At 39.1% G+C, this 144,179-nt stretch overlaps 5 protein-coding genes and 1 long non-coding RNA gene across 11 annotated transcripts; 3 read left to right on the forward strand and 3 right to left on the reverse strand.

Moving 5' to 3' along the window:
- Nucleotides 1-4,507: 4,507 nt before the first annotated feature.
- Nucleotides 4,508-36,260, forward strand: LOC119777031 (protein SOGA3-like). Of its 5 annotated transcripts, none has more exons than XM_038275768.1 (12): nucleotides 4,508-4,619; nucleotides 5,442-6,256; nucleotides 6,448-6,672; nucleotides 8,282-8,440; nucleotides 8,766-8,837; nucleotides 9,397-9,716; nucleotides 9,833-9,992; nucleotides 10,126-10,195; nucleotides 11,110-11,656; nucleotides 11,734-11,863; nucleotides 12,180-12,292; nucleotides 20,093-20,260. In XM_038275768.1, exons 2-12 carry the CDS (start codon nucleotides 5,564-5,566, stop codon nucleotides 20,124-20,126), a joined length of 2,523 nt encoding a protein of 840 aa, XP_038131696.1. In that variant the 5' UTR covers nucleotides 4,508-4,619; nucleotides 5,442-5,563; the 3' UTR covers nucleotides 20,127-20,260. The 5 variants fall into 5 exon arrangements, with proteins under 5 accessions (XP_038131696.1, XP_038131697.1, XP_038131698.1 ...); XM_038275769.1 differs by having other exon boundaries at nucleotides 11,970-12,292; nucleotides 20,093-20,129; XM_038275770.1 differs by lacking the exons at nucleotides 12,180-12,292; nucleotides 20,093-20,260 and having other exon boundaries at nucleotides 11,110-11,414; nucleotides 11,486-11,656.
- Nucleotides 36,261-44,315: 8,055 nt separating this feature from the next.
- Nucleotides 44,316-49,869, forward strand: echdc1 (enoyl CoA hydratase domain containing 1). 2 transcript variants are annotated; one of them, XM_038275797.1, is made up of 7 exons: nucleotides 44,316-44,348; nucleotides 45,460-45,572; nucleotides 47,636-47,808; nucleotides 47,889-48,031; nucleotides 48,104-48,156; nucleotides 48,457-48,537; nucleotides 49,293-49,869. In XM_038275797.1, the coding sequence occupies exons 2-7, from the start codon at nucleotides 45,508-45,510 to the stop codon at nucleotides 49,699-49,701; spliced, it is 924 nt and encodes a 307-aa protein (XP_038131725.1). In that variant the 5' UTR covers nucleotides 44,316-44,348; nucleotides 45,460-45,507; the 3' UTR covers nucleotides 49,702-49,869. The 2 variants fall into 2 exon arrangements, with proteins under 2 accessions (XP_038131725.1, XP_038131726.1); XM_038275798.1 differs by lacking the exons at nucleotides 44,316-44,348; nucleotides 45,460-45,572 and having other exon boundaries at nucleotides 47,666-47,808; nucleotides 47,893-48,031.
- Nucleotides 49,870-51,675: 1,806 nt separating this feature from the next.
- Nucleotides 51,676-55,356, reverse strand: rnf146 (ring finger protein 146). The gene is made up of 3 exons (XM_038275794.1): nucleotides 55,188-55,356; nucleotides 54,620-54,677; nucleotides 51,676-53,504 (listed from the first exon to the last, which is right to left on the reverse strand). Exon 3 carries the CDS (start codon nucleotides 53,490-53,492, stop codon nucleotides 52,338-52,340), a length of 1,155 nt encoding a protein of 384 aa, XP_038131722.1. The 5' UTR covers nucleotides 53,493-53,504; nucleotides 54,620-54,677; nucleotides 55,188-55,356; the 3' UTR covers nucleotides 51,676-52,337.
- A 2,352-nt stretch (nucleotides 55,357-57,708) lies between these two features.
- Nucleotides 57,709-59,222, forward strand: mdh2 (malate dehydrogenase 2, NAD (mitochondrial)). The gene has a single exon (XM_038275795.1). It carries the CDS (start codon nucleotides 57,853-57,855, stop codon nucleotides 58,864-58,866), a length of 1,014 nt encoding a protein of 337 aa, XP_038131723.1. The 5' UTR covers nucleotides 57,709-57,852; the 3' UTR covers nucleotides 58,867-59,222.
- A 761-nt stretch (nucleotides 59,223-59,983) lies between these two features.
- rspo3 (R-spondin 3) lies at nucleotides 59,984-79,397 on the reverse strand. The gene is made up of 6 exons (XM_038275796.1): nucleotides 78,480-79,397; nucleotides 72,077-72,271; nucleotides 70,617-70,760; nucleotides 70,367-70,513; nucleotides 68,415-68,600; nucleotides 59,984-62,000 (listed from the first exon to the last, which is right to left on the reverse strand). The coding sequence occupies exons 1-6, from the start codon at nucleotides 78,577-78,579 to the stop codon at nucleotides 61,786-61,788; spliced, it is 987 nt and encodes a 328-aa protein (XP_038131724.1). The 5' UTR covers nucleotides 78,580-79,397; the 3' UTR covers nucleotides 59,984-61,785.
- Nucleotides 79,398-92,551: 13,154 nt separating this feature from the next.
- On the reverse strand, nucleotides 92,552-93,231 carry LOC119777040. The gene is made up of 3 exons (XR_005279866.1): nucleotides 93,072-93,231; nucleotides 92,714-92,974; nucleotides 92,552-92,642 (listed from the first exon to the last, which is right to left on the reverse strand). It is a non-coding gene; the product is annotated as an uncharacterized LOC119777040 (long non-coding RNA).
- Nucleotides 93,232-144,179: the final 50,948 nt, after the last annotated feature.

A 144,179-nucleotide genomic window follows, 5' to 3' on the forward strand; every position in this document is an offset into this window, starting at 1 on the left:
ACCATGTAGCAACATTATCGTTTTTGATTTTGTTTTACAGAGAGCAGATTAATCATAACTGGGAGGCAAAAGCCTCCATGATGCAGACATCTGTCACAGAAAAAGGCTGACTGGTCCCGAGCCAGGAGAGGTTTAAACGTGGGGGATGTGGCTAATGTGTCTCTGTGAAAAGGGAGAAGAAAACGCCAAGCATCTGTTATCCTATTCAAAGAAAATGGATCTTTAGCCTTATCCAAAGCTTGCTCATTGTTCCGGCAACAATATTCCTGCTAATTAAACTGGGATTACAACAGAGACCAGCCTCTGTTTTTTTTTTTTCTGGCCAGATTAGTTTAGGATGTCTTTTCAAAATCTGGAGTGACAGAAGCTAATGGATTACACAGACGTAAGAGGCCAAGAGATGTGGTCACTGAAGCTTTGACAAGAGTTATAATCTATGCCATAAACCATCCAGCGCTGAGCAAATCCTGTGGCTGTCCCAACTTCTTCCTGCAAACTTGTCTCACATGCACACACAAGGTAGAAACCAAGTAAGAACAAGCTAAAACGTAGAAAGCAACACGGTATGCCTTAAAGTACTGTATAAAGTCAAGTAAACTTTGAGTCCTAAACTTGATTTTAATGTCCTGACTCCAACAGTAAAGGACAGTTTAAAAAAAATGAAGATGTTTGAGCTTTTTGACAAACTAGTTGGGATTCTTGTCAATATGTAAATTCAAGACCTTTTCGATTTTATGTCTCATTTTCTTTTTCTATCTGCAAAACTATTTTAGAAAAGTAGAGCTGCACGCTAACAACATCTAACCATGCGTTCTTTGTCCTCGTCACTTATCATTACTACACATCACACAATGACTTGCAAATGTATTCATAAAGCCACAATGCTTTCACATTTGATCACAATAAGACCACAAAATCTGTTTTGTCTGTTGTAGGGGGTATTTCAACTGAAAGAACAACCTTTACACTCACCAAAATATTTCACCCAAAATTTAAGATTTCTGTGGTTTTATTACATAAGAAATTACATTGACTATTTCCAGATCATTTTTAAACAAACCTATTAAATAAGCCTTCCACAATGTATGTAATATAGCCTTTTTATTTAATCTACATAATTGTAAGGTGTGTGTATTTTGAATTAATAACTTGCTCAAAATTGATGCTAATAAGTTTTTGTCATTATAATCAGGTTACCTTTATGCAGTTCAAACAATACACTTTATGTAATTTAGATAAATACACTCATCCGTGTTAGTTTTCAGTAAGCATTCTTATTACTACTAAATTCCTAAACCTTTTGATTATTGATTTCAGATAAATAAGCTTTATTGTAGAATTGAATATGTACCATGAAGGGTTTATTTAATAGGTTTGCATTAAAATTATTATTTATTAAAACTACAAAGAATTTGGATAAAATATTTTTGTGTGTGTACTCTCATACCCCTAAATACAACCCAGTCTAGTTAAATACTTTTAGAAATCACTAAATACTCATCAGAGACCAATTGGGTATTATCTTAGCAGCTGTTTTGCCAAGGCATTGCTGTACACAATGTACACAGCTGGCTGTTCAGGAATAAAGTTGTAATGATGAATAAGGGTTACGTTAGAAAGGGTTTCGAAAGCTTTTAAATTCTCCAATTACACTGATGAATCCATCATCTTTAATGATAAAGACTTCAGACTCAAAAGAGTCATAAAGACCCCAAGCACTCCATGTCAACTTTGAAATATGGTGGCGGCAGCATCATGCTGTGGGTGTACATGAAAGATTGATTTAGCCAAATCAATCTGCATTTGAAATTCAATAACGCATTTTGAAAGATATTAATCACCTTAATGAGTTATAAATATTCTGTTGGCCAGGCACGTGCAGAGGGGGGGGCTAAGGGGGCTTGAGCACCTGCCCCTTTTGCTCCATGATCCCAATGTGCCCTTTTGGTCCCTTTTTTTTTTTTTTTTTTTTTATTATAATTTATTATTTATTTGACACATGTACTTAAATTATTATTATTATCTTTTCTTTTTTGGCAAGATAAACAATACAATAAGCCCTCCGATCACATTGTTACCTTTGACCTTTTGCCGGTGACGATGCACTTGCCTCTCGCACAGTCAGATAAGGCGGCTAACTGCGGAGCTAAAGGTAGCGGATATTCCACATTACACTGTGGCCGCTGCTCATTTGGCCCTAAGCAAGATCAACCATGATCGGACGGATGGCTATGTCTTCAGTCTGCACCGCCTCTCCAATGTCAACCTGAATAGACATGTAAGTGAAACCAAATGAGCCCCATGGATGATGCAGTATTGTTTGATCTAAAACACTGATTACTCTGTGCTTTTAGTCTTTTACATTGAAAATTATGTTTTTTAATTCACAAAAAACTGTTCTGTAATGATTACAGAACAGTTTTTTTGTGAATTAAAAAACATAATTTTTGGTGAAAATACTGGAGTAGGCTTCCTACTTGTCAGACAACGGAAAACTTTGAACGTTGTATAATTTCTCTACTTTAGCAAAGAGTAGCGGTTTAAACGGAGGAAAGTAGTTCTTTCTCTGAAGAACTACTGAGCGGGAGGAGACAGCCAGGTGAGGAAAAGCTGTTCTTATCTATCGATTCAGTATTTTTATCATACAGACATTAGGCTGTTGTTCTTGTGCTATGAGCTAGCTGCTAGCTAATGACTTTGCTAGCAAAGCAAGATAACTAAAAAGCTTCCCTGTGTCGTTAATGACAGTAGGACATTCTTCAGTATTACTTATGCAATAGGGGCACATCGCCCGTCAAAAACCTATCATCTCCATAATGGATATATGTCTGATTTTCTAATTTCCTTTGCTGCATGATGTACATTTCATTTATTCTAGCGTTAGGTAAATGTATCTTAAAGGAGAACTCATCCAAAACTACCATGATAGATATATGATAGATATAATGTATGAAGCTGGTGAAAACAAAACTGCGCAGCTTATGCAAGGAGGATCGGTTGTCAGACCTTTTTGTTGGCAATCGAGAAGGATGTGCCAATCATTCACAGTGAGGTTATTAACATTTTTAAAGACATGGCTAACAGAAAACTGCTGCTGTGAACAAAAGAGAACAAAAATAGCAAAAATGCTTAAAAGATGGGAATTTGTTTTTAAACAGTTAAATCACCATGACGGAAAATACGTTTTTGGATCATAATCTTGGATTTAGTTTGGGGGGAAAAGAAAGGCAAGAGACTGAAATAAATAAGACATTGACCTTCACTCAACACAGAAAAGATGAGACAATGAGGAAAAAAAGAAAAGAGAAACTGACAAGAAAAAACGAAGAGGAAAGATTGAAGAAAATGTATATAGGTACTTACAAAATACACTAAGACACAAACAGAGTAGGCTTTTCTCATGGTGACATGCATTAATAAAATGTTTGTTTTGTTCTTTTTTTTCTGTAGTTCTAGTTAAAGTTTGATGCAGCAGCTCTGCTTTTCTGAATGGACTGTCTCCATCTCCACTATCAGTACAGCAAACCAGGCAGACATTCTTTTTTATAGATTACAGTACACTAAAAGGTTGCATTGTGCCCTTGTATGCATTTTTAACAGTTTAATTCTGTAAAGACAAAATATGTCTGGTGGTCCAGCTCTGATTTACATCTTTGGCTAAATTGCAGGTTTGAATATTGTAATACTTTCCTATAACAAAATAGACCTGCAGAAAGAAATTACTAATAAAATATTTTACATATGCATAGTTCTATGTTCTATGTAGAGATTTCCCTTAGCTTTGATTGTATGTCTCACAATTTTGTAATTTATCATTGTTCATTAAACTCTGAAAGCTATGTGACTTTGTTAATATTCTGTCCTAAAATGCGATAAGATGTGCCCTTTTTTTTTTTGAGCACCTGCCCCTTTAGTGGTCTCTGCACGGCCCTGCTGTTGGCTAATGCAGCATTAAAGGTATAGTGGAGGATTTTCTCAAATTTGTTAAAAGACCTGCCCTCTCCACTTAAAAAAAAAAAATGCATATGCACCATACTGTACGTGCTCCTGAGAGGGAACGCCTAATAAACGCGTGTAAGAGCGTGCACGAACCCATTTCTCCTTGTGCACATTGTGTTTAAACGTTGCTGTTTGCATCGCTCATACAAACTTACTTACCGAAAGAAGATTTGCAATTTTTCCATTATAGGTAAATAAAAATGGGGACGAACATATCACCAGAATGATTGACAATTAGAAGGACCACTTATTTTGATGATCCACCCAGAAAAAGAACATCCTCCACTATACCTTTAAGTTAAAAGCCTTCCTGTTTGAACAAAACAGTCCACATAATCAAGATCAGCACACATCTTTAATGATAAACTTCCAGTTTGGAGCTGAATAGGTCTAATCAATGTCCATGATGGGACAGACAGTCAGGAGGAGAACTGGGCTATAATATCCTGTCTCTCCTTCCGGTTCCCTACATCTCCATCAGCCCTGGCCCTCCCAGTGGTGATGTAATGTCATGAATATTGAAACAGGTTGGCTGGAGCTCGGGAGGCGCTCCAGTCAGCATCTCATCTTCCTCTTCATCGCCACCATCTTTCCAACATTCGATAAAACAGCCGGAAAAGGTAAGAAATAAATCGCAGGGCAAATATTGTCTGAATTCAATTATCTTTTTTAAGCAAATCAAACTGTGGTGTTTTGTATGAATTAGTCAGCAGTAACCTGGATGAAGGACAAATTGACTTGTCCATATTGTCCTCAGGATCTGCTGTCAGGCCAGCAACGTGGCTGATTTACTGTTGCTTATCTTAGTTGCCTCAGTGTGGGAAAGAGTCGCGCTTTCGACCTGTTTAGTTTAATGCCGCTCAGGTGATCAGTTCTGATTCGTTTGCAGAAAAGCAATTCATCCTTTCAGCTTTTGCAGCCGCCTGAAACTAGATAAACAAAAACATTTTAATATTGAAGTAAACTAAAGAATATATATGCATATATTTTCAAAGTGATCTACTTGTGTTTATCTGATGCTCCATCCATTTGAGTCGGCTTACTGAGTCATCCGGCATGTAGGATGAGGCGAATAAATGATGGCTGACAGGAAACAGCTCTACTCTGGAGAGTTGTCCAGCTTTGCCGCTTTGTTTCTGTTGAATTAGATCAGTGGCTGCACATGTCAGAGAATTTGCAGCAGTTTAATTGGCTGTCTGCTGCCTCAGGTCAGTGACATTAAATCTCACTGGCCGCCCCCTTATTGGGCGCATCTGACTCCAACGTCTAATTACCCGAGCTGCAGCTGATCCCACACAAAGGCTGTGATCAAACGGCTGACTGCATAATATTGGAAGTCACATTGAACCCCTGCTGGCAACTTTCCACCAACAAGACCTTGTTACCATCGATTGGCCGCGTGGTGTGCTATCTTTTATAGCCTAATACATTGCTTTTCACAGGTGAGACAAAGAAACTTGGAGAAACATGGTGGACCTGTAGAGCACAGGTTCGCATTTAGTCTGTTATGGACAAGGATGGAGGGGGGAGGATGTTCCTGAGAATGAACTGATTCTCTGACACCATGATGAACTCATCTTCTGCGGACAATAGCAGCCGGAAGCAGCCGAGATCTTCGTCTCCGGCCGCTGTCAAGGAAACTGGATCGAAAACTGCGCAGAAGGGCAGCAACTCAGCTAAGCCCATCACACCAAAGCAAGGAGCAGCAGGAGGAGGAGGAGGCAGAGGTAGCCGAGGTCATTCTCCGGTTTCCGGGAGGCAGGCCGGAGGCGCTCCTCCCAGCAGAGGCGCGGCTGCTGTCCAGCCTGCTGGTGCTGAAAGCCCGACGCTGAGCAGGCATCCTGCGGAGGACTCCCCCCGCCCTGCCGCTGACGCCTCCTCACCCTCCAGAACCGATTCCAACCGCGTTGTCTCCGATCAGCCGTGCGCCTCCAAGTCCCCGAAATTGAGGAGCAAGAACCCAAAAGGGGAAGAGCCGGCTCCGGCTGCAGGTAGCAGCAAGAAAAGCTCCAAGAGTACGGTGGGATGCGGCCCCGGTTTCTGGAAGGAGGGCTGTTTGCAGTCTGAACTAATACAGTTTCACCTGAATAAAAGCTTAGGGAAGAAAGGAAGCAAGATGCAAGCGAAATCATTGTCTCCGCCGGCTTCTGAGCCGGAGCTATCCCCGGAGCCCGACACACCACAGCCGGCTCCACAGCCCGATGAGAGAATGCAAGAAGAGATCGAGAGGCTGGAGGACGAAAACGAAGATCTAAAGGTAAATAAATCTGAAAAACAACTAAAGCACATGAACCTTGCACATATTAGAGCCTCATCTGCCACACCTGTTGTATTTGCATGCTGCATGACCATCACCGCTATAGAGCTGCCAGGCCTTTCATTTTTTCTTTCTTTAAGATGTATTTTTTAATCAAGCACATGTATGTGTTTATTATTTATGGGTTTTAGAATGAAATTGAGGAGATGCGGGCAGAGATGGATGAGATGAGGGACACCTTCTATGAAGAGGACGCCTGTCAGCTGCAGGATATGCGCAGAGAGTTGGAGAGAGCCAACAAGAACTGCCGCATCCTCCAGTACCGACTGAAGAAGGCTGAGAGAAAGAGGCTGAGGTTTAATGAGAGCGGCCAAGTGGATGGGGAGCTCCTCAGAAGCCTGGAGCAGGACCTGAAGGTTGGTCTGATCTGCTTACTTCCTAAACCTTTTCTTCTTGCAACCACGCATTTAAGTTTTATGTGACAGCAAACACAAAGTGGTGCATATAATTAAGTACCAGGGTAAATAAAAAATGTTTTTCTAAAATGTACGGTAGGCCTACTTTTACATCCCAAGTGTTACGTGTTGTTTGTAGTATTTTTATATGATCTCTTTTTGCATCATCACTAGTTTTGGAGGCTTTTCTCCAGCAGTATTTCACACCAGGAGAACTCAAACCTGCTGTTAGACACTTTCTGTAGTATTTTATGGGATTCTGAGGATAAAATGAAATCGTTTACATCAGATGTACTGTAGGAGAGACACATCTAAAACATAGATTGTACATAAAAATCATTGGGCTGTGTCTTTGGATTGTTGTCCTGCTGGAAGGTGAGCTCGTTCCACAGTCTTGAGTCTTTTGCAGCCCTCTCAATAACCTGTATTCAGATCCACTCATTTAGGGCTTGGCCATAGGAATTCATGTGTTTAGCAAGATATTTTTATGGTATTTGTAGTAATAAAATGTTAACAGTAATAAAAGCAATGATAAAAGAAAAAATATTTACAATGTCTTGTACGGGGACAAAGGAACCCAGTATTCAGGCGAGACAGACAGTGGGAAGATTTCAAAACATTTAATAACACTAACAGAAAAGAAATATGAAGAGCTGTGGATCTGCAAATCTGCAGTGGCTCCAGGGGGAGGCAGGGCGCACCCATCACTGACACTCTGCAGTTCAGTCTATCCTCTCGGGTGAGGCAGGATCCAGCTGATGGACTACCAGACGAAATGCAGCGCGCAGCCATGCAGAGTGTCCCTGATGTAGCAGCCTCGGTGAAACAGGCAGAAGTCAAAGCCAGGTCACCGAAACCGTCCAGAACAAGGACGGTTCTAAGATCCAGGGGTCCAAAACCCAGTCAGGTGTTCCGATCAGCGCAGGGACTGACAAATCCAGGATTCCAGGAATCCACAGAGCGTTCAGGCAGAATCAGAATTCCATGATTCCAGCAGTGAGCTCAGGTAGAAACGGTCGGATGCAGACAGGCAGGCTCAGCAATTGAGAGGAAGCAACAAGACATGGTACCATGAGAACTGCGGAACTTTAAACTAGCTCCCACCCGCCAAGCAAAAACTGAATAAGGGCTCACTCAGCTCAGAACAGCCAGGAGACAATCAGGAAACACCAAGACAGGACAAAAGCCCTCTCTAACATTGGCCTCAGAGAACAAGAACAAAAACTATTGAATCAAAGTCAAAACTCAAAAACATAAACTGAACTCAAACATATATAATGATCTGGCTGAAAGGAGCAGGTGGAAAAGATGAATGATAATTCATTGCAATTAGATCAGCTTTTAGGGCTGATCGTGATATACAGTTTTTTTTTTAAAACAACTGTATGGCTGTTTAAAAAAAAATCCCATTTTAAAATAGGCTTCCTGAGGACAAGTAACATAAACATGTGATGTCATATCACCAAACATCACAAATTCATAGAAATTATACATTTTAAGAAAGAGATTGTGAGCAGATAAACTTAATATCTACTGTGTATTAATAGCTTTTTCTTAAACTCCTCCTCAGGTGGCTAAGGATGTGTCAGTGCGCCTGCACCATGAGCTTGAAAATGTCGAGGAGAAGAGGACCAAAACAGAGGAGGAGAACGAGAAGCTAAGGCAGCATCTGATAGAGGTGGAGGTCACTAAACAGGCCCTGCAAAATGAGCTGGAGAAAGCCAAAGAGGTGAGAAGTTGGAGGTGATGGCACTTAGTATCACACGTTAGTGTGGTGGCCAGTTATGTAGAGCAGTTTGGGCGCGATTAGAATCAGTCCAGAAAACATTGGAGTGTGAATAATGAGTTGGGATGACTGTAGCAGTGTGAACAGCAGAGAAAGGATGCAACAAAGGTGATTACAACTGTTTTGTAGTTATGTTTTTAGTTATACATATATCAAAATAAATAAATTAGATTTTATTTCAGTAAACTAGCTTAGACACATCGGGATTAAATGATCACTTTAAGAAAACAGTAGTATCAGAGTGTTAATTACCATTGCTTCTGTGCAGCTCTCTCTAAAAAGAAAAGGAGGTAAGGATGGACAGAGAGCTGATAAAAAGATGACACAGACGCCTGTTGAGGTAAGTCAATCTTTGCATCAAAAAACGAATGAGTCATAAGCTTTAACTGATATTGTATTTAGATTTCAAACAGTAAAAGAGTAGAACATTATTATGCAGAGAAAGAAAAAGGATGCCTGCTTTTTTTAAACTCCAAACTAGGTATGCATTTATAATTAGACCCCCTAAGTCACCTCTTTGTAGAAGCATATTTTATAGAATTTTTTAGTAGATTCCGTTTGTTTTGGCCTCAATTGGCCTTCATTGGAGAAGAATGCTCCTCCTGGAGCAAGCTCTTTAAGCTTATTAAAAACGTCCTGCACCTACTGCAGAAAAATAATCCTATACAGCCTGATTCTGCAACTAACTTAATCTGAATTTTAGTTTGTGAGGTATTGCTCCAATATAATCTTCAAAGGCATAATGTAATACATTTACCTGAGATATAAATAAGCCACATGAGCCAAAGTTAAAAAGCAAAACTTATGTATGTTTTTTCACTTTGTTTTCTAAATCATACATTTGACCAATTAGGACAGTTGAGCTATTGAAAAAAAAGAACATCATTACCTATTTGCAGGAAGAAAATGAGGACCTGAAATGCCAGTTAGCCTTTGTAAAGGAGGAGGCTATTTTAATGAGAAAAAAGATGGCGAAGATTGACAAAGAGAAAGATCGTCTGGAGCAGGAGCTTCTGAAATACCGTTCCTTCTACGGAGACGTGGACAGCCCCCTGCCCAAAGGAGAGGCCGGAGGGCCTCCCACCACCCGAGAATCTGAGCTGAAGCTCCGTTTGCGCCTTGTGGAGGAGGAGGCAAACATCTTGGGAAGGAAGATTGTGGAGCTGGAGGTGGAAAACAGGGGACTGAAGGCTGAGTTGGAAGATATGAGGGAGGACAGGTACTCTCATTTCTATTAAAACTAGACCTGCTGAAATTTTGGGAAAATGTAAAAAATGAAAACTTCGTATTAACTTGTCGTTAAAAAAAACACTTCTGTTTCCCTGCATTTTCTAGTCTGGCAGCAGCAGGAGGGGATGGCAGTGGTAGCGGGGGTCAGCAGAGCAGGGAGCAAGGAGAAGCTCTGTCTGAACTGAGGCAGCAGCTTCAGCTGGTAGAGGATGAGGCTGAGCTCCTCCGTAGGAATTTAGCTGATGTAGAAGAAGAAAACAAAAAGGTTTGTATGGTTTTTACAAAAACAGGTTCTTTAGATTTCTGTTACTATTTTGGATAAGGAGAAACAGCATACAGATTCAAAAGTCTTTGCTACTTAAACAAACTGACTAAGCTTTGCATTTGCCTTTTCCTAGGTAACCAATGAGCTCAATAAGCTCAAATACAAAGCTGGGTCCCATGAGGCTGGATCAAGACATGGTGGAGGTTTGTTTTCATTTTTAAATTAGTAATCTGTTGGATACCGCAGAAAGACTTCACTGCAGTCTAGTCACTTTACTATTCAACCAGATAATACAGTCATTTTGATTCAAAGTTTTCTATCTAAGGAAAAACAGTTGGTGACCAGCTCCCATGTCGGAGGATGAAGCGAGCACATCTAGCCCAATCACTGTCAAAGAAACAGGACTACATTATATTATTATTTTTATTTTTTTCGGAGACTTTTTATGCTTTTGTACAGTGACCTTGAGTGTCCAGAAAGGCGCCTTTTTAAATAAAATGTATTATTATAAAATGTATTATTATTATTATTATTACATTGGGAAACAGGCTGATCTCAAACATCTACAAAGAAAGGTGTTGATGGCAACAGCACAGCTGATATTTCTCTCCAGGATGGGGTCACAGCCAAACAGGAACAGACCAGATGAAGCTACAATGAGAAAAAGCAGAGGGAGCAAATCATTAGAGATTTAACTAATAGATTCTGCAGGATTTTAAATTCTAGTCTGGGTATAACAGGAAGCAAATGAAGAGAAGCTAAGATAGGAGAGATATGATCTCTCCTTTTAATTTCCATCAGAACTCTGGCTGCAGCATTTTGGATCAGCTGAAAGCTTTTAACTATAGTTTGAGGACTTCCTGATAGTAAACAATTACAATAGTTCAGCCTTAAAGTAACAAATGCAGGGACTATTTTCTTAGCCTGGACATGATGTTTCTAATTCTTGCAATATTCCACAGATGAATGAATAACTGAGTTAGGCTGATGATGTTGTAAGTTCATTCTCACAGTATCTCCCCTTCAGGTGGAGCTGGACAGAACCTATATGTCCTGCAACAGCATAACTGAGTTAGGCTGATGCTGAAAGTTCATTCTCACCTTACCTCCCCTTCAGGTGGAGCTGATGCGGCTAAAGTGGAAGCTCTCCAGGAGGAGCTGAAAGCCGCACGCCAGCAGATCAATGAGCTGAGTGGCAAAGTCATGCAGCTCCAGTATGAAAACCGCGTGCTGCTCTCCAACATGCAGCGCTATGACCTGGCCTCCCACCTGGGAATCCGCGGCAGTCCAAGGGACAGTGACGCCGAGAGCGATGGGGGACGGGACGACGACACCCCTTCAACCTCCGCTGCCTCCCCTCGCCTCCTCCCACCTCACCGCAAACGAGAGGGCCCCATCGGAGGGGAGAGCGACTCCGATGAGGTGAGGAACATCCGCTGCCTCACCCCGACGCGCCCCCTTTACTCGCCAGTAGATAGCCATTTTTTATCCAGAAGCCTGCGGGACCGGCAGCAGATGATAGACATCCGCATTGAGGCCGAAAGGCTTGGCCGGACCATCGACAGGCTCATCGCTGACACAAGTACTATCATCGCCGACGCCAGAGTATATGTCACCAACGGGGAGCTGTTTGCCAGGCTGGATGAGGATGAAGAAGGTGGCAGGTGATGAATTGAAAATAAAAACTCACTACAGCATGTTGTGAAAACATGGATTCATTTTTTCTGTGCTTGCACTATAGGATTAGAGAGCATGAGCTGCTGTATCGGATCAATGCTCAGATGAAAGCCTTCAGGAAAGAGCTGCAGAGCTTTATAGACCGACTGGACGTCCCCAAGCAGGATGACAAACAGCCAGAGGAACCCCTGTCTGTACGTTACTGCAAACAGATTCTCTTCTTTCATTTTTTTTCTGGTATCGTTTTTTTTTATTCAGACTAACTGAAATTCTGCTCTCTATTCCTTCACATCCACCCAGATGTTTCAACCCATTATTTTGCTTATCCTCATCCTCGTTCTGTTCTCCTCCCTCTCTTACGCCACCATTTTTAAATTGGTGTTTCTTTTCACCCTGTTCTTCGTTCTGTAAAGCACGACCAGGATCACACGGTGCACATTCTTTTATATTGTTTGCTGCCTTCTTCATTCATTTCCGTTCTGTTTCGTTCCGTTGAACTCATTACATAAGGTCACTCAAGGTACAGGACGGCTCTGCTTTCCAAGCACAACTCGAATCATTCTTTCACTGCCAGGCTTGCAGCAGGCTGGATACGGCATAACCTGGGAGAACTGGTGTGTCAGGTGAGTAATGTTACACGGATGTTCACTTTCAAACATGAACTGAAAAGCTTGAGTCTAACATGTTTAATAAAACTCAGACTGTTCCCATAACAGGAAACAAAAAAAGAAATCAGTTTACCAAACTGTGAACAGCTTGAAGCCGCAGTGTGTAGACTGTATTCAGTTTGTTTTAGTAGTTCATCCTCTAGAGGTTTGAATGGGTCCATGAAATAATGCTTCCAATGATTTTCCAAACCCATCCGACATTCACTGTACATCTGTGGACAGTCGGCACTGTCAGGGGGAGGTTTATGCAGAGAAAACGCAAACAGTAACTGAAGGCCATGCCCACAATAACAGTAACAGCTGTCGTAGGTGTCTGCATGTATGAGGCCTGTATTTCCTGAAAGTCTGAGTCACTGAGCTGGTCACATAAAGTGTAAGTCATCGTCTTTCAGCTCTTTAAACACAGTAGGTTTAAAACACAAACACACAGACAGACCACACAATTTGTCCGCCCGGTGTTTATATTTTATTTTTGCAAGGTTTGGACACTTTTTTTCCCTTTTCAGTTTACGCTAATCAATTTATTGCTATCATATGTAACTTTGGAGTCCGTAAACGTAACTTAGTTAACTTTTTTCAGTAGTTTTACACCCTGATATGATTACCCTAAATGCAATGCCTTGAGAAGGAAGTTATCACACTCTTGGAACTTGTCAACCCCTGCAATGGTACAACCACAAGGTCTGAAGTACCGTGTTGGGATTATGAGAAACAAAGTTTTAAATTTCCTTTTCACATACATTGTACAAGTGTGGCAAACCTTTGCAAGTCTGACAAAAATCTTCACATCCTCAAGTTTTTGTTTTTTTTAACGTATAGAGAAAGATCTTATATTTCCAGGTGGATCATCAAAATTAGTGTTCCTTCTAATTGTCAATAATTCTGGTGATATGTGTATGTAAGGCCATCCTATGTGCTCGTTCAGTTAGCTATCTTTTTCTGCGGATGCGCTTTTTCTGGCGTATATGTGTGGTGAGCTATGGTTTCAGACAGTCATTGAAGCTCACCTATCTCACTTTCTTTGAAAATGGCAGAGGTTTGTAAGAGAAAAAGTGTCTACAAAGTGTATGAGAAGAAAAGAAAGGCCTCAGAAGAAGCAGATATATCCCAGAATGCTTTGTGTGGAGAGCTCTCCTTGCAAAGCATTATGAGATTTGCTGTCACAGCGGCCCGCCGTTGCCATAGGCTGTTGCTACCTGACAGTGGCGACTGATAACAAAGATGGCAGTGGAGGAGGAGTTACGTGACTAACGGGGAGTAAAAAGCAGTGATCATCTGTCCGAACGGTCAGTTAAGTTCTTTAAAGTCCACTATATACTCCCTACTCTATATAATGATTGAGGGATTTAGGGGTTAGGGTGGATGTTCAGGGACAGTAAGCTTGTATGAGCTGTGAGAACAGCAACTTTTGAACAGAGCGTGCACAAGGAGAAATGGGCTTGTGCACGCTCTTGCACACGTTTAATAGGTGTTTCCTCTCGGGAGCGGGTACAGCTTTGTGTATGTGCATTTTTTTTTTAAGTGGAGAGGGTGGGTCTTTTCAAAAATTCACGAAAATCCTCCACTATACTTTTCAATAGTCATTTTCTTCCATAACTGCTCAGTTTTTAGCTTTATCTTCTGTGACTGTGTTCTCTATCCTTACCTCGAAAAAAGTTTCCCCACAGCATGACACTGCCACCCCACAAGTTCAGGAAGGTGAGCAGCATTTATTTAATTTAAGTATAATCTATTAGACACACTGTTCCATATGTTTGCTGTGTACAAGCATATTTTGTACACATCTTGTGATGATGATTAAACGACTTCATTTGGCTGTCTTGAAAAAGAAATTACTTTCTTCTTGCTTGCTATGCTGCAGATGTCTTCATAAAACAGCTTTATTCACACAGATGGACCTAAATCTACTTCCAGTTTTAAGAAAATCAGAATACAGAAGGCTGAATATAAATGCCACACTTATATCATTTTAAAACACTGAAATTTTTTTTTTAATCTCTTTAGAATTCCTATTTACGTATATGCAACTTTATATCGTTTTATCATATAAAATACAAACAAAATACATTAAAATACATGGTAGTAATATATTAAAATGTGAAAATGGTTCAGACCATCTACAGAGTTTTGCAAGTCACAGTGTGTTTCCTGAAAATATCTCTGTGCTGAGTCACTGAGCCGGTGACATAATACAAGGAATCATGTGGCCACTTAAATAAAACAAAGACCATGTGATTTAATGGCCTTTTGTTCAGGATTCATGTTCTTCCTTAATTCTATTCTATTATGCTCCATTTTATTAAAGTTTTCTTCTATGTATTATATCTTCACGGTGTTCATATTACTTTAATATTCTCTTTTTTTATTGCTATCAATGCTATTATTGCTATATGCATTTTTAATAATATAATTTTTTTTACTCAACATTACTGTATATGTCTTGATATCAATTGTGATACATCTTTTATATGCCTGAAGTGTGCTCCTCCTTTCTCGTTATCTAGTTTGTGAAGTTGGGATTTGATAAACTGCCCTTGTTGCATGTTTCCTAGTTACAGAAAACGGAGAAGTCGGTAATATTCATCATAAGTTCAGATCAGATAGGTCAGATAGACTGTAAAAAAAAAAAACAGAAGTCCAAAAAAAAATCACATCATGCAAATATAATTTTCATCTTATTTTATGAATTAAGTACTTGAGACAAAAACCAACAGAACTTAATAGTTGGTAGAGAATGGGTTGTTTACAGTTTCAGAGGTCAAATTGATGCATAGCAAATGAATAGATGAAGAGACATTTCCTGTAGGTCTTGAAGAGGTTATCAAATACTGCTGTTGGGCTTTAGGCCAAGTCTGATCTTGTCCAGATGTTTCAGATTTTGAGCTGTCATTTGGAAATACAATTTTCAGATTTTCTATTGGGTTTTGTTATGGAGACGGGATAGGCCACTCCAAGACCTTGAAATACTTCTTATGGAGCTGCCACCTTAATTTCCCTGACCGTGTTTTGGATCTATTTTGATGGAAGACTGAGCCATGGCCCATCTTCAATAATCCCATTTCAGGGAAGGAGGGTTAACCCTTTATAGAGCATTCAGTGAAATACATTGAAAATCCAAATTTCAAACCAATAGTATTATTGGAATCCAGGACAATACCTTATTACCTTTGTAATCAATAAATATGGATATTTTGATGGCAAAAATTAATGTCAATGTAATAACAAGAAACACTAACTTGCCTGAATATATTAAGAAAAATAACAAAATTGCTTCTATAAGAAATTTATGAAAAACACTATGAGAGTGAAAGAAACACATTTTTTTGGACCAAAATAACCTTAGAGGCATTAATGCTGATACTTAAATTTTTTAGTTTATAAACCTAAATATAATTGTTAACTAGGCTTATTAATTTTTTTTACTTTTTAACGTTTCAATTAGCTTTTTACCTTTTTTTCTTGACTTGTTAACTTTTTTTTCAACTTAATTGACAGTAGGTAATATATCATTCAAGGGGTCATCTAATTGGTCAAATGCCAAAATAAGATGTGCAGCCATGTAGCAGTATCTTTGCTGAATGGCTGGATATAGATCTAGTGCTTTTAGACCTCACTGAGGGACGGCGGAGACTCCATTGTAAGGGGTATGCAACTGATCCAAAAAGGTAACTTGCCCGTTAAAGGGTTAAATCTTGTTAAACATGGTTTCAGCTATCCTCTGTTTAATACAGTGCAGTCATCTGGTACCCTTTAAAAAAAAAAACACCTTCACAGTTAGCTTGTGTTCTTGCGTTTTCTTCTTCTTCTTCCAGAAAACTGTATGTGAAGTTCATAACAATTAAATAGAATTCAATCTCTCTATTGATCCTAAAGGTAATTCGTAAAAAGTTCAATGTTGATCGCATTTAACCGCATGACCTGTCCCTTCTCTAGGTCTGTACCGACTTGAGCAGAGGGATTTTAATCCATGATGCTGTAGTGAATAACCATTGGTAACCTCTGAGACTGTGGTCTGAAATCTCCTGCAGGTCAATCCCTGTAGTTCTGGGCTGATCCCTCACCATTATCATGATGATTTATACTCCAAGAAGGGACATCCTGCATGGAGTTACTTCCTTTTTCTAAAAATCATGCCTGCAGTTATACCTGCTATTCTTAAACACTGCTTTGCTCATGGAGTCTGATTGACTAAGGGTGTGGACGGGTGTCTTTTTTACAAGTTCAAACATGTGAATCTAATGAGAGATTGCATTTGAGTAAATGAGTCAATGCAATCAACTGGTTTTCCTTTAATAGAAAACTTTGAATCAATTGGACTGTGTGATCTGGTGAACTGTAAAGTACCTAGAGATGACATGTGTTGTGAATTGGCGCTATAGAAATAAACTGAATTGAAATGAATACTGGTATGAGTGGAGGATAGGGAATCTTGCTGATATAAAAAACTTATTTATAAAAAGCTGATTAATTGTGAAATCATCATATGATGTGATTTTCCGGATTGTTTGGGGGGGGATAGAGTGTACCTACAATAATTAGGCTATTACAGACCTTTCAATTCTTTTTGAGTGCAAAAAAACTTTTCCCCCCACCCTTTATAAGAGTTAAAGTGAAGTGCAGACCTTTTTGTGCTTAGTCAGAGGAGCTGGCATTTTACCTATTTGGATTGGGGCTTTGTTTTTTTTGTTTTTTTGCTGCAGTGTAGATTCTTTAAAAATAGCCAGGGGTGGGGTCTGCACAAACCAGCAGAAAAATGTGCAGATGTGTGGACTAGTGAGGCCACCAGGATGGGAGGTGGACTCGGACCGCTTCTTTTATCCCACCGGTGGGATGTTTCACGTCACACGTTGTCTTCGGGCCAGCTCTGGGAGGAAGAGGAGGAGAGACAGGAGTAGGAGGGGAGGAAGGGGAATTTTATCCCAGTTAATGAAAGCATTATTTCTTCTTTTTTTTTTTTTTTTTTTACTGAAGGCTGGTTTTCTGCAGTTGTTCTAAACGGTGCAGTCCGAACCACGTCTAATGGTCTCTGCTATCGGACTTATTTTAATTTCTTCCTAAAGGAGAACCATTTCTACATCCTAGAACCTTTAACCGACACGGTAAGGCTGCTCAGCACGCGCCTGGGACAAGTGAAGTCTGCAAACCGCTAACTTTAAAGGCAGCTAGCTGATACATATTACCTACTAGTTTACGACTAGCTTATAGTGAGGGTTATAAACAAAAGAATGGGTGGTTTTCACGCACAGATGTGTGATATAATGCTATCTGCTGTGTAGATTAATAAGCGCCCAGCCCTCGCTGCTCTCCTCGTGATAGTCAGCCTCCTCTCATACTTCAGCTAACAGGACAAACTTTGTTTACAGCCAAGCAGAGACAAGCAGCTGTGCAAAAGTTAGCTGTCATTTCCCCCCCTTTTTGGCGCTTAAGATGAGTAGTTTCTCATATTTAAAGAGTACTGGTGGCGCACGGTGCCCAAATTGAGTCGTTGCTATGGCTACAGCGCAAGGTGGCGACGTAATTAAAAGACTCGGAGGTTGATTAACGGCTCTTCTTCTTCTGTCGCCTCTAGGCGTCGTTCAGCTTCAGGCAGAGGAGGAAAAAAAACTCCTGGTTACAGAGGGGTAAAAATACTCTTTACTGCTCTTACATCAGAAGCAGTCTGGAGTATTTTTGGGAGCTTCTGCCTCGGAGTGTCTCTTCAAGCGGACGGTTCGTTGCTGGAGTTTTTTGGACACAGAGAGGACAGAAAAAAACAGCGCAGGTGGAAAAGTTGATGGGTCTGAAGCGGGGGAATCTGGAGCCAGAATGAAATCTTGAGCTGATCTTTAGAGATATGGAGCAGGCTGAAGCATCCAGTGCAGCGGTGGCTGCTGCTCCCAGTGGGGAAGCACTGTGCCCGAGGCGAGATTTGGCTGGGTTCGGATAACAACTGCTGAACTTTTTTTTTTTTTTGGCTCCTTCCAACATCGTTTGATGACTTTCTATTAAGTTTTTGGTCGGTTTGTGTGCATGCATTTAGGAGATGTGGAGCGCCTTTATGAACGGCGCCGGGCTGCAGAGCGGGGGATGTGTTCAATCCCAGGGATGGGAGTTTGTTCCTCGCTCCAGGATTGAGAGAACTGACAGAGGCAGGGGCAAAAACCGCAGCCCGCTGAGGAGGATCTCTTCTCCGCCCACCGTCTTCAGCCAGGCCCTGGAGCCCCCGATCGGAGCTTTACAGACCGGGGGAGAGGGAGGGGCAGGGGCCCAGCAGCTTGAGGTCCTTAGGGGACAAATGTGGCCGGGGCCCGAACCCCAGCAGCAGCAGCAAATACAGAACACACGGCTAAAAAAGAAACTAGAGGATCTGAAGAAAAGACACGTTCAGGACAAAGAAGATTGGATGCGTGAGAAGGAGTTGTTATTGAGACAAGTGGCTGACATCCAAGTAATTTATCAGATATCTGTCTTTACCTTTTCATTTTTATATTAGCCATTTTTGTCTATTTTAAAGTATATTTTGATATTATTATCAACTTTTTATTTATCATTGACTGAAATCATGCATGCTATGGCTCTACACCCAGAGCACCTTTCTATTGGGGGCGTCATAGAAAAGAAAACATTAATGGTGTGTGCTGCACAGTTGAAACCTGGACACTATAGGGCTGGTTATACTCCCCACAGCGGTGTGTCACAGTGAGCTTGACGGAGGCATTTTTGATTTATGCTCAATTCGCTGTGGGTCTAGATACGGCCAAGGCGGAGAGGAAGTGGGGGAAAGTTTGTGCGACAACGGAGAGACATGAGGGCGAAAAAGAGCGGGTATCCAGGTGGAAAAAGGGTCCCAGCGTTCTCGTACACCTTGCTCTTCTAGCTTGTAAAACTTCAAGAGTCGTTTTCCGCAATTGCGGTCATAAAAAAAACAAAACAAGCCGACCTCCTGTCTGTGGCACTGTCTGCGGTCAGCTACAATTTGGGAGAGGTGCAGCAGAGTGTCTGCGGAGGGGGTGGGGACTTCTTTTCGTTCACTGCGACACCTATGCAGAGTTTCGAAGTATAAATCAGCCTTATGTCACTGTTTGCTGTTTGGGTATTGATGTTTCTGTTTCTGGCCTTGCTGCAGAAACTGCTCCAGCAGGGTCATATTGGTTATAGACATTCATGCACATCCCCAGTTTTGTAAATGTTCACATGCAGTATCAGTCAACAAACCACAAAGAGCAGCAGAGTCAGAAAGCAATTTATCATGTACAAAATTTAAAAGCTATTTCATTGTTTTTATCTTAAATCATGTATTATGTGTAGTTAAAAAACTGACGTGCTAAGGCAGATCAAACCAGAACTTGATCATTTATTGAATTAATTAAAAATATTAATGTATATACAGTATATTGTTGCCAAAACCTTTATTCTAATTGTGAAGTCTCCAAAGTGCACACTTTTAATACTGTTTTAGTGTTAGGTTCCCCTTAGCTGGAGAATATGAAGCATAAGAAACTTCTAACCTGGAGTAGGTTGAGACTGATTGATTCTATAAAACCTTTAAATGTTACATAAGTTGCTGCTATAACCTATAAATAGATTACATGAATGTTAGGGTTTACCCATGGCTCTAATTATGCAAGCAGCATTACTTTCTGTAATGACTTCCATGTTCTATAGAGCTGTAAATTCAGAACTTTGAAACAAAATGTGTTTTTCAATCAATGCATTTCTTAAGCAAACTGCTTGCTTGGTATATTTAACTAAATGGGGCACCGTCTGTGAATGCAGGGTGGGGAGAACAGGAGGATTCTGCTGGACCTAAAGACGGTTTTGGAGGAGGTGCAGGCCGAGGTGAAGAAAGAGGAGGAGAAGAGGAGTGAGCTCCAGCTGCAGTACACTAGAGACCGATGCGCCTGGGAGCTTGAGAAAGCTGAGCTCAAATGCAGGATTGCACAGGTGAGACCTGAAGGAACATTAAAAGCAGAATCGGATTGTGTTTTTTTTTTTTTTTTACTGCTATTCAGTTTCTGTATGACTGTTTTTGCACAGCAATAGTTCATGTGTAGAATTTCTGCTTAGCATGTGGCAGGCTGGTAATTCTCTAGGCCTCACCACCCATGGGTCAGTATATTAAATCACCATGGCATCTGTCTAACTCAGGCCTTAGACAAAAGATTTGCACAGAAGGGACATACTTTGTAAAACCCTGCTTAAACAGACATTGATACCTTTACCAGCTAGCTAAATATCATGCTTCTGAGGGTTAAAGTGTTTACATATAAAAGCTCAAAACTCCCCTCTTAAAACATGCATTGCTGTTATTTAAATTCACTTTAGTATTTATCTTCTTCCAGACGAGATAAGAAAATGAATATTTTTGGCTGCAGCAAGTCAGAACCTGATTATACTATTTTCTGCCTTTGTACACAAAAAGAATAAAGCTTTATTTGACCAAATGAATGTTTATATTTGTGAATTTAGTCTGCATTTCTGTATTTTTTCTACACTTTTTTTTTTACATTTAAACAACAAGGCATCTATATGTCATTTAACCCTCCCCTTTGGCTTATATCAGATGCTTAAAACTGATTTATCCTCACACAGACCCCTCCCTTGAATCTAGAAACAGAAATTCCAGAACACAAAGCTGGAAATAACACAGTGGTTTAACAATATTGTAGGCTTGTCATGTGAAACCATTGCACTGGCACAAAACACCCCAGATACAAACTCCTAGTCCTCATCTTAGTTTGTTTACCCTTTAGAGTTAAAACCTGCTTACTTCTAGTTCTCATTATATTGGCTCTGCATAGAGATCAGGGAATTGTACGGTAATTTAAATGGAAGTCAAGCCTAGCAGTATTACCTCTATTCTAAAACGTTGTAAACATGAAGGCTAAGCATTTCTGTGGTAGGATGTGGTATAGACAAAGAGATAATCTGAGACTTCTAAAGGTCTGAAACAATAAGAAACAAGGACATAAATAAAAAATGATGCCTAAGGTGAAAGATGCATGATATGATCACCATATTATTGATATCTGGCAATAATAGTTAAATCACTGCTATAACAGGCACGTTTTTTCTGATAAACAAATGATTATTATGCCTGCAGTGCTAGCGGACAATGTGCACCAAGCAAAACTATGTATTACCACATGCAGACTTCAGGGACTTGAAGTCAGCTAGATTGTGTAGATATGCAGAATGAACTGGAACAATTTTTACTCTATTACTCCTAACTCCAATTTCTAATCTGTTTTCATTCTATCCCCCTACTAACACAAATGCACGATTCTCTTAATATTAGCTTTTTTGTGTGGCAGTTAAGTGTTTGGAAAGGATTGAGAGAAAGTTGCAAGATTAAACCGCCATTTAAAAGGAGACAGTGTTTTCTACCTTATATCAGGTCGAAAGAGAATTACACTTTTAGCAGACAACAGGAAGGCCGAAAGGTTTTCAGCTACAGGAAGTTCTTTAATGTTTAGAGAGCACTGTTTAAAGTCTTGCAGCTAACTGAGCTAATTACTTAAACAGAAATTCTAAAGTCTTGAATGCTATCTGTGCTGTTATGAGTCAATCTTTTTTTGTAAAATGGTATAATGCCGTTTTACAGTGACTTCTCTGTCTCTGCTCGCAGACTAATGCTGCTGTAAGTCTGAGCAGAAAGCTAGAAAAAACTGTTGAACCCTTTGCTGATATCATCTTAAGTTACATTATGTAAAACTAAACATAATCAGACTTGGAATCAGGTGTTTAAAGACCTTAAAACAGATCAGAAATGGAACCTCCGGTTTTCAGTCTAAGTACCTGAATAGTTTGTAAGGCATTTGCCCAGAAGCAATGGCTTTGCTTTCATTAAATAATTCAGAATAGATGAAAAGAGAAAAATAAATTAAGCAAAACTATTGGAATAATAAAAACATCATCTTAAGATGCAATAACCTGTAATTTTCACATGTTGTTGTAACCGCACCAGTAAAATGGAGAGTCCGTATTTAGCTTTAGTGGGCTGATAAGCAACAGTGTTGAACAGCTAATGTGCTATCATCAGGGCAGTTGGGTTGTTAACACTGATTGTGGTTATGACCATCCAGAATAATACTGCTTTATGAAGTAATAGTGGGAAATTGTGTTTGGTTCAGTTAAAGTGCCACCCTTTAGTGCAATCAACTGAGTCATGCAGAATGGGCAGACCCATTCAGCTCCTTTGAACAATTTTCTCTAATGACCTTGTTTGTATTCTGGCCTGCTTGCTTTGCTCCCCCTTTATTTAACTTTGAAGGCTAAAAGTGGTGGGAAGGTTAGAAGCATCACAGTCACTTTAGGTGGAATTTGAGTTTTTCTTATCCTAGCTTTAATCAAAATGGCATCCAAACAGCGTAACAGTGAAAAGTCCAGCAGTTATATATCACTTTATCACTTGGATCAGCTGTAGCTAACACTGTTTACCACATTACATGCAGGCTGAATTTGAATACATTGATTCCTTTGTGGACACCTCCACCACTAAATACAAAGAAAGCATCCAAGTTGGACTCAGGCCCAGTGTTTCCAGGCATATTTCTCCTCGTGACTCTGATTTATGAATGCTGCTGGGAGCTAGGAGACCTCTCATTCCGTCTTAGCAGTCAGCTCCCCTTCCTCCCTTTACCTCCCCTCAGAATGTGACATTGTACAGTGCCGGGTGTCCGCTATTTATAGTGGGTCACCCTGGTGACATAGTTACCTTTATAAACCCTGTGGCACACAGTGGGATTTGAGTGGGCAGAGGTTGCATTTTAGGCTGACTGAATATAATGTGTTAATGCGTAAACACCTGAGTGTGTCCTTTGGAGCTTGATGGGATTTTAAGAATGTGTCCCTTGGACGTTTTCAAGGGACCAATCAGCTTTCCTGTTTCAGTCACTCAAAACTTTGACTGTTTCTTTGATGCAAGTCCAAGCATCTTGTTTTTGAATTCTGAGCCATGTTTACATTTCAAAAGTTGAAATAGCCTGCGGACAGCAGCCGTCATCATCCGTCTCTAATTGTGGAGACCTCTGAGAAAAGCCGCAGGCAGACAGAAAAAGTGGACTTGTTTTTTCTGCACCATAATTTCTTGACCCTAGCCCACAGTCAGAAATAGCAGCTTGGAGAAAGGCTTTGGTCGGTGTCTGTGGCGGCACACAGAAATATCGCGCCCCAGCAGGCTCGTACGCACAAGCTGTAGACACGCTTCCTAACAGAGAGAGAGTAAGGAGATACATTTACATACAGAGGCGTTGTCTTGGGATTTCTTCCAGCTCCAAAACCGACATTCTTCTAATTTTTAAAAACACCAAAACATACGTACCACCAAATGTAGAGTGTGTATTGAAAGACTTTTATTTCAGGTCTTTAAAATGATGATTTAAATTTGGCTTATTTACAGAAAACTATTTAAAAGGGATTTTCCAAACATTCTTCAGTTTATAAGAGATTTAGGTTGGTGTTTTTCTTTTTTTATATACAGTGTCTGGCAAAGGTATTCATGCTCCTTCAATCTTTAATACTTCTATGTTAAAATCATAAAACCTAATGTTTTATTTTATTGCTTTTATATGAGAGAGGCTATCACAAACTGGTGCACAGTGGCGGAGATGGATGGAAAAAAAATGGTTCTTCTCTTATTGTTTTTACAAATAAAAAAATGTGTAAATATTCTGGCCCATTTACTCTGATAAATGTGGATGTATCACCTGGAACGCACCACCCCTGTGGGGAAAGGCAGTGGCAGCATCATGCTGTGGGGATGTTTTTCAGCAGCAGAGACAGTGATACTGAAAAGAAAATCCCAGTGGAAAATCTCAGATAGTTTGACTGACAACAAATATTAAAGTAGGGTGATATAAGGTATATTTAGAGAAAAAATATTTATTAAACTTAGCTCATGTAGGTTCATGTTAGCTTTGGAAGCAATGAGACATTTCCCCTTAATTTGCACAGAGATAATATTTGTATCATGCATTGTTGTTTCTCTTGAAAGCAGTAGCTTAAATTAGGTCACATCTGCAGACTTAGTGTGATCTGCCTAAATCTACCATTTCCTTCCCTGTATCCGGTGCTAAAGCACCGTAGAAAAGATACTTGAACTTTGCATCCCTGAGCCATCTGTGTGAGTTCTAACAGGATATTTTCAATGTTCAATCTGTCTCCCTCTTCCCTCCTGTAAACCCATTCACACTTGTCCCCGTGGTATGATTTCTCCACCTTCTCTTCCTGCCTTTCTGCCGCTCCTTCATTCTTCCAATTCCACTTTTCAACTGTTTCTCCCACCTCTGTTCTGCATGCCTTGTCATCTGGCACTCATCTTTTTGCTCCAAACTGCAATACCTAATTGCTTACCACTATTCTCCGTCCTGTCTTAACCACCTTCTCCTCTTCATCTCCCTCCTATTCTCCTTTTTTCCCCTCTGCCCTTCTCTTCTCTAAGCTGGAAGCTAGAGAAGCTACAGGATTAGTGGGTGGAGGCCTCCAATCAGCTTCAGGTCTTGGTTCGGTGACATCGAGTGCCCGCAAATCGAACAGCGACACCTCCACACTCCTCAGGGAAAGGGAAGAGCAGCGGAGGATCCTGGCTGACACCCACTCAGCAGCCATGGACCTGCGCTGTCGCCTGGATCACAACGAGAGGGACTGGTTGAGGGAGAAGGCTGAGCTGCTGGAGAGGTTTGATGTGGAGAGGAGAGAGTGGGAGTGCCAGCTGAAGGACATGCAGAAGAAAATAGAAGAGGTGAGATTCTTTGAACTTATGAAAGTTTTTACTGAAAAAATTGCTTTAAAACAGCCTTTTTATTTGACCCTTTATGACTTAAACATATAGTTTGATGAGCAGACTGACACCTTAGTAGTTCAGCCCTGATGCATCTATAAGCCTGTAGCCTATTTTTCTTGAATTTACTTTGAGTCGGAAGTTCCCCTGCAGTTCAGTGGATGTGACTGCAATGGCATTTATATTCAATGGGTCCCACCTTGCAAACAATCAAAGCATTAAATTCAAGAGATTCAAGATTTATTGGACACTAAGAAGCGACCAGCATCCAACTAAACTCAGACACCAGTGGCAACTCCAGGTAAGGTGAAAAAAGTAAAAAAAAAAAAACTTGTCAAGTATGAGCGTAAGCTACGAGAATTAGCAGAAGAGTGCTGCAGTTTGGTGTTTTGACCACCGGTGGCGGTATAAATGGAAAACTCTATAAGGCCTCTTTAAAGAAAGAAACTACTAAAAATTTACTTTAAAATGATTGCAGTGTCCAACAAATCTTCAACATTGCCTCAGCATCAGCTGTCAAAACAATATACTTAATCAGAAAGAATGAAAGCAGACGACATTCATGCTGCTAAACTAAAGTTCCAACTGTGAGCTGTCAGCAGTGGATTGATCACTGTCAGTTAAATTAAAATCGTTTGTGTGAAAATGTGCAGCAGTATGCACACCTATGACCCAGTAATCTATGCCCATCTTTAGTTGCTGATCAAGATCAAGCCACGTCAGTAATGCTTTCTCCTCTGAGGCCGAGGTTTGGGGCATAGGAGCTTCTTCATGCTGATATCTGGATTTTCAGAGGTAGTCAGCCTGGCAGGTTCTGGTCCCATGGGGTGTACTTTTAGTGGTAAAAATAGAAGAAGAGCTGAAAAAGAAATAAACCCAGACAAGGCTAATTCAGTTAAAATGCGGGATTCCTTCCAAAAAAGGAATGGTCTCTTTTTTCTTTTTTTTTTTTTTATTGCCTAATTTTAATACATTCTTCTTTGTCCTTCCAGTTGTGCTGTGAGGTGAGGTCCACCAGAGGGGGAGCGGCCCTGGACAGCATTAGGCAGAATGACAACTCGGGGCACAGACTCAGCGTGCGTTCGACCAGCACGGGCTCCAGCCTGCTCAGCGACCACTCCCGGTCCGAGCTGCTCAGCAGCAGCACTCAGTCAGAACCAACCAGAAACCCGCCATCACCCGCACCTGGTCTCAACAGGAGCATCAGCACCGACGGTGGCGCCTGCTTACAAGCCGACAACCTGTTTGGATTAAATGTGGGGGCACAGTTCAGTCCGAGTGGCCCCTTACAACCCGAACGTTTGGTTGATCCAATATCCAGAGAAACATGGAAGCAAAACCCATCAGGTGATGATAAAACAGTTGTGGAAACAGAGCTGGAGGATTTTTATCGTGGAGCTTCTGGGTTTGGGCTGCCACAGGATTACGTTTCTGTAGGGAGGGAGAAAAATGTCCATCAAGTTCCTTCAGAAGACTGCCTGTGGACAGGGATGAGTTATGGCAGTGACAAGAGAAAGAACACTACTGCTCTTAATGCTGTGAGTATAACTGGAAAATGATGTCAGTTAATACCAGCCGACTATTTCCTTCTTTCTGTGTCACATCTTTGATTTTTAGGCTCTCAAAGAAATAGCCCGTGTTAGTGAGGAGCTCTGCAGCTACCAGGATGAGATCCGAAAAAAGAGTGGAGATCAGAGGTGAGCTTGTTTTCATGATAATACATATCTGATGAGGCTCAGGTAACATTTACCTTCATACATCTGATTCAGTATTTTATAAAGGCAAATATTTTTTCATTAGTCCAGGATTTCTATAAAATTTGGGAAAATGTATGTATAAAAATATACACTGTGTAGAAAAAACTAATTATTTTTATAGATTAATTCATATTTTAAACTCTTAGAATTAGAAGTTTACAGTACATATAGCTCATTGATGGCCACTTCCAAAGACCCTAGACAAAGTGATGAGTGTGTCAGTCGGGTCCATGATAAGTGGAAGAAGGTAGGAAGGAAGCAGGAAGAGGTGCTTCCTTCCATGATGCTTCCTAGCATAGTTCCTTTAGCATGGCAAGCTTGCAGCGTCCCCTACCAATTATGGAGCTATAATCTTCCCACAATCCTTTGAGTGACATCCAAGCATGGAACATGTCAGGGTAATTAAGAAAAATACATATTTGCTTGATTTTTCACACATGCAAATACAGGTGCTGGTCATAAAATTAGAATATCATGAAAAAGTAGATTGATTTCAGTAATTCCATTTAAAAAGTGAAACTTGTATATTATATTCATACATTACATACAAACTCATATATTTCAGATGTTTATTTTGTTTAATTTTGATGATTACAAATGACAACAAATGAAAATCTCAAATTCATCATATCAGAAAATTAGAATATTGTGAAAAGGTTCAAAATTGATGGCCCCTGGTGCCACACTCTAATCAGCTAATTAACTCAAACCACCTGCAAAAGCCTTTAAATGGTCTTTCAGTCTAGTTCTATAGGCTACACAATCATGGGGAAGACTGCTGACTTGACAGTTGTCCAAAAGACGACCATCGACACCTTGCACAAGGAGGGCAAGACACAAAAGGTCATCGCTAAAGAGGCTGGCTGTTCACAGAGCTCAGTGTCCAAGCACATTAATAGAGAGGCGAAGGGAAGGAAAAGATGTGGTCGAAAAAAGTGTACAAGCAAGAGAGATAACCGCACCCTGGAGAGGATTGTGAAACAAAACCCATTCAAAAATGTGGGGGAGATTCACAAAGAGTGGACTGCAGCTGGAGTGAGTGCTTCAAGAACCACCACACACAGACGTATGAAAGACATGGGTTTCTGCTGTCGCATTCCTTGTGTCAAGCCACTCTTGAACCACAGACAGCGTCAGAAGCGTCTTGCCTGGGCTAAAGAGAAACAGGACTGGACTGCTGGTGAGTGGTCCAAAGTCATGTTCTCTGATGAAAGTAAATTTTGCATTTCCTTTGGAAATCAAGGTCCCAGAGTCTGGAGGAAAAGAAGAGAGGCACTTCATCCACGTTGCTTGAAGTCCAGTGTAAAGTTTCCACAGTCAGTGATGGTTTGGGGTGCCATGTCATCTGCTGGTGTTGGTCCATTGTGTTTTCTGAGGTCCAGGGTCAACGCAGCCACATACCAGGAAGTTTTAGAGCACTTCATGCTTCCTGCAGCTGACCAACTTTTTGGAGATGCAGATTTCATTTTCCAACAGGACTTGGCACCTGCACACAGTGCCAAAGCTACCAGTACCTGGTTGAAGGACCATGGTATCCCTGTTCTTAATTGGCCAGCAAACTCTCCTGACCTTAACCCCATAGAAAATCTATGGGGTATTGTGAAGAAGAAGATGCAATACACCAGACCCAACAATTCAGAAGAGCTAAAAGCCACTATTAGAGCAACCTGGGCTATCATAACACCTGAGCAGTGCCACAGACTGATCGACTCCATGCCACGCCGCATTGCTGCAGCAATACAGGCCAAAGGAGGCCCAACTAAATACTGAGTGCTGTACATGCTCATACTTTTCATGTTCATACTTTTCAGTTGGCCAACATTTCTATAAATCCTTTGTTTTTATTGGTCTTCAGTAATATTCTAATTTTCTGATATGATGAATTTGAGATTTTCATTTGTTGTCATTTGTAATCATCAAAATTAAACAAAATAAACATCTGAAATATATGAGTTTGTATGTAATGTATGAATATAATATACAAGTTTCACTTTTTAAATGGAATTACTGAAATCAATCTACTTTTTCATGATATTCTAATTTTATGACCAGCACCTGTATATGGACCTTTGTATGGTTTAGGTTTTATAATGGAGAGCTTCAGCTGTTTGTGTTTTTTTGTTATTTATTGGAGGCTTTAGTCCCAGTTTGACTGGCATCATCCAAATGCATTTCCGTTGGAGTTAAAGGCTACAGTGTGTTTAATGGTCAGACTGCAGCTACATGAACCCGCTCCCCCCACTGCTTCTCCACCTACAACAATACAAAGGCCATCATAGTACAAAATGGCTTCCGCAGCTGCCCCATTACCTATCTTATTAAGTGATGAGGTTTGTTTACATTAGAAATACTCTAATGATGTTTTCGTACTGATTTCCTGCTGCTCCTGTCTGAGATACAGAACCCTGTCTCACCTTACCTCTGTTGTCCGGGTGATTTTTCCCACTGTTCTGGGCATTCTAACACTCCATCATTTGATGGCTAAAAGGATCCATTTTGGTCTCGTCTGTTCTGAGCGCCGCCTTCGTAGCCGTTTTCCCGGATGTCTGATGTGTCCCTTGTCCTTCATGAAGCTGCTTTTTCTCTAATGTTCTCAAACCTCAGAGGCCTTCACAGAAAAGTTGCTTTTATATTGACTCCAAATCACACACAGCTGGACTCTCTTAACTGCTTGGGTGATATCTAAAGACGCCAGGTTTTATATCGGTTCATCAATGGTTGAATATTTAAAACTTGTCTATCCATTCCACTTTTTGCACAATTAGGCACTTTGTGTCAAATAAAATCCCACAGTAAACGTGAGGTATTGCTGCGAAAATGTAGATCATGTAAAGAAGTTATTTGTCCTCGGAAAAGATGCTAAGTTTTTTCATCTTCTTGCCATGTCGTTGTATTGCACTACAGAGCACCTAAGTGCTTTTTAAATTGTAATAGTCAATAGCCTGGTGTTAATCACTAACATCACTTGTGCTCTACAGGCTATGCTAACTCTCTGTGCAGAGGTGCAATCCTGCCTCACTTCTAAGCTTTGCAACTCATCTCATAGTTTGCATAGATAATCATCTATCTATCTATCTATCTATCTATCTATCTATCTATCTATCTATCTATCTATCTATCTATCTATCTATCTATCTATCTATCTATCTATCTATCTATCTATCTATCTATCTATCTATCTATCTATCTATCTATCTATCTATCTATCTATCTATCTATCTATCTATCTATCTATCTATCTATCTATCTATCTATCTATCTATCTATCTATCTATCTATCTATCTATCTATCTATCTATCTATCTATCTATCTATCTATCTATCTATCTATCTATCTATCTATCTATCTATCTATCTATCTATCTATCTATCTATCTATCTATCTATCTATCTATCTATCTATCTATCTATCTATCTATCTATCTATCTATCTATCTATCTATCTATCTATCTATCTATCTATCTATCTATCTATCTATCTATCTATCTATCTATCTATCTATCTATCTATCTATCTATCTATCTATCTATCTATCTATCTATCTATCTATCTATCTATCTATCTATCTATCTATCTATCTATCTATCTATCTATCTATCTATCTATCTATCTATCTATCTATCTATCTATCTATCTATCTATCTATCTATCTATCTATCTATCTATCTATCTATCTATCTATCTATCTATCTATCTATCTATCTATCTATCTATCTATCTATCTATCTATCTATCTATCTATCTATCTATCTATCTATCTATCTATCTATCTATCTATCTATCTATCTATCTATCTATCTATCTATCTATCTATCTTGTTTTCATTATCCCATATATCCAGGCCTATTTACTCACTGTTGATAAACAGGAGACACGCTGCTCTAAGTGGGACAGACACCCTCCCTCCTCACCCTGAAACCTGCCACCGGTTCCTGATGGAAATAGCAGGTGTCACAGTGTTATGGTGCCAGAAATCTTACCCCTCTGCTGATAGATATATAAATATTTTCATTCTCTCCTGAAGCCTTCCCTGACTCTGGTCCCACTCTAATCCTGCTTTTCTGTGTCAAAGTTGGGAAAGAAGATTCATTCCCAGTAAAGACTTGCTGGTGTCTGGAGTTCTACACATGGTGAAGCAATCGTGTAACTAATGCTCTCTGGTTCAGAGCTGGTTAAAAGGACGGCACTGGAAAGAATTTCTGAAGAGATCTGTGTTTAATCAGCTCAGCAGAGTCTCAGTGCTGTATAATAGAGACACCAACCTAGAAGAAAAAAAAAACTACTGCCAAATCATTTTGCTATTGTGGAAATTACAGCTTCACTTTCCCTGTTTGCCGAACTGATCACAGTATCAGATTATACTAGATGTAAGATTTCCAAAAAAAAACAAAAAAAAAACAGACCAATTACGATAGAAAGATGCGCATGCAGCAACCAATGCGTTACCAGCCGGTTGCCAGTTCAAATCTAGTATACATAGATAGTTTTACAAAAGATATTTTATTAGTCTGTGTGCAGAATATAGATTTTCGTGATCTCTATTTTGTCAGCTCTGCACTGCCGTACCACTAATGTCTGATGTCACTGATGTCACTAACCTCCCTACCTGCACAAACCACTCCTAAGTAATGATAAAAAGCAATTTCTAACAAAAACATAAAGATTGAGACTTTCAGTTTTTAAATGATAATAAATTACATGATTGTGTAAAATATATATTTTCTTTCTATTAGTGAATCCCTGTAATTATTACACCCTATAGCTTTAACTATTGTTGTAAATCCATCACAAACTTTTGTATTTATACTTTTCTGAACTGAACTGAGCTCTCAGCCACTTCAGAGTATGGAACCAGCTTATAGGACATCTGTATAAAAACTTGGCATCTTTTCGGGAAAGAGGCAAATTAGGTAGTACCATAGCGATGGGCTAAACTAAATGTCTTCCTTTGTCTAGGAACCAATGGGAATCCCTGTGTCCATCGGAGCGACATGGAACAGGCTTCCTGCAGGTGGAAGAGGCTCCTTGTGACCTTGGCCAGATCTATAATGACCTCAAGGCTCTGCAGCAAGAGAACTGGATCAAGTTGTCACCAGAAACCACATGGAGAGCCGACAGAAGTTCAGCTGACATATGGATGGCAAACCCTGCTGATTCGTATCACTACAGAGGCGCAGAGACCCATTCTGAAGAGAACTCAGACATGGAGACAGAGGCTCCACCCATTCCTCCTCGCACTTCCTCCTGGAATCTCAGCTCCTCAAATCCAGACACAGAACTCCACATCCCAGAGTCCCCTATGGCCACGATGAAGACGTGCCATAGCCCCTGTGTTCTGTTGGACAGGAAGTGTAACAGCCCATCCATTGTCAGGAAGTTTGAGGCTATGCTTCAGGAAAACGAGGGGAAAGTTTTTAAAGACGGCGTAATAACATCATGTTCTGTACCTTCAAACTCCAACTGTAACACAGGCTGCTGCCATAATCGCTGGTCATGTGATGCAGGCAAGTTGACCCGCAACAAACTTTCGACGTATGGGACAGTCCAGAAAAGCTTCTCTGAGGTCAACATAGTGACTGCTGGGAAAGATCTGTGCCCAGAGAAAAACCCTGATGCTGGAAAGCTGAATATGTTTCCAGTTATCCAGGAATTCCCTGTGGATTCAGACTCTAAAGAAATATCAGCTACTGGTCCCAGCCTCCAGGGCTCGAGAAGAAACCTGATGCTAGAACGAAAAACAGCTGAGTTCAACAGAACTTTGTTCCAGGCAGAGATGGGCCGTGATGCAGACTGTTATGCAGGATCGGAGACCCGTTCTGAAGTCCTCGCAATATCAGGTCCTTTATTACCCCCTGAAGATGCTACATCTCCATCCACTTCTTCAGATGTTTTCACTAACGTCACAGATTCATATCCTAAAGTTTCATTATCTCCCTCTATCTTGAATCCGAGCATACAGACCCCTGAAGAGAAGCCAATGCCATTGAGTTGTGCTCCCAAAGTTCAAGAGGTCAGGATGAAGCCAGAAACGATTCCTGCCCTCTCACTGGAAGAGCCGCAGACTGGGCTCAGAGAGGCTAAACAACCCTCTCTGATTTCTGAACAGCAGACTGAGGTCAAGCACAAACTGCGAAAAACAGGCAGCTTTTCCAGGAAATCCCAACAAAGAGCAACCCATGAGCCAACTTTTTCTGCAAACACCCAGTCAGATGAATCCGTGGAGAGTTCAAACTCTAAGAGGGAGAATCCCCATGAAGCCAAACCTCAGACTGCCAGAACCAGCGCCTCACCACTTCAGCTGGCTGCTGAGAGCAAGAAGAGACAGGTGGCCCAACCAAGACAAAGATCTGGCTCTCCTTACCAGACCGACTCCTCCAGACCGCTTGCTAGAATCATGAATGAGCATCCCTGGAAGCCCCTCACCCTTGCTGCATACCCTCGACCAGAGGGTTCTAGATCTAACTATGGCGCGGTGGAAAGGATTCTGAAAAATTACGAGAGTGCGGCACTAGCACAACAGGATGAGATGGTTTCTAAGCCTACAGAACTGGACATGCTGGACATGGCCCCTCTGCCTTCCAGCCCCACTCTGAGAGTCATGCAAGCATCACCCACCCCTCAGGCTCACAGCCTCCAGAGGGTCAAGGAGGTGCAGCTTAAAGTGCAGGTGAGTGGACTCTGGCTAAGTCTGGATTCAGATATAAAGCCTTTAGATCTTCTAGGTGTACAGGTCAAAGTGCACTTGTTCCAATTTCATACTAAAGGATATTAATCCTTTCATCCAGGCGTGCTTTGGAGGAGCAGTGGTTAGTGCGCACGACCCATATACGGAGGCCTTAGTCCTTGACACTGACGACCCAGGTCCGAATCTGACCCGTGGTCCTTTCCTGCATGTCCCTCCCCCTCTCTCATTCCCCCTTTCCTGTCAGCGTACTGTTTAAAAAAAATTGCCACTAGTTCTGTAAAGACTAAAAAAAAAGTAATCATGCCATGCAATCTTACATAAAAGCCATTAGCCACATAGTAGGTGGTTGTTTTAGTGTGAAGTCAGAAGTAATGCTCTTATTTAAGCTTGCAAAATTAAACAAGGAGAAACTAAAACTTTACCATTTGAGGAGTTCTGGATAGAGCCAATTGACAGAAGAAAATTATTTTCATCTTAAACGCAAAATATTTACATTTTATATCTTTTTTTACAATTGAGGTATATTTGCTGCTCAAGGTGGGTAGATCTGTCGGCTAAAGGCATGTTTTAGAGTCTTTAAGCTCCAGTTAACGATTAATCGATTACTAAATTTATCAATAACTATTTCAATAGTCGATTAATCCGATTAATTGTTTCAGCCCTAGTTCTGACCCCTGCAGACAAGAGCTGCAGTTTTGAAACGGCTCTGATCCAATCGTCAACCATTACATTTTGGACCCACTTTCAAACATGATCTGCTTCTAACACGTCAGTTTAAAAGAAAAAAAAGGTTTCACCTGCTGCCTCATATGACCAACACTTTTGGTAGTGGTCACAATTTTATGCTGGATTAGAGAGAAGATGGTTTGGGAAATTAATATAAGCTGGTTATTCAAACTGTATTTTGAAAGCTTGCTGTTTCAGTGGACCTGGATGATGTTTCTTTTCCAACACATTGTTAAATAGTAAGTAATTGCCCTTGACGGAGGCCAGCCCTGGTGGGAATGTTGTTTATTTCTGGTATGTGCTAATAGACAAAAGCAGGCCAGAGCCTCCGTTATAATCTGGGCTTCTGGGCCACTCCACTGCCTAAAGGCTCCTAAGGAGAACTAGGCAGGGGGGCTGTAGCCTCTACCAGCCCACCGTCGGTCTCCACATCCTTCTGGAAGGACGCACTGTTTTTCTAAACCATTGTGTTGTGATTACTGCAAGAATCTGACTGACTAACTGGCCTTGGCAGACCACAGAAATGAGAACGCTGAAGTAATTACGCAGCTTTAAAGTCAAGCTGATCTTAAAGATGTTGTGGGAGTCATTATGAAGGCAGTTTTGGGAAAGTCATGAAAAGAGCGCAGTAGGGAGGTCCACATTAGCTCTGCTGTCAGAGATTAAAAGAGTTGGCGAAGAATGGAAGAAGTGCCTCACATGTGAGCTAACTGACTTCAAATGCTTTTCCTCTGGGCCCAAATCAATCTGAGCTACTTGTGTGACCTTTTCACAGGAGCGTGCTGATGTGTTTAGAGTTCCTGTTTGAAATATTTTCCCCAGGCTCAAGAAGACAACAGAGGGGGACACGTGACACAATGTTAAGTATCTGAGCGTGCCAGCCTGGATGCAGATAGAACAGTTTGAAAAATCCTTCATGTTCATTCTTCTGTCTCCCCACAGGAGGATGAAGAGCCCTCGGTCAGCCCCCCCTCCATCCACAAGAATTTTTCAAGGCCCGCCCGTCCTGCCAACCGCCGCCTCCCCTCCAGATGGGCCAGCCGCTCCCCCACGTCGTCCTCCTCTCCCCCATCCTCTCCATGCACCACCCCTGTCATACCCACCTCCTTCCCCCTCCAGAAACACTCTTCCACCTTTACGTACACTCATTGCTTTCACATAGAGACGGTCATCATTTGAAACTCCATGATGTTTTGGAACCAACCAGAAGCCTTTACGGACAAACTCTGAACTCTTTAACCATTCTTTCTGTTGTGTTAACCATATTCTTTACTAAAGACTCAGAATTTACTCAGAATGTATTAATCCACTAAGTGAGTTCATGAAATCCTGTGGAACATACCTGATCAAGATCATTGATCCAAACAGCTGACAGGACTATAATGATGACAGCATCCATACATGTTAGAAATGACTCCAAGCTTTTCCAACCATCTAAAGGAATAATCTGCTCAGGTCTGGATTCCAGCTTTGACTAGTATGACTTTATAAATCTACATATAACAGCCTTTTACTAACGTCTCTCCTCTATGGACTGATTCTAGTTTCTATTAGAATCTGTTGCAATGATGCAGAGATTTATCTGAACCATTTCCCAACAGTAAAGTATCCTGCAGTGAGTTTAGGACTGGGCTGTACCTTGACTGTGACCAGAAAATGTTGTTTTTCATTAAAGTTTGACTTTTCATTTATTATTGCTACACAAAGAACAGCTGCATAAAAATGTGACTTTTTTTATATCTGTACCAAAGGCTGTCTTCTGCGTATTGTTAAGTGTATTGTTTAAAATAACATTCTCTTTTCTGCCGTAGATAACATTATCTAGCATAGCACTTGCTCATGAAAAGAGATAGGAATCCCTTTTTTAACTAAATGCTCATCTATCAGGACGCTACCAGGCTAAGTGGCGTTTTTTATGGCTGATAGGCAGTGAGACACAATGCCTTTGCTGTTGATTTTTTTTTTTTTTACAATAAACACAAGATTCCAAAAAATGTCTCAACTGTTGCAAAGTGTTTATCCCCTTGAAATTTTGCAACATTTCTTTTCATTCATCTAGATTTTCATGAGAGGTATGCAACAGACTGAGATCTGAAAAGTGTGGCTTGAATTTGTTTTGAACTTCCCTGATTCAGTGTAGGCTTCCTTGTTTTGCAGTTATAACACCACGCTTCTCTATCTCTAACAGATTTACACACCTAGAGATGGAAATGTTTCCCTGTTATTCTGCCCTAAATTGCTCAGACCGCCATTCTAATACATGGGTATGCTTTTAAACTACTTGAAGCTATGGTAGACTCTAATCTTCTCCTTCCTCTTGTCACTTTGCTTCCCTCAAGCATGGCTTAATCTGAGGGAATACAGGACAAGCTCCGACCCCTTTATCATTCTAAAAAGAAATCATCCATTGCAGCATGATGTTACCTGGAGCAGATTTTCTAACACTCCATCATTTGATGGCTAAAAGGATCCATTTTGGTCTCGTCTGTTCTGAGCGCCGCCTTCGTAGCCGTTTTCCCGGATGTCTGATGTGTCCCTTGTCCTTCATGAAGCTGCTTTTTCTCTAATGTTCTCAAACCTCAGAGGCCTTCACAGAAAAGTTGCTTTTATATTGACTCCAAATCACACACAGCTGGACTCTCTTAACTGCTTGGGTGATATCTAAAGACGCCAGGTTTTATATCGGTTCATCAATGGTTGAATATTTAAAACTTGTCTATCCATTCCACTTTTTGCACAATTAGGCACTTTGTGTCAAATAAAATCCCACAGTAAACGTGAGGTATTGCTGCGAAAATGTAGATCATGTAAAGAAGTTATTTGTCCTCGGAAAAGATGCTAAGTTTTTTCATCTTCTTGCCATGTCGTTGTATTGCACTACAGAGCACCTAAGTGCTTTTTAAATTGTAATAGTCAATAGCCTGGTGTTAATCACTAACATCACTTGTGCTCTACAGGCTATGCTAACTCTCTGTGCAGAGGTGCAATCCTGCCTCACTTCTAAGCTTTGCAACTCATCTCATAGTTTGCATAGATAATCATCTATCTATCTATCTATCTATCTATCTATCTATCTATCTATCTATCTATCTATCTATCTATCTATCTATCTATCTATCTATCTATCTATCTATCTATCTATCTATCTATCTATCTATCTATCTATCTATCTATCTATCTATCTATCTATCTATCTATCTATCTATCTATCTATCTATCTATCTATCTATCTATCTATCTATCTATCTATCTATCTATCTATCTATCTATCTATCTATCTATCTATCTATCTATCTATCTATCTATCTATCTATCTATCTATCTATCTATCTATCTATCTATCTATCTTGTTTTCATTATCCCATATATCCAGGCCTATTTACTCACTGTTGATAAACAGGAGACACGCTGCTCTAAGTGGGACAGACACCCTCCCTCCTCACCCTGAAACCTGCCACCGGTTCCTGATGGAAATAGCAGGTGTGACAGTGTTATGGTGCCAGAAATCTTACCCCTCTGCTGATAGATATATAAATATTTTCATTCTCTCCTGAAGCCTTCCCTGACTCTGGTCCCACTCTAATCCTGCTTTTCTGTGTCAAAGTTGGGAAAGAAGATTCATTCCCAGTAAAGACTTGCTGGTGTCTGGAGTTCTACACATGGTGAAGCAATCGTGTAACTAATGCTCTCTGGTTCAGAGCTGGTTAAAAGGACGGCACTGGAAAGAATTTCTGAAGAGATCTGTGTTTAATCAGCTCAGCAGAGTCTCAGTGCTGTATAATAGAGACACCAACCTAGAAGAAAAAAAAAACTACTGCCAAATCATTTTGCTATTGTGGAAATTACAGCTTCACTTTCCCTGTTTGCCGAACTGATCACAGTATCAGATTATACTAGATGTAAGATTTCAAATTTGTCCAGAACAGTTTGCTAAATCCTCCATCCATATGCTTACTGAGTTAAGTTTTTTTTCTTCTTTTTAACATGTAACGGTGTTACAGAGAGTTTCATGCATGCACAGGATTCATCTTGATGCAAACAAACGGATGAGGTTACTGCAGAGCACTGTGTTTTTCTCCTGCTGCATGACGAAGACAGCAGCCCACTGTTGGAAGTAGCGACATCCAGTAAAGGATGATTTGTTTTCCAGTTTTTGCTGAGGTCATTGTGCTCCGATTCCCTCTGATCCTCACAGCTTTTCTGACCAGGAACCTCCGTGCAGATTCACTGAGGACATCTGGTGCCTTCAATCTTTTTCCTCTAAAATAGCATATATGGTGACTATGGTTAATAAAGCTTATATTAACAGCTACACTACAAGGTATAACACAAGGTATAACTTGCTGCTAGTACTAATTAGGACCTATTAGTAACAAAATTAAACAGGTATCTGAAACTCTTTGGTGTTTAATGACAACAGTATCACACTGGTACAGCAGACTTTCCTTCTGCACATCGATAATCTGCTCAGTTGCGGCTCAGAGATGCTCTGTCCATTGAGATGTGGTGACTATGCCATTTGAGTACAGTGAGCTTGTTTATAAAGTTGTGATATGGTTTCACAAACCTCCTGCAAAAAGCAATCAGTAGCTGAGTCCGTAAAGGGAGACACAGCAATGATGATGTCTGGTGCCTGATAACTAGAATGCATTGGTGAAGAGGTGAGCTCCATAAAGCGGCTTGTAAAGGGGTTGGACTGCTTCATGTGATCCATGTTCTAACTCATGGCGCTTAGGTTAAATGTGTTTTTTTTTTAGCAGATTTTATTCACTTCTTCCCCAAACAAGTTCCATTTTTGAATCGCGGAAGTCCCCAACCATTCCCCTTGCCAAAGAAAAATCAGCAACTTTAGAGATAAATATTGTAAGACCCATTGCATACAGAATTCCTTTCATTTTCTGTCACGCTTATCTCAAGCAGGGTCGTGAGGGGTGCTGGTGCCTATCTCCAGCTGTCTACAGGCGAGAGGTGGGGTACTGCCTGGACAGATCGCCAGTCCATAGCAGGGCAACACAGAGACAAACAGGACAAACAACCATTAACAAACACACTTAACAGTCATGTTTTTGGACTGTGGGAGGAAGAAAACCCACACATGCACAGGGAGAACGTGCAAACTCCTGGGCCTTCAGCAGTCCTACACACTGTTACACTGTGTAGCCCGCATACAGAATTAACAGTATTTATTTCAAGGATGTCCCAATCTGATATTGATCTGAATGATCAATCTGATTTTGGGAAAAAATGATATTGCATTATATTGGCCTGAATCTAAAATATCTGTTATTTACTTGCTGATGGAAACACTCTGCTTCTGTTTCTCTAACCTGTTGGTTTATATTACATGGGTCAGTTGTCCTCACACCTTTTCTTATTGATTTTTCTTCGCCGTTTTAATAATATCACTTGATCAAACATTTTCTAAAATTATACAGTACAAAACAGGTAATAAAAGCATGTATGATACATGCTAACATCAAATAGGATCATTATCGGTATCAGTCAAATCTCAAGCTGCAATATCTGTATCATATCGGAAATGAAAAAGCTGTATCGTGACATCCCTAATTTATTTAAAAAATCATATCAAGCTCTTTAGATCAAATTTAAAATTGTGATATAATGACCAAAGGGACTTATTATCTGTCACTATTAGAACAGAGGGCTTTAATGGGTTTACCGGATAAGAAATATTTCCCTCAGAATTCTTTCGATTTACTATTTTTACAATTTTTGCCTCTTGTAGTTTAGATTGACTGCTTTTCTGTTTTTTATAGAAATTGATTTGATTTCCGTTAAAATGATACCAGCTCTGCAGCAGGCAGGATCAATGAGTTTTCCAGGAACAAATATCATCAGAGTAACTGTTTAACCTAGCCGCTAGGTTTCAGTCCAAAGGTATTCATAATGCACCTGCTTGCTGATACAAAAAATATTCAAACTTACAAAAGTCTAATGAAAAGCCTTTTATTTTCTAAATCATTTTACACATTTGTATTTTTACCAGCCACTCAAAGCACTTTCACTCTGAGTTCCATTCACCCAGCAAGTGTTCATACATTTACACACATATCTGTAGCCCATTTCTGGCAGCAAAATCTGTGCTCCTCCCACAGAGCCAAAACAAACCCTCTATACCAGGAGATTAGTGCATGATGGTCCAAAGAAAAAAAGCAAAAACAACTGTTAATCATCATTTTCACATGTTTAATCTGAAACTCCTGATAGAGATTCAGGTTAAACTGAACCACAGTCATCAATGTAAGATCATGTGGGAAAAATTACAACCGCAAAGGATTGTGTGGATGCAGTATCTAGTAGGGAAATCATTTATTTAAAAATAAAAAGCCAGACAAATTCTGAGTGTATTAAATACATTTGGAGCTTGGATGTTTCCCTTTAAATAACTCTAGGGGTACTGATACAATCACCTTTCCCCCCATTAGATCAGGTGAGAAATAAAACTGTTATACCTAAGGTGATGAGGTGAGGACAATGATTTTTTTAAGCCCTATAGTGAATATTCAAATGTTACATTTCTTACATGAGATTGACTTTGAGTGGTTCTTTTTTCTTTTTAATGTTGTGAATTTAAAGTTCCATGTTGATGAATAACACATTTTAGTAACTTAACGAGTCTTGACTGCAGGACAGTCCCATATCTTATTTCCCCTTGACCGTACTGTGGACCATTACTGTCACTAACTTATTGTCTTTCTCTTTTTCTATGTCCCTTTTTCTGTCCTCTAAGCCCCCACCTGATCAGGGAAGGTAACTCCTCGTAATCCGCGCTTTTCTGCTGAAGGCTTCTCAGTATTTTCAGTTGTTATCCAAGGGCATAGGTTTGATCTCCACTTTGGTAGGGACACAATTGGTCTTAAGTTGAATTGGTCTGATGTCATTGGTCCTACTCATTATGCATGCTCCTATTTTTATTTATGCTTGATGTGAGCATCACATACAAATATAGTATACAATACATATACAAATTTTATCAGCACTACACACACAAGATGCTGTTGATCAATGTTTGAAGCATCAGTGGCTCAGAATAATGTAAAATTGGGACAACTTAACACTTTGAAAAGGGTTACATTTGAACTTACCAGTGACTAAGACGGAAGGTGAATATGTGCCTTTTTAACCAAATATAGTCCATATATGTCTGTTGTATGTGTTTTCTTTTAAAGAAATAGAATTGTGCAGAGGTAAACAGAGGTAAAACACTTTTATTATTTTTATTTTATATGCTGATATTCTCTGTATTGTAAAAAAAAACAAAATAACATATTCAAGAGACTGAAAATAGATTTATTGTATTTAGATGAGCACAGGAACTATAAGAGGAACTGACACTGAGCATTTAAATTATTAACTTCAATATACAAGTTATGAGAAATGCTGCAACAAAACTGTATTGTAAATTATAAACATGTTATTCACATAGAATTATTGGTAGGGACAAATAGGTCGGGCCAAAATGTTGGTAGGGACATGTCCCTATGGTCCCTATGCAAACCTACATCCATGGTGTTATCGTTTTCCAATGTTGCCTTGTGCTTACCAGGGTAACATTTAGACCAAAACCATGTTTCTACCAATCTCACGGTTTGCCTGCAGAAACATTTTTGAATGTTTAAAATGTAAACTAATTCATATTAGAATTTGCATCAATGCAAAGTGCCTGGTCAAAATTTCGTTTGTAATTAGGCACCAGATAAATAAACTAAATTCTGAGAGTGTGTTTAAAACATATCATGTCAGGGTTGCTTTTAAAAACCAGCTGACTTCAACGCATTCCCAGACTTCCTATGAAGGACAGCTGCTTATTGATCACACATTGGGTATCACATTACCGACCATGTACAGTACACTCTCAGTCAGATACAGTGGTGCACTGGGGCAGCATTTGTGCTTGCGTGTGTAGGTCTAGACCTGCTTCCATTTGCAGCTGAATTATCAGTCTGCAGCGGCAGCAATGAAATCTAAACCACGCAGTTAGACACAAGGCATTTCTCCAGTCTTTCTCATCCACCTTAATGTGAGTTGCACAGAATATACAGCATGCAGATATCACAAAGCTACTTAGGTCAGCTTCTAACAGAAGCATATACATAGAGATGTTGCAGGCTAGCTGTCTGAGATGAATGTCTAGAGCAGGAAAGCGAGACAGTCTGTCTGGGAACATCCCAACCAACCTTTCTGAATTCCTTCCACACTTTTAAATAGACCAAAGAGTTGACCCCTCACTCATTTGCAGCATTGGATACAATGCAAAGGCACCATGTTGGTTATCTTTTATTTTCAATTTGCAGTCTTAAAGGAACTAAAAAAAGAAAAAGAAAAAAGTATTTTCCTAAACTTAGTATATAAATATATATAGAAGTTAAGCACAAAGTTGTAACACTGAGGTGAGTGTTTTTTTTCACTTGGGTTCTGAGGACTCTAAATAGCAGTAGTAGAAGTGTGTTTGGAGTTGAAAGATTTATGCCCTCGGGAGACATAAATCAGATCAGAGAACATAAAATGGGACACACTTCCCAGCCATTTGTTTCTCACTTTTTTGCCATTAGAGAACATTCTGGTAATTTTGTTGCAGTATGGTTCATGTCAACCTTACCTAACTTACTTTTTTTTTTAAACCATAATTATTTACCATACATGCAGAGAATGTTAGTGTGCAAGCTGGTAATATTTAGGTCTCTGTGCTGTTATCCTCAAGTATTTCACACTTTTTACTACCTTCCACTAAATCGGCTCCTGGTGAGCTGATCTGTTTATGTTATAGACCAAGAAGCTCATGGTAACTCTGGAGGAGCACCAGAAATCCACAGCTCAGTAGAGAGAATATGTTAGCAGGACATTTGTTAGACTTTAACTCTTAAAGTTGAACTTTTATTGAATCGTGCAAGAAAAAACATCACTCTTGAAGATAATCTATACTTTCTTTTCCTTCTTCTTCCCCCCCCGTCATGTTCATTATGGCAACAGAATTAGAATATGAGTGCCGTGCTCTGCCCAACACTTTTGCTTTGCCAAGGGAGGCTTGTCAGGATGAAAAACCTGCCTTGATCATCCAGTACTGCTTTATTATTTATTTGAGATTTATTTTTATCACAGAAGTAAGATTAGTAATGCCAAACATGACAGGTGGACAGGGGAAGAGAAAGAAAAAAGAGAAGAAAGACCAAAAAACTTATACTCAACTGCTGTTTCTGTAGAAGACAAAAATTGTCTGCAAACCTGAGGGAAAACTTGTGGAAGCATTGGAGCCCCCGCTACCGGCCCTGCTCCCCAAAAAAGGGGGCAGAGAGGACCTCAGACCCAGTCCTCCAGCAGCCATCCCAGAGACCAGGAAGACCACTGTGGAGACAACCAGGCCCCCACCCAGAGGGTTACAAAGGAAGCCCCCCAAGAGCATGGGGCTGTGGCCCCATCTGGAGCCATGAGCGACAGCATTCCATCCCCCCCAGGCCCCGATCCCCCAGACACAGGACAAAGGCTGAAGATAATCTATACTAGGCCCCTTTCATAGCTTTTTCAAGATCATCATTTTATTGTTACTTAAAAAATAACAATATTTGGATTAACATGTTCATCCTCTTTAAAATTCTCAATAAAATAAAGTCTGTAGTTATAAAATAATAAAATATGTAATCTATTTCTCCCTATCTGAGAAATGGAACACTCCCAACCCAAATCTTTTTATACATTCAACAAAAATGATACTTGTTTTCCTTTTATATTATGTTACCTAGAACATTGTATTAATATTGACTGTGTAAAATGAATAGTTCAGTGATAGGATTGAGCCCAGAGCTGCGTTAGTCAGCCTGAATATTTGTTAAGCTGCTGCCTCAGCAGAAAATTCCTGGGTTTGTGTCAGATATCCTCCATAGACATTAATGGATCTCTTCTAGCAGGAAAACATACGTTTGTTGGCAAGTCATTTAAACTTGAATTATGGCGCCATCGTGTGGTAGATTTTAGAAATAACATACACTAACGGCTCAGCGGGTTTTTTTTCCGTAGCTCTAGTTCCTAGTGGTGCAGATTTAAAGGTGACACCACGCGGCTGTCGGGTAGGTACATTAGCAAGGTTGGCACACCGAATACCTATGGGGGGGTTTAATTGTGGATTATGGAATAAAGATGTGGACATTTTCTGTCCTATACGTGTATTTTAAAATGTAAAAATATTTAAGGTCTTAAAATATTCCTCAGTTCACTTCAGAACAAATTTTTTCCTTAAATTTTATTAAATGTTAAAAGTTTTCTTTCTATAAGGGATTATTTTCGCACTTTTCTGTCACTTTGTCTACCACCCATATTAGGTTGAGTAAATATTTGACTTTGGCAATAAATTAACATCTAATATTGCTTTTATTTTTATTTTCAACATCAACTTGTTACACAAATAATAGCTGAACACCAATGAGTACAGATATGTTGTGGGAAGATGTGCTCTGACTTTAATTATTGGAAATCAGAGCTGGGTTTGTAATTGTAACAACAACAGAAATATAATAAATAAAATAATTGAACAACACAAGCAAGCAAAAAGAAAATCCCAATAGCAATTTAAATCATTATTAGAGTCTAGACTCTGACTCTCATAATTAAATACTCCCTTCTAATTAAATGGCCGTATTATAATAATGTGTAAAGGAAAGAGAGAACCGTTTCTAACATTTTTTGTCTCCCCAAGTCAACACTTCATTGTCGCCTCTCAGTGCAGGTCCTCAGTGGTGGGACTCTACCAGCTGTGCTCATCTACTGGCTCCATCTGTTGCCTGCCTTTGATCAAAAGATTCTCAGTCTCACTCAGATTGGATGAGGATTCTCTGTGAACATCCTGATTTAGTTTCTTTCCTGAATTTAAGTCTGAACTTTGACTTGACCCTTCTTTTTTTTAACACATGACTACGGTTCCATCTCAACCATTTCACAGTGTTTGCAGCCTCCAATAGGTATTCCTTTAGAATGAGCTTTTATGTACATTCATCTTCCTATCATCACCGACCAGCTTCCCTGCCCCTCAACATGATGCAGACACCACCATGTTTTTCAGTGGGGATTTGTGTGATATTTTTATAGAGCTCTGCGGCTACAATACATATACATTATGCTGAAAAAGAGTCCAAATAAGAGGAAATGTGTTTGTATCACCTGTTTCTACTCATGTCATCAAAGTGAGCAGTGGTGAGGTAGTTGGCGCCGTGTTCATCATCTGGCTGCAGGATGGTCGTCTGCATCCTGAACAGACAGCTCATGAGGAGCAGCAGCTGTTGTGCCCTAATGGTCAGGTAATGAACTTCACACAGCATTTATTGTATTCCTTTCAGTAAAAAAACTTTATATAAAATCAGCAATTCATCATCTTAACCCACATATGTACACAAACCGAATGCTTACTATCAGAGAAGCCAATATATATATGAGGATAAACATATATCCGGGACATGTATGTTCTGTTCTTTGTTTGTTTTGAAGCCCATTAGTAGCTTCCATTTCTCACGAAGCATTAAAACTGTTGCCTTTAAAAAAAAGGGGGAAAAAACAAGCTGCGCTTTGGTGATTTGAAAAACATCCTCCCATGTATCTAGTTTGTGCTTTAAAAAATGAAATTAAATGAATAGTAAATTATTTTAGACAATTTTGACAAACAGCAATAAATGAATCAACCAAATACACACAAAAGAGAGCAGTTAACATCAACTAAATTCAACTGAGCATAAACAGAAACGAAGCCCTCCACCAAATAAATCTGTCTTTATATACAGCCAGATAACTAACATCATTTAATATAAATTATCTGAAAAGGGGTATGAAGAAGTAAAACTTATTTTTCATTACCCCTCTCCCTCTAACTGCACTTCAATTAACTTGTAACCTTCCTGTTAAGTAGAGTCGGTAGCAGTGTTGGGCACATTACTTTGAAAAAGTAATTAGTTATAGTTACTAGTTACTTCTCCCAAAAAGTAACTGGGTTACTAACTGAGTTACTCCACAATAAAAGTAACTAGTTACTAGTAAAAGTAACTATTGCGTTACTTTTGCGTTTCTCGCCCCCGTAACCCTCACCACCCGGCCCCCACCTTCTCACCGTGTGTTTCCAAAGCCAGCTGAATAGAGCGGACGACAAAGACAAGAACCTGCAGAGAGTTTAGCATTTATTGCAACTCAACGTAAATGACATCAGGGGGGAACGCTATGTGAAGTTTTTTAGCAGGGCATTCAGATCTGGTGAAATTAATAACTGGGGATGTCTAATTCTGAAATCCTGTGTGTTTGGGTTGTTATAGATACTGCGACATCTATCTATCCATCTATCTATCTAGATCTATACTCTGCGTGTGACATAAAATATGGATCTCCATCCCTGCCACAAAGGCCATCAAATAATGTTTAAAATAAAAAATTTAGTAGGTTGAAAAGGCAGAGTATCCATCCATCCATCCATCCATCCATCCATCCATCCATCCATCCATCCATCCATCCATCCATCCATCCATCCATCCATCCATCCATCCATCCATCCATCCATCCATCCATCCATCCATCCATCCATATTTCTCCCTTTCTCCATATAGGCTATCATTTCTGGCTGACGTCAGGTTAATCATTTGATCGTTCACGCTCTCCATAGTTCTCCTGTGGCACGAGCACAGGGCGACTGTTGCGCGCCTTTAGCGAGCATGCGCGTTTCCTGTCGCTTGCGCGGTGAATCGTGCCGCCTGCGCTGTGCGGAGATGCAGAGGAAAAAGTATGTGATGGGGAAACGCAGCTCCATGTAACACCGGTATTTCCATCAGGAAAACGCTGTTTTGCTGCTGGATCCTCCTCACTCTCCATCTCTCTGTGTGTGCTGTACGTTAACACCCGCCAGCAGAAACACCCACCTACCCAACTGACAGACGGAATCTGACTATACGTCAGCCATTCCCATCCTCCCCTCTCTCATGACAAGGCGCGCACCTCTGGATGACCTAAAAAATAATCTTTAATATCTCTTAAACAAAAGTAGCACAAACAATATTTTTTTTCTGCACAAATCTGCTCTAACGTTGCACTAACCATTCAGTCTATTTGCAGAGTTTTTTGACGTGGGTGGGGTGTCAGCTTCACGCAGCTGCGCACGAGTCCTATCATGAAAAAAGGTTCATTGTGCGACCTGAGTAACGCGCAGTAACGGGGTGTCTGCAATGGTAACTGCGTTATAGTTACAGTCAAAGTAATTAGTTAGGTTACTCGTTACTAAAACAAGGTAACGGCGTTAGTAACGCCGTTACTTTCAACGCCGTTAGTCCCATCACTGGTCGGTAGGTTCCTGGTAGGAGAAATAAGAGAAGCTGCTCTGTCTTTACAGGCTGCAGAGACAGAGCCGTGGTTGTATTCACTCCAGCATCCATGGCTTCCATCATGAAGAGATCAGAGAGAAGCTGCGGGCCTTCCCTGGAGGCTCCGTCGATCTGCTGAAGCAGGACTCCGGTATCGCCGTGCTGACTGTCAACAACCCCGCTCGAATGAACGCTTTCTCTGGTACGACCTCTGGATGTTCTGTTGGAGATGATAGTTTTGGAGTCCAGGCTGGTGTTTTAAGTTTATTCCCCTCCTGTCAGGCAGCATGATGGTGGATCTGGAGGACAGGGTGAGCCAGTTGGAGAGCTGGACAGAAGGTAAAGGCCTTATTGTTCAGGGGGCTGCCGGGACATTCTGCTCTGGATCCGACCTTAACGCTGTCCGAGCGATATCCAACCCCGAGGTATTGCTTCATCGCTCTCCATTAATGGCTGCTCTGTTTGGCCGTCTAAATTAACACTTTCTTTCCTCGTAGGATGGGATGAAAATGTGTATGTTCATGCAGGATGCTCTCACAAGACTACTCAGGTAAACCCTCAAGATTTCCTCTTAGTTCTTCTGTAAACTAAAAAATGAATCCATTAGCATATTTTACTAAGCAAAAGTATTTATAATAATCTTAAAGTTTCTTCACATTTTGTCACATTAAGACAATCAGCCCTCAGATTAGGCCCATTTTACTCCAAGTCTCATTCAAATGCTGCACATAACCCTGTGGCATAAACTCCTTGAATACCCAATTAAAAAGGGTTTTAAATGATAACATGTAAAAATGTTCAAGGGGAATAATTAGTTTTAGCCACAATAACCTTGTGTTCTCCTCGGCAGGCTGCCTCTGATCTCCGTAGCTCTGGTTGAAGGGAGAGCTCTGGGAGGAGGAGCTGAACTCACCACTGCCTGTGATTTTAGGTAATGGAGTCACACCTTATTTCAAACATATGTTTTTATTTAGAGTTAAATTAATATAGATAAATAACAAACATACAAACTGATTAGATATGACAGATTGAATTTTTATGTTCTTAAAGTTCATATCCCCGAAGAGATTTCTTTAGGTTTTTTTTTGTTTTTTGGTCACAAATATATTTGAATGGTATGAAGGATAAATGTTTAATGTAGTTAAATTAATTAAAATTACCTGCATGGAATGTTTAACAGTTATTCAACAACATCTAGTGCAGACTTTAACTAGATATAGTTAGAAACTGTAAAGCTAACTTTTGATCCACAGCTGGTGTGTTTTTCTGGGTAACCCAACGACCTCTGAGCTGAAGGTCACAAACTGATGGCTGGACCTTTTCCTTATTATAATAACCTTTTTTTTTTGGTAGAGAGTCTCTTTACAAAAGATATAATACAAAACAAATTTATGACAAATGAACTATGATTTGCACTGGAATAAAAACGGCAACTGATAGATGCCTTTGATTTTATTTTGTATTTTAACAGTTTTATTTAATTGATATTTTAACAATTGTTGCACTTTAAGCTTCATTCATATAGATTTAGAATAGCTTTTTTTTCTACTAGACCTGAAGATTACATTAGTGAACACTTTTTTCTCAATCTAAAACACAGAAGATTTAGTTTGTTTTTCTTTGACGTGTTCTCTGATAACCTATCTAACCAAACCTAACCTATTGACTATCATCTCTTTCTAACAGATTAATGACCTCTGGCAGTGTGATCCAGTTTGTCCATAAACACATGGGTCTGGTACCAGGCTGGGGCGGCGCTGCACGACTCGTCCGCATTGTTGGAAGCCAGAACGCTCTGAAGCTGCTAGGCGGTGCTTTGAAGGTGGACTCTGAACTGGGCCTGGACATTGGACTGGCAGATGGAGCCCTGGAGGCTGACCAGGGTGCGGACAGTCCCCGGCAGCAGGCGGAAAACTGGCTCAGTCGCTACACTGAAGGACCGGTCCCTGTGATTCGGGCGGTGAAGAAAGTAGTGCTGGCGGGAAGAGAGCTCCCGCTGTCTGAGGCTCTGAAGACAGAGAAGGAGGTGTTTGGAACAGTATGGGGCGCTCCGGCTAATCTTCAAGCCCTGGCCAGCAAGTCCAAACATAAATAACTCATAAAATCTGTTTAGATAAGATAGATCAGCTGAGATGTGCGCTGTCCTGGGTTAGAGGTGGTGAGATTATTCAGAGGGGACGATCCGACTGCAGGGCAGCAGCTAATTGTTTGGATTGAAACCAGTTTTGGTACTTTATTTACAAGTAAAAACAACCAACAAAGTCTTTTCTTTGTTATCTGTATTTTCTGGTGCCTAGGTTTCATTTATGTACCCTCCTCACACATAGATAAAAAAATTAATTAGACATTTCATAATCTAGAATTTATGATTGATATTCGTCTGACATCACATCCTTCCTTCTGCATGTGTTTGAGCAGCGCCATTTTTAACTTTCAGGGATTCTGTTGGATCGGTGCTGAACGCATCGACTTGATTTCTACTAGTCAGATTGCAGAACACTGAACGAGCCAAACTGAACCTAACTTCGAGGTTATGAAGCTCTGATACATCAGAGCCATGTTGGAGTAACAACTGTAGCTGGAAACCAGGAGAGGTTAAGATAAAGGAGAGCAGTAGATTAGCATTTGCTATTAGCATATAACTTAGAGACACTCATGAGTTTATCAATTAGAGTGTAAAAAACAAATATCATGAAATCTGATTGTTAGTCTTTGTGTGGTTCTAAGGAAAGCTTTGTTCAGGTTAGACATGAGGATAAGTTTGGACTTATTTCATTTAGAGTAAGAAGAGCTTAAAGGTCAATCAGATTCCAGCTTTGATGAGCAGAGGACCCATTTGGGTCTGACACCTTTAATCTCCTCAGAACCAGCGTGTTTCTGTTCCAGAAAGCCACAACAGCTTCTGATGGTCTAAGGCATCCCTGATCCGGAAAGGCTTTTGGTTTGTGTTGTTTTTTGGTTCCTCACATCGACTTTAAGTCCAACAGCAACACCAGGAAGTTTGCTCAGTCATTGAGGCAAATGCGATAAAACTTAGTGGAGCTTTTATATTAAACATTATGCTTTTCTACAACTGAATCATACAAAAGGTAATCTGACTTTTAAATTTCCCTCAGGCTTTCTTTTTTTAATTTAAGACAAATTTGCATTTTATGTTAGTTATGCATCATTTTAAATGTTCAGGGAGCTCTATACGGGAGATTATTCACTAAAGAATATGACGAAAATGTTCTTAAAGCCATTTATCATTAAGATACAAGCTTGGCATATTTTCATCATCAGGAGAAGCATAAGAGTTTATTTTTAGACTCAGTCTAAACCTTGTGCGAGTTTCTTGTTCAAGGCAGTAAAATCCTGACTGTTGCAATTGCTACTGGAAGATGGACCACTTTAGATACTTGAGAAATGATCACAAAATCTAGATTTTAAGCATGATGAAATGAAAAACTTTATTCTTAAATTACAAACCATGTAACAAAAGGCTAAAGCCAAAAAACAAAATGCACAAAACTTTATTCTTTAGAATGGAAAATCCAAAAACAAGCAGATTATTCATAGAAAAATAACATCACTTGAAGTTTCTCCAAGATGGCCATCAGCAGGAGCTAACCCATCATCATTTTAACTGCCAAAGGCAATGCAAACCAAAAAAAAAAAAAAACACCACTTGTTTGCATCCTCCCATCCACACAGTAGTGTTTAAATAAAAGGACTTTCAAATAAGGACAGATCACAATAACTCACACTTGAGAACCGTTCAGTCAGAGATTAGCAACAGCAAGAAGCTGCTTTAAAGTAAAAAGACTATTTCACATTAAAAAGCCAATTCCTTAAGGCTGGGCAGAAATAAAATCGATCACACATAGACTTCTATGCTTACATTCAGTTCAAATCCTGTTATTTACTCGAGTTTTAATAAATCTAATCTGAAGTAAAATCCAAAGCAAGCAGCCACACATTCAGTGGCTCCTAATTAAGCATGTTGGTAAATATTCAGCTTCTTTGAACTTCCATCTTGTTTGTTTTTCTTTATGTAGGTAAAATATATTGGATATATCCTTAAAAAAAAAAAAAAAAAAAAAAAAACAGCTCTGTTACCTGTGAGCATTTGAAATGATCCCAGAGGTATTAGTTAATTCAAGGGTTAGAAACCTCGATCAGGTTATTAATCAAATTCAGGACAAATGGGAGGAAATTTCTGTTAGCTAAGAAACTTTTAGATGATCAAAATAAAACCATTCATTAAAATGATAATTTCATTTCTACTAGGACTCTTATTTTTACTGAGTTTAAAGTCCGAGCCATTAAATGTTTAGATCTGGGAAGAACGGGTTGAAAAAGTTCACAGTGTCGCTTTGTTTAACTTAAAAAGAATAACAATCTAGATGCATTTAAATTAAAGTACACAGACATCTGAAACCACAGGAAGTCCTATAAACGTTTCTCACATGATGTGGAAGATATAAACGTCTGAGTTTGAATAGATCCCAACCTATCAGAACTAAAACACTCCGATCGAGAGCATGATGGCGAACTGCTGGCAGCCTGAGGCCGCCTTTGAAGACGGGCTGAAAACGAATCCTAATCCTTCCAAATTAAGAGCCAGACATTAAAAATGAAATGCAGTGTTGTTTGAACATGAGCGCGCCATGCCTCGTTCCTCTGGTACCAAACAAGCCTCCCACCTCAGATCTGGGTCTGAGCAAACGGCATAAATTGATCTGAACGGGTTCACACTTCAGTCACTGTACACTGACCGTCAGGCATCCTGGACCTCCCACTGCTATGGGAAGACGGAGGGGGAGAGGCGGAATCTGCGCGAGGAGGCCCCCTGTCCTCTGGAGTCTGTCTTCGTCTCTGCGGCCAGTCCTCCCAGGCCTCTGCATGATCGCCGTCCCCTCCCTCCTCTTCCTCTTCGTCATCGCTCCAGTCTCCAGAACCGGATTCTTCCACAGAGGTGTGGGGGTCAGAGGACCTGGAGGGTGAGGTCTCTTCCTCGTCATCATCTTGCCCCTCTCCTTCCCCACCCTCAGACCTGTCGTGGGAAGGGATGGACCTGGGGCTGATTTGCAGCTGGGAAAGACTGTCCTCCACAGAGGGGCTTGTACTGGGGCCGGGCTGACCCCCGAGGGAAGTTGGGGGCCGGGCAGTAGCTGAGGGGGCTGAAACCACAAAGGGAGCTCCAGCAGCCTGTGGCTGCGCCGCTCCTGTTGAGGTATCGGCCCCATCTGCAGAGTTTTCTCGACCTGTTGAGCCCAGAGCCCCGGCAACAGAATCCGTGTCCAATCGTAGTCCGGCCACCCCCTTCTTGGGAATATCTATAACGTCTCTTTTCATCTTGCGCCTGCGGCCATGCTCGTTGCGCCTATACTGCACCATGTTCTCCAAGTCGGCTACATACAAAAAGCCAGCGATCAGCATTTCCGCCGTCTTCTTCCCCTTGGAGAAAGCGTCCTCCAGCTCACGACTGGTCCTCTCGTCATACTGCCACCAACCGTTACGGCCTTCGTAGTACCAGGCGTGATCGCTCGCCGCCCCGCCACGCCCTCCCGCCGACGCCTTCAGCTCCTCTGGAGAGAGGAGCGTAGGCCTTTCCAGGAAGTCGTCTGGGACTTCCTGTCTGCAGAGAGCGCAGCGCTTGCTCTGCCATGACGCCCCCTTAACACACAGGAAGCAGAAGACATGGTGGCACGGCAGCTGGACCGGGTGGACGCAGCTTTGCAGACAGATGGCGCACTCTGGGACAGACAGGGCAGGGGATGAGCTGCTGGAGTCCGAGCAGGAGGATTCGGCGCTGCTCCCACTCCCACCTGCACCACTGCTGCTGCCTTTCTTACTGGATGGAAGAGAGCTCACAGAGTGGTCGACCTCCCCACAGCTAGCCATCCTGATCGAGTCCTGTAGTAAAGGACACATTGTTGAGTTTTCCTCACTGTATAAAATGAGGAGTCATCCAGTCAGCTGAGTGTTTGAGGTTTTAAATTCCATCACATCCGCTTCTATTAATAGTCATCTGGATGTACTAAAATTCAAAATTTCAAAAAAACTAAAAACACATTTTAATATTCAAGGGTTTAGCAAACAATTACTTTGGGCAATCCTATCTGGATCGATCTTATTTAATCAGTCAGAGTGTTTCTCAAAGTCTAATAGTTGAAAGCTTTCTCAGATTAGATACAGAATCGGGGCTACCATCAATGTTCTCACCACATATTTGCCTTTAAAAAACTGATCTGGGCTTTAAATAGACCATTCTAAAATGCTTTGATCTAAACACTGAGCTGTTGCTCTGGGTGTGACCTCAGTGTTGTCTTGTTGGATGGTTAACCTCTGGATGCTTTAGCAGAAACTGGGAGGGTTACTCCTCATCAATGACATTCAATTTTAGTTTGTAGTTCACCGTTCCTGGTGGGTAGAGATCCAACACACTCTTTCTATATTTGGATCACTGATTTGATTCTTGAAGAAGTTAAAAAGCGATGCCCCGATATGAAAATGCAGGCAGATATCCATATGAAAATTACAGCTATATCCTATAACATTTCTCTACAGTGCTGACATCTCTGCTTAAGTTAAACATCCCCAATCCTGATGTGCATCACAGTCATGGTCACATTACCAAACACACCACAAGACCAATCCTCTCCTGAAACAAAAACAGCAAATACATGGAACTAAACCGCACCTGTCAATATGTGCCTGGTTTTACTGATGATCAGTACTGTTATGCTTAAATATGACCAGTACTGGGTGATACAACAAACCTGTAAACATGACAAATGAATTAATTCTTTACTAGTTGTTGCACTAGTTCTTATTTCAGTGATTTTGATTAATGGGGCTATTTTTACAGTCTTATTTGTGAAAAAGAAAAAAATGTATATCCACATATCTATTTCTGTCCCCTGCACTATTACGCACTACAACAAGAAATAAACAATACTACCCTTCAGTTCACCTTTGGCATATAAATGTTATTATATAGCACTTACATATGTTATTAAAACACTTACCTAGAGTTGTCAATGCAGTTGGATCATCAGGGGAAACTCTGGACCTTCAAACCACCCACTGTGGAAAGAAGTCAGATAAATCTTGAAGCAGATTGGACACAGGTACGCAATGTTATAGAGATTTATTATCAGCCAAACAGGAAAGAATTGCTTCGGAGTATTAAAAATGAAGCTATGAAAAGTTCACTGTTATTTATTTAGCTCTAAATGCCTGGGGAGAGGGTTGGTTTGGGGGACTGTCCCACTTTTTAGCAAATATGTCCTTATGAAAAGGTTTGTTGTGACATATTTAACGTTGCACTGCAGATAATTAGTGTATCGCTCACAAATAAGAGCTGCGCACATAGTTATATGTTGTGTTTAACCTAAGAGGTTTAAACAGAAGTGCCATTTTTAACCCAGTTATTAAAAAGCTTTTATAAATAGTAAAGCCAGCTGTAGTTAGCTAGAACTATCTGAGCAAAGCGTTCAGCCTCCAGTAAATAGACGGATCTCATTTGACGGAGCTAGCTTGTTTCAGGAGGGCGACATAAACATGACAAAATCCCCATAACGATTAAATACTCACCATATCTTTAAATCTATTTCTACTGGCCTTCTTCACGCTCGCAAAATAGTGGTACAAGAGCCGTGTGAGAAAACACAAATATATCGACTTCCAATGTTAACAGGCTTTGTTTTCCTCTCAAAGAGGAGCTGAGATAAAGGAGGCGACGTTACAGTGCGTCTTTACGTCAGAGGACGTCACATCCAGATGGTCCAATCACAAGCGACGTGAGGAGGAATTACATTTAGATGAATTAAATTGAATTAAATGTTTTTTTTTCAGCTTTTTTTTTTTTTATATATATATATATTTATCCAAAATTAGGAGAAAACTTTACACTGAGAAAAATAAATAAGTAAATTAGCATTTACAATTTTCCTTTTCTTTAAATAAATTACAGGCTTATGCCGCATTAAAGCTTGTCTCTTAAAAAAAGGTTTTAGACCAGACTTCACACATAGATGCTGTTGTAAAAAGGAGTAAGCTCAATTAAATGTGCATTTAAATACAGGACACCTTGATGTGTATTTATGCAAACAAATGAGGAAGGTATGTTTATGTGTTAGGATGGACCAGCTAAAGTCCAGACTTTAATCTGTGGCAAGCCTTGATAACTGATGCTCACAGAGGCTCTTTGTCCATTATTGACAGAGTTTGAACCATTTTGCAAAGGAGAATAGATGAGACTGCTTGAAACTATGTAACCTTTTGTTTCCATTTTACATGTATGTATTACTTTCTCTGTCAACATTAAGGGCATAAGTGTTGAGCTCATGCAGTCCCATCAAAGCAGTTAATCCGACCCTTGAGACTAAAAAATACATTCCACGTTATGGAATACAGGCATATGCTCTTTTAAAGATAAAAAAGTGAGTATGACACTGCTGTCATGGGTATATAGCCACTATGTATGTAAGATGCTGTATGAGGAAACTATTTATCATTTATATCTCTCTCTGTGGCTATTTAGGTCCTACATGACATTTGAAAAGGACCTTAGCTGAGTTATTTTTTTATATTAAGGAAGTAAAAAGGGTTAGCTTTAGCACTTCTGCTATTTGTTCCTAAGAAACATCAGCTTCTCAGAAGTATAAAACCTAAATATCTGAAGCATAAATTACGTTTCTTTGCCCTGCACTTAATACCATTCAAATACCCATGAACCCTAAACTAGCATAACTGTTCTTCCTGAAAAAGAAAGCAGCATAATGCTGCCACCACCATGTTTCACTGGGACGGTGTGCTTAGAGTGATATGTTCGGCCTAAGGGTACATGGTCTTAAAACCTGAAATGTGTCCTGTCTACTAACTCTCACTCCTGCAGCTCTGTCAAAGTTACCATGTTTACCAGCATTACCATTACAAAACTTGATCCTTTCTCTGTGTTTCATGTTTTCTACAGCTGAAAGGGTAACCTCCACTTCTTTGACCTTTAAAACACTGACCAAAGTCTGTCAAGTGTTTTTTCCCAGCCTTAACAGGGCCATTTTTGCCACATTTTGCCCAAAACATGGGCCTTCCTTTGTTTTGTTAAATATCTGCTCTCTTAAATGAAAATGATCAGTTTTATTCTGATCCACTTTATCCCAGAGGTTTGCAAAGGACACATTTTATAACTTTGTGCTCATAGGAGCGGGAACTCACTGAACCAGATCATTAAAAGGAGTGGTCATCTCAATGGGGATTCACAACCCTGTTTACAATCACTGTTCACCAGACCGGTGCATTGCCTGGCTATCTCCATCTCCACCAGGGATTTCAATCCCCTGGCGAGTGAGTTCCTGCAGCTTCTTTGTGGATGGAGATTCAGTGTCCCGAGAGTTAAGGTTGAGTGTTTAAGGTTTATTCAAATGTTGAGATGCCCCTCTTGAAGAAATACCGAGGGTAAAAGAATACAAAGGAAGAATAAAACAGACAAAAATACTATAAAATACACATAAATACTTAAAAAAGTAATAAATAAATAAAGTTGAAGATTATAACTGACAATAAATAAATAAGCTAATTATTACAAATGTGAATAAACAAAGAAGCTAATTAAAAGAGATATATACATTTATGTCTCCCTGTATAATTTAATTTCTTCCTACATTTATTTGTTTATTGTATTTTTTGAGGCAATTAATAGTATGCTTATTTATTTATTGAGCTTTTATTTATTTCTGTATTTATTTTTAAATATGGCAGGGTTGGTCCTACATCCCTTTCCAGACTGGAGACACAAATGTACATACAGGTTTCAATAAAGTTACCTTGAACCGTATGACAATGGTTGATCTGATTTTAATTAGAGGTAACAAATTAGAAGGGACTTGACAGTTACAGTAACTGCATTTTTTTTTTTTAAGAGTGCTACCACTTCACAGTTAAGCTCTAATTGTTTATTGGTATTTCACTTAATAGTCCATCAAAAATATTTAGCCTATCTGATTTATACTTTAATGGGGAAAAATGTGAAAAAGTTGTTTTCCGGGGTAATGTGTGAGCGGTCAGTTCGCCCTCCTGAACACTAGGTGACAGTAATGCTTCACTGATGACGACCTTCTTCCAACAACACCAAGGAGAAGAACCCTGAGCGGTCCTGTTCACTCGCTGCTAGAGGACGTTGGTGTCACAGAGGAAAGGGGCTCGTCGACTATTTTTGTTTTTTTTACCAAACTAAACACAAAGAAGAACCGAAAGAAAGATGTTTTCCCGTGCAGTGAGACCCACCCTCAGCCTGGCCCGGAGCCTTTCCACCTCCTCGCAGAACCACGCCAAGGTGGCGGTGCTAGGCGCCTCTGGAGGTATAGGCCAGCCGCTGTCCCTGCTCCTGAAGAACAGCCCGTTGGTGAGCCAGCTCTCCCTCTATGATATCGCTCACACGCCCGGGGTGGCCGCCGACCTCAGCCACATCGAAACCAGAGCCCAGGTGAGCGGCTACATCGGCCCTGACCAGCTGGACGCCGCTCTGCAGGGCTGTGAGGTGGTGGTTATCCCCGCCGGCGTGCCGAGGAAACCCGGTATGACCCGGGACGACCTGTTCAACACCAACGCCACCATTGTAGCTAACCTGGCGGACGCCTGCGCACGCAACTGCCCCGAGGCCATGATCTGCATCATCGCTAACCCCGTCAACTCCACCATCCCGATCACCGCGGAGGTAATGAAGAAGCACGGCGTGTACAACCCCAACAGGGTGTTCGGGGTCACCACCTTGGACATTGTCAGGGCCAACACCTTCGTGGCGGAGCTGAAAGGCCTGGATCCGGCTCGGGTCAACGTTCCTGTGATTGGCGGTCACGCTGGGAAGACCATCATCCCCCTGATCTCCCAGTGCACCCCTAAGGTGGAGTTCCCTGCCGACCAGCTGACCGCCCTCACCGAGCGGATCCAGGAAGCCGGCACAGAGGTGGTCAAAGCCAAGGCTGGAGCGGGTTCCGCCACCCTGTCCATGGCTTACGCAGGTGCTCGCTTCACCTTTTCCGTCCTGGACGCCATGAACGGGAAGGAGGGCGTGGTTGAGTGCGCCTTCGTCAGGTCCGAGGAGACGGAGTGCAAGTACTTCTCCACCCCCCTGCTGCTGGGAAAGAACGGCATTGAGAAGAACCTGGGCCTGGGCAAGCTGTCTGCGTTTGAGGAGAAGCTGGTAGCCAGTGCCATCGGTGAGCTGAAGGCCTCCATCAAGAAAGGAGAGGACTTTGCAGCCAACATGAAGTAAAGTGCAGCTGCTTGGGGTCAAGAAATAACACCGGTGATGGATATTCGGTCTTAAAATGCATCAGACTATCTAAACATCCATCAGTGTTTCCTCTCTTTTTCTGTTGGCAGTAGGGTCATTTTGTTTTGACTTTATTTTTGTTTTTCCCCCTTTATCGACCACAGCTTTGTCATGTGTGTATAATTCATGCCCATTCTCTACTGTAATGTGATAATTATATTTTTGCAAATCTGAATGCATTCTGACTTTTCTGCTGTGAACAAGGAGGGATGCTGTCATACCTGCTGATGCTTAAACGGTTGTTGTTACTGAAGAGCAAAATATTCACTCCACCAATAAACCGATGAACTTTAAAATGCTTCTTTTCCCTCATCTATCTTTAACAATGAAGGTTTAAAAAAATGTCACCGATCAGTGAGACTGCTTAGGCTACTCTTTGCAGGGCTTCTTTTAGAAGATTCCAAATAAAACCACCACAAAGGTCATCTGTAGTCATATCTAAGTATTTTGAAACTTGCTGCTATTTAACACCCAGTGTGTCAGTGGCTGTACCCCATTGCTTCAATACTTTGAAATATTAAGGCAAATACTTTCTTGAAATGACTCTGTGTTAATAAGGGAGTATGGCATTGGTGGCCTTTATTCACAGTAATAAAACAGCAGAAGGGCAGATTAAAAAGGGTGGAAGAAAGGGAAAACATCCCCAAGTTGGAAGTCACCCTGGACATGTGTTTAAATGACCTGATCGAAGTAAATTATCAAGGTCAAATGAGCTAGTTATTATGGAAACAACTGCTTTGATGCACTATTGCTCTCCTAAACTTAAAAAATAGTCATAAAAAAAAGTAAAAAAAACAATAAAACCCCTAATGTCACATATTTAGTTACTGAAATGTATTCTAAATACACATGTATAAAAATACTACGCTGTTAGACTTTGATCAGGTTAATGCTCTGTACCTGATCATTAAACATTGGTAGGTTATAAAGCTCTTTATGGTCCCAATAAATAACGCAGCACCATGTTTGTTTCTTCATAACCGACAATAGACCTACAAGCAGGACTCTCTATCAGTTATTAGCTGTTTGTGGAGCTAAATAATAATAAAAATCAGACTTAGAAACCAGTATAGGTTTATTTTACATACAGTTTTTGGTTTTGTTCGATGAGCTTTACTCGGAGCATCCATTTACAACAAAAAAAGAGGAGGGTGGGGGTAGTGGTCTTGAAGATCTATGACTTTCATGTAAATACATGTACATAGTTGACATGTACATTTTTCAGTTTTGGACACAGCACTCTGTTTTCCATACATCTGTCTGCTAGTGAGAACTCAAACTCACAGCTTTATTTACAAAATTTGTACCGGATAGAGAGATCTACACGAGTACAACAACAACAATAAACTGTCCTACAGAAGTATTCCCACGCCTTGAACTAAGTCACATTTTGTCACATTACATCCACAAATGAGCCGATATTTTATTAGGTTTTTTTATGTGACTGATGTACAAGTGGAGAATATTTGTGAAAAAGGTAGAAGAAAGATGGTTTTTAATTTTTCCCAAAAAAACAAACTGAATTGCCTGCAGGATTCAGTCATCTGCTGCCTCCAGCTGGTGTTCTTAGAGGGTGGTTTCATGTTTAGCTCCATCCATCTATTCTGATCTGTTCCCAATCCAAGCTGGTGCTACTGCTTTTCCTGATTGTGGGTTTGGATCATAATGGAGATGTTTAGTGTTCCTCACTCCTCTTACCTCTGTAGCGAATGTGGCATAAATAGCTGACTTTGGTCACATCCAAATACATCTTTCACTGCATGTATGTCATGTACTTCTTCGCAGCTGGAGGTGAACATTAAACAGGCCTCCTCAGAGCTTTGTTCCATCAACGCCAACTAAGGATCTCTGCAGCTCTTCTAGAGTCACCATGGACCTCTAGGCTGCTTTTGGATTGATGTTCTCATTTTAGCCAGTTTAGCTGGACATTTATATCTTGCTAGGTTTGCAATTGCAATCGTTTTTCCCCTCTTCCAATCTTTGGAAAGATGATTTGAACAGTACATCACATGAAGTTAGGGATGTTGTTTACAACCCAACCATTGCATCAAACTCCTGACCTGTCTGCTATGCTCCTTGGTATTTAAGATTCTTTTTGTTCTGCTCTCTAAGAAATCTATGAGGCCTTCATTGAACAACTGCATTGTAATCAGATTAAATGATTAACATTTTATTCTTTCTTATTTTTATTTTATTTTTTTTTACAAATTTGATGAGTTCTAATGTTGCACTAGATTAAAACTGGATTAAATGAAGGCAGGATGCAAATACAGCTTGAGCTATTCTGCATTTTTATTTGTATGAAAAATATTAAAATTGTGATTTATTTTATTCCTTTTAATAATGATGCCCCATTTTTGTTGGTCGAGCACAGAACTTCATAAATTAGCATAAAGTTTGAGTTATAATGTAATAAAACGCAAAAAAAAAAACACGTTCAGGGGCTACAGATACCTTTGGAAATCACTGTAATCTACATTTTGAAACCAAAGATACACAATATTGTACCAGGGCTCCATTAAATAACCATATAAACAAGCAAATGTCTCTGTCTTAGTCTGTCCCAGTCCTCTGCTGTGCCAGACTGTTCCCAGTTTCTCAACAGCAGTGTCCACTAAAGCTTTCACAGGATACACTTTGTGCGATGATGATGCAGTTTATGAGATCAAAAGGGCTTCTTAAAGTCTGTGAATGTGCCCCATAACACTGATGTCAGAACGGTCTGTTGAAACCATACAAGTAGCAGCAACACCCCTGTAAAGAGGGGTCAAAGAGAGGCGAGATAGTTGGTAAGGGAGAGATGCCATTAGCAGGAAGGATGGGGAGACAACCAGAGGATGTCTTCGTCTGTCCCCAGCTTTATTGCACGAGGCCGTCTCCAGGAGAGACTGTCTGTGAGTCATTGCCTCTTCGGTGTCTGTGCTCCGTTTTGTTTCTGTTGTCAGAGTCCTCACGTTCACTGGTGTCCCTGTCCCGCTCACGCTCCCTCTTCCTCTCCCTCCGCACCTCTTGGGTTTCCTTGTCTTTGCGGTTGTTGCGATTCCTCCTGTCTCTTCTGTCGTTCTTCTTCCGTCCTGAAAGGCAAGAAAATTTTAACATAGCAGATTATAATTCGGATGACTTCCTGATTTTTTACCCTGCTTGTTATAAATGTCCTTGCCAATTTCCCTAAATGTAATGCGATAAAAGAGGATATATACTCAGCTTAATGCCAGAATGATGAATAAGAAAAGTTATTACAGAATGTTTTCATATTTCAGTTTAAAAGTTTCCACAAATTTAAACACCGTTACTTTAAGGTTATTTGGGAAGTTTGTGTCAAGTAAGGTTTAGTGGTTTAGAGATCAAGGTGCTTTGGTGCAAAGCGTCTAAATAAATCCCATCACAAAAATAGTAAACCTTTTTGAGCTTCTGGCTGTAACCTGTAAGAGAGCTGAAAGACCACTGGACAAGGCCAGATTATATTTTGGATTTACACCCAGGGAGAAGGCCCTTAATTTCTCTTACTTATTTTGTGATTCAGTGAAACTAAAATTAAAGTGTGTTGCAATATTAATGATCGTTACATTCAGAGGAAAACAGGAGAGCTTGCAAGCCTGAGGACACTATCCCAAATGGTAAGTACAGTAGTGGCAGCATCATGTTGTGGGGTGTTTCACTGCAGGTGGCATTAGTGGAATTTACAAAACGTTTGGCAACATAAAGAAATTGTGTTATGTTACATTAATCAGGAAGTTAAACTTAATTTCCCTCACTTCCACAAATAAATATATATTTTTGAAGAAAAAAAAAACTCCCTCTTATTATTCTGTAGTTTAGAAAAAATAAGAAAAAAAAGGATGACAGAGGCCTTAAACCAGGAATAATGTTAGTTTCTTTTTCCACCAGTAGGTGTCAGCGATCACTAACAGGAAACTGCTCTGCTGTCAGCCTGTCAGCTGTTGTGGCCCTCTGCATATGATGAGCAGACCTTTGTCGAAAATAGAAAGCCTTTAAATAACCCCCCTCCCCATTTTATCTGTTCTTGCAACACTGTCTCATAAACAAAAGTGGGAGTTTTTGGAATGCTTAAGGTTTTATCTCTGCCTGAGCGGCGGTTATTAATGATAATAACAAGATCTACCCTCAGGAAGGTTGGAGACAGGACCTACGAGTGAAAGCAGAGGGGGCCCATTCCTGTTGTTGTACGGGTGCCGCTCATGTGTGAGTGGAACGGAGCAGCACGGCCTGCTCGGCTGTTGGCTGCCTGTTTGGGGATTGTGAAATTGCTGAAGTAGGCAGTGGGCTCAGACACAGAGAGAGAAAGAGAAAGAGAGATCTGTCTTTCCTGTCTGCAAGCTTTTTGCCTCTCGCCTCACCCCCTACATGCATTAATCAAGGCAGGTCTTTGGTTGGAGTAGGAGTCAAGTCTGGCTTATGCCTTTTGCAATGGGGGGTGTACAACTCTTCCTAACTTCTGTGCTACTTTTTATGCTTGACATTTTGTAAAGAAAAGAGGTTTTGTGGTGGAAATGGAGCAGAAATGCTGTTCAAGTGTTGACGGCAACATGCAGATTGTTTTCAGAAAAACAGAAGTCATAGTGAAGAGAGCTGGTTTCATGGATGGATGAACCGATGGATGGATGGATGGACGGGGTAATCTGGTCCACTGACTCATCCACGGTATGCCCTCATCCTCTATAAACACAGGAAGTCCCCTTCGCTCTCATTGTTTTCTCTGTCCTAACACCATAACTATTTACAAGTTCAGTGGATTAGTCATACTGTAGCCCCAGTGCTTTTGTTAAACCAGAGCAGAAACCTAATCCGTGCTAGTGGTAAGATGATTAGCAGAGTGTTTATCAGGCCAACATGAATTTGGCTTGCTGGAACAGTTTCCGACAGGCTAAACGTAAACTGTGAGCAGACGTGTGGATAATTTCCCTAAATGAGACACCTGTATTGTTTCAGAACAGTTATTTTGGACACTCAAATTTTGTTACAAGTTTCTCCGAAATATTGACTTTTTCGGACAGATTTGGGTTGAGTTCCTTTTTTTGGAAACGATGATTGTCTCATTGGACTTTATGTCATTTACAGTCTATTTAGTATTAGCTATATCTAAGCAATCATCTGCATAGATTCTATCCTGATGTTAATTACAGTTGCTTAAATTAAAAATAATTATTCTGCATGAATGACCTGCTATACTGAGTGAAAAAAGAGCTGAGCCAAAAAAGTTATGAATTATTGGTTTTCCTACTGTTTATACCCAGCTAACAGTCATGGATTTGAACCAGGACTGAAGCATTCAGAACCAAAAGAGACAAAAGACTGAAACCACCTCTCTCCATGGAGTGGCTGAATGTAGATAGAAGGTAAGGGGCTTGAGGTAGTCACTATGTTTCAACACTGTAAGGAGATGGTGTGGTTTTTATCATCTGATCGGGAAACTTTGCTTCCCTTTAGAAGTTTTCTGTGCAGGTACCACTGAATAAAGACCCTGGGATAGACTCAGATTTTGCTGACTTTGACAAAACCTGGAATCATTAAAAAAAAGCAAAAGTGTTACTGGAAAGATTGTGTGTTTGGGTTTTCCTTCTGGACTCATTGCTTCCACGATTCATTTTTGGATTGACAGAAGAAAATAGATAAATCAACTACTATTGCAAAATTTCAGTTCAAATGCCTTATTCTGAATTTACGTAGCTTTATAGACATACAGGGTTTGACAAACAGGGAGCTGCAAACGTCTACTACACATTGTTTTCAACTCCACCGCCCATTAAAGCCAACACAGGACATGATGGTGATGTTACGGGTTGCAATCTCAATCTGTTGTGTTCCACCAAGAAATATGATTGAATGGACTTTAACCTTTCCAAAGCAGTCTTTTACAGTCAAGGCATCAAGGCTGAAGAGTTTTCTACAATTTACTAAAATCACATATTATAAGAAAGTAGAAGAAAGCTATAATATAGTTTTTCTCCATGTGGAAATTGGCTGTAGATTTGTCAGTCAGTGAGACTCACATTCAGCGCTTGTATTTGCATGCCATGTCAATAAAAGCACAAAAACAAACAAAAGAAGAAACTCCTTGTATTGCATTGCAAGCCTGTGCCCAACCGTTTATATGTACAAGCTTGGATTTTACATGCCAAAATTTCGCCAGTCAATCGTTTAAAAGAGGTCAAGTGATTGTTGCCTTATTGCCCAAGTTTTAACAGGACATGAAAGGAAAGGGAGCTGCATTGCATCCAATCAAGCCCTATACACAGGTTTCTAGATTTTGCATAGTTACATATTTTTTAAGAGGAGAACTTACTTCTGAGGTGGATTTATGTTTAATTAGAAAAGGAATATTTTAGGAAAGGGAAGGGCCCGATAACATAACTTTGAGGCACCTCTAAATTGACGGAGACTGTATTATCAAGTGTGACAAACTGCTTTGTGTTAGATAACTGAAATCAAGAGGGAGCTGTACTGTTGATACTACCTTAATGAGGTAGAGGATAACAAGAATGATAAGAGAGAAGGTATAACTGGTTGGTCAAAAGGTTTAATGAGGGTAGGAGTATATACTGTACTATAAACACTAAATGATAAATGATGGATGCAAGAAGAGGCTCACTTAGTCTTTTTTTCCAAGCACAAGAGCTATTTCCCACCAAAGAAACTATTTGGAACAGAAGGCTATAGAAATCACTGACACAGAGACAGAGTACAAAATTCACTGGGTGAAGAACAAAGAAAACAACTTTATGGAACATGAAACCACTGATCGGACACTGGGGAGGGTTGTCAAAGAAAACCACAAGGGGTTCATAATTGAAAACCCATCACATGTGTTACCGACAGAAGAAGTATTCAGAAGGATGTTTAAAAGGACACTGTAGGGTTTCATGCTGGTGCGTTCTCTGCGGCAGCCGTTCTGTCGTTAGGGGAGCTTTCAGCGGTAGACAGACTGGGATTAAAGGCCTTGGGATGTCCCACAAGTGGAATGCCTGCTGCATGGGTGCCAGGATGTCACGATGGGGATTGTTGTGTGAATAATATCCACTCACTCATATAGTACATGTATACACCGAGTGGTTGACTGGGGGTAGCTTTTCTGAGTGGGTAATACATAGTGTATTTTTCAGCACTTTCTGCATAACATGTTTTGGGCTCAGCAGACAGACAAATAGTCCATCAAGCTATAGAGTCAAGGAAGGTGAACTTAAGTTCTACTAAGGGATGATCCAGAAAGCAATCATTTGCGAAAGGACAAATGAGGTTGCATGGGTCTGAGCATTTATAATTATTGGATAAAGTTTAGAATTTCAGCTCTGAAATTTCTGCATAAAAAGGCTGGTACAATGTCAGAGGATAAAATCTAAAGAACCTGAAGTTAGCTGCTCAGTAGGATCGGTCTTCTGGTAAGCAAAAAGTACAGATTAATCTCTTGAACCAATTTTATGTTTACATAAAGTATCATGAAATCTTTTGATATTCTAGTTTCTTTCATGCTTATTAGAACGTTACTTTGAACGTAAGATGTCTATGTCTCCTGGGAAAGAAAAACAGAAGGATGAAGAGGAGAAAATCTAAGGGGAATTCTGGACAGTTTTTTTTTATTAATAAATAAGCCATGTATAAAATAAAAGTGATGCATTTTAATCTAACTTTTAGAGATTGCAATCTGTCTTTTATGAAGTGTATTAATAGAACTTTGGTTTAAAAAGAAACATGCACTTTGAGTTTTTTGGCAATCCAAGTAAATATTCTTTGATACATAAATGTGAATCATACGATAATTCCTCATGTGGATTTCTTTACGTTTCATAAGTGGACTTATCCTATTGTGATATAGTTGTCTGGAAAAATAGAAATAAAAAGACCAGAGTCTAAGATCAGATCCTAAAGAAAACCTAGCATTGGTATCCGCCAAAAGGTTGATCATTGTATCTCTTAGAAAATGATGATATATAAAAGTGATAATAAGGGAAGACAGAAAAGATTGTGGAAAGAAGAAATATTTACAGGAAGAGGAAACGGAGATGCAGGTCACAGGGGGTGAAGAAGCTAAAGCAGAAAGCACAGAAAAAGGAAGAAAGGCAGAAGATGGGAAGAAGGATGTATCAGTGTTGGAGGACTGTTGGAGGATTACTGGGGGCTCTCTGAGGTCAGGCCACTGACCCCCTAGCGTGTGCAGAACGTAAACAGTGAGGAGAGGATGCATCGAGGCAGATAATTAGCTTCCATTCACTGTGGAGTCTCTTGGAGAGAACTGATAAGAACAGTCTACTCTCTCTAGTTTTTTTTTTTGCTCTGGTTGGATCAGTAGAATTTAAATCCACATTAAAGTCCCAGTCCTCAATCTAAGTGACTAGAATCAAAATCCTCAGCACTGATGTGGGGTTCTGATCCCTTGGTGCACACAAGTTGTGTAATGATAAATAAGGAGACAGAGGTAACATTTTCAAGTCCACCATGCAAATCATATCAGCCCCTGACTAACTACAACAGTGTCGACTTTGGAGTTATTTAAAAGGTGGAATCTGTGTACCTAGAGATGTGTGTAAGTGAGAATGTGAGCAATTTTCTGGCCTGTTTAAAACAGAGACAGTCTAGTTTTAGCTGGCGATGTGCATATATATGCTGCTTTGGATTTGTGTGTGCCAGCTTATTATCGTGTGTGTGCATTAGCAGCTGTGGGGATAAACCAATACTGATCCCCTAGTCGCCTCTTGCCTCCCAAGAGGAGGATGTTGATGTTGAGCTGGCTGTCTCTGCCCCAGAGTCAACTGCTTTTTGCTGCATCACACACACACACTGACACACACAAACTAGTACAGTGTTTGTTCTGTAAGTGTGAGGCCCCATGGGACTGGATCTCAGCCTTATACCCTGTCTGCAATCTGTCATTTAACACTGCAGAACCCCGGAGAAAAAACAATAAGCCATAACCGACAACCAACCACCTCGGTACCCACACACACACCAGAGAAGCTCAAAGTGGTCGTAAATGTGCTGTAGGCGGCAGATTTCACACACAAAAAAAAGACAAGCCTCGTCTGAAAGTACTTTTCAACCTACATTAGAAATGATCACGCTATTCCTTGTTTACTGGGAGCAAAGAGAGTGGTTTCACTGTTTCAAATCAGAAGGTCTGGTGGGGAAAAAACAAAACAAAAAAAGAAACCCCAAACAGTTTGCCAATTGCAACATCACACATGTGTGCTCCCCCCACTGTCCTAGCTACATCCACAATGACAGTCCTCTGAGTAAACATGCAGTCCTGAGTGGAAGACTGGTCTTTTCTGGTTGTACAAACTGAAGCAGAGCTTTCAGGAATGCATAGAGCTGAAACTGTGCTATTTTATCCAAACGCATCATTGAATGTGAACCTGAAAACTTGACAGCAATTAAAACTGGCTGCATTGGCTGTTTTGATCAATATATGTATTTTTAAAAAAAATCATATATCCGTCCGGAGGAGAAAAAAACAGCTGTTTTGCTGCAATTACCTGGACATCTCTTCTTCTTCACCAGACAGTTATTGACCTCAGAGAGGTCAGGGCAGGGATTCCCAAAAGGCGACGGATACTGCAGGACCTGTCTTGTGCGGGTCTCCTGGCCTCGCCTGAAGCCGCAGGTTTTGCCTGACCTAGAGCAGGGGCTCCACTCGCTCCATTCGCCCACCTCACAGTGCACTAACATGAGAAACATGGAGAGGGAGAAGTTACAGTCACAAAGCTTCACCGAAATGTCAAACTAAGTTAAATGAAAATTAAAAGTGTTGAAACACTTATTTTGCATTCAATTATTAGTCACATCAAACTTCATGCCTTCTCGAGGATCCTAAATGGAATCTCGTTGTATATTTTTACGCTCATCTAAACGATAACATTCTGTATCTGGACCAATTACACTGTAGCTCTAGATCACTGAAGGTAAACCTGTAACTGCTCTCTAGTCTCTTGCAGCCTTCAGCAAGTTTTCTTCTTTCTTCTAACCTGCATTTAGCTCAATCCCTCGTCTCAATAAGACTGAACAGTTTCTCTGATCCTGCTCAGTAAAAGCTTTCCCTAATAATGCCGTCAACATTGAGCAATGTTTGGTGTTTCTGTGCTAAAGCTGTAGGCCAGTCGAACCAACCTTGCCTATCCCCTGTCCTTGATGGCTCATAAGAAACTGTAAATATGGCTGATATGGCTTTTCACAATGACTTTGCCCTCTACTTCTATTTAGTAATAAAAAATTTAGGGAATTGCTTCTCACCCTGAATTTAAAGCATGGATATCTGAGTTGAGGGACCAGATATGTTGGAAACTTGCTCCACTTTGTTTGGGTTTCATGACAAAGCTCAATAAGTAACATATGCAGGTGCATCACAATAAATTAAAACATCTGGAATGTCGTTTTATTTCTTTAACTCAATTTACTAAATAAAACACATGATATAGATTAACTACAGACAGAGGGAGGTTTTTAAGCATTTATTTCTGTTTGTTATGATGATTTCCCACTTACAAGGAAACCGAAAGGGCCATTTAAGGTTATAATTTAGCAGAACATACTTAATACAGAACATGTTTAATACAGAAGGCACTCAGGCTTATTGCTTAAAAGTTATTTTTAAAATGTATTATTTATCAGATAATTGGGACTCATGGGAACACATAATCCAATTTACTGAGATGGTACTGTATGTATGTTTGTAGTCATGCAGTACATACACTGCCAGTCTAATGTGTGGGCACACTACTTTACTTCTACACCTTGAAACTCCTTCAAGACTGTTGGAAAACCATGTTACTGTAGGTGACACCCTCATATAGATCATTGAAAGAATGTCAAGATTATGAAAAGCAGTTACCAAAACCAAGAAACAAAAAGCTATTGAAGGTAGAAAGAGTCCCTACTGCTAGTCCATCCATCCATCCATCCATCCATCCATCCATCCATCCATCCATCCATCCATCCATCCATCCATCCATCCATCCATCCATCCATCCATCCATCCATCCATCCATCCATCGTCGCGAGGGGTGCTGGTGCCTATCTCCAGTTGTCAGTGGGTGAGAGGCGGAGTACAGCCTAGACAGGTCGCCAGTCTATCGGAGGGCAATACCGAGACAAATAACCATGCACATGCACACACTCACACCTAAGGAGAATTTAGAGAAGCCAATTCACCTAACAGTCATATTTTTGGACTGTGGGAGGACGCCGGAGTACATGGAGAGAGCACTCATGCATCAACAGGGAGAACATGCAAACTCCATGCAGAAAGACCCCAGGCTGGGACTCGAACAGAGCTACCCTCTATGCTACTGTGCATTTGAACTGCTAGTTCAAATCCGAAGAAAGAGAAGAACTTTTGATTCTTTTATAAATTGAAAGAAACTTTTATTCATAGCAGATTAAAATGTCCAGTAAAAGTAGACATTCTTACATTGTCTTATGCTGGACTTACCTTGTGGTGTGCACTCCATTAGTTTGTCGTTGGGCTCATAGTCATCTGGACAGATGTGGTAGCACCTTCCATTTAGCTGATAAAGCCCTGGCCGGCACCTTGTGCATGTGTCGCTGTTCACACATGATTCACACTCTGCAGAGCATCCTGTAGGCGAGGTTATAACACTTAAATCAACATCTTTCTTTTTCTGATGAAGGTCTTCAGATTTCATTGTTAACCTTAAGGAAAGTGAAATGAAGAGACTCACTGGGGACACACTCCCTTTGTGCATTGCTGTGGACCATGCCCACTGGGCAGCTGTCCAGGCACTTGCCCAGGTGAAGGTAGAACCCTGATCGGCAGCGCGTGCAGAAGTTCTTGTTAAAGCACGAGTCACACTCTGACCTGCACTCTGAGGCAAAAAGATCCCAGGACCACCAGTTATGTTTAGGCAGGCAGTTTATCTAGTATATCCATGAAGCAGAATTATATAAGACAACAACTAAAACTATGAGTGTATCTCTAAATTATCTAAATACATTTTCTAATAATTTCATGTTAGAGTTAGTCTTGCTTATAAAGAAGAGTAAACAAACTACAATTCTCTAAATAACCATAGAGCCTTGTGGAATCATTTATCTGGCTGGAACTTTCCCACATAATGTCACATTACAACCTTAAACCTGACTGTATTCATTAGGATTTTATATCACTGACCATCACAAGTTAGAGCAGAAGTAAAAAAGAAAGAATGTTTTTTCTTAGTTTTATTCATTTCTAAATCATTTTTATTTTCATTTGATCAAAAGTTATATTTTCCCGGAATATAACATTTTGATAAAAAAAAAGACATATTTTTCAAAGGATTTCTGGCCCAGGGAGAAAACCTCAATTACAATTAAGTGTTATAGTTCCACATAAAAAAGAGAGATAAGATTATAACAATAAGATTATAAAGACTTCAGTTTGTATTTTATGTATCCCCCTGAGTCACATTTTTACAGACTTTCTCATTAATTATGCCTTCAAGTCATTTGTGGGGTTTTCTCTGCCAACTTTGCACAGCTATAAAATATTAATTTTTTTATTACTTATTGCGAAAGACTCAGTCAAATTGGATGGCTAATGAACATATAATTTCTGACATTGCCTCAGATTTGCATATCTATTCTTATTTTGGACTGCCTGGGGCCATTCCAACAGCAGAGTAAGCTTTGGTCTAAAAACATCTTAGTGGAGCTTATGGTATTGTCCTGTTGGAGGGTGAACCTCTGACCTGCTGGGAATCTCTAGCAGCTTTTTGCACTTATTCTGCATGATTGCCTTGCTTTTAGCTTCATCTATCCTACATCTGCTTTACCAGCTTCACACAGCATAGGGCTGCCACCACCATACTTCACAGTTAGAACTATGTGTTCAATGTGATAGAGTAAACAGGACTGAAACATAAATGTAATCAATATGTTTTAATTTTTGTATTCATAACGAATTATGAATTATTTCCCTTTCACTTTTTATTGTCCTCTACAAAAAAAAAAGTTTTAATGTGACAATATGGAAAGAAAATGATTTGATTGGTACATTTACTGTTTCTACTGTCCTATTTAAATTAACAGTACAAAAGACCCCAAAAAAAGAGAGAAGAAGAATAACCAACACAACCCTCTAATCATTTAGATAAGGAATGAGGACAATGAAAATGTCGTATTTCTCTTAATTTTTACTCACTTGTACAGGTGTTTCTCTCTGGGGACCGGGTGCCGTAAAAGCCAGGAGGGCAGGAAGTCATGCACACTCCGATCTGCTTCATCCCGATCCTCTCCAAGTGCATGAAGAGACGAGGCTTGCAGGACAGACAGCCGTTGTAGTCAGAGCAGGTCAGGCAGCCACCTTGCTGGCACCCTGAGCTCCCACCGGATATCGCTACGCACAAAAAAATGCAACATTTTCATTATGTCAAATTATCATCATATCAGGGAAGGTTATGATTTTTATTGTGTCAAGCCTGACATTTGACCAAACACATGGCAGCTCATTGTTAGAGTAGACACTTGAAATAGAGTTTATATGAATCTTGAGTCATAATTTGATCTGACATTCTCAGGTTATTGTTATATTTTCACATGCAATGTATGCTGTATTCAAACATGCTTGGTAAGTGGCTGAAATGTAAACTATCACTTTATTTTGGGATCAAAGTTAAATAATCTCTAAATACCCAATAAACAGACAAAACATTTGTATTTGATTAAACCAGAAATGTAGGTTGGGCTACTTTTAGTTTGGCTATATCCCATCCGTGTAAGTATAACTGTTTGCTTTTGCTGTAAAACCTTTCAAAGCATCATCATCTTAATCTCAGTTTTCTCGTTCTCTGTATTTTTGTGGGTCCTGAGGATTTATGGTTTTGGAATTTTGCTTCTGTTGCCTTTTTTTTGGATAAAGAAATCTGCAAGAACCCACCTTCAGCTTCAGTCTCTGCATTTGGGTCATGTACCATGGTTAGAACATTAATGGTTTTAAAGCAATTAAACCTTTCTGTCACACAAATTCGTTGATATAAAGCTCAGTTCGTAAGTGGACACAGGTGATTTTATTTATTCATTTTTTTTCCAGGAGAAGAATTAGCTCTCCAAAACATGCTTTAGGCAAAACAAATTGTAATGCCACTCTTGGTGCAAAAAACTGCAATCAAGTTTTCCACATCATGATGACACAATATTCTCTTTCAGACACATTTTTAGGAACAGTTAACTATTTAAAACCTTGCTAATATATTTTGGTTAGATTTAAATACAAACATTCACTAGGCCAATCCAAAAACATGCTTTTTTTTTTTGCAGTGTGATGTAGATTTTTGTGATATAAAACCAGAGAAAGTTGAGCTAAAGGTCAAGAACTGGTGTTCAGATAGAGAATCCTCTTTTAGGACTTGCTGCTACAGAGCTAAATTTAGCCTTATGTCATTCCATTATAAGGACTATGTCTGACTATAGGTTTCACTTCCTTTTTAAGAATTTCTCTTTTAGTTTCACATCAGTCTAAAATAAGAGAAAAAAAGGTTCCATCTTTGTCTCATCAGTCCACATATTTTCCCAAAGTTCTTGGGGATCATCAAGATGTTATATGCAAATGTAAGGAGGGGCTTTTGTATTACTTGGGTAAGCAGTTGTTTAAACCTTTGAACTCTTTTTGTTTAACAAAGCTGGTCTCCTATTGGTGAATGATCTAGACAGACATTAACTAAAATATATGAGGTGTGCAGTGCCAAAGATGCTGTTCTAGCATATTTCAAGACCTCATGTATCGCTAGTACAGCTTAATATTATAAAACTTCCATCCTAGATTGGTAGATATCATTGATTTGGTTTCTCATTCATCACTTTTATTCAATAAGTGTGCTTCCAGTGGGTTGGTTTGTGAAGCTTTGCTTGTTGATTAATGAATACGTTATTTGTCATCACTCAGGCTGTCTTTAAAATTAAAATCACTTTGACTACTTGGACATGACATGTATAACAAAAAAGCAAAAACAAAGCAATTAACCTTCACATAACTCCCTTAAATGTAGCCTCAAACCAAAACTAAAGATATTCACTTTGCTTTTTTCTGAGCATCACTTAGAAAAGTCTGATACTCTTTGGGGATTTCTCAGTCCTGGCCGTAGCTGGTTTAGCTGCCAGTTCATTACAGATCAAAGACACCTTGTTTGTAATATGTTGACTCCATTTAAGTGTTGTCCACTTACCCACATCTGTTTCTTTAGGCTGCTCAGACCCATTAATTCAGCCTAGACCCATTACTAGTACCAGCTAAACCTCAGTTAGAGAGCTTTGTAGCTCGACAAGCAAGATGCATGTATGTGAAATTCCCTTTTTTTCATGTATGTAAAAATATGACATGGGTTTGAGTTTTACAGTTATGTGAACAATTGAAAACCACAACATTAAGGTTTGTTTATGTTTTGATTCTTAATACAATACCATCTCTAGAAAAAGCAAAGTTTAAATAATAGAATGAACCTTTTTAGATGTTAAACAAAATGTAAAAACAGTTTTTTTTTTTACCTATCTTAAACTATCCATTATCCCCTAAAATAACTTCAATAAGGTGCTTCTGTTGTGGCAATCTAAGTTTGTTCCACTCCTCAATTTCAGCAATGAGATGTTTGGGATGATTCCTTCATTTGTAGCATGTTTCAGTTCAACCCAAAGAGTCTACCTGAGAACATTATCTGGAACTCCAATTTCCTGATTTGGTTCATTGTTGTCTACCATGGTCATTTCTTTAAGAAAAGGTCTTATGTTTTTAAAACGTACTCTGATGCGATGGAATATGTGATGGCAAACTGGCCATATTCTGCAGCAGCTAGACCTGTAGAACCCGCTGTTTGTGTCTGCTCTGGCATCCAGATTATTTTGTTTTAGACTCCTCTGTCCATAAAACAAGTAGCTCAGAAGTCCCGGTCTTTGTCCACATTCCCCAGCTCTAGTCTGACCTTTGTGTTTTTTCAGAGAGCTAAGGTTTCCTCCTGGCACATACCCCATTGATGTGAACTCTCCTTCTCATAGCAGAGGCATTAACTTTCACATCAATAGAAGAAAGCCTGTTGCAGGTCAGTGATGAGATTTTATGGATTGTAGAATTTTAGCATCTTTGAGAGCGAAGTTGCATGGATGTGCCCAAACCTGTACTGGCAGTCTTTTTAAATGGATCCTTATCCTTTGAAGATTATTTCCTAAAATACTGACTGAATTAAAACTATGTAAACAGCTTAATTCATTGTTTGTCTTAATGTTAAACCTCAGATTACCCCTTATTTAGATATATAAGAGTGTTTGCTTTTATTTAAGCAGTCAGAGATGGGTTTGAAATGTGACAAATCTTTAAAATGTTCAGTATTTTAATTAACAAGGTTGGGTAATGTCTTGGTAAATTTTTTGCCATTTTGAATCACCATAAATGACTGCCGTATCCCTTCCCTCCACAACATTTATCCTGTCCAGAAAATAACCTTTTTTTTGTTTTAAAAAAGTCAGTAGATTTTATTTTATTTTTTTAGGTTAATCTATATTTCTTAATTTATTTAGCGTTTCAAAGGTTCAGATTAAATTTCAGTGCTTCCAAATGTGTGACAAACGGACACAGTCTTTCCCCCATGAGTCAATGTGTCATTTGATACAGGAAATATTACCAATGACACATATTCACTGTATCAGAGATTTGTTGTTGTTGTTTTTAATAGGCATCATCATCATCATCATCATCATCATCATCATCATCATCATCATCATCATCATCATCATCATCATCATCATCATCATCATCACCATCATCATCATCACCATCATCATCATCACACACAGGAAGTTTGTTGCTTGATCTCCGTTGGCTGCCTGGTAATCCTGGCCTGTTAACCAAGTGGTCATTGACTCTCCTGTTAATCTTATCCCCCCTTTTGTCCCTCCGTTGGCCTGTCCTCTTTCCAGAGCTAATCCCTCCATCCTCCCTGATATCTCTCCGAGTGGCAGATAGCTGCATCCCTGGAGGAAGTTTGGGGGGCTCTTAAATTAACTGTTTATTAGTCAGTGCAAAGGTTAAATGTTTGCTCCTGATTCTAGGTAAGAATGAAGGTAATGTCATTCTGCCTTTATATCAGTTTAACATGGATGTTTTAATCATCTCTTGAGCCTTTATTCCTGTTAGACAGTAGTTAACGGATGGGTGATTTATGACCTGTGTTCTGCACACAGTTTAGCCAGCATAGTCTGTCCTTGAGGAAAAATATCATAAACCAAGGTTTTGTCTAAGTGACCTTCCTGTTTGCATCCTGCCAATCCTGTTCGGAGACGCTGTTAGTACTGATTAAAGGAAATTAACAGAAAGAACCTTTGTCCTTAAACCTTTAAGATTACAAAGACATTTATCATCTTAATGCCTCATATTTACAACCAATACTATCTGTACCCCTGGAAGTTTTTCTTGGTTGCTCAGTTTCAAACTTTACTCTATTTATAAGGAATTTTACCTGATAGAGCTTCACAGAATGGCACCAATTTTCACAGCAAACAACACACCAATGTTTGGTTTATTTGAAGAGAAGTTAACTTTTTTGTAAGGTTGTAAATGCGTTTTTAATTTGTCTTTTGATCAAGTCGCATTATGCTGGTAAATCCATCATTCAATAATAGAAAGTAGTAAGTGTGAACTAAGTTAAAAGCCCAGTTTGGTGTAAGTCATGTAAGGGGTAAGCAAACATATGGATGAAGGTGCACTGCAGAATACCCTGAACCCATAATTCTGATGCCGAAATTTGGTGGAGGCAGCATCATGCTGTGGGGAAAAATTTATGGGATAGGGAACTTTAGAGTTGATGATAAGAAAAAAGGAGCTAAATTCAGGATTGTTGAAGAAAACTAGTTGTTTTTCTCCCAGAGAATTGCAATCAAATCAACACAAAAGATTACATCAAATATACGAGTGGCACAGTCAAAGTCCAGAACTGAATGTAAATGAGAATGTGTTGCAACATTTGAAAACTGATGTCTGCAGTTGTTATATATTCTGTCTGACTTATCTTGAGATATTTTATTTAGACGTAGACAGATTGATTTTGTCATTTTGTATGCACAAGTGTAAACAAAAAGAAATTTTGTTAAGAAATTAATTCATTAATGAGAAAGAAATAACTCTTTAAATTGGAAAAGCAGAAAAAAAGCCCACAAAAGCTGTGTGACCAATAAAAGGTGGTTCTCCTATTGGGTTAGGGGAGCTGAATGCAAATAGAGCACAGGTTAACAAGAAATATATAATTTCCTTATCGTTCAGTCTCCTATAATCCAAATTAAATCTTAAGCGAGATATGATTGCTGTTGCACTTTTGGGACTGAAAATCATTACCGAAATATTTCAAACAAAGAGCACTCCTTAGCGCAAATCTAAGCTCTGATATCAAATCATCTTTTCAGCCCCAGGTGGCATAGATAAAACATCACCCCAGAGCTCTATTACTGCATATTAGAGACAGTTTCCTGTAACCCTGACAAGTGTTTCAAGGAACTTTTCATTTATCTATTCCAGCTCTTCCTTAAGTAAATCAGAGCCCATCTGGAGACCCTCAGATAGTGCGTGGGCAGAAGAAAAAAAAAAGCTGTATTAATTATTATAGAGTACTATGGAGCTTGGTCATAGCTCAGGAAATGAGACACAATAATGGACTCTAGGGAGAAAAAATACCAGCAAAGCTCGAACATCTCCTGAGTCCTGGTGTAAACTTTTAAAATACACATTAAGATCATGACTGAAGCCAACATATGGAGAAATATTTTTCAGTTCTGAACAATAACATCAATATAAACTTATAAAATCTTTAAATAAGGGATCTAAATACCAAACATGAACATATTCAGCTCTCATATGTGGACCATTGAAGCTGTGCGCCTGAAATCTACTGCGCTGACCGCTAGAGAGCGACGCAGGAGGCGCTCAGCGGCAGCTGTGGACTACAAGTGCCCCCCTTATTTAGTCAACTCAGTTTAGTTCAATTTCAATGGAAAAAATAATAAATAGAATCCATAGACACTTATGTATAAAAAAATTGACAATTAGATTCGACTGAAGGAGTGGACGTAGAAAAGCAAGCGAATTTAGAATAAAGCAACATTTTAAAAGCACATTTGGCAAAAAAGAGCTTAACTCAAACAATTTCCACAGTTTTTTTTGTACAGTTTACTAGATCATCGTCCATCTCTTGTGGAAAGAAAAAAACATTGTTCATTTGTTGTAAAAAACAAAAACAAAAACCTTATTAGTTGTACATTATTAACACAAACCATTTGCATCTGAATAAAAGGCTGCTGGAGAACTGAATAATATGCAGTTGGATTTGTTTGCAGAAATATTAGATATAGGCTACTGACCATTGCTGAGGAGATGCATTGATTTCTAAGAATTAAAAACACAACTATCTGAATTTTAGCTGCATGTGATTGTGAGTCTTTTTTTTTTTTTTTTATCTTTTTCCGATATTGTAATAAATTAAGGAATAAAACTGCTTAATTTTAACTAAATTCCCCCCTAACCTATTTCAACCTTTCAGTTAAAACCCCAGACAGCATACCGATCTACTCACGTTTGTGCTGCCGGTGCCTGGAGCTGCTGTGCGGCTGACAACCAGTGTAATCCATGCAGTTCCAGATGATCAGAACAAATGAGATCAGTTGTAATTGCATAGTAGCCCAGAGATGAGACTCGTAACGCCAATTTTAAAGTTCGCCAAAACACGTTGGCGTTTTATCTTCTTTCTTTTTGCTTTTGATCGTTTTCCTCAGCCTAAAGGAGGTTGAAGCTGGAGCGCGATAAACTCCTAAACGCAGCAGGACGCAGCCCAGCTGTGTGGTGTTATGTGGTGGTTGTAGCGTACCGTGGCCCAATGATGCCTGGGCCGTTTAGACTGTAACATCCTGGATAGGGTCCACATATGTGCCGAGAAAACCCGTCCTAGTTAGAAGTTCGTTATCCTTCCAGCGATGGGAAACATTTCCTTTACAAAAGCAAACGCGCGTAAAAAAAAAACACTCCAATTTTATCTGTTGCGCACAAAAAGAAGAACTGTATTAAACATCAGAAGGCCTGTGTGTGTAATAATGTAATAGGAAGGCTTTAAACTGCTGAAAAAGCCTGAAAAGTTTAATCCATTTGTGAGAACTCCCTCTGATTTGGTGGAGATGCGCCGTGCGTCTCTGTGTATGGATACCTTTCTGCGCCAGGCGCGCTTATTCAGGTCTGCATGAGCCGCAGGCAGACAGTCGCGCACAGAAACGGACATGCATAAAGTAAGACACACACAAAAAAGTGAGTCAATATCAGGAGTCACTAAACTGACTTTCCCAGCAGTGTTCCGCTCTGGATGTAAAATCGACACCTCCTCCTACTGCTCGCTGTGTCTAAACCAAAGTAAATCTCCGCACTTTCAGCGCTTTTCTGCTTTGCCTGCAGGACCCATTCACTCCCTCGATGAGTTCAGCCTTCTGCTGTCTCTTTCTCTCTCTCTTTCTCTCTCCCTCTCTATGAGCTCTAAAGTTTATTTAGAGGGCATGCCCCCCGCGTCAGAGAGAGGGGGAGAAACACACTCACACACATACAAGGATGCAGATGCGCAGTGCGCCTTCTAAAATTCATAATTTCTCCTTTTAGATTTTTTCCCTGGTCGCTCAAAGTGCTCTTTCGTAATCGCAATGTGGAAATACTTATTTTGATTGCTGATATGTTTATCTAATTTTTGTTTTTTTTTACGAAAACGCAGGTTTATTCCATCTACCTAATGCAGAATTTATGCTGTCAGCAGTTTTGGTGTTAAAGATGGCACAGAAGGAGTTCCAAAGAAAAAACAGTTTTTAGTTTTACCAGAATGGATCCAGTCAACGAGGAGTCTGCATCCCCTCTGTAATCATTTCAAGAATCCATGGCTGCATTCAGCACCTGCCCAGTGATGGTCAAGCTGGTATATGATTCCTCGCTTCCGGTTCACTGTTAACCTGCATGGTTTTTGGAAATACTTAGTCATGATCAGGAATTCTCTATGCACGTTGTTAAAATAAATAAATACAATAAATAAATCAAACAAACTTTTTTTTTTTTCTTTCACATCTGTTGTGTTGTTGGTATTTGTTGTACAGAAGGATTACCAAGGCCTGTGGACCATTCATTGATAAACTATGTCTGGATTTTACAGCAGAACTTTGGTTTGGTTGTATTCAGACATGATTTATGACCCCTTTATAAGGGTTAGAGAACCTACTTGAAATTATTTTCCACAGCATCCGTATAGAATGATGCATGGTGGGGTTTAAATTCGGTTCTAGAGAAAAAGCTATGATCAGCATCCAGATCTTAGCCAAACAGATGCTGATAAAATCTAAATAGACAGGTTTCTTTAAATAGTGCAATATATTAAGTATAAATGTTGCTATTATAACGATTGCTGTTAGTGTCAGATGTATTAAAGATTAAGAACTGTACTTATCTGATCAAGGTTATTTTATGTTGTTGATTTTCTCTTCTTTGGCATAAGTTATGAAGGATATTCACTTTAACCCAACAACCTAACCAGCTGTAATGAATCAAAGTCTGCTCCATATTTTACTTCAACCAAAGAGTTTATTTTGCATTCCTTCCTTCAAAATAACGACATAATAAGGATATTTTGCAAATCTGCTTTGTCAGAATTGAATTGGTTTTGATGGATACAAATTTTAAAATGCCCATAGAATTTAATTAGATGTCTATAAAGTAGGATACCTTTTATTTTATTTTATTTTTTCAAAAAGTTACTTCTTTCTTTACACTGATCCACAGTAAATATTATTCATATTTTGATTTACCCTCATGGCAATTTTCATAAAGTAAGAAAATCACTTTGTTGATTCCAATTTGATAGTTTTTTTGTGTAATGAGCAGAATGCAGGTTAAATTGAAGTAGAAAACATAAGCAGCAGCAGTTTTGTTTACCACCTCTAGAGGGAGATAGTTCCATAAAAGCAGATGCACATCTGAGCATAACTCCTTCTCTCTGATGAGAGCAAATGCACTTATACAAGAACAGCAAAGTTTTTCAGATTATGAAAATCAACATAATTGAAGTGAGCATGCAGAGCAAGAGAAGAGAGGTGAAGACATCCAGGAAATGAATTTTCTCTTACATGCAGGGAGGGACTGAAAGGGTTTTAGTAAACTGCAGCCTCTGAGACAAGAGGAAGGAGGGAGGGCTGAGGCCTCATTTATCTAACTAGAGTGTTGATGTTTAGGGGGAACAGTATGCACGACTCCAGTGCTTTTCCTCACTGTGGCTTCTGGTCTTCCATCAGTCACCTTGCTGAGGAAAGCAATGCAAACACAGTGTGGGTTTTCTTTTTTTCTTTATGGGAATACTTCCCTGTTTGTCCTGTACTAACTCAGGACCAGGACAGTGAGACAGAGCAGAGATTGATGCATTGTTTTAAACTCTTTCACCTCAGCACAGGCAGACCGCTTAATCCAAACTCTGCCAAGGGATATTAAGTGAAGTATTACTTGGTTAATACACAGTGAAAAAGATATGTCATTATATTACACTTCTATGTAAACCACAACCCTACAAACCCTCTCAGGAAACCAGTCGCTTCATAGAATGTGATGCTGCATATAAAACAGGGTTTAAGCTAATGTAGTTTTGCTAAAAATGAAAAAATTTAAAGATATATTCTAAAAGCTCTGTTCTTCTCTCCCCAGTCTGCAGTATGGTGGAGGGGATGTAGAGGAATAATGCTGGTCTTTGTGTCCAAGACTCAACGAGCCCCACCAGCCCCCGGGGGTAGCATTGTATGTGTGTGTTGGTGTGTGTGTGTAGGTGCGTATGTGGCTGAGGGGTGTGGAAGGTTAAGGTCACTTGGTCAGTCCCTGTGACTGGTACATGAGAGAATCAGTCGACACCTGTAAATGAAGTCTGGCAGGTGCATAGAGTCGGCCGACCAAAGATGGATGCACGTTACACGTTTTTTTTTTTTCCTTTCAAACTACACCTTGTCCTATTTTAGCCCTAAGCTAATTTAGGTCTTGTTTTCACAGAGCAGGGTATGGGGGTTTATACCAACATCGTTGATGACACAGAGACAGAAATGGTTGAAAGAAAACATGATGTCAAGTTCAAAAACATTATTTTTTTCTTTTTGTTCTAGAAAATCAATTTCCACCTTTTCAATACCTGCTTAACCCTTAAGGGTTGCAAGGGTGTTGGTGCCTGTCTACGAGTGAGAGGCATTGTTAATACGTCTACTGAAATTATTACAAGGGCATTTAAATAGCATGTACAACAAGTTGGGCTTGTTGAACAGCAGTGTTCTTATTTTGTTCTTATCATTTGTACATACTGTGGTTCAACAACAAAATGAGCTCTAACAATGCAGTAACACCTTATGCAGCAATTTAGCTTAGAATGAAATCACACATTAGTTTATGAAAAAGAAATAAAAACTATAACTTTGGGGGTAACATAAGGTAATTTGCTCCCATATAGCAGTTCTAATATTAGAGTTTCAGATTATGTTTTTTTTAGTTCAAACTGTAAAACATCCTTATGTTGCTCAGCTTTTTTTTGGTTCTGTGTGAATAATTGGCAGTCGTGCTATGAAAGTTATTTATTTGTTGTTCGTATCTCTCTAGGTGATTTTAGACAATCTTTATGTAGCCGTTTAAAGAGAAGAAAAGGCTTTAAATTCTTACTTGTACAATACATCATTCACTCCCATGTTTCAGCTATTAATAGGCTGCATGATATCCTTGTGACATTGCAAAATTCTCATAACCTCCACCTAAACAGGCATGCTGCTCTTTTAATCCTCGGCTGCCTCAGAGCGAGGAACATACAAGGACACTGCAAAGCTCACGCCTCTGATCTCCAAACTGTTCATTCCCGTGCTCATGACTCATAAAATTCTCAGGTGACAGTGACAACCACTGGGCTGTCATCAGCTTATGAATTAGCCCCGGCTAAGTGTGGACAGCGGCTGACAGAGCAAGCCTCACTAAAGTCTGGGAAAATATTGGAGTCTGTGGCAATACAGCTAGTTTTTTTTTTTTTTTCTGACAATGCATCAGTTATCAAGGAAACAATCCTAGTTATATTTATCTATTTTCTAAACACCAAGCAAACAGGGCCAAACTTTTGCATAGCAGTAGCAACATGAGCACAAAAAACATTGAGTCAGACATATAGAACACTTTGTGTGGCCAAAAAGCTGACACCGGACATTACCTTGAACCCTAGTCCAACATGGTGGTGGCAGCATCATGTTGTCAGGATTCTGTTTTTACCCCAGGAGAAGAGATACTATTAAGATGGATACAGTAATGGTTAATGGACTTAAGTCATTTAGTACTTTTCTGGTCATATTGAATGCTCAAAGTTCTTTGTTCTGGAATCACATTCGCCTACATAGATCAGTGAACAACTAAACTGCCCTGCCCTGGGGCATGTCAGCATGTCACAAGATGCAGCTGAAATTGAACCCATGACTTTTAGCTTACAAGACTCGGCCTGTAGGGCTAAACTTATTAAATATAATAATGTTTGTGATCTGGTAATAAAGAAAGTTTAGGGCATCATAATGCTTTTGCCTGACAGTGTGATATACATACAGTCAGAAGGCTCAAGGTATTACAAACTGGGCTCAAACAGGTGTAAGCCATGAGGTGGAAGAAGGGAAACCTTTCTTTATATGTGTGCATATAATCTAGGGTGATTGAGGGGATTATTTATTATTAAGGGGGATTGAGAAGGTTGTCAAGGACAGATAATTATTGTGACCCAGCACAGTCAGCTGTGCACCCAGAAGGAACACTGGACATAGATTTGAACAGAGAAGGTCAGATAGATGAAGGCTGTGGATCTGGGTTTATATGCATGTTCAGGCTGGTTGCTCGCTTATACCAATGTGTGACATTAAAAGAAATGTGAAAAAAGGATAAACTAACTGAGCCAAAGGGAACAGATGATACAGGGGAAAATGCCTGTGGTGGCTGATGTTGTGTGTCTTTGTACTCTAAACTCCTCATAAGTGGACATCACAATGTCCAACCAGGACAAAACTTGTCAAAAAATAAAATTCAGCTTGGATGTTAGATTATAAGGTAATGATTCATATGGCAATAGCCATTATGGAGGATGAGGAATTCACAGAAATGTTGTCTTTGCAGCTTCCAAGAGACCTACCAAACTGACACCCTATGAATGGGTTTAAAAGCACCCATTGCTTTGGGGAAGGGTGGCTTGTAACAAAAACTGATCAGAGCATTTTTTTCTACGTATTCACAAGAGCTCTTTTATTCAAAAGCCTCATAGTAATTGTCCTTAACTCCTATTTTACAGTGTCACCCTTCAGGGTTTACCTATATTGCCATAATACCTCAGTCAGACTGACTGTTTTGAGAGCTCTTTCACTTACACCACCTAAATTCATCTTTAAATTCACATAAACTTAGATTTCTCAAAATTAAGTTGGCCCTAAAAACACTACTCTTCTTAATTTGGTTCAACAAAGAGAAAAAATTATATACTCTAACAGCTAATTATTGGTAATATAAATAATTTTCTTATCTTGTTAAACTTTATGCTCACAGACCAAACCCTGTGTCTTCTCTGTGGTCTGGCTGTTGACTCCCCGGTGAAGCTATCTGTCATGGCTGTGGCATCATTATACCCTAATCCCTTTGTATATAGCTGTTTCTTCCATTTAATCTTGGTTCATATTTCTGTTACCCCATCAGGGGCAACATGTTTTTTCAACAGAGAGTTTTTCTGTGAAAATAAATCCATTATATCTACCTTTTGTATCAGTGCTCATTGCATTCTGATCAATTTACAAATATTCCCATGCAAAGAACAGATATTTGTTTACAGCTATAAGGAAAGACCAGCTGCAAGACAGGGCCATTATCTTACCATGTTTTAAAATAACTGCATTAACCAAGGCTGTTTTCTCTCTTTGTTTTTTTTATACATAAGGCTTTTAGAATGTCTTAAGGTTTATTGGGGTTTGCTTAAAAATACGAAGACTTCCGATTTTTTTGTTTATAAAAGTGTATAGTGCTGAAAAACCTGGTTTGAAGAAACATATTTATTTGAAACCGACTGCAGCAGGTTTCCCCATGGCAAGCTTTACTGTTTTAGCAGTGAGTGTGGCAATAATTACGCATTCCATCCAAAATTGTGTCTCTGTTCTCCACCACCTCCACAGCAGCTCTTTAAATAAACTAAGCTGTAGGGTTTTGAGGGCACGGTTTTCTGTGTATGACCATCAATGTGACCTCAACTGGTGTACTTCCACCTCTTTATAACTTCCCTTTAATTGGGTAGTGATTTGCCAAAGGGATGCTTATGATTTTGGAATGGGTTAAAAAGTAGGTGGGGGTGCTTAGTTAAGTTAACTTGAGTGAAGTCAGATGGGGGGTGTGGTGTTCTCATAAAAAGAAAAAAGTCAGTGAGCTAAGCCAGCTTACCCTTGACAAGAATGAGAAGGTTTATATGATCTCCTTCCTCTCTTGCTTTGCGAACACTGGTCTTGCTGTTCTTATGAAGCTTCGAGGAGACAAAAGCAGCATACTGGGGATCAACCACTGCTTCCCAGGAAATTTTAATATTGCTATCCCCCCACCCCATTTCAGTTGTTTCCAGGCAACATGTGGGGTAGACCTGGGATAATCTGTGTAGGGGGTGTTTTAAAGCTCTGTTGAGGGAGGGAAGGGGAGTGTGTGAAGATCAGGTTGTGCATAGAAGCACCTCAGGGTTATTTTATTAATCCACATGGGGAGTCTTTTCCTTTTTTAACCGGATGAAATCCTCCATGCCAAATCTTAATGGAAGTTTGCACCTCTACTCTCCACTTTTGTGTTGTGATCAGTGGGCTCTGCAGGGACTCTGGTCTGGAGTCCCCCTTAGCAAGAACCTGTGCGGGAGTAGGGTAAGGTATTTGGAAAGGCAATGGATGCCATCATCGTTTCGGAAGTTTGCAAAGCTGCATGTCTTTGGGCAATTTAGTTTTATTATTCAAATACTATAAATCATTTTTTGTTGACTTTTTACCAAACACATGGTTCAGGAATTGCCCGGAGAAAATTCACCATTACTTGAAAGAAGGCAGATGGCCTGAGCTTTATTTTTCTAGTGAACAATTTCCTCCCAATGTGAGGGGTTCTAATGGAACAAGCCTGAATTACAACATGTGTGAAAGCAATATTTGGCCCTTCAAATCTCACCCAAGCAGAACATCCCCACGGCAAGGAGAATTGGACTTTTCATAAAGCAAATTAATGGAGATTTTTGGTCCAAGCAGTAAGAGGAAAAAAAAAGGAAACAGCAATATTTCACTGTTTCAGCATACCTCTGCATTGGCCACATCTGCTCAGCCTGAGCTACAAGTGGCTAATATTGGCTTGTTTACCTCAAGCACTGTTGAGACAGTGTGGTTTCAATAGTCAACAAACAACTTCTCAGATGTTCTAAATATTATGGCTATGAAGTGATGTCTCTTTTCTCCAAAATGCGCTTTAGAAGGAGAGTCGTGTTACCCATTTCCAGTGAGTTTTGAGTTCATTCAGTTGCTTCGTATTAAAAAAGGAAGTACAAAGTCAAAACAGTATGTACAACTGAATACACAGAAACTAACTGTGCTGCACCAAGCCAAGAACATTAATCCAGACAGAATGAACCCAAAACAAACAAAGCTCATAGGTCCCAAGAGGGAGCTTGCAGTCATGACAATGGCCCAATCGTTGTGTTAATTTCAATCGCCACACACAGCAGTGCCAGCATGCTTATAGTATGCTTGGCTTATTAACATTAACATGAATGATCTCTTAATGCAGGGTCTAAACAAAAAGGATATTAATCAGTTTTTCTATAATTTGTTTTTATGATTTCCTAATTTAAACCCACAAAAGATAGTACAGAATTGTGGAATTTAACAAGCATCTCTCAGTATGCTGGAGTTGAGTCACGATCTAACTATTATATTATAATATTATAGATAGAAAGAGAGAAAATATTTTGGTTAAGTAAAGCTTATTAAAATCCTTTAAACTGATACTTTCGATTTTTAAAGAGAGGTTTTATAAACTATCAGTAGTAGCTGCTTAAGGATGCCATATTGAATCATTTTGTTTAAAAACAAGAATAAATCCTTAGTGCAGTGAAGCTAGTTAGATGCATCTTTTGTGACCGATTTTAGTAATATTAGGATATCAAGTGAAAGGTATTAAGATACCTTACTCAAATTAAGACTCACAGGGCAAAAATATCCACTATATCTGAAAGTCCACCAAGAGTACAATAAATGTTTTTTTTTGTATCTTTTTATGTTTATGCTGATGACTGGCTTAATTGTTAATTTCTGCCACCTGTCTAACTCTGCCCTGTTTCTCATCACTGCCCATCTGATTCACCTGCTCCTGCTTCTATTTAAACTGCTTGGTCCCAGCAGTGCTAGATTATTCTTGAGCTTTTGGTATGAGTTTTTCTGGCTTTACTTATATTGTTCTGATTGCCTGATCCTGACCTGTTCCTGTCTTCGGTCCTTTGAGCCTGCCTGTCCCGTTCTTATCTGTTTTTCAGACCTATCTTCTGATTTTGTTGGATTCTACTGTGGACTTGTCATTGCCCTCTGGATTATCCTGACTGCCTGTGTCATCTGATCGGCTCTGATCTCCTGTCAGTTCTGTATTCCTCAAGGCTTTGGCATCTGGAACTCTGTGTGGCAATTGCTGTGCCTTGTCAGCCGACCGGCTGGTATCACCTCGTTCTATGGGCACGGTCTGAACTCTAAACCAGGTTATTGACCTACGTGTTCAGATCATTCTTTGTGAGGTTTTCTTAGTCACTAACCTGTGTGTCCTCTTGCCAGAATAACCTACCATGGACACCCTAGCCGCTGCTGCTGCAAAACTGCAAACCATCTGTCGTTGCTTAAATAAATGCTTTTTAAGTTATCCCACTGTCTGTACTGGCTCCCTCTGTTCTAAATCATTACATTTTCTGGTTTTATTCTTGATATAACAGTTATTTTATGCACTAGGCAGCTACATTTTTCAGTTGAGTATCCATAGATATGACATGATTAGCGAAATAGCTATGGCATTAACCAGAGGCAGAATCAGTGCCTAAATGCCTGAATCAAATTCTATAAACCATACAGACTGAGTTTACTTTTTTTTTTTTTGCCTCCAAGAGACTAGAGTAGTCTGCCACTTTATACATATGAAACCTAAATATGTTGGAAAACTGAGCTAGAGAACGGCTCAACTCAAGTTTGGCAGCTGACCATGTGGACCATCTCCTTATTATTCAAGGCTCCCTGAATTAAAGTGTAGGGAGAACTTAACCAATCAAATAATAATTGTTTCCCTCTACAAAAATCCATTCAAGGGCTACCTTCTGACCAGGGCAATTATCTGGGGTAGATTCCTACCCTACTAATTAGTTATTTTTCACTTGTAAACATAGAGGGGTATTTATGGCACCAGAACACCAAGCTAGTGGCTGGAAATAAACATTAAAAATGGGAAACATTTTGAAGTATGTGGTGTTTTGCTTGTTTCAAATCTGTTGTTCTTGAGGTTGGTCACACATTGTTATCAGAACTAACACAGGAGAAGAAAAACATTTCTCTTGGAGGCTTTAAGAATTAACAACTGTTGAGTATGTGCTCATTTCATGTTTGAAAACCAGTCATATAAAAATATGCGGGACCAATAAAAACTGTTGAATTCAAGGGCTGGTGTTTTTTATAATTAAAACCAAAGCTTATTATTGCTAATGACCAAAGTGAAGTGTTTGGCAGGGGACATTACATCTGTGCCCACGCAGTTAACCTAAATGATCTGCAGCGCCTGAACAACTTATAAACAAAACCGTCTCCCTCTATAGGAAAAACATTTGTAAGTATGTCATTTTTTTGGCATTCTCAGTGCAGTTTTAGAGGTTTGTTAAGAGGACATCGTAGAGCTAATAGAAATGCTTGATTTATCCCTTTTTTGGCATAAAGGGCTTAAAGTGTATTGAGAAATGATGCATATTATTTTCACATATGAAACACTATCCTATTATGTGGTTATTAAAAGCCAGTAAAGTTTTAAGTCCTTGGAAAGTGTGTAAAACTACAAAATGTAAATTAATCATAAAACTACAGCTTTACTTTGAGGTAATTGTAAAGACGTCCAGATCCTCTTACATGTGATCCCTGACTACATGCACGGTTTTCACCCAGGGTGAACTTCCACGGAGCTGTTGCACACATGTCAAATGCTTGTGAAAAAACATGAGACCAATAAAACAAAACGGAATCTGGGTCCGAGCAGCAGAGAGGGGCGACAGACTACAGTGGCTGTTTACAGCCCATGATAATGGCCCTCATATAAAAGGCGCAGTGGGCTAATTTTGCCAGAGGGCTTGGGACACTGGGCAGCTACTTTGTTAAAAAAGGTTCATGAGGCAATGTAGAGTGCCCTTAGTCACTGTAACTGCTTGCAAATGAAGAAATTATTCTTTACACAATTTTTTCATAATTTTATTATCATTTTGTTATCTTATCAAATTGTTGGAAAAAATAGTTGTAATCATATTTGAACCATTTGTCCCAATCTTTCACCCCCAGGGAAAATAAACTTATTTGCTCTCTCTACAACCCACAGCCCACCAAAGTTTAAGTTTATCATCAACATGAAGATGGGAGAACACCCTTGATATTTGCAGCTACCCACAGATATGAGCCAAAGGTATTGCGGAGAAAAGTCATTAGGTCTGATAAAGCAAATAATTAGATGTGTTTAAACAATATGTTGAATGTAAAGAGGGGTCCAGTCTTTTAAACTTTAAAACAGCACTACATTACAAAAGCTTTATTTTACTACAGGTAGTTGTGGTATAGTGCACAAATGGGCTGAATTACAATAATGGTAGATTTCCTCCTAATTCTTCTTCTTCAACACGAAACAGAAGATAGAAATGTCAAATATGGCCATAGCTGTCTTGGGTGGGGATTTAGAAAAGACTCTTCATCCATACAAATGCTTCATCCAAATACAGTAAATCATTAAGGGCTGTTTATCCAAAGCAAGCGTCAACAGTCACTTTAAAAGTGCTGTCCGAATAATCAGCAAAGAAGGTGGAAGAAAACGGAGCCTGTATTCTTCCTATTATAGTTCCTTAAGCACTGGAACCTTGCAGGGTTCCACCATCCATTGTGTGACATGGTGTACAGGTAAAGATCCCTTTATTGAAAAGCAACAAAAATAAATTTCTTCACATGTGCTGCATGAGACACAGGCATTGTTTGCACCTTCATATGTTTTGGTTTGTGCAATAAAGAGAGCTTTAGCCATTACCCTTATTTGTGTAACCTGTGTCTTTTGTGGTTATTTTTCCAAAGGTTGTAGTTCCAGTTTTTCAAGTATCAATCAGGTGCTATTCGGTCTCATAATGATGACTTGAAGGCTTAAGGGTTTTGTGATTTGGCACAGCAGTGCACTTCCTTTCCTAGGGTTAGGGTTTTTACTGTTGACCCCATGAAAAGTGAGGGAACAAGAGCTAGTGGCTCGGATTTGCTGTATTCAGACCCGGCCATAGACTAACATCAGAGGGCATACAGTACAGAACAATGACAAACAATGTTCTCATGTACTGAGGGAGGATTGGAGAATTACATGGAATGCAGGTGTGTTAATTAGCAGATTATGTGGAGCAGCTGAGCAAGAAGGTAAGAGGGGAGAGTTGTTAACATGAATAAAACAGAATTAAGATCAAAATGGAAATCAAACCTACAGAAAAACCCGACAGCGATCTGAGATAAGTTATTCTAAATGTACAAAGAACTGGACCCAAAAACAAAGTAAAAAACAACACAAAGTAGTTAACACATCTGGCAGCACTATAGAGCAGCGGTCCCCAACCTTTTTTGCACCAGGGACCGCTATATGTCAGACAATATTTTCAGGGACCGGCCTGGAGTGGGTGGGGGGATGTGTGTGTGTGTGTGTGTGTGTGTGTGTGTGTGGGGGGGGGGGGGGGGGGGGGGTGTGTGTGAATACGATCAAGTAAAATGATACGACTGGCATAAAATCAAGTACAAACAGCATAAAAATAAAACAACAAGCCGGTCCCATCTAGGCGTAATTGGAGAAAATGACAGACGAAGTGTGCTCCTGATGTCCAGTCTGCTCCGTAGCTTTGTTTTGGTCGCTGTAACCGCAGAAAATCCCGCTTCACAAAAACAGGATGTTATAGATAGGATGAGTCTTGAACTGAATTAACCTGTGTCAAGAGGCACAGATGCACCGACTGATGTAATTGGGAGAGAATACCGCAATTTTTTATATTTTTCCAAAATAAAACATCACTCAGACTCTGATCGTCGATAAATTATATAGGCTATATATATATATATATATATATATATATATATATATATATATATATATATATATATATATATATATATATATATATAAAAGTCTTATCCCTCCGGTACAAAATGACCCACGGACCAGTACCAGTCCGCGGCCCGGTGGTTGGGGACCGCTGCTATAGAGTACTAGCCTGGGTGCCATTCCGAACTTAGTCCCGCCCACAAGGTTTGAGGTCGGGAAGTTCGGTCTGGCTCTGCTCCATAGTAGCGCGAGTATTATCGCCCACCCTCTGGCGATCCAATCAAATTGTCAGGGCGGGCTTTATACGATGATGGACAGATGATCAACAGTAACGTAATCAAACACGTGACCAAAGCGTGCTTGGGCGACAACAACAATGGCTGCCGCCGGAGAGTTGAGGTGAGTAGATTCTGCTATTAGGTCTGTTCTAGAAGATATCGACAGCAAATTAATTTTAAAAGAGGAAAAGAGAAACGCCATCACGGCTCATCTTCTTATTCTAGGCGCGCAACTGCACGCTTTGATTTTTGTTGACAACAACTATGCCTCGCTTAACATACGTCACGCACTCCGTTGCTCTTATTGGTTGTACGTCTATCCAATTGAGTGCAGAGGCATTTTTTTTTCCTGGTCCGTTCAAAACACGCCCCATAATCACAGCTCTATGGAGCAGTATTAGACTCATATTCTGACTAGAATTGAGTAGGACTACGTCAGGCTAATAGAGTACATAAACATCAGGGCAATCATAAAAATCAAGAAAACTCCCAAACTATTTAAAACAACAACTGGTTTTTCCAACCTGACAGTTGTCCAAGAACAAAATCAAAACTTGGTTTGGATTAGTTTTAATAATACTATTAGTGGGGGTTAATAAACATAGTAAACGTGTGTGTGTGTATAATTCTGAGGAATATCCCTGTGGAATTCAAAGATGTGCATTTGTGTATACAATCACAAATTTTCTAAAGCCCTATTTGTATGTGATAAACATGTCTGAAGACCCTAGGTGATAAAAATTATTCCTCTAAAGCAGTGATTATTTCTCCTTGAAAACTAGGGAGGCTTTACCTCCCCTGTAAATTCTGGGAAATGATTGGTAAAATATGCATTTTCAAACTTCATAAATGTAGTCATGCAAATAATTTCTCAACAGTATCTTGCTCATTAATATACTGTTTAATCCACTGCAACCCTCTATTGTCATGATGGGGTTCAGGGTTCTAACACACATGCAGAACACAACGGAGACAGATGAAAAGTTTGACTGTTTGTTGAAAATAAACACAAGTTTTATGAGTAAAGCAGAGTAACAGATCCGGGACTGGTCACACAGGATTCTCTGTAGAGAGGGACAGTTAGGTTAGCCAGGATGTGGTAGATCTTGGTCTAAGGAATTGTGCAGGTTCGTACCCGTGACGAGATTCTGATTAGCAGCTGAGGGAGGGAACCAGTTGGGTCTAGAGGCTTGAGGTTGGCAGAGGGCTAAGCAACGGCAGGGCTCGACTTCAGACCTTTCAGTGTTCAGATCCAGAGTCTTCTTCCGATCCTCTTCTTGAGGGCAGGCAGGCAGGTTCAGACAGTGAGATTCTTCAGGTGAGCTCCAGAGAGCCGGCAGGCAGATTTCAGCAGATGAAACTCTTCCAGAGTTCCAGGGTTCAGTCAGGTTTCTTCCTAGGAGGCAGAGAAGACAAAAGCTGATCAGGTTCAAGCTCAAAAGTTCAAGGGAGTCAGAGAATCAGACAGATTGATTGGCTCAGGCTTCGCTAACCATAACTGGCTTAACACTCTGGCGCTGGAGTGAAGTCCTGCCGCTGCTTATATGCTGGTCTCCTGATGACTGATGGATCGCAGGTGTGGTTGTCAGCTCAGCTCCAGGAGACCTAGAGGCGCCCTCTGCTGGAGGAAGGTGGACAGACCTCCAGATCCCAACATCTATGAGAAATCCCTGTTAAGTTTAAGCCCCAGTCTATTGAGGTAAGCAACGACAAAGTAGAGCCCTGGCTGGATAATACGTCTAAATACGTCACTTCCAGTGAGGCTAATGCTCTTAGATGGTCTATAGAGCAGGGGGGGGGTCGTGAATCTTGCTGCTCGATGCTGATTGGCAAACACACTGAAGGATTTTTAGCTGACAGTGGCCAGACAGCGAGAAGCTTTTCCTCACAATTCGAGAGGGAAAAGTGATCATTCAGAGCAGTTATCTTGTGCTGAACACTTGACATGTTTTCTAGAGTTTATTATTTCAAAGCTCTTCACAACAGCTATTTTCACCCATTGTGGTGATGTCTTTTATGAGTTTCACCATTTCTTAATGCAGTCAGTGATGTTTGGATTTAATTTACACCACTGAGCCTCCCCTGTTTCAGAGAGCTGCAGCCACAATTGCCTTAATGGGGGAAGAGTTGGCCTGGTGGTTAAAGCAGTGCTTGTGCTCTGAGGTGGATGCAAGTACCAGGTTAAATCCCCACAGCCTGCACTCTGGGTCCCTGAGCAAGACCCTTAACCCCACACTGCTCCCCGGGCACTGCACAATGGCAGCCCACTGCTCCCCAAGGGCATGGGTTAAATGCAGAGGTACATTTCTCCAATGTGAGATCAATAAAGTTCAATTGTTATTATTATTAAAGCCCTATTCACACGGGATTAGTTTTACCCAGGGGCCACATAGAGTTTTTCATAATGACAATGTTTTTAATCCTGTGCGAATGCCCCACGTCAGTAATTTGGAAAGTGTGATGCTTCTTACTCTGTGATGCAATCGTCTTAATCTTTCCATCCTCTCCATTTTCCTCACTTCTTTTTTCCAGACTGGCCTTCTTCTTCTATTCTTTATTTTTTCCTCACTCATGGGGCGGGGAAAGTGGCCTATTCAGCCACTGGTCCTTCAGCCAAAACTGCGACACACTGTTGCAACATGCTCATGAAAGCTGATTAAAACCATGCATTTACAAAATGGTCAAATCATTCTATGTTTGGCCCATTTTGGGATTATTGATGGCAGAGAGACCAAAATTGTTGTACAAACACGATACTTGTACACCTGGCAACACTAACCTCCTGCATACAGCTGGCTAACGCTGACATTAACAGCTCCGACCATATCCTGGGGATGTCTGTAAATAACAGCAAAATCTCAGGCTTGAGTTATCCTGTGAGAATGCGCCACTTAAAAAACTGAGATTAGGGGTAATTTATTTCCTGCATGAGGTCCCGAGGTCAAACTAATCCCGTGCGAATAGAGCTTTAGTTTGTTGTTCATTTGGAATAATCGAAGCCTACATCTGATCAGTGCTGTGTGTTACGGCTAATGCAAGCCAGCTGTAAAACAAAAGGCTAAAAAACCAAAGAAAGCCATTCTTACTTCATGGTGCAGTGATGTGATCTACCTGTGACCAGATGGCTACATTTCTACTATACTGAGTTTTCTACCCCTGCCTTGGTGTCCCACAAATTGAAAGAATGTCCAGCATTTGACAGGGCCAAATATTGAAGAGTAAAAATATTCAAAACAGTATTCTTTGCATTTCTTAAATGTAAAAAAAGCAGCGCTGCAGTCATTGCCATGGTTCTGCAAACACAAAGCAAAACCCCACATCATGACCAACCTGAACTTGGTGCTTTCAAAATAAAATATAACTTTTAAGGGATTTTATGAAATACTAATAGATAAAATTAGAATAAAACTATGTTTAAAAATAATAAATAATAATTTATTTAGTTTGCCTAAGCTTGTTTTTAATTGTATGTGTCCATGTGTTGCATGTGTTAACTTTTTTTCAGATCTGGCCACCCTAGATCCTCATTTTGCATCTGATGCTGCTCCTTCCGTTTAGAAATTTCCTTTGATGCCATACCTTATTAGCCGTTAGGGTTTTGCTGCGCAAAAGAATTTCTAAACACTCTGACTAATTGAATTTCATGCCCCCCCATTCCTGTGCAAATCACAGAGAAGTCTATTTGCATTGGAGTTCAGCAAAAATAAAATACGTTAACTGCGATGGAAATTTTACTTTACAAATGACTGACATCTCTGATTCACATGGAATCAAAAGCACCCCCATTTACACAAGAATTACAGATGTAGTCCCTAGGTAGAGATATTCCAGTCAGAGCAGGGAATATTATGTTGTATGATGGTCAACCCTAATAAAAAATAAAACACTCAAACTAATGCAAGGTTCATGCAGATGATTATAGTACATAGTCTTTTGAAATATAATGTGGATGTGTTTTTTTAATGGAAGGAATTGGATATGATTAACCAGAGGAACTGGATTGAAACTGAATTAAAAAGTAAAAAAAAAAGAATGTATATTCAGAAGTATTGTTGGCAACTAAGTGCTTAAAGGAGGTAACGTATAAAAAGAGGATGATTTTGCAGCATTAATACAGCAGACTGTTCATGTCTTAGGCTTGAGCTGTATCAAGTGGCATAGAATGATTTACAACTTGAGTGAAGAATAAAATTAACTAACAACATGCAGAATATGACATAAAACGGTGCACCATCTGGTAGAAGCCAGGCAACGTTCTAATAGAAAAACACACATTAAACATATAATGGACGGGTAAATTCTTTGCAATGACCCTCACCATTCGCCATTTCAGATCTTATTCCAGATACAAGTATAAGCCTGAGGAAAACTATGCACTTAAAACAGCACAGCTGAACCTTGGATTGCAGGCAGACCAGATTTCTAATAAATCCTCAGATGACATGGGTCTTGGTGTATCAGCCTGGATGATCACATCTGAATTATTTTGATTGAACCTTGATTTGAGTGCTTTTGACTCCTTGGCATAGAAGTTTTTCTTCCATCAGTGTAGCCTGCTGTCCTCAGAAGACCTCTGGAGAGGACAGTGTTCTGTATGCAGACATACAACACTAGGCTTGGCTGTGGGGAATGGCTAATGCAGCACAGATTCCACAGCGCAGAGGGACCACTGATGTGGACAGGTTTGTTGTACTTGGATGATTAATTTGGCAGTAACTGGTCTCAGTGCTGATCGTGACTAAAATGAGCTGGCTTTGATTCTTCACACCAGGAAATACCACACTTCTTACATTATAATAGGAAATAATACATGATTACTAAACAGGCATTTTAAAACCTACTTTAGGAAATGAATATACCAAAGATTGTCTAATTGCAATTTGACTGAAAATCGTAAGAGTATTTAGGTAATAAGCAAGATGTGTATCTGTGTGTGTGGTCTAACAGTTGTTATATTCTAAGCTCTATTTTCCCAACATATAATATGTTTTGAGGATCAATCTCTCATTGTGTGGACAAAGCCCAGGTCCAAAAAAGAAAAAGGGCTGTTTCTTGATAAGGGGTTAGACATAGAACTAACCCTGGGGTTCCAGTGAGCTGTTGGACTCAGATCATACAGGGTTTGCATCACAATGCAATGGTGTACTTGTAGGCTTCAAATATGACAATAAACCAGTGATTATTTGGTCATTACTACCCAGGTCTTGTGTTTTTTATTTCAGAGAAAAATGTCATCCCAAGTCTGAGCATGTAGTCTTCTACTTGTAAATTCAACTGGATCCCCTTTGCTTTTTTATAAATGACTTCCTGCCTCCCTTCCTGATTGTCGTGGAGCTAGTGGCAAGGAGCAAACGGCGACAATAGAACAGCTGTTTTTTTTAGAGAAGCAGCGAGCGCTGGCCCATCTGGGATGTTTCACAAATACTACTGTGGAGCACCAGGTAAAATTGTGAGTTGCGACCAGTTGCGAAGGCATAGCTTAGTCGTACCATTGTGCTTCCACATCCTACAGTACTGAGAGATGAGGTGTGAATTGACTGTTGTGTGTTCTTGTTTTTCGTACATTGTGGGGCATATTTTCTAGAAAAAAACACATTGTGGGGGACTGACTACTCCTTTGCGGGGCCTGATGCCTGGAACAAATTAAGGGAATTGCCTTTTTTGTGTCAGGGATAACGTTTGGGACTAAGATGTGAACTGAGTTTAGGTTAGGGTTAGGGTAAGGTATGAACCCGTAATGGAGAGTTTTAGGTTAAGGATGGAAGTTAGGGTGTAGAAATTAATAAAAGTCATTGAAAAGGCCCCGTAAAAATAGTGATACAAGTTGGTGTGTATGTGGTTCATCTGACCTAGTGAATCAATCTTCGGATGGATTTTTTTAAAATCACAGATGGATGCAGCCTGAGAGCTATAATTTTACCGTAGCTGTAGTCGACAACTAAATCTCCAGTCTCAACAGGATTATAGTCACTGATTTAAAAACTTCCTCAGTTCCTCAGTCCGCTGTTAAATAAATCTGCAGTTTTAGTCTTTGAAGCCAAAGTCCACACTTTAAGCATCCCCAGTGAGTAAGGTTTTACCACAAAAAGTTTAAGGAAGAAAACAAATTACTGAACAAATAGTGGCCAACAGCTGTGTCCCAGAGTGAATGAGTTGATTCATGCAGTTGTTATAAAGTCTTAAATCAGAGTTATTAGACTGTAATCCTTTATTACAAGACAACAGCGGTGACTGGATTTCTGGCTGTTTTATGGTTACGTGGCCTTCCCTTGGTCCGGTATGATAACAGTTTTCACCACATGTGCTTTGCACTAAAAATAATTGCATGCTTATTGAGTAAAACTATGCTGCTTTTAGACACCTAATCAGTGTCATTAGGTAAAATTTTAAAGTCATGAAAGCCTTCACGCTGTAATGTTTAATTAACACAACATTAACAGGACTGAGGGGATAAGTTTAAGAAAACTGGGAACAAAATGAAATGGCATGCACAAATAAAAAAGCAATGACAGTTTTCTTTTATGGCAGAGTCAGTGACAACAATGATGTTTAATAACTGGGAGCAGTAACACTGGGTCTTGGTTACATTTCAGGGAATCTATGTTTTCACTAAGACCTGCAGACCACCCTCCCTTAATCTTGTCACTCTGTCTACAGTCTTTGTCGTGTTGTGTATTAAGCAGCCAAAAATACAACCTTCATTTAACTTCAGGAATTTGTGTCTCTCGTTAAAAAAGTCAGAGAATCTTTAAGTTACTACTTAAGGCTGGGTCACACCTGTTGAGTACGACTTTTTAATCTTGGATCTGTTTTTTTTCCCCCATGTCACACTGACTGTGTTTATTCCGTATAACAAAGGCTTTGACTACACAGGGTCCGCAGATCCTGATATGTGCAGATTTTTTTCACCTCTGTCTCTGTGCCCCACGACTTGAAACACTGTCCCACATTCGACTGGTAAGGGGAGTGGTGGCGTAGTGGTTAGGGCACAGAGCTTGGAATCCTGAGCTTCTGAGTTTGAGCCCCCTCCCACAGACTGTCACTCTGAGTCTCTGAGCAAAAAGACCCATAACCCCACTGCTCCCTGGGCGCCACACAATGGCAGCCCACTGCTCTCTAAGGGGATGGGTTAAATGAGTGTTAATTTTATGTACTTGTGACAGTGTAATGACAATAAAAAGCTAAAAAAAAAAGATTATAAAAAGACTTGGTCTGCTGTTCCAGGTGTTTGGGAGAGCGGAATGTGGAGGTAGTAGTATGGTGGTCAGGGGCTGCTTTTTTGTTTCACAAACTGAGCCTCTTTGCATAAATGACTGAACTCTACATTACAATAAAGACAATTCTGAACAGATATTGACAGTCCTTTTGTTTGTCATTTAAATTTTAAGTGCTTTTTTAGCAGGAAAATGGTCCAAAACACAACAGGAACTCCAATCTGAAATGACAGAACTACCCAAAGGTGTCACAATTTAGGCTTCTTAGAGGTTTAAGATTTTCTTTTGTAGATATGTTTTAAATTTTGCTGTTGTGCCTTACTGTGGTCTTGAATTAATTTAGTTAAGTTTAGTTTTAGAGCTTATCATTTCTGCTTGAGCTTCTCCAAGTTACCTTAGATCCAATTGCAAATTTTCAGTCATCTGGGCAACCACATTTTCTGTTTTTTGCTCTGTTTTTCCTGAGCTCCGATTACCTGTGTTAGTCTTGTTTAGTTTTATATAATGCTTAAGCAGTTACATTTGTCTTGAACTTCTGTTCCGGTTCAGTTATGTTTTGTTTTCTCTTGCTGGAGGCTTATCAGACAGATTTTCCCCGACCTATTGATTGAATCTGTCTTCTATGCAACCCTTATTATGTTAATCAGTCCACCTGCATCTATTAATCAGTTCCTTTCTGTGCCATCCTATGCCTGATCATAATGTTTTTATCCTTCTGAGGTTATACTCCATTCCATGCCAAGCCATGTGTGACTCTATCCAAATCTGCAAGGCCAAAACTTTTTATCATGCCTGTTTTCATCTAGTCATTTTCTTTTGTCTGCTTGGATTACCCGGCTATAAGTTTATTACCCTTATGGTGCATTTACACTAACCACGCTTCTAACGACAAGACTGATTTACATATTATCCCTATGTATTGGCAGGGGAATGCAAAGTGGAGAGTGACCATGATCTGATTTTAACTCCCCAATGTGTCAACATTGTCACTGGATTAGTGTTTGGTGTGCATGCACAATTATCAATGAAATATTTTCTAACTCATTCTACTCCTTCTGTTTGCATGTCTGTATTTGGGTCCTACTTTTGAGAATCATTTCTAAAAACAAAGACAGTTTTGGAGTAGCCTAATCAAAGTCTTGACTTAAATTTTATGGAAATGCTTTGGCTTTGGCAGTAATGTACAAAAATGTATTTGCAGTCAAAGTGGATTTGTTTTGTTGTAAGGCTTTGAAAGCTTTCTGCTCTTCATAAAGAAAATACAATTTTAGGAAACAAATTTTTATAATGAATCAGTTCATTTTTTATTTTTTCATGTTTGCTTTTCTGTTTTTAATTTTTTTTACTCAGTGATTCTGCTAACACTTTGTATTTCAATATTGTTAGATCTTCTTTCACAATTATAAAACACCACAAAAAATTTATATAAAAAAAGATTGCATTCTGTTTCTTTAGACCTTACAAACATGTGCCGAAGTCTTTACTAAATCTGCATTTATGGACTATTACTAAGGACTAAGGTATTAATTGAGTTTAGGTTAGGTTTAGGGCTAGACATTTGTTGGTAATGGTAAGGGTAAGGTAACAGAAATGAGTGGGAAATGATTAGAAAGTCCCCACAAGGATAGTGTAGCACAACATGTGTGTGCATGTGTGTGTGTGCATGTGTGGATGTGTATCTTTGCAGGTTTAATTGGTTTGGAAGATTACTCTCTGTTTGCAGAGGGAATCTCCACTCTCAGGACGTATAAACACCTCAGCACGGGGCCTTGTGTATGTGTCACCAGGCTCTGTTTACACAGTCACGTGAACGCACTCCCTTTGCCCCACACATGCCCTCACAGAGAAATACAAACCGTGCTCTAGTGCACACATTCACCACACACATACGCACATTTTATGAGCTATCTAGAAAAGCAAATAAACAAACCACACAGCTCTGCAAAGAAATGACACACATACACATTCTCCAGCACAAGCATGCGCTTTCTCACTGTTTATTGGTTATTGGTGTATGCCTGCTTTTTCTGATTGTGGTATCTACATTTAGTGATACTGTGCAATAAAAAAAAAAACTTTGTAAACTTATAAATGCCTAACTTGATTTTTTTCACCTCTCCAGCCAGTTCACTAAGGATGCAGTGACACCCTCTGCTAATATCTTCACCGTCATCTCTTCCCACCCTCCTATCTTCTCTCATCCCACTCTTCTGCTCCTCTTTCTCTCAGAGTCACGGCTCATTGGAAGACAAACATCCTGACCCTCTGCGCGCCCCTGCCGCTTCCCCCTCACTCCCATCTCTCTCCCACCCTCTATTCCTCCCTCTTATCCCGCTCCTCCAGCTCAGCTCGTAACCGTATCCTACCTGCTGCGGGTCCTTTCCACGCATTCATCAACGTCAGCCATTTAGATGAGCTCTTAGAGAGCTGGGGAAAAACACAACATGAAATTAGTTTTAGAAAGGGAGAGAGGTAGGTGATATGAAAAGGAGGCATCCTGGTAAGAAAGCATGCATGGAATCAGTAGTATGCCCCCCTCGCTGAGCTGTGGAGTCACTGAATCAGGACCTTAGATTGTCAGCTACAGCTTTCTGTCATTAACTGTTTTTAAAAGTGAATGAATGAGTTTTTAAGTGAGTTAAGATTTAATCTATAGTCTTTCCAGGAACTGTACACATCCACAACACATCATGTACAGGTTGTGAAAACTACTGAACTGGTTTGATATATCTCAGGGGTCCAACTCCAGTCCTCAGGATCTGGTGCCACACACCTTTTAGATGTGCCTCTGCTTCAGCAAAAAAAATGTAAATGCATGCTGAGGAGGTCATTTAGCCATTTGAGTTAGGTGTAAGAAAGCCGAGACACATCTGAAGGACTAGAATTAAATACCCTTTAATTCATTAACTAAGAATACAGATAAAATATTTAGCCTTGTCTCAGATTTACAGTCAAGAACTTAGTAAAATATTTATTTTTGTTGTTCTTATGTCTCCAATGAATATGCAGGTCCTCCCAATGTATGCATGTATGTACTGTATGTCATATATTATAGTGATTTATTTAAGTTTTAAATAGTGAAACACATCATACAGATAAATAACACTAAGAATGATGTTTTTAGATCTTTATTAATGTTAAATATGACTATTTTTGTTAAGGTCTTTCCCTTGTCAGTTCCATTTTGCTTTATGCTTTTCTGTGTTTTCTTGTTCATTGGTTTCTTTTCCATTGTGTCTTATTTTTCTTATTTTTTCTGTTCTGTATTTCTTGACTCACTCTTTGTTGCTCCCTTGTGCCTGTTTCCTTCCCCCTTGGCTCCCTTCTAGCAAGTTTTATTCACACCTGCTTCATATCAGCTCATTAGCCCATGCTTAGTTTTTTTCTGCAGTTCGTCAATGCTGCTTTCTTGTTTTTTTGTTGTTCATCTGCTCCCTGTGTGTTTCTCCCTGGCATCTTCTGTTTTTTTTGTTTTTCAGTATATTTGTCCCTGCTGGCCTCTGGATCCTGTACCTACAAGAACTTATCTCTTCCTCCCTCATCTCTACATTTGGGTCCTCAGCCAACCTCCACCAAACGTTGACAATTTTCCAGGTACAGGTTATGAAAACAAGACACTTAATTCCTTGGATGACTGATTAAAACCCCACAGAAATGTTGACTAAATTAAAAGCATGTTTAGAAACTTCTTAAATATATGCACTTTGATCTAAATACCAAGCCCTCATCTAAACATCTGGCTCTTATTGATAACTACCTGGATATACATTCATATAAAATAATTAAGAAAAAGCTGTTGGGTGAGGCTCTGTATGTGATCTAATTGTTCTTAGATCTCTACACCTATGCAAACATGCTTAAAGCTATTTTCAGATTAAAAGGGACCTGTGCCTCATGTTTTTATGTAGATTAATGTAGATTTATGTAGATAGTGAAATTAGTGATATTAGCCTCTACTTCAGCTGCAGCTGCATACAGGTTACCTGGATTATATGGACTGCAGTGCTTGTTGACAAGTCAGCAGTCATGATCATCTTCAAAAGACAGCAGTAACCAAAGCAATCATAATACACAAAATGTCCTCTAAATCTCAGAAATAATTTCCATGTGATCAAAAAGGGCTGCTCATCTCCTCACCTTTGTAGAAATGATCAAAATCAAAATTTGAGCATCAAGCAATAGTTTGGGTTTAAGAATGCCAAGGTTGACTTAAGTTACTGTTGGTAGACATAAGAACTGTGAAGTTCTAAGCCACCACCAGACATCCACCATGCCTCTTGGTTTCCTGGCTCAGTTGAACATTTTAGAAACAGACCAAACTACCAGGAGGGAGCCTCCATGCTGGCTAATGGGACAGTTCCTGCCTTGCAGAGAAATAACAATCAAACCAAAAGTGATAATGCACAGGAAATTATCACTTAAACTCTGTGTTTGGATTCTAAATGAGCTTTTCAGTTGTTCAGGATTGTGTCTGTGTTACAGCTGGCTGCTGATACTTTGGCTGGATACTGAAAAATGTGAGTAGAAATAAGCAAAGGGAAGAGGCAACGGTAGGGAAGCGGAAGAACTTGTAAACAGACCTTATTGGATAGGTAGACAGTTTACACAATGGTGTCTGGGCCTTTTCTAAAAGAATACAAGTTAGTCTGAATTTTTGTTTTGACTTTGTAATGGAAAACAGTAACCATGCCATGAATTCGACAGGTTCTTTGTTATTGCTAGATTTCTTTTTCTTATCAACTCGTTATTTCCTTGAAAAACAAAGGTGAGATTAGGGAAAAATAACTCTGCAAAAGTAACTTTTAGTTTTTTTGTTTTGTTTTCTTTACTGTAAAAAGAAAAACAAATATATGTTCTTATTTTCTCAGGGGTTGATATAATACACAGTTGCTTTACTGTTGTGTGAAATCTAGAATGTATCTTTAGTATAGAGAAGCCCCTCTGTCTCATGAATTGTACAACTTTGACAGGATCGAGTGTCCCTTAGTGGCACTTTGCCTTCCTTTTATTTATTTCTTTGGCTGAACCAGAACTGTTTGAAGTCGAGGGCCTTCACTGATTAGAAGAGAACATTGCAGAGAAGCTCTCTGGAGTGATGTGTCAGGCTTTCATCTTTTTCCTTCTGTCTGTCTTGTGAACATGGGGTCCATATGAGAGGAGAATTCACTGAATGAAATCATTGGAGACATTTTGGATTTTTTCAGGTCAAAGTAAACAATCAGAAATTGACAGGAGAAACAACTGGAGGGAGAATGGGCTGTTTTTAAAGCTCTAACCTTAGATCTCAACTCTGACAATGATAAAAGTGAAATTGATAATATTCAGCTGGAATTACCACAACATCATCACTCTTTCGTGGGTTGGAAATTCAGAAACCCATTTTTTTCTGGTCAGGGTATGTACCATATCTAAGTGCTAGCAACCTGCCCTGAAAACCATTTTTGCTGTTGAATCCATCATTCATCAATTTCCCATACTTTCCGGTAAGTACCTTGTCCTTCAGGGTCATGGGGGAGCTGCTTCCTACTGTATCACCTGTGATCTCTAAACCTTGACACTTCACCCATATTTTCTATTAGACTTAAAACTTAAGAAATTTAAGTCAAAAGAAAGCACAGCTAAGGTTAGAAACTGTTTAAATTGATTCTGCATTTTCTATAAAGGAATGTACAGTGCACAGGTCACATAGACTGCTAGTTTTAAACAGAGTAAGATTTTAGAAAAGAGAGTTGCTGTCACTATCCACATCTGGTTGTGTTTCTGTTTATTGCACTCACCTGGTTTCGGTTGCTCCCTGTTGAATTTAAGTCTGTGTTTTTTTTTTGTCCCCTAATTGTCTAGTTTTTTGTTTACATTCTGTTTATGTTCCGTTGATGTCACCCTGGGCCTCCTCCCAGTAAAAAATGCCTGGAGTACCTCAAAGGGAGGTGTCCTGGGGGCATCTGAAACATAGGTCCATGCCACCTTAGCTGACTTTTCTCAATGTGGAAAATAGGTCTGCTCATAGCCTCTCCCAGATGGATAAGCTACTAACCCTATTTTTATTTTTTTTATTCAACGAGGTAAAAAATCCCATTGAGATTAAAAACCTCTGTTTCAAGGGAGTCCTGGCCAAGAGGCCAAGTTACAAGTTAAATGACAGGTACATAAAAAAAAAAACATATCAAGTAAAACAATTACAGATCATTGTGGCTGCTTCAAATTCTTTCACTTTCAACTTAAAATCATTTAAAGATAAAAACTCAGTCAACTTCCACTTTCTTTGTAGAAAATATTCACGCACAAGGAGCTGCGTAGCTAAAGGCTTTCTTCCCTAGGTCTGTGCGAGCAAAAGGAACAGTGAGTAGCAGCTGATCGTTGGATCTCATGGCATAAGATGCCATGTTTTTTTGGGTAAGTAATGTACAAATGTTAGTGTAAAAGTGTAAGGAAGTGCCCAGCCACCCTGGAGCAGAGGCTAATTTAAATCGCTTGTATTAGGGATCGCTATCTTTCAGGATGCCAATCTACCACTCTATTCCCACCTTAGTCATTAACAGGACCCTGAAACTTGAAATCAATGTGATGCAGGAAGTTCCCTCTGACCTGAGAGAAAGCTGCCCTTTTCTGGTTAATAAACATGCACTCGGACTTGAAGCTGATCTTCATCCTGGCTGCTTGAATTCGGCTGTAAAACGCACCAGTTTATAGAGAAGGTGCTGGTGGGCAGTCAGCAGAACGACAGCTCCTGGTCCCTAAATCAAACCCCTTTCAGTATTCTATCAGCTGAGCATACCCCGTCAGGCCAGCATACTCTTAGTGATAAGCATGCATGCACATTATCATTATTAGTGGTTATCATTCCCATAGAATGGCTTCAGATTGCTCCAGTAGGTTGTTATCACCAATTGAATCCTAATCCTAACCCTAAAGCCATTCCTTTCCCCTGTGGAATTAATTAATCTCTTTATGTGTAATCTGAAAATAATTTCAGTAGTACTTCATGTGCTGTAAAAATAAATAAGTAAAAATAAAATGATCCACACGTCGCTCATATTAAACAAACTAAAAACAAATAAATCTCATATCCTGTCGACTGGGTTGTAGAATCCTCTTTCTATAAATATTTAGTTCTCTGTGAAAAAAAAGCAGATCCTTCTTCAATAAGATCCTCATCTAACGGACATGCAATGTTTGTTTTTAAACCTAATGTATGTAACGAATCTAATTTTTTGTTGTTTTATGTACAAACTATGGCAAAACCTGACCAAATCATGAAATAAAACAGCTACTAGGGTGTAAGGAGAGCAGAGACAGAGGAAACTCTATGTAATTTGTATTACAGAGGGCATGCTGGCCTGACACGGTATGCTGAGTGACAGAACACCAGCTCTAAATATCCAGTCCTTAAAGATTATGAATTCAATTTAATTCAGAAAACTCCTGGATTAGCTTTCCTGATTGGTTGACACTCATCCAACTAGTTGCAAAAGGCACTTTAGAGACAGTTCACTCAAACCTTACAGATTGGTGTAAAAGCTTTCTACTCATATCAGAAGAAACATGGCAGATTGCATTGAGTCAGTAACTTTGTAAAGTAGGCTTATCCTGGATTAGCATGTAGTGACAGACAGTTGCTTTGTTGTGCCGTTGACTCCATAGCAATCCCCTATACCAAGTATGCATGTAGTAATAGTAGAGAGGAAAAGCTCCGTTATGACAATAATAAACCTTCAGCAGAACCAGACTAAGTGTGAGTGAACTTGTGCCAAGACAAAGTGGAGTTTAAGAAGACAGAAGCAGAAAAGAAACATGGAAGCACTGATCCATAAATACTTCCTATGATAGGTAAAATAGCTGCATAAGTGGCTCCTTCTAGGCAAGGCAAGCTCACTTATATAGCACACTTCATTAGCATAACAATTCAAAGGGCTATAGATAATAGAATAATCACACAGGGAAAACTACATTCCAATATGTTTAAAGAATATTTAAAGGATTGATGTAAAATAAAAGAAAGTTGGACTTCAAACTTAACCCAAAATGTTTAGATAGTCGGTGAAAGGCCACTCTAAACAAACAAGTTTTTAATCTGGATTTAAAGCAATTTAGGATTTCAGAACTTTTAAGGTTTTAAAGGAGTTTGTTCTAGATTATTGAAATACAGGAAATAACAGCTGCTTCTCCATATTTGGTTCTGGTTCTCGGTATGCAGGTTTGAGCCAGAAGACCAGAGAGGTGTGGGTAACTGATACACTGACAGGTCTGTAATATATATTATTCTGCTAAGCCATTTAATGATTTATAGACTCACAGAAGTATTTTAAAGTCAATTCTCTGGAACGTGACGAGCCAATTTAAGGACTTTAAAACTGAGGTAATGACGTCCACTTTCTTAGTTTAGGTGAAGACGTGGGCAGCAGCATTCTGGAAAAAAACTACTGTTGTCTGTGACACTAGCAATCGGTTCTACTAAAGTTAAAGGCATCAATTAATTCTTCAAGGTAACACAGAGACATTAGGCTTTTAATGCTGGAGACATTCTTTATGTGATAGAAGGCCAGCTTTGTTAACCTCTTTTAGTGTCTCAGAAAGTTCAGCTCTGAGTCCCTCACTATATCTAGATTTCAAACCTGATTGTTGGTTTCTAGTTACTATGTGATACCTTAAATACCCTTCCAAAAAATAGTACTTGAATTTTGTCTTGATTCAGCTGAATAATATTTTGGCACTTCCATGCATTGAATTGTTTTATGCATTTACACAGCATTTAAATTCCTTCACAGTCACCTGGTGACATTTTAATGTATAGCGTCTTCTTCATATCAAGCTTGTGTTTTTCTTTTTTTTCTCAAATCTAAATCAAGGAATTATGTAGATATTGAATAGGGGAAGGGGTGACTAATAAGATGGACTCTTTGGGAATGCCGCATGTGGCTTCATTGGTGAGCTTTGTGCTGAAGGTTGAACAATGAGTACCACACCTTCTTGCGTCTCTTGGGGTTGGAGTTGCTGGATAGCGCACCTCTCAGGGACTGACTCCTCTCATACTCTTCCCATATAACTGAGAATAGTGCTTCTCCAGAAAAAATACAAAAATGAAAGTTTTATTTGAATGTAAAAAGGAATATTATGGAGTGTATTTTTCTCAGCATTCTTAGCTTGAAACTTAGTCTACTGTACAGGCTGGGTATGTTCCTGGAATTGATCTAGCTGATCAAACATATCTGTGCTTTGTTTCAGGGCCATAGAAATACTAAGATTAGAAAAAAACCATGCTCCAGCAGCGCTTTAGTATGGTTGTACGTAAAAGCTTATACATAAGCCAAACCACAGTTATTGGATGATAATTCTGCTGCACAAGTGTCACAGCTCACACATGAGGCTTACTCACCTCAGCATCAAACATATGCTCCACTCTCCTTCTCAGTTTAACAGGAGAGCTTCTAAAAAATAAAAAACTATACTATATTTTTTCTTGTACATTGTTAAATGGAGGCATTTCTATCAAATCCAAAACTGTATCACCAGATTTCTATGTTCTCGAATTTCTTACTCAGTGGAGAAGCTAAATGCTGGTGCTTGAGCTCAAAATGCAGTCGGCTGAAACCTTCGTTCATCAGTAGAGCTTCTATAGAAGTGTCTTATTTTTCTTATTTGTGACCTTTTCCCTCTAGCCAAAAATCAGGTGCAGTGACCTGGTATCGACTTAAATCTAGACAGAGTCCCGAAACAGGGCACCCATTATAGTATGCAAGCTTCCAAACATTACCTATCAGAACCTTTCTAATTATACCTTCCTCTAGAAGAGAATCACAAGTCTCCTATAAACACTAAGGCTCACCATTAAAGCAGAAAATTAGGTTTTACATATTTTGAACAAAAATATTCTTGACAATGAAATCCTAGTGCGTGCACAACGAAACCCCCTATGGCGACAGCGCAACAACTGTGGTATTTATGATTATCATTGCTTTTTATTACATTTGTCTTTTGCTATGACTTGCCATCTGAAAACAATCAAATATGGTGAAATTTTATATCTGCACTGCTTTGCCCTGATTATAGGTTAAATTAGTTATCCCAAGCACCTGCATCCGCGAGGGCTTGACATTTTTTAAACATCCCATAAGTAAGACTTTTTTTCCTTTTTTTGTAAGCTGATGTTATTACTTAGCTGTCTCTACTATCTTCCATCTGTCCTGATGAGTAAGAGGTGAGTAAGAAGAGGAGAATGTTGGCTGCATTCTATGTCAGCTTCTGTGCTGAGCCAAAATTTTAGATGATGATTATACTGTCTGCGTGCGTGTGCTCTAATCATGTCAGAGGAATTTTCTTGGAAAGTTTTTATTTTTTAGGTTCTTTTAATTATTTTTTTCAATCTTATAAAGAAATGACACATTTTCAAACTATTTGAGCAATGTAGATTGCCTTACAAACACATTAAATTGTTCAACTTTTCACATTTTGTATTGTTTCAAAATGTATGTATTTTTGTACATTTGCATTTAGTCATCCTGACTTAATTCTTCGTTGTAGCAATTTTTGTCTTTCCAGCATCAAGTCTTTTGGGAAATTACTCTACTAGTTTCAAGAGACTGGTCACTGTACATTTCTTCTTTATAGAAAAGCTCAAGCTAAGTCAAATTCAAGAGAGAATCTCCAAAACATTAATTTTCAAATCTTCTCAAACCTGCTAGAGATGGAACATATTCCCCTGTCTCCCAATCGACTCAGACAGATTTGCTAGTTCATGCTTGAAATACAGCCCTCCCCACAGTATGATGCTGCCTCCATCATGTGGCCTTTGTGATAATGTTTTGAGGATGAGGCATATTGTTAGTCTTGTTAAGGGATCTGTCATATTAAGAAATCAGCTGTAATACTTTATAACCATCACTGTTCCAGCAACCTCAATAAGTTGTTACATTCATAATGATTTTTTCACAGTTTCTGTCTTAATCAGTTTCTTTTTGTACATCTCTGATGCTGCTGCTATTTTCAAATATCCATTACTGTAAAAATGTTCACAGCTGTATATTGGTTATTTATTCTCCAGGTGCACAGTATTTATTCATTGTAAAACATTTTACTGTACAATATATATATATATATTTTTGAACTCATCACTATTATGCTATTTGTATACACTTTTCTCAGGTCCACATTTGTGTGACCACTTTTACTATAATCTTTTTGCTGCTGTAACACCAGAATTTCCTAATTGTGGAACAATAATGGGATATTCTATTCTATACTAGCTTCCACACTTCACAAACTAGAACAGTGACAATGACTTGTGTACCCCTTTGGGCGTTTTGTGTTACCATGGGTACTGCCTCTCAGTCAAAAGTACTGCTAATTGTCTAAAGTAGTGGCGGCCGGCCCATAGGGGGCGCTGGGGCACCGCCCTCCCTGATAAGAAGAGAGAAACGTAAAATATATTTTTAGAAATTAACTCATAAATGTCAGTTTTACTCTCTAGAGTGTGTACCTATAAGCAAAACAAATTATATAAACTACATTTCCCTATCTACTGTCATTAATTTGTGGATTTTCACAGACAGACTCCTACCGTCTCTGTTCTGGGGGCGCTGATCAGACAGCCCCACATTTGCAGAGAATCTGTCAATCATGTACTATTGCTAGGTGAATTTAATGGCCAATCAGCGTCTCGGAACTTTATGGTCTTGGGGCGCTGAAAATACTGCGCTTTAACAGGCTTCTGAACCCAAGCGCAGGTGCAGACAATTAGAGGGAAGATGGCGAATGTAACGAACGAGATGCAGCTTCCACCAAATTCGGTGAGATCCTTATTTATCTACCCGTTTGCCAGAGGAACGTCCCTGTTGTAGGGTAGGAAAATTTCCTGTCATAGTTATTGTGACTGTGACGAATCCACCTCGTCGCTTAAAACAACCTCTCTAACTTTGCGCGCCACACACACATTCCTGTTATACTGTGCTTGTGAGGACCAATACACTCGCGCTGAGCCCAGTAGCTCCATGAACTTAAAACACACAAGCTGTTCCTGGTTACCTGCTGGCGTATTGAGGGTGCACACTTAATATTTCAGTGGGGTTAGCCGTGTGTGTCTGTGTGTGTGTGTGTGTGTGTGTGTGGGGGGGGGGGGTGTTCGTGTTTATGCTACGGGGGCTTGTCGTCTTCAGTCTGGCGGCGTCTTTGTTGGGTTTAAACCAAGTTTGGTGTAATTGAATAAGTCAATGAATCTGTGTAAAAGAATTAAGCTGTAAAAATTATTTGTTTTTGTACATCAATTGTTTGTGGAGGTAATATATGGACAAAACTGATTTATGAGAAGAAATCAGAAATAAGAGAGCCTGTAGGGGCTTAAACTATTTAATGAGGGCTGTGGGAAGAAAAGCGGCAATTTTTGTTTTCTATTTCTTTGTTACATTGCTGGTAACTGGAGGGAGGCTGAGGCCCAGAGTATCTTGTATATGTTTAGTTTCTTTTGCACCCTGTTTTGAGTTTTTGAGCACAATAAATCACCAACACCGGTAACCCGAGTGAGACTGGACTCTTGGAGGCCAAGGAACCCCGTCACAGTGACCCAAATCATCACTGTTACTGTTATTATATAGTAAATTAAATCATTACTGTTAAATTGTATGTATTGTCCAATTGTTTATTTGAATTCTTATTCTGGATTAGTTGGAGACATACACTAGGCTATATCAGCCCCACCAAAAATATTTTTCACCAGCCACCACTGGTCTAAAGGTGGAACCTACAGTAACTAATTATAAAATAGAAATATTTTTACTTAATCTTTTAACTTAAGCATTTAATGCTTAAGCATTTTATACTTGTCATTAGGGGTGTAAATCACATCCATCATGGCGATTCGATTCAGTATCGATTTCCTGACCCAACGATTCGATTATTTTCGATACTTAAGAATACACCACGATTCGATTCGATTAATCGATTAATCGGTTAATTTTTTTTTAATTATTATTATTTATTTTTTTTACACCTTACAGGCTAAACAAAGTTTCTAGTTTGAAATAAATCAATGAAAGCTGTAATATCATTATGCATTTTCTTTAGAAACAACAGCAAATAACAGAAGTAGAAAAGTTGCATCAAAAAATACTGCAAAAATACTGCACAATATCAGTGTAATGAGTTCAATGCAATACCTCGGCTCCAGAGAAACTGTCCAACATATTTTTTTTAGAATGTAATAAATATATTCAGGAAAGAGAGATGTTGTGTAGAGAGTTAGACAGGAATAAAAATAAACTAGATATAAGGGAATTGTTTCAAAGGTCATCTGGGGATGTAGTTTTTGGTAGTATTTTTAATTTTCTAAGAAGAACGTTTGTCTGGTCCATACTCCATTCTGGAAGGTGGCGGTAATGCACCTATAAGTTGTTTGCCAACCGCCATTAAAAAAAAGAAGAAGAAGAAGGCTCCAGAGTGTTGCGTCACCGCCCCCTTGAGAGACGCTCTGCTGCTCCTCTCCCAGATTGTAGCTGACTGCAAACAGTGCATCAGACAGGAGGTCGGCTTGTTTTGTTTTTATGACCGAAATTGCGGAAAAAAACTCGTGAAGTTTGACCCGCTAGAAGAGCGAGGTGCGCGAGAACGCTGGGACGCTTTTTCCAGCTGAATCTCCGCTCTTTTTGCCCTCATGTCCCTTCGTCGTCGGACTAAACTCGCCCCCACTTCCTCATCGCCTCGGCCGTATCTAGACCCACAGCGTGTAGCCCAGACCACGCTTCAATACTGAGCATAATTTAAAAATGTCTGTGTGAAGCTTGCTGGAACAAACTGCTGTAAGAGTATAACCAGGAAGCGCGGTAGGAGGGCAAAATAGGTTTAGCGCCACCGCAGCACGGGAGGATTACGCCCAGGAGCAAATGGATAAAAATAGACCGGAGGGGAAAAAAAAAAACATTAATCGATTATCTTGCGGACATGTCGATGCATCGGATCGTCGGCTTTTGGATCGATGCATCGATACAAAACGATTATTATTTACACCCCTACTTGTCATCTCAATGAAAAAGCAACATAAATATGTTGTCTGGAATCAAAATAAGTACTAAATAAAATCATATTATAATAGAAAACACTATATACTGTATATCTTGTTTACATAAGTGAAAAAAGAAATTATTTCCATGTATGCTTTTTAATCTATTTGCCTACTGAACATATTTGAGCTAAAACCACTATCAAAGTTAAACAGCCAAGTGAAAAGTTGTTCTATATGTTCAGCTTGGTAAGTTTTCATAAAAAAAATAGAATGTTTTTGCAGACATATTCAAAAATATATAGTTTGTTTAGTTAAATATTGAAATATCAGACACCATGTTCCATTTGGGTGTGTGAAAATGTTTAGAAATGTATGTGAAAATGTTAAAGCAAAAGATTTTAACTAAAAAGCATGTCACAGATGTTCAACTTGAAAAAGCAGTTGCATCATCATTGAAGAATGTAATAAGGGCTCCTAAAGTAACAATATATGGTGCTTTGCATACTCAGTCGTCACTTATTTAATGTAAGATTCCAAGTGTGTCCGTGTTTATTCACAAACCTGTTGAATAAAAACACCAAATCAAAAAAGTAAGAAAAAGTAAACTTATCTTTCTTTTGGTTCTACATTCGAATAAAAGAAAAATTATAAAACTAAACATTTAACAGCTTTCTATTTTTCTATAGACTACTATTTCCATCCATCCATCCATCCATCCATCCATCCATCCATCCATTTTATGTCACGCTTTTCCCAAGCAGGGTTGCAAGTGGTGCTGGTGCCTATCTCCAGCTGTTTACAGGCGAGAGGCGGGGTACAGCCTGGACAGGTCGCCAGTCCATTGCAGGCCAACACAGAGACAAACAGGACAAACTACTTTTCACACACACACTCACACCTAAGGAGAATTTAGAGAAGCCATTTAACCTAACAGTCATGTTTTTTGACTGTGGAAGGAAGCCGGAGTACCCGGAGAGAACCTACGCATGCTCAGGGAGAAAATGCAAACTCCATGCATAAAGGGTCAGGAATCGACCCCGGAACTTTCTGGCTGCAAGGCAGCAGTGCCACCCACTGCGCACTGAGCAGCCCCTTCTACACTATTTCATGAAACAAAAAAAAAACAAAAAAAACTCAGTTTTTTATGTTTTCATTGTTTCACTTTAGAAAACCAATGACTAATTTATGCATGCACTGTATGTATATTCCTGACTCTCATCCATTGGTTGATTTGTTGAAAACACAGCTATTTGCCATCTAGCCATCAGATTGTCTCAACTGAGTTTTGCATCATTACAGCGCCTCCAGAATTCTCAAGAGCTTCTTGACTTTTAGGGTTAGGAAAAATTTTTGAGCTGCTTCCAAAGTTACAACTAACGTCCCTGCATCAACCAGCACATGCTTAACTGATGATTCGAAGGGCTCTGGTGTTGACTGCTGGAGAAACAGCACGTAGGAGAGCAGAGAGATTTGGTTTAGGTATGAGGCTTGTACTTTTTGACTTGTTTGTTTCCGCTCGTCTGTAAAAGGTTTCCCTTTCATGTCTACTCATATACCACTGTTTTCATCACACAAAGGAAGCTCACTGGGTTTTATCTCATGAAGATTTACAGAGAATGATGAGGAGGCACACTGTTCCCAAGTGTTTAAGTGGTCTGACTGATAACACCAGCAGAACCCCTGTCTGAGCGAGATGTGTGGTGAGCAACTTCAGTTGGACTGTAGCAACAACTCTTCATTCTAGGATACCTCAGATTTTCCAATAATTCACTTCAAAGTAGCAACTTGACAAAGTTTAAAGCTTGATATAGAGGTGTCTTCTTATAGTTGCATCAACAAATGGTTCCTGACCACACAATGTTATTGTCTTTTTAAAGGACTTTCTTAACATGTCTGTTCTATTTAGGTTTGTAAATAAATTATTGCAGATTTGTGCTGCATTAACTCAAAGAATAAACTTATCGTTCGTTCGTTATTGATTTTTGTGCCACAGTTTTATTACTGCATAGCTTACAGATTATTATCAATAAATATAATACTGCCATCTATGTTTTATATATATTAATTTTGTGTAATTTGTAATCGCTGTCCATGGTGCTGAATTATAGCCTTTTTCCTCCAAACACCTCATTTCGAATGTATAGATTAACATTTCATTTGTCTCTGAAACTGTGATGAAATGCATATTGTGTAACAGAACAGAGTCTTGCTCCCAGTATCTTGGCATAATGTTGTTTATGCTGCACTATCAAGAAAGTTTAAAACCAAATATCATCCCTGCTTTCATCCCTGCTAACTTTTGATGAACAAAATAGCTCTAAGTTCCTACAGTTCTGATGCGTTATGAATTTTTTGGACTCTAAAAGATAATACAAAAGGAATGTGTAAATAAATATGATAAGTTGTTTGTTTTTACGTGGCTCCTCACAGCTCGAGGTGTGCATATCTGCACGGCTGCCTCGTTCACCCTGCAGAACCTCACAATTGCATGCATTGTTCTAACATAAGTCTCTTATCAGTTTAAGGTTGGAACACTGTGTAGAGCTGGTGCAGGCAGCAGCCCTGGTGCAGGTCGTGGTCCAGATCCAAAGAAATGTAAACTAAGTGCAGTCACCATAAAATCTTTGCACAATGGCCTCCAAGTGCATAAGCTTGAGAGATCTTATTCCTGCTTTCGATGAGTCTTGTTTGGGTCTATATGCACTGCTGTTAAAAGTCTCTCTGGATGTCAGTAAATTTATATATTGAACATTTGTCTTGAAAGCATTAGAATCATGCTGATATCTCGTTCATACTCAGCTTTGACAGTTAGTCATGTAACCTCTCCATTTTTCCTATGTTACATCTACAGACTTTAAAGCTGTTTATCATAATTTATTATGACAAACTTGCACAAAGTAGTAAACAACTGTAAAGAGGAAAAGAAAAAGGGTTTTAATAATTTCTAAGCCTCCTCACTATTCTATCTTCTCCAGAAATCTAGGAAGATTATCTTTGCTTAAAACAAAACAAAACATGAAATATAAACAAAATTTGTGTGTTGTTCAGATTTAGTTTTGATCAAAATGGAGAAAATAGATTTTCTATTTTTCCAATTTACCTTTAGGCTCTGAGGTGGTACTGTTGAGTGTTAGGAAGTGGTGTTGAGGTACCAACAGCTAGGAAGTACCAAAACAGAGGTTATTCATTGTTCTACACAATTTCATAAAAAAAAAAAAAATTCAGTTGTGTAAACCAATTAATGGATGATACAAGTGAAATTTCTACACTCTTCCACAGGCCTGATTTGTTGAATGCACATCTGTCACCATCTAGATAAGGGATTGTCCCACCTGGTCTCTGCATCTTTACAGCATATGGGTTACCAAGAGTCTTTTAAAGGTATAGTGGAGGATTTTTGCAATTTTGTAAAAAGACTTGCCCTTTCCACATAAAAAAATGCACATGCAAAACTCTGTACCCGCTCCCAAGAGGGAACGCCTATTAAATGCATTAATGCCTTAATCCATAACTTGAAATCCAATTGAAACATTTTGAGTTTTTTTTAAATGTAAATTGAAAAAAAATAAAACATTAAAACTGCACAAATATTTTGAAGAGCTCCAGTGTAAATTGGAATGTCAGCAAATGCATGTGTGTATTTTTAAAGAAGCTAATACACGCTTCAAATGGTGCAAACAATTTTTTGTTTTTGAATGGTTCACATTTCATTTCTGTCTAAAATGAAATTATCTCCTTTTTAAACATAGAGCTCAAGGCAAACTAAGTCTTTTTATGTGCCATGTAAGAGTAACAGCTTAATAAAGACAAAGGTTTATGTCATTGTTTTTTTCTACTACCATGATCCCATTAAATTACACAAAGAAGTAGTACGGTGCATATACATTACAGCACTAATGCACAGGCAGAAAAACAGATGGGCAAAATTAAAAACCAGCCTCAGAGTGAGGGACTGTCCACAAGCTATGCCCACATTACTGCATCATAATATCCAATCAGGAGCAGACTTCTACAGCAGACAAGGGTACACTCATCGTATTGACAGCCTAAATCAACATTAACAATACTGTGTAAACACAGAAACAAACATGAAACCACTGAAACAAAAAGATATTTGAGCTCATTGTGTGAGTAACCAACACGTTCCATAATTCTCAACAGTGCTTGTAAAGATGTGTATACAGTAAACTGCTTTACATAATTTTTTTAGGGGACTTATCATGGTTTTGGTTCTGTTTAAGTTTTATCTTTGGGTTTTCATTGGTTTTATTTCCGTTTTGTGTTATTCTAGTTATTTTTGATTGTATTTGAGTTTCATTTGGTTCTCAGTTTTTGTGGATTTTGTGAATTTATGTTTTTTAGATTTTTGCTTCTGTTACCCTTTTTTGTTAAATTTGCAAGAAACCACATTCAGCTTCAGTGTTTGCATTTTGGTATTGTTCAACCTCCATCCAACTTCACAGAACTGTTTGTTTCAGCTCTCTAACAATGAGTTCTGAGTATTATTCTGACCCCTTCTCCTCTTCCTTCCTGCTCAATTTCTGAAATAAGCTTGTATCTTGATTTGGTTAGTTCTTTTTTATTTTTATTTTCTTAGATGTGCAGTTATTTTTAACATTTTAATTATAAAATTCTTTTGATAGTAGTAAAGTGCAAACTCTTTTGTATTTCCAATTTGTTAGAGTGACAGATAATGGGTGTATGTGTCAGATTACATTTATACCACAGGCTAAGCAGAAGTTTTGGATAACAAAATGGATTGTCACAAATAAAATCAAAATGACTTTCTTTATATTTCTTGAGGAAACTGTTATTGGTCCAACAGATGTGATCCTGTGGAATTGTAACAAAACAAAATATAAAAAATATTTGGAGTTATTTTATCTCCAAAGAATAGAGAAGGTTTCGATCGAAGTTGCTTTAGAGTATGATGATGCTAATGCATCACGATGTTGATATAATTTTAATTTTTACTGCGGGCCACAATAAGTGTGGATGTTATACATGTCTCTTATCATTACTTTTTTATAAAGAGGTGTCTATTAAGAACTGGCTGTAGAAAATATTAAAAACAATTTGTAATTATGGCAGAACGACTGATTAATCCTGTGATTCAATATGAATGTTGGACAAGTTAGATTTACTAATATAATCAATTTAACAACTTACCAGCAGGTCAGGCAGAAGGACTTTTTAGAAGATATTTGGACTGCTGCCTGGAATGCACATATGGATAAGTTGATTTTAACAGAAGTGCAAGAGCTATGAAAGATATTTATCACATTCCTACACTAAAAGGTATCCATACCCACAAGATTCTCTGGCCAGGTGTCAAAAATGTCAGCACTTAGCCCTGTTCCGGAGATGTTGGCACTTATGTTGACTTAATATCAGCCTGATCTGTAAAACAATGCTGTGCTCGTATGCCAGCCAGCCAGCCAAGTCTAGATTTAAGACTTTTCTTCTTTTTCTTTAAAATTGCAAGCAGGTGTTCGTCCCCTGCTTTCCTCTACTGCTTGCCAAAAGAAAAAAAAAACAGCCTCCCTGTCTTGTATGAGTGTGTGTGTGTGCATATGTGTGTCTGTGTGGACGTGTGATTTCAGTTCAGAGCCTAAATTTTTTGGGGTTTAAACAAATTTTCACAACTAAAGGGAATCATTAAGATGTTGACATGATCAGGCACAAGGCGGAAATAGGATTACAATCGTTCTCCTTATTTCTCACTAATCATTCTTAGATGTTTTCCAAACAGTGTAAAGCCGAGGAAGGGAGCTGCAAGCCCGGTAAAGAGGAATTTAAGGGTCAGCCAAACTTGGATGCAGTTCATTTATATTTCAACTAAGGGGAGCATTTCAAAGTGCTTATTTTGAAAAATGTGGTGGAAGAGAGCGATAATGAGATTCTGGTTTTCCTAAAAAACAGGACTCCATAAAATTGTTTCCCTTTTATCAACTGTTTTTCCACACCGTGTTAATTTCCTTACGATATGAAAACCTAAGTGGATAAAATCCTTTTAAGACTTTCAAACAACAATTTTCTCAAGACATATTAGCAATGGACATCTGTATTCACAGATAATGTTAAATTGACAGAATAGTTTTAGTTTCTAAAGATGTTTAGTCTTACAAGTTGCCACAAAATACAGAGTTAACAAGAGAAATACTAAAAAAGTGAAATTCCAACTCTAACATGATAGATTAAGGCTGATTTAAGTCTGGTAACTTTAGCCAATTTTAGGCAACTGGTCATATCAAACCATACAAGGCAACCAGGAGTGTGGAAACCAAAACAAATTCATGTTTAAAATCTCTTAATTTTAATGAGCACTGGGAAAACCTGCAGTTTGCAGTCTGTTATCTAAACAGAGTAAAGAGACAGTGGGTTCCCGGGACTTGTGGTTTTATCTTGTTTATGTAAGATCACACATGAGATAAAACTTTGAGAATCCATCTATAAGAGAACTTTGCACAACACCTTAAACTTTCCTTCTCCCTCATTTCCACGACACAGCTTGCGTGTTCTGACGGTCTTAAATTGTCTCACTGTTTGTCACTTTCAGTAAATACCACAAATGTTATAGTGTCTTACTCATCTTTTATGTTCAACACTAAGTGGACCATTATTGTGAATGGAATGTCAAAGATTCATTGCTCTTAAACTTTTTGACAAACAAAAAATATGAAAAGTCTCAAAGGCATTTTATACCGCCAGCTATTTAGACTTGCCACTGGTCGATGGGCACAAATGTTGAAATCTAGAGAAAGGAATATGTTTTTGCTTTTTAAAAAATAGCTGAATATATATTTGATCTTATTTAAACCATCCATGATGATCAGCTTTCTAGACAGGTCATGGATTCTAAGCTGAATTTAGGTCGAGATTTTGACTCGACTTGCTTAAAAATAAATAGCCTTTGATCTAAACAAGTGGCCCCCAACATCTTTTGCACCACAGACTGGTTTAATTTCAGACAATACTAATTGGTCTGTATCAGTAGTAGTTCTATGGTCGCTTTGGTAATGTTAAACATGCCTTTAACAAAACAAAGTGCATGAAAACAGCCTAATAACTGCTCACATACATACTGCACATATCAATCAATCAATCAATCAAACTTTAGTTGTATACGCTTTACAAAAACATCAGGAAGACCAAAGTTCCTCATAGAAAGATAAAAACATTGTAAAAAACAAAAATCCTAAGCATAAATCTATGTGTTCTAAGTAATAAAAGCCAGTTTGAAAAAATGAGCCTTTAATCTGGACTTAAAAAGGGGCAGATCTGTGAGAACACGCAGACCGAGGGGCAGGCTGTTTCACAGTTTAGGTGCGGTAGCCACAAAGGAACAATCGCCCCACTGTTTATACCGGGACCTGGGCACGTCCAGAACCATTTGATCGGCAGACCGTTGAGCTTACGTCACAAACGTCAAAGTGAGTCAAAGATGGATATATGGAGAGAATCAAATAATTGTTCAAAATTAAACGCCATTCAGAGATGGATAATATATCCATAGGAAATACTGGAAGTTAATAATATTTTTTGTGCGGCCCGCTACCAAATGACACAGACAGTAACCAGGAGATCACTGATCTAAACAATTCTAGCGAAGCTTGTCCTTTTAAATGTAAACCCTTGATCCAGTTTTAAATCTCGCATAGCCTCCAAAGGGTTTTTACTAGGAATTTCTCAAATTCTAGCTGAATCCTTTAAACTATAATCTCTCACCAGCCCTGAAGCATAACAGGTTTCCTACAGATATGTCTCTTGATCGGAGAGATTGTGTTTACAGACTTCAAACAGGTCTTTTTGTTTGTTTCCCATAGCCTCTTTGCTTTATCACACTTAAACTCCTGTTGCTTTGAACCAGAAGGTTCATCCAAACTCAGTGTTTATGGAGACAGTGTTTTGTCTTTGTTTTCACCTGACAGGTTTAGACTGATGGGCCGTGTAAGTGGTCTTGTTCTCTTAAGCTATTAAGCACATCCATCAAGTTTATTTTCAGTTATTACGATGAGTTAAAGAGCAAAGGGGAGTCTTCAGCGCAGGAGAGCATGGTTACTGCTGTTACTTGAAGTGATTAAACAGCATTTAGGGGGTTGGGGCCCTTCACTCATCTCCTCCCCTGAATGCGGTTCTGATACCAGACTTTACAGGAGTGGTTGCAGGGATGCCTGCGTCTCTAAGCATTCAGTACAAATGAAGTCCGGTGTTGAATTACTGGAGCGAAGCTGAGTCACACCGCTCAAACTCTTGATGAATTGCTGAGCAGACTGGAGCTGGGGGAGAATAATATGCTGCTCTGTTTGGCTCATTTCCTTTTAGTTAAATTATCCAAGAAAATAATTCCCTCACTCGTTTAGTACTGTAAATTCTGTCTACATGCGGTAAAAAGGCAACAGGGATATGATGGAAAAGAAGGTTTAGATGCTTTAATGTGTCAAATATATTTCGGTTTGTGTTTGTTATGTTCGAATTCAATTCAATTTATTTATATAGTGCCAATTCACAACACATGTCATCTTAAAGCACCTTACAGAGTCAATTCAACCAGATTATAGAGTCAGATTAGTTTAAAATTTTTAAGGAAAACCCGCTGATTGCATCGACTCATTGACTCAAAGGCAATCCCTCACACTATGCATGCTTGTGTTGAAGAAGCAATAAATCCAAACGAGTCACCTATAAACCTGTAAAAAGAAAGGAAATGTCCAAGATCTTTATTCTTAAGACCTGTACCTATTTTATATGTAAATTTATAAATCCTATATTATTATAAATAATAATAATGATGATGATAATGATGATAATAATAATAGGAACAATAATTATGTTCTGTATAATATTACAATAATTCAATTGTGGCAACATTTAGTTTAGATGATAGCAGATTTCAGTAAAAGGAAAAGTTCGGTCATATTCAAAATTCAAACTTCTGAAATTACTTTAAATATAAAATCATTTCGTACTGTTCAATAAAAAGGTGTTTTTAATTAAGATACATTTTTATTTGAATGTGCTTTACTGGAGGCATCCATGTTTGCCAAAGAACACTACTGCTACCTATCGCTTTCTGACGTCACGGTGCAGTATCAGCTGTTGAGCAAGTTCCAGTGCTGTATCTGGTGTTTCTCCCAACGTACTATTATCCAAGTTATCTTGAAAACATTCTTCTTCGAAATTTTGGCTACATATTATGTGTTTTTTCTCCGGCCAGAGGTTCGATGGGAAATCCTCCCTCTTCAAGTTGGCAACCCAACGATAAATCCTTCCGTGGAAGAACATGAATCAGAAAGGTGAAATAACAAATTTCTTTTCACTTTAACCTGATCTATTACAACATCCAAATGCCATGCACCTGGGAATTGTCACTTTAACTATAGCATTTACGAATTTCAATGCTGAGGTCCTCTCAAAATCTTAAATTATTGTTGTTGATTGCAGATGTGTCTGGTAGTTCCCATTGATTTTGTTTGTAAAGCGGGAGAACGGCGCTAGGCATATCGCAGTGTGACGCCACTGCCGTAAGATGTCAGGAAAGAGGCGTTACTATATTTTGGCAAAATTGGATGTGGTGAAAATTATAATTAAAATTCTTTTACTGATTAACATTAAATTCATTAAATCACCGCAAACATATTAGGTATAGATAATGATCCATTGATTATTCCTTGCTGACCGGACTTTTCCATTAAAGATATTAACTGCAGAGCAAGATAGAAAGAGTGCTTTAAATATATTGGAATAAAAGAAACTTATTAATTTTATCACAAGAAAGTGAGTCAAGCAATAGAGAAACAGAAGCAATGCAGAACAATGGAGCAACAGAGCAACAGGGTGCTGAAGTCAACAGAAGGAACTACTAAAGTACAATTACAGCCAATAAGCCCAAACAGCAGAGAAATATGAGGAGAAGACATGGAGACATAGGGGAGAGAGATCAAGGTAATTATCAGGTAGATGTGGATAGAATAAGCCTTACTGTCAAGGTTGAAATGTAGAGGGAAGGCTAGGCGACTGAAGAAAGAGAAAAGGACAAAACAGACTCAATAAAAAATATAATTCTAACTGTAAATAAACTAAAACATCAAATTGAATAAAATAAGAATCTAAAACAAAGAATCTATAAGGACAAACCTAGCCCTCCAAAAACCAAAACACTGATTATAGCGTTAGAGCTAAAATTATAAATACATAACCCTTAAGCTAAGGATTATTGGTGACCTTTTTTTGTGTAATGTTGCTTTTGTCAATTACTTTGATCAACAGTGTGACATGAACACAAAGTCAACAAATGTACAAACATTTATATTTGTTTCTCAGATTACATTTGCTTGTGTAAAATTAACATATACACATTCATACTCTCACTGCCTTTAGTAAATGTTTTTAATTTACTTTTCCCCTTGTCTGACATTTGATTCCAAATTCCAGCATAGCAAGCTGAAGTATTCGTTACATTTCTATAGCATGAATGCATCTTTAGAAATATATATGCTTGCCATTTTACCATTGTCCATGGTATGATTTGATGAATGAACTACCCCCCTCTCGCACACAGACATTCAAAAACACATGCAACTTTATCAGTTCCATCTGCTCTTGAAAGCTATGAAGGCGTGCAGCAGCTCAGTCTAATTGGAGTATGGTCGCTTGAGCTTTCTGCAAGGTAACTATATCTCCTGCATCCAGTGTCTGGTCAGGAAATTCAGAGAGACAGATCTCTTACAAGCTTTGCCGAAAGGAGTATATGCTTTTTAGGACACCTGTTTTATAATCATGGAAAACAGAAAACAAATACAGACCATTGTATTTTTTCGATTAGAATAGCAAACTCTTTAATTCTTCTGCTCTCTAAATGAGGCTTGGTTTGCTCAAGGTACTTTTTGCAAAGCTATTGAATTCCTCTTGTGTTTACATTTTTTTTTAAATTATAACCACAAAAGATTTGATCATGTTCTTGCACACGTTTGATAGGCGTTCCCTCTCGGGACCAGGTACCAGAGTGTGCATGTGCATCTTTTTTTTTAAAGCGGAGAGGGCGGGACATTTTAAAAAGTCGCAAAAATCCTCCATACTACCTTTAGTAAATTTTTAAAAAATTAAATTTGGTGTCATTGTACTGTAGCATAATCCACTAATCTTTCTATTATACAAAGATATATCTACAATATCATGTATATAGATTTATCTCTTTTATACCTCATTAGTCAGTGTTTGTTTGACATAGCAATCATAGTTTACCATATAAGCAAACCTAGACTATGCATACATACAGTAGTACTGAAGGGGAAACATCCTGTTTTTTTTTTTTTTTTTGTTTTTAGAGCCATGTTGCATGCATCTTGTATGAGCGCTCACTAATGAGAAGAGATTAAGATTACACAATGCAAACCATGTGCTTCATTCCCAACCTTCCAGTAGATCATAAGATAGTCACAGAATATTACACTGCAACAAAAGGAGATAATCTAGAACAATGAATTCCAGCAAAAGGGGAACAAGAATGTGGAAGCCACAGACAAAACAAAGAAGCCAAAGAAACATGGAGAGAAGTAAACATGCTTGTTTATTTTTTTTCTATTCAACAGAATACCTTTGAAGATAGAATGTTTAACATATTAAAGAGTAAACATTAGTGATAATCTGTTTTCATTGTGGTTTACTTTTTGGTATTGATTAGTACTACATTATAACAAAGTTAGACTCTAAATACTAGCAGGTTTCAGTTAAATGACTACCAGCTGTATTGAAATTGATATCTATTTGTAATATATAGAGATAGCATTTCTAATCTCTACATCAGCATACTTTGTGAGGTGCAGAGTCCCTGTTTGTCTTTCTCTAAATCCAAAATGAAATGCCCACAAGGAATGTGATGAATTCTGTCCAGTTGTTTCTGTTACCCCACACAGTCTTACAGGAAAGTCTCAGCCCATTTAAATTTACCCAATTTACTTTATTCCATTATAAAAGGTTTCTTTCTCAATACCGGTGGTCTTGACGCTGCACGGTTGCACATTTTGTTTCTCTGTTATCTTGTAGTAAGAAGGCTTCCTACCCTAGTCCAAAAGCATGAATGTTCGTTGATGGGTGTCTCCAAATTGCCCTAAGGCATGCCCGTGTGCTGCAGGGGGCCGTGACCTCTCAACGGTGTATCCTGCATTTGCAAGGCAGCTGGAGTGTAGATAATGGAGAAAGAAATAGCGGTGGTCTCTTTTCAACATGACAACAGGCCCAAAATGATGACACAAAGGGTAATGCAGATTAAAGGTGCTCCTCTTGATTCTGCACAGTTTGGAACATTGAGTGAGGATGATAGTTTAGCTTGAAACGGTAAGCCCCACCCCTAACATATATAGAAACTGTCCTCCCACTCTGTGTGCAGGGGATAACCACCACATCTTCTAACAAGTGATAAAAGATACCTGTCTAGGAGGACTACAGCCATTTTTAGGTTCAGATTCTGTCTGAGGCAGTGCCTGGGAGCTCTCCTGCCCGAGTAGGCTGGGCCGAGATTTACAGAAGCTTTGTTCCTTTGCATTTAAACTGTGTCTTCTCCTCATCCGTTTTAACCCTTTTATGGTCTTTTGCTCTATATTCAGTGACAACCATGCAGAGGTATCACAACTATCCCTTCGTTGGCCGACATGCTTCTCTGTTTACCATACCTGCCGTGGATATACTTGGAGAAAACTTTCCAGGTTGGAAAAAGCTCTTTACTTTAATAAACAGGGTCTTTCTGGCACACAATATAATATGTAAAAGCATCTTATTGAGATTAAAATAAATACAGGTACAGGGCCTTTAAACATTTCACATAGATGAATAAAACTTACTCAGCTTCAATTACTAATGCCCCCCACATTGACACACCATCACTCAGTTTAACAGGCATGCTCAGATTAAATTTTCATCAAAACATGGCAGAGGACTTTAGAATAAAAACTACTTGCTGATATCACAGTGATACTCCTATTTAGCCTTTTTCATCAAAGAAGTTGGAGAGGTCATTGCTTGGCCTATTAAATCTAAGATAGATGTGAATATTTAACTATAACCATTATGCTTCAATCATTCAGGCTGTCCACCTTCTCTTCAAGCCTTCTCAGTATACATACACTAGAGCAGGCATCCCCAAACTCGGTCCTCGAGGGCCGCTGTCCTGCAGGTTTTAGAGGTTTCCCTGCTTTAGCACAGCTGATTATGATGATTGCAGTAGAGCAAAAGCCTGTTAATCAACTATCAATTAAAATCAGCTGTGCTGGAGCAGAGAGACATCTAAAACCTGCAGGACAGTGGCCCTCGAGGACCGAGTTTGGGGATGCCTGCACTAGAGTGTTCTTTCATTTTTCGTCAGATTGTACACCTTCAGTTGCAAAATTTTACCTTGTATCATTTTTTGATCGTTTTCAGGATCTCATTCTAGTTCCTGATAGGTTGTTTCTCCTTCATAACTTTCATTGTTCGTCTGCTTTTACCCCCATCATATAGTTAGAGATATTCATACCTAGCTGGTGTCACATCCAGCTCTGCTGATTAGTTTCTGTCTTTTCCTTTTGTCATTTTGTGTCTGGCTCAGTTGTATTTTGAACTTCCTGTTTTATTTTTGTTCTCGTTTCAGACTACTTCACTCCCTGGGATTCCCCTTTAATCTGCCTCCCAGACAATGCTTACCTGTGTCTTGTTGTCAATTGCCTTCCTATTCAAACCAGCCTTCTTTGCCAGTTTATCTTTGTTACTTGTGTCAAGCTTTACAGCCTTTTGTTCTACCTTGTCCAGCAGCTACGCTGTTTTGCTGTACTTGTTTTTTACCAACCTATGCATTTGGGGATATTTTCCCAATCTCTCCAACTCATTGTGCTGACTTGCATTAAATGATCACTGAGTTCATTTCACTGAGATGAGTCTTGCATTTGAGTCCTCCTTTGGTTGCCTAATGACAGCTGGAGCTGCTCATTTCTAATCAGCTCCCAAGTCATCCAACTCATCCTCAACTGCCTGTCTGCTAACCGACCCAACATCTCCAGGATCTGTGGTTCTATTTCAGAGCCTCACTCACGCAATAATTATGCAATATCTTACATTTTTCATGCTTACTACTGTCAACTAAATTCTCATAATAAGACCTGATCCTCCATCTAACCAACCACTTGGTAGTTGGTTGTGTTTCTCTGCACTTTTTACCTGACTAGTTAAATACCAAACCAAAACAAAAAACCCCAGCTAAAAACCTTTTTGTCGCAGAAGTTTTTTGCAGTGTTTTTGCAATGTTCAAAGAAAGCACTTATCTCAAAGATTATCACACATCAAACCAAATAAATAAAGGCAAATAATTGACATGTTTTCTAATTTATTTGCAGTCATTACTTTTGCTTTGTGTGCATAACAGAACAATATGAATAATAAGTAAATCCATAATTTACAAAAATTGTCGACACATCAATATATTAATATGCCAGGAAAGATATATTTAATATATATTTCCTTTTAATTGGAAATAGACCTACCAGCTTGCCATGAGGACTTAGCAGGCTTGGAAACTTTTCCAGAGCCAAACGCCAAATTCAAGGTTGTGTAAGTCCAACACACCAGAGAAAATCTGATGTGGTTAGATTTTGACCAGGGAATGGGATCATCATTTCTATGTTTCACAGACTTTCAACAACAGCCAGCTTTTTTTCTAAATGCCTTATATAATTATCTTTTCAGATTTCAGCCCGCGCAGCTTATTCTGCTAACCACATTTGTACCCGTGTTTACAACACGGGTTTTAGGCTACTTGTATATTTCAACAACCACTCTGTTGGTCTTTAAACAATCTCTATAAATCTTTTTTTTTTTACATTTTATGCTCAAACAGCTCATATTTTCACATAAGCAAAGAAAAATAATAACTCCAATTCTCCATTTCAGTGGTGGGAACAACTCTGGTTTTGATTTTAATATGTGGAACAAGTTCTGTTATTTCAGACACTTAATAAACTCCAAGTGATTAAAATCCGGAAAATCATAATGACCTTGCAAAGTGACAGCACCATGGCTCATGTCTTACAGTTAGACTATGGAAACTCATCACTATCTTTCCTTTTTTGTTTAAGATTGTTGCTAGAAATTACAGCTAAATCTTGTGACTGAATTATACATTCTAATTTTTTTTTTCAGAACTGAAAGAAAAGTAAGACCATTTATAAGAGGAGCTCCCAAAATATATGAGCCAATAAGCCCAAACAGCTATATAATTATGAGACATGAGGGGTAATTTGTTGTCTTTATTGAGGAAAAGAAACAAACCATCAGCAGACTGTTGGAAACAGGGTTTTAAAAACAAGGACACCAAGACTAAAAATGTTAACAGTTATGGTTAAATTTTGTTTGTATATACGATTAGCGTAGTTGCTTACAAAAACTGTAGCTTTGTGAGTATAATCAAGAGAATTTGGATAGTTTGATGTGTTCCAAAACATACAAAGGAGAAAAATCAGAAAAAGAGCAAAACAATGTTACCGTACTTTAATGTTATCTTCTGAAAATCTTGCTCCCTTTTGCTATTTTACAGCTTGTATACATGATGTATGTATCTTTCAACCTGTCCTTTTTAATAGCAGCTCTCATCTCTGTTTTCTTTTTACCTCATTTTTTTTACACCTTATAGCAACACCTATACTTTAGAATATTAAAGGTATAGCCTTCCTGTTCAACTTCAATTGTATATTTAATCTAAATCTGAACTATACAATCAAGTAAAATTGATTATGTACTGGAAAGTGTTAATTCTTGAGGGAAACAATTAGACAGAAAAAAATCCTCAAAATAAAATAGGAAAAATATCCATTTGTTTAGCTGAGCCACTGCTGATTTCATCACATATTCTGTGTGGTCCAAATAAACATTGCTGTCATCTTGCCAAATAAGAGCATTTAGATAACGTGTGATCTTAAATGAGGTTCTTGTTTTATATTTCAGTTTTTATCAACTGTTAAATATAACTAATTTTAAAAAACACATTTAAATACACACAGCAATAGCCAAGGAAAACAATACAACTTAATCCAGTCTGTTGTTGTTACATGAACGAAAAGAACATTTTTTAACATCTAATTTGGTGTATATGGTTTCAATCATGGATAACTCAGGGAAACAAAAATTATTTTGTTTCCTAAAATGTAAGATAAACAACCCTTTGGTCTGGAAGGTCGAGCAAAAATCCTCCACAACATTTCTGGCAATGGGTTCTACGCTCTTATTAAGTTGGTTTGTAAAACTCTGTGCTGCCTTTGACTTTGTTTAAAGTAGACACACAAAAAAAAAGAAAAAGGCGACTCCTGTCCTTGGCCAGATAAATCCAATTTAATACTGCTTTGTCTTATTGTATTTTATTCAGACGATCTATCAAAGTTAATTTTTTTTATACTTTAGTTAGATGTTTTCTTAAAGAGATATTGTTTAGCTTTTGAGAAAACTTTCAGTCCTAAATCCAACCTGTGTGTTTCTGTCCCTATACACTTTGTACACCCAGGAGTCTGCCATCTCCTTTTATATTTTTTTAGGTAAATGTCCAGAAATATTAAGATAAACTTAAAGAAATCAAGTTTAAATAAGCATTCCCTAACCCCATTTAATGACCAGGCTGCTAATATGTACTGTATTTATTAGGCAATGGGTCACAATCCAGAGATGGCGGAAGTTCTTGGCTAAAAATGGTTTCTGTCTGGATTCTGTCCAGGACATTTCCCTCACCTCCCTACTGGGTCTTTCTCTTCTATCTATTTAACCTGTGGTTAACCTTTTGATATGAGACTTCTTCAAGGTTCGGCGAAACATTTCTCTCTATACAGTTGTCTGATTAGTCTGATTAGACCTTGTAACACAAATTTATGCAATGTCACCTCATTATGTAATAATATCAAAGCCAAAGTATCTTTATCAGTCTCCCTAACAAGAACTTTTCCTTAGACACAAGAATCAGCTGCGCCATTCATTTCTCAGTCACCACAGATTAAATTAATAATTAAATAAAAGACTACAGGTAATATATTTAGACTTCAAAATACAATAAAATGAGACTCAAACCGCAATTTGGAGTTGATGCATAAGCCAAGCAAAATATAGTCACTTAATTACATAATACAGAAAACAATATTACAGAATGTATTGTAGTCATGTTTTATTACATGTTTATCTGAATTTATAACATTATTATATAATGTGCTGGTATAGCATAATGAGACTTTACAGAACTTCATATTATCAACTACTTGTTAGCTTCTAATTATATAGATGCTTACAGCTTAGACATTTTACTCAGTCTGGCAAGTAATGTTCTCCTGGCAACTACTTCACCAAACTTGAATTTATCCTACGGATTGGCATAGAGACGAGACCAAACTCTGTAAAATAGGTTACTGTTGCCATGGAGTCCAGTGCCAGTTTGCTTCACACAACTCCGTCAAATAGCTTTCATAACATCTGGTGATGTATGGCTTTGAAGCAGCTGCTTGGCCATGTAAATACAGTCGGTAAAGCTCTCTATCTACAGTTATTTATCTAGTCTGAAGGCCATGAGCTCTTGATTTTGGAAAAAGTTGGAAACCTCTGCACTTTATCCGCCTCAGCATCCCCTGACTGCGCTCCATAATGTAACATTGCTTACCACTTTGTGGCTAAGTTGCTTGCATTCCTAATTCTTTCCACTTTTTATACTACAAGTATGAATGTGGGGTATTTTGTAGCCAGGACAGATTTCACTGGTGGCATACTATCCCAGAATAAAAGCTGGATTTCGTTGAGCTCCTCCTTTTCAGAACCGTCTGTTTGGAGATATCATCTGTGGCTCGGCAGAAAAAAAAGCCATTACTTAAAGCCATTGGTGTTATTTTTTCCTTGGATAAGGATTCAGTATTAGCACAAGTCTCTGTGTAAATCATTCAGTGCAGTATTGGTGACAACTAATAAGAATGTGATTTCCACCCAAATGTGTCTCTGAATTTGTTTGATTTTACCTTTTAAGAAAAGGTAAAAAAAAACAAAGCTAAGCAAACATTTTCACCTACCTTTAAAGTATGATACATAAAACCAAAGAGATAACCAAAGATAAAGCTTTGAGATGTTCCCACTGCAGTTGAACACCTCAAGCTTAAACCTTTTTTTAAAACCTCTATTTACGGTATAGTACTAGTGCCATGTGAAGCAAAGTTCAACAAATGAATGTTATCAATCTGAAGAATAAACACAGAGACAAGCTTAAACTCCGTTAGATGGGCTTCTTCATGCTTTGGCTGATAAGAAAGCAGGGAGTAAAAGTGCTTACAATCATGAGACACTAACAAATGAACTCCCCGTAAACTCAGTGCATGCAGGACAGGATTTGGAAGCTGGGCGTTTGATAAGGAGCCGTGTGGTGGGTTTTGCAACTTTATTTAAATGTGTAGGTGATACAACATAAACACAGTGATTATCAATTTGCTGAATTCAAATATATTAAAAAATATATTGCATGAAATACTTTTCTTGTTCCCTGTTTTGTTATAAGCCTCCATACATTAATGCCTGGTGTTAAGCCGATCAGATTTCTATGGCGAAATAATGCAAACAGTTTGAAGAGTGGCACGTAAAAAAAAACCCAATTGATAGATAGTTGTTTACAGCAGTTGTTGGACCTGCAAAAAGTAGAACCTCATCTTTCTTGGTCAAACAACAACAAGCAAGTGTGTTATCTTCATTGGCATCAGGTTAGCCATCCATGGATCCAGTTAAATCTCTGTTCCCCATCCCACTCAGAAGAAGGTCTGAGGCATGTGTGGATTTTTACATCACACTAATTTTAGACTTATTTTGAGGAAGTTTTACGAATCTTCTGTAACAAGGACTCTGTTCCTTCTTAACAGCAAAAAAACAAATGTAGCAGGCTATAAACATCCATCCAATATTGACTTAAGTACATTTTGTACTGGTAAATATTCTTTGAGACAGAAAACAAAAAGTTCACATGTGAGAGCAGTGTAATATGTAAATGTTCATGTTCAGTCTCTAGAAAACAATTTTTATATGGATAATTGTTTAGTAATTTAAGTACCAAAAAAAAACAAAAAAAAACTCTCTTGCATAGGTACAGTATCCCTAAAACTCAATCCCATCTTTCAAACATGGTACAGTGATGGCAGCATGATGCCGATAATATGACTAGATGGAGAAAAAAAAATTACAGAACTACAGTAGAAATAGAGGATGTAAAGAATTCATGTCTAAGCAGGGGTTCCTCATGGAATGTGATTTCTTCCAGAGTAGCCTAAACTGAGGTCCCAGATGTTCCTCCGGGTATCTGTTGGTGTCATGATCTTGGAGCTGATGTCTGGTTTGATTACTCATTTGATTCACCTACTTATCTCCGTCCAGTTCTCATTACTGTTCATCTGATCCACCTGCTTCAGTCTCTATTTAACCAGCCTTCAAACCAGTCATCAGTGCCAGATTATTCAAGCATTTGGTGAGTGTTCTAACATTCCTGTGTGTTTCTGAATGCTGACCCTGAACCGTTCTGCCTCTGGACCTCTGAGCCTGCTTGTCCCCGTCCTTATCTGTTTGCCAGACCTTTCTTCGGACTCCTGCAGGATTTCTGCCTGCCTGTTTACTGAACCTGGAACTGTTTGCCAACACTTCTGGATTTCCCTTCGACACCTCTTCAATCTTAGATCTCCTAATGAGCATGTCTTTGACACCGGCTTTGGCTTCGCCCTCTGGATTATCCTGTCTTCCTTGGTGTCAGAGACACCAGCGACTGGAACTCTTTGGGTGGCGCCCGCCACGTCTCATTGGCAGCTGACCAGCTGGAACCGACCTCATCCTCTGGGCTCGGGCTGAACTGCATGACCAGGTTAGTGACTTACAGGTTCGTTATCATCCTCCACCATATAGATGTGGTCACTAGCCTGTGGTCTTCCTGCCTTAGAGGCAGACGCTGTTCACTGCAGTGCCATCTTTAATGTTTTGTTCTGTCCTTCCGCTTCTTCTGAGCCTGACAGTTTGAGCTACTTTTCCAGTGTGGGGGGTTACTGCCTTGAGTGTAATGGCCACGGCACAACTGTTCAAATTATCCTACACCTTCCAGGCTCTCACTAGTTTTACCCTGAGGCCTTGGTATTTTTTTGAATTCCTAAAAGGCCCTGTTAAAATAGTGAAATGTATAACTGTGGTATCTGCTCTTTTTTAAACTTTAAATTTAACTCTAATTGTAACTCACAATTGTAGGTAGATACTGCTTCAGGGGACTACATTTATTAATTCTGTTTAGTGTAAGTTGTTCTGATAACATAACCTAAAAAGTCCTCAATGTTGTATTTGCAACCTAATAAAGTGTAAAAAAAAGTTGTTTGCAAAGCATTGAATTTGTACCTTAAAAATTAAGAAAAAAATAACACTAACCAGCATCAGCTGTTTAAAAAAATCTGACATAGTATCACAGGACGCAGTGCATGGAAAACTGAAAGACAGGAAATCTGTTGTCCTTTTTGATCTCACGAGATGATTTCCGAACCTCAGTGTGTTCCAGCCTTGCGGAATAAAAAAGTGATGTCTCCACTCTCAGGGTAATCCTATCCATCTGGGTTGAAGCATATGACTGGATATGTGCATCAGTAAGCTATAGATCTTTTATTTTGCATTCTCTTTATTATGACCCTCTGTGCTCCAATTGAAACTGCTCTTCATCTCCTTTTCTCCTCTCTTTTTAGAAATAATGTTCCTTCTCCAGTCCAGGAGAACAGAGAGCATAAACCCACTGTAATGATTTGTACTACCCAAATACTCTTTTTTTTTGTCATTTCTTTTCAAAGCCAAACAAATATGAAGTAAAAACAGATGTAGTGGTTTGTTTTAGACATGCAAAGCAGCTGGAACCAACCCCAAGAGTGGGGTGTGACAACTTATGAGTCTTTGCGGCCGTGCAAATTCTTTGGTTTAAGGGCAGATACTAACACTCACCTTTAATTAAACTCTTTGTCCAATTGCAGGCTGCTGTATAAACATGTTTCTTCCCTCCTAAAGATGAGAGTCATAAATCATGCCAGTATGTGGCCTTTGTGGTAAATTTTTTAATGCTGTATAGGGTAAAAAATAAAGTCATAATGCAAAAGAGAAAAAAAACAAATGTTTGATCTATTTCTTGAGGGATTAAAAGTAGTTTAAGCCTTTATTTAAAATCAGGTCCCTCATTCCCACATCCAAGCTTCTGAATCCAGAGAATGCCAAGTAAATCTAATCATACCACCTTTATCTTATTTCATTCTGTTAGAGCCATGAACCTTAGGGTAGCTTTTGGGGATTTTACGTGGTATGTGGGAAGTTAAACCAAAATAGTTTGAAAAGAAAAAAATAAAGAGACTTTAGTTGTTGTAGTTGAGGATGTTTTACTCTTTGTTGAAAGAGTTTCCTCAGTTTAGAGCGCAAGAGAGCGAGACTGAAGGAGCTAGTCCACACATTTACATCCACATGCAGGTTAGATACCACCTAAACAATCAGGCCGTTGATGGCCTGGGATGCAAGGTGTTTCTGTCACCTGCAGTAAAAGCGGCAATTGGGTTGAAACTGACTGGACCTAAAGCCCAGTTAGATCTCGGGGTCCGAGGCCAACAATAGCTGTAGCAGCCCGCGTTTTTTTCTTTTGCTATCCTGTTTTACTGATGAGGAACAAATAGGGTGCAGAGAGACATCAAAGAAAATGGCCTAAATTTGGTAGCCTGTTATAGCAACTCTATACTGTGAAATGTGAGGATTTTTGGTTTTGATGTTAGAGTTGATTGCTGTTGTTACTACGTAAACGAGTTGGAAGAAGTGTTTATTTACATGAGCTGGTTCTACAATAAATTCTTTCATACTTGGCAATGAGTACGTCCAGAAAAAATCTGTGTATAAAAACCATTTTCCAGGTCCAAAAGACAGATATAGAATGACCCTGTTTTTCAACAATGAGGAAATCTAGATGTTTCAACAGTAAGCAAGATCTTGTAAAGTATTTTTTCCCTTACATTTTAGCCCTTTGAGCTTTCCAAAATAAACACTTTAATTATAATTGTTTATAATTAAACATGATATTAGTATGCCATAATTAAAACATCAGGACAATTGATTTAGTGGCAAATGAGGACATGTTTAGACATGTTCTCCTAAAGAATATTATATAGTAAGAGTTCTTGCATATGCTCCCCTGCCTTTTTGCTTTAGATATTTAATTTATAGAAACATTGTAAATTATATTGTCATAAGTAAGGTTTAAGGATATAGGTGCAGACAGTGGATAGGAAGCAGCATGATGAATTTCAGCACCGAATTAAGTTTTAGCAGTAAAATAATAAACTGGCATCGTTATGTGAACCAGGAAACCAGAAGACCTGACAAATACAGGCAGCAAACTGAAGGCTTGAGCAATGGGAAACAACAGCTGCAAACCTGAGGTAAATGAAGAGACACAGAGAAAAGAGATCTACTAATGAACAGAGGGTTCTGGCTGAGGGAAAAATTATTAAACATTAAAAAAGCAGGGATAAATTAAGGCGAGTTTCGCTGGTGAAGATTCTCAGTCATCCAGGTCATAGTAATAAAAAAAAATAAAAAAAATAAAAAAGAAAATTAAAAACAATCCACTGGACTTTGTTTCCAAGTTTGAAGATGTTTCGTTTCCCCTTCGTCTGTTTCAATTTGCATGTTTTCAAAACAAAAACAAGGCTTTATTGAGCTACTGTATAAAATCTTCAAACTTGGTACCAAAGTCCGGTGGATTGTTTTTATTTTTTTTTTGTTTTGGAATGAGATTCACACTGGAGGTCATAATGTTCAGTCAGATTTTTTTAGAATTCAGATTTTTTGTAGTATTTCCCAATACCTTAAAATCTTGCCTATATCTGACTGTGGTGTGAACTGCTTGCAGCTCCAAAGAGGCCTGCATGTGCATAAGAACAATAAGAACACTGTCACGCTCAGCACGACTGTAAACATGGAGAAATGTTTTAAGAGCAAAACAGAAGCAGCTCATTGTGTCAGAGGGAGTTGTTTTAGGAAACACAAGTATAATAGGAGATATTCACATGCTCACCAACCACAATGGCATTTTAAGTCCAAAAGGACCAACAATACAGAAATAATGATATGAGAAAGTTAAGAAAAAACACTGCTAAATAAACATGAAATGGCAAAAATTAAACAAACCAAAGTAATACGGCAAACTCCAAACAACAAAAATAGCAGAATCTCAAAACCCATGACAAAACCAAAGCCTGACCTGCAGACTTCCGTACCTTTGCATCTGCATCTGCAAATTCAAATTTTGTTAATTAAAATATCTTCATACAACTAAGTATAACGTGTAAAAACACAGCAAACATATTATAGATGATCAAAGGGAGACTTAGACTGTTTATATAAGAATGTGAAATGAAAGAATGGCAGCAGATGAATTGGGTAATATTTGATAAAACCTGAAAGCATGAAATCTAAGATAGAGCTATTTAGGTCTTTCAGTAGTGACACTCCTCCTCTGCTGTCCCTGGGTCTCCTGCCTGATAAAAAGCAAGCTAAAGAGAAAGAGGGGAAGTTGTCATCTGGATCCAATGACCTTCTCCTAGACATGTGCTTGTTGAACTCATTGAAGGGGCTCCCTGACACAGTTACACAAATGTGATCCTCTCTTTCTCTTGCTCTCTTTTTCACAGTCTCTCTGTGTCCAGTACCTCCCCAGGCCGTCTGTTTTATAATTATTTCAAGCCTGCTGTCCTTGCGTTCTAGCTCCCTCTCCTCTTTGGGGTTTGCTGTGATTGATCTTGCAACTTATAAAGAAAATGTGGTTTTAATAAGAGGCTTTGCAGAGCCTAAGTTTCTGTCAGTCAAAGCAGTAACATTATTAAATTTAAATTCGTCCGTCCATCCATCCATCCATCCATCCATCCATCCATCCATCCATCCATCCATCCATCCATCCATCCATCCATCCATCCATCCATCCATCCATCCATCCATCCATCCATCCATCCATCCATCCATCCATCTGTCTGTTTAACCATCCGTCCGCCCGCCTGCCTGCCTATCTATTAGAGACTGACACGGGAGTGGATTTTCACTCCTGTCCTGTCCCACTCCCACAGAAAAAAATTGTGTCCCGTCCCGATCCCGGGCCAGAGTAGAAATCTAAATCCTGTCCCGCCCCACTCCTGGTGAAATTACTCCCACTCCCATCCCGCGCCCATTCAGAATGACTCCCCCTCCTTCACCACTCCCATTCTTGTTGTTTTTGAGCGCGGGTGAAAAACTCAGAGCGGAAGCACTGTTGGTTTTTGGGTTTTGTAGTTTTTTTTGACTCGCATTATAGTGTAGGCTTCAAGGAAAAAAACTACAAAATGGCGGCGCCGCGCCAGTACTGGATTTTTTTTTCTATTTTATTTATTTAATTTTTTTGGCATCGATCCTAGTTTTTTTTTTAGTTATTATCCGTTTGCTCCCGCTCCCGTCTGCTCCCGTTAATGTTTAATCCTGTACCGTCCCAATCACGTGATTGTTACTAATATTGACTCCCATCCCAAGAAAGTATAGCCTTACTTTTGTGTTTTTCTATCATGATACAAAGCAGAATTCTTCCACTTTTGACATTAACAACATGATGCATAAGGCGGGCTAGTAGGCTTAAGACCAGATTATTAAAACTGGCTTTTGCGTCTTACAGTTTTACCTTTATTTTATTGGGATTTCAAACTTAAATTGTTTTCAAATGACAGGTATTGTTCGAAACATTTCTTGAGTGCTTTATCTGCAGATTTCTGTTTTCTAAATCTGAAATAGATGTACATATTATATTTCAAAGAGAGAAACAGATAAACACGGAGCCCCTCTGATGACATGGTCAAAAAAAATTTTTAATTGTGGCCACGAAGTAGTATTTCGTGGCCACGCAATAAGTATAAAGTGAGCACGAAATACTACTTCGTGGCCACGCAATAAGTTTATCGTGCGCACGAAATACTACTTCGTGGCCAGGCACTAAGTTTAATGTGCGCACGAAATACTTAATAATAATATTAATATCATTCCTGGACAACTGGGTAAGCAAATCGAGCGCGCCTTCTCTAAGGTCTAAGGCGCGCTCGATTTGCTTACCCAGTCGGTCTCCGCCAGTCACGTGACATTTGTTGCTAAGACGCCATTTTAGGTGGAAAAGGCGTAGTGTAAACAACCGCAGCATAGCTAAACGAAGGACTAAAGGCCCGTTTACATAGCAGCCTGTCCAAGATAAGTCATTACAGTTAACATAAGCCTGAAAACAGGGGCGGATTTATTGATATTATTAATAAGTATTTCGTGCGCACGTTAAACTTATTGCGTGGCCACGAAGTAGTATTTCGTGGCCACAATTAAACATTTTTTTTGACCATGTCATCAGAGGGGCTCCGTAGATAAAAGCCACATAATGCAAATAATATGTTTTGTTAAGTGAAAGCAGAAAGTGAAAAAGGCAAAACAATTCATTATCAGGCAAACTGATGGTTAAATACTAAGAAAGCTTTACATGTAAGTGGCAAGAAAAAAGGTGATTGTTAAAATAAAAGAACTGTACCAACAAGCCAATGTCACCATTATCACTAAAACACCATCCCATCTTTCAAACATGGTGCAGTGGTGGCAGCATGTTGCTGATAATATGAATAGATGGAGAAAAAAACTACAGAACCATCCTTGAAGAAATAGAAGATATAAATAATTAATGTCTAAGCAGGTCAGTAAACTCTTCCAGAGAAGCCAAAAGTGGACTCAAATATAAATAGCCGTACTTGAATAAATTTTTAATCAAGTAAAAAAGTAAAAGTAAAAAGTTGCCAAAAACTAAATTACTTAAAGTAAGTCAACTCTTTTTTCATTCTTTTGGAGAAAAAAGGGCCTCCTCTCTGCCAAGTTTTTTTTCGGTTTTAGATTATGGTGACCTTTTTTATATGAATGCTACTTCTTCATGTCTTAAACTGTTCATCACAAGCTGTAGAAACATGACACATAACTATGTCCTGTACTCCCAGCTTACTTATACAGAAAAGCATGGCCTATTATTCCCTGAGATCCAAAAATCAGCTGTTGCTCACTGTTCCTCTGCCCCCAGAAAGCTAGGGAAGTAGGCCTTTTTGTCTATGCAACACCTTGTGTGTTACATATTTTTTTTTACAAAGAGACTGGAAGTTGACTGAATTTTTAGTGTTTAATGCATTTAAGAGTATAATGAAAGAATTTGTAACGGCTTCAATTATCTGTTATTGTTTTACTGGATTTTTGTACCTATGATTTACTTTTGTGTATTTCTGTTCAGTATGTAACTTTGCTATCTCTTGGCAACGACTCCCTTGAAAAAGAGGTTTTTAATCTCAATTGTATTTTTTTCCTGGTATGATGAAGTTTAATAAATAAATAAACATATTTTAGTTTATTTATTTATTTAGCGTAAAAATGCATGCAAAAAAATCTATCTGACTGAGCTAATGCAAAAAAAAAAAAAAAAAAAAAAAAAAAAAACAGTGAGCCAATTTTATTATTCAAACACACAGAAATGACCTTTTAGTAGCCATTCAGTGAATTGTTGTTAAGAAACTAGGTTGGTCAACTGAAACAAACTCCTGAAAAATGTCAACAGTTCTGCAGAGCATGAGAAAACAACAACTTTCGGAAGTGAATTTTTGAGAGTCATAAAAATGCAAACAAGCTGTAAAATAAATCAGGAAACTAAACAAAGCCAAACAATGAGCACAACCTGTTACTGGGAGCAGTTTCAGTTAATTGTTCTTTTTTTCCTGTTTGTGTGATGGTAAGCCTTACAGTTGGAGAAAGAGCTAATTTCTCAAATCTTAAAAGATTTGAGGTCAGTGCCTGGCTTCGAACAAGCAGGATCAGCTGTATCTTATAACTCTCTACAAACAAGAAACTCTGTGTTTTAAATATGCTTCCCAAAATCCTTCTCCCACACAGCGAGCTCCGTCATCGCCTTCATCCACTACTGTGTAAACGTTACCTTGATTGGAAAAAATTCCACCATGGGCTGTGATTTCCATGAGGAAAAAAAACCTTTGACTGACCAAAAGAGGCCAAAACAATCAAAACATACAACATCTTCTAATAAGTAATATAAAACACTGTCTTGTGTATGTTAGCTGTGAGATCTCAGTTTACCTGCCGGTCTTTTGGGAATTTTTTTCTTCAGCTATTGGTTATGCTCATGCTTCATATGTGAGGTTTGATGTATTTGCAAAGTCTATCTACTTCATTAGGTAAGCGAAAGTGTCTCTAGGACAAGGTTGCATTGATGCAGAAAATTGTTATGTGGACTCACAAAGGTCTAAGGAAGCACGCGGGGACATTAGTCATGATAAAAGAGCAAACTAATCTCCAGCTTGGTTTGGTCTGTTTAGGGCTTCACATAAACATGATATAATTAATGGGATAGACCTCTAGAGAATACTCCTTCTCTCCTATTCTTCTTTCTCCATCCTCACTCCCCTCTCTGTTGCTGTCTAGAGCAGCCCTTATAATCTTTTTTTTTGCAGTTTGTCTGTCTGTCTATGCAGGCCCCTGCACCCTTGTTTAGACCTAATCTGTCTGTCTGTCAGTGCCTGGTAATTGGAGCTGTTTAGGGGGTCATCCAGCCCAGGTGGGCGGGCTGGGGGAGTGTATATGTGTGTGTGTGTTCATGTTTGCACTCAGGGACAGGAATGTGTGTCAGACGAGGCACCACAGCTTCCCACGGCTTTGCCACCCATGAGCGGTGTTTGACAGGCATACTGAAGCATACATGTTATATGGAAGTTTCTTACAGGTGCGCATGAAGCCCAAACGCAAGGGTGTCCCAGGATCTGCTGAAACTCCCATATTTGTTTTCTCCTGGTTATATATGTTAATATATATATATATATATATATATTAACATATATATATGAAGCCCCCATATTAACATATATAACACGTCGAGAGGAGCCAGTTGAGGTGGCTTGGGCATCTGTTTAGGATGCCTCCTGGACGCCTCCCTGGTGAGGTGTTCCGGGCACGTCCCACCGGGGGGAGGCCCCGGGGAAGACCCAGGACACGCTGGAGAGACTATGTTTCTCGGCTGGCCTGGGAACGCCTTGGGGTTCCTCCTGAAGAGCTGGAAGAAGTGGCTGGGGAGAGGGAAGTCTGGGCCTCCCTTCTTAAGCTGCTGCCCCCGCGACCCGACCCCGGATAAGCGGAGGAAGATGGATGGATGGATGGATGGATATATATATATATAAAAACATAAACCAGTTTTTCATCATTATAATGTGGTACTACAAAGCTACCTACAATACCTATAGTGACCAACCAGGCAAGGAAAGGATCAAGGAGAGATAAATGTTCCTTGGTTATGATGCAAAAGACACTCTAAGTTGTGCTGCCCTAGAATGGTCAATGACCTGTGCTGTACACTACATTCAGTCATTGTAGCCGCGGTTGCCCTGGGGAGGAATGTCAAAACTGGGCCCTCTGACCACCAACAGCAGGCAAGCTGGGAGAAGTGTTTTGCCCACAATAACAAAGATCGACAGAGCATCCTGAGCCACTGTCACCCCATTCTTAGTATAAACAAGTAAACCTATGTTGAAAGAAGGACAGAGTGAAGTCCTGTTTTCAGTTACCGGTACAGTAAATCGTTGAATGGAAGATTTTAGCATACAAGGTAGAAGCAGTTTGACAGAAAACGTGCCACACATCCTCCTCAAAACATTATCTCCAATGGGAAACTTGGCGGTGGTAGCAGTATGCCACAGGAATGCTTTTCGTAAGTGGGGAAAGGGAACCAACAACAAAAATGCACTTCATGCTGGTCAGTTAATTTTGGGTAGAGTTTTACTCCTTTTTTCGTTATATAAAGCTATTTTCTGGTTAAATTTTGAAACACCATTATGCATTACTTGGTATTGGCCCATCACAGAAATATCAGATAAAATAAACTGAAGCTTGCAGCTGCAGTGTGACAGAACACAGGGTTATAAATGCCATGGCAAGGTGTATGTTTGCTCTCATCTGCTTAACTCCTTTGTTCTCCACTCTTTAAAAAAAACTTTAAAATTGGATCAAGGAGTGTTACACAGGGAGCACATTGAGTGTGTCGCAATGCAAATTAGAGGGTGTTTACAATATCAACATTTTTCATCTTTGAAAGCTTGATTTTGTCAATAAGACTCTTGCTGTGTTGAAAGCACCAATGGACCTACCCCAAATTTATTATGTGCACATGTAGTTTCAACAAATTCTTTTCCATAGACTGAATCTGTCAGCTGGATCAAATCTTATTGATAGGGTGCATTACTTTATAAGAAAAGTCTGGATCAATTAAGTAAAACACTCCAAAATAAAACATGTTGAAATGCAAAATAGTCTTGTGGGAATATATGCTGATTTTCATTATTCAAGGTGTGATGTGTGCAGCAGGGTATTGCATTATTTTGGACCTGCTTGATAGTAAGGAGGAATCTTTATGATTCTTGGAAAAATAAGTGATAAATGGTAAGTTAACTACATCCTGGAATGTGTGTATTGTAAGAGATGGGATAAGTATTCTGTCTTTGACCTTTGCATCCAATCTGAACACACAGGATATCTTTGCTGCATTCCCCTGTTTGACGGTTCCCATTTGTGACACACTAGAAAAGCATTGAGTTTTTTCCAGTGTTTTTTTTATATATGTGTTCTGCAGAGATTTATTTGACTTTTAAATAAATATTCTGTGCACAGGCAATCGATTTGAAATAAAAATTGACATATCACCTTTCCATCCATCCATCCATCCATCCATCCATCCATCCATCCATCCATCCATCCATCCATCCATCCATCCATCCATCCATCCATCCATCCATCCATCCATCCATCCATCCATCCATCCATCCATCCATCCATCCATCCATCCATCCATCCATCCATCCATCCATCCAATCAATCTCAGTTATCCATATATTGACAAGATAAACAACTATGTTGTTTCAATCCATAATTGCTTTAAATTTATTTAATAAAGAAACATCTGAGCACTGCAGCACATATACTTATTGTTTCAATCCATTAATGAGATAATTTAACCATCAGATTGGTTGATATATGAGATTATTTATTGTTTTTTGGACCCCATTTTAAAGAAATCTTCTATAGAAGTGTAAACATTAATTAAAGCATGATTCTTTCCAATAAATATGTTAGAAACTATGTAAAAACAAGGCATACAATACTGGCATTAAGAGTATGATTTAATAGAACTCAACAGAAGTTAAAGTAAAATTTCAAAAACTGACAACCGAACTGTGACAGCAGAGGAATGCATAACGCATTGCTAGTCGGAGCTTAACATTTGTACACGCAACATTTAGTGCATTTAAAACATATGCACTGAAGCTTTTGCTTCTTAAACCAGTTGCTAAAACAAACAATTCATTTTGCAACCTGCTTTACCAAGGAGTTGTTTACTTGTTCTAACTTGGACTTACTTATGTTGGCTCTGAAGCTTGTCATCTGGTCTGAGGTGGGCTGGTTGCAGCTGTGGACCTGGCATTAGCGTTGCAAATGTCTTTGCTCGCTGCAACCTGAGTAATGTTTCATTCATTCCTGGCTGCCTGTGGCACTAAACAAAGTGCATAAAATGCCTTACACTATATTCTAATGAAAAAAAAAATAAATCCTGTATGTAGCATGCCACACCTTAGTGTTATGTCTATAGATAAAACTAGGGGAACTGAATTCAGTCTCCTGGGATGCTATCATTGAGAAATTCAGAGTGACCAGTGTGACAGTCATGCAGGATCTCGCAGAACTCTAGTTATAGTGTAACTTCTGTTCCACTGAGAAGGTTTTTAAGCTTGAATATCCCCATTCCAATAGTAGTGATATTGCCTTATAGTCAGATTTACCTGTGGAAAAGAAACACTCAGGAAAAGGGTATGTATAAAAAGAAAAACATTAAATTGTGGTCAAATTTTAAAAAAGTTAAAATCATGATCTAAGCTGACAGAGTAAAGTCAATTCCCTTTCGATACCTTCTAGGTATCTCTCTTTAACACAGTAGGTTTACTTCTTTACCTTTAAGACAAGCCACTGCCACAGCTGTAGTTCTAACCAGGAGATAGAGATCTTATAATTTAATTAATGCATTGATTCTAATACTGGAGTCATACATTTCACAGGTTTTATTTGCATTTACCGTAGCATCTATCTATGGCACAATTGAGAGATTGGGATTTAAGAATGAAGTGTACAGTTGAGTGTGAGTGTCAGTCTCTGTGTGTGTGTGTGTCTGTGTGAGTTGTTAAGTACCGGGATGACAGTAACCAAATCCCTGAATGTGTCTTGGAAACAGACAGATCAATGACAGCTGCTTGTCA

This window comes from Cyprinodon tularosa, unplaced genomic scaffold (genome assembly GCF_016077235.1).
Source record: "Cyprinodon tularosa strain WSP-4 unplaced genomic scaffold, ASM1607723v1 ctg98, whole genome shotgun sequence".
NCBI classification, from domain to species: Eukaryota; Metazoa; Chordata; class Actinopteri; order Cyprinodontiformes; family Cyprinodontidae; genus Cyprinodon; species Cyprinodon tularosa.

Bases quoted from the DNA above. Each gene is read 5' to 3' on its own strand.
- LOC119777031 (XM_038275765.1), top strand. From the start codon at position 18,360: ATGTGGAGCGCCTTTATGAACGGCGCCGGGCTGCAGAGCGGGGGATGT. The intron at 18,765-20,092 runs GTAATTTATCAG...CTGTGAATGCAG, and splicing joins GACAAGTGGCTGACATCCAA to GGTGGGGAGAACAGGAGGAT. The intron at 20,261-24,758 runs GTGAGACCTGAA...CTCTTCTCTAAG, and splicing joins TCAAATGCAGGATTGCACAG to CTGGAAGCTAGAGAAGCTAC.
- rspo3 (XM_038275796.1), bottom strand. From the start codon at position 78,579: ATGCAATTACAACTGATCTCATTTGTTCTGATCATCTGGAACTGCATG. The intron at 72,272-78,479 runs GTGAGTAGATCG...TTTTGTGCGTAG, and splicing joins CAGGCACCGGCAGCACAAAC to CGATATCCGGTGGGAGCTCA. The intron at 62,001-68,414 runs GTAATTGCAGCA...CTTGCCTTTCAG, and splicing joins GAAGAAGAAGAGATGTCCAG to GACGGAAGAAGAACGACAGA.
- rnf146 (XM_038275794.1), bottom strand. From the start codon at position 53,492: ATGGCTAGCTGTGGGGAGGTCGACCACTCTGTGAGCTCTCTTCCATCC.
- mdh2 (XM_038275795.1), top strand. From the start codon at position 57,853: ATGTTTTCCCGTGCAGTGAGACCCACCCTCAGCCTGGCCCGGAGCCTT.
- echdc1 (XM_038275797.1), top strand. From the start codon at position 45,508: ATGGTCGTCTGCATCCTGAACAGACAGCTCATGAGGAGCAGCAGCTGT. The intron at 47,809-47,888 runs GTACGACCTCTG...CCCTCCTGTCAG, and splicing joins TCGAATGAACGCTTTCTCTG to GCAGCATGATGGTGGATCTG. The intron at 48,157-48,456 runs GTAAACCCTCAA...TCTCCTCGGCAG, and splicing joins GCTCTCACAAGACTACTCAG to GCTGCCTCTGATCTCCGTAG.